This window comes from Panthera onca, chromosome C1, assembly GCF_046562875.1.
Source record: "Panthera onca isolate mPanOnc1 chromosome C1, mPanOnc1 haplotype 2, whole genome shotgun sequence".
NCBI classification, from domain to species: domain Eukaryota; kingdom Metazoa; phylum Chordata; class Mammalia; order Carnivora; family Felidae; genus Panthera; species Panthera onca.
Window position 1 is genome coordinate 196,892,798 of NC_138346.1, and position 144,179 is coordinate 197,036,976.

The 144,179-nt window shown below is 42.3% G+C and overlaps 2 protein-coding genes, 1 long non-coding RNA gene and 1 pseudogene across 6 annotated transcripts in view; 1 reads left to right on the top strand and 3 right to left on the bottom strand.

Moving 5' to 3' along the window:
* Positions 1-5,148: 5,148 nt before the first annotated feature.
* ZBTB8A (zinc finger and BTB domain containing 8A) lies at positions 5,149-75,289 on the bottom strand. Of its 3 annotated transcripts, XM_078452104.2 has the most exons (6): positions 75,163-75,289; positions 60,499-60,602; positions 23,984-24,034; positions 19,851-20,674; positions 15,733-15,902; positions 5,149-9,899 (listed from the first exon to the last, which is right to left on the bottom strand). In XM_078452104.2, exons 3-6 carry the CDS (start codon positions 24,010-24,012, stop codon positions 9,567-9,569), a joined length of 1,356 nt encoding a protein of 451 aa, XP_078308230.1. In that variant the 5' UTR covers positions 24,013-24,034; positions 60,499-60,602; positions 75,163-75,289; the 3' UTR covers positions 5,149-9,566. The 3 variants fall into 3 exon arrangements, with proteins under 3 accessions (XP_078308230.1, XP_060481032.1, XP_060481034.1); XM_060625049.3 differs by lacking the exon at positions 23,984-24,034; XM_060625051.3 differs by lacking the exons at positions 23,984-24,034; positions 60,499-60,602 and having other exon boundaries at positions 75,163-75,257.
* On the top strand, positions 75,213-84,900 carry LOC144617276 (uncharacterized). 2 transcript variants are annotated; one of them, XR_013557660.2, is made up of 5 exons: positions 75,213-75,299; positions 78,926-79,012; positions 79,807-80,018; positions 81,916-81,961; positions 84,392-84,900. It is a non-coding gene; the product is annotated as an uncharacterized LOC144617276 (long non-coding RNA). The 2 variants fall into 2 exon arrangements; XR_013557659.2 differs by lacking the exons at positions 81,916-81,961; positions 84,392-84,900 and adding an exon at positions 81,250-81,664 and having other exon boundaries at positions 79,807-80,013.
* A 10,093-nt stretch (positions 84,901-94,993) lies between these two features.
* Positions 94,994-96,108, bottom strand: LOC132673234 (DNA sliding clamp PCNA-like; annotated as a pseudogene).
* Positions 96,109-120,228: 24,120 nt separating this feature from the next.
* The window catches only part of ZBTB8B (zinc finger and BTB domain containing 8B), a 24,796-nt gene continuing 845 nt past the window's right edge, over positions 120,229-144,179 (bottom strand). Inside the window, exons 2-4 of the mRNA XM_060622116.2 lie at positions 137,470-138,491; positions 125,769-125,947; positions 120,229-122,341 (exon numbers count right to left, since the gene is read on the bottom strand). Coding sequence (XP_060478099.1) covers positions 122,024-122,341; positions 125,769-125,947; positions 137,470-138,451 — 1,479 coding nt within the window. The 5' untranslated portion in view covers positions 138,452-138,491 and the 3' untranslated portion in view covers positions 120,229-122,023. The remainder of the gene's footprint in view (positions 122,342-125,768; positions 125,948-137,469; positions 138,492-144,179) is intronic.

Consider the following 144,179-nt stretch of genomic DNA (forward strand, 5'->3'; position numbering starts at 1 on the left):
CCTCTCTGCCTTAATTTCTTTATTTGAAGTGATGATGATAGTACTTGTAGGATTGTTAAGAAGATTAAGAAATATAAATAAAGGACGGCACATGACACATAGTAAATGCTCTGTGAGGGCTAGTATTATTACTTTGACGAGAATAATAAATGCCAACAGCTCCTTACTTTCCTCCTTATTAAAACAGTCCACAGTGTTTGGTTAGGGGGTGTCACCAGCCTAGAGACAACCCTGGTAGCCGGTGCCATTCTGCGAAGGTCTGTGTTTATGAAGAAGGGCAAAAAAGCCGCTTCTTTCTGCTTCCCCCCTCTCCTGTTTTCTCTTTCGACTTCATTTTCCTTCCTGCTTCTCTACGCCAAGTTTTTCCTGTTTTTCTTTCTTCCATATGTCAGTTGAGCATCCATTTTCAAAAGCTGTGCCCATCTCTTTATGCCAAACCAGTTGCCCTTCTGAGCGCTCCCTTCCGCTCGTCCCTTCTGGGTTTCCTTGTAGCTCACAGCATTAAACATTCAAGGGTGCATCACAAGGAGAAGGAAGATGAGCCAGTTATTGGGTGACTTTGTTTCTGCCTTTATCATTGTTCCCCTAGGCCCTCCAGAGCCCCTCTCAGGACCAGTGCAACTCACCATCACCAACCAGCTAAGTTTACATAACTCTCCAGTTCTGCCCTTTGATTTTTTACCAATTGTTTTTATAACTACTTTATTGAGATATAATTCTACCATACAGTTCACCCACTGAAAATGTACAATTCAGTGGTCTTTAGTATATTTGCACAGTTGTGCAACTGTTGCCACAATCAATTTTAGAACATTTTCACCCTCCAAAAAACCCACTACTTTTTTAAGTACACTCCCCACCCTCCTGCCTCCCAGCCCTGGGCAACCACTAATCTACTTCCTGTTCTTTAGCTCTGTGTATTCTGTTGCCCAGATTCTTACCTGCCAATCCTGTCCTTTTTTGAAATAACTGGAAACTCACCTTTTAGAAGCTATTTGGACTCATCCCACCTGCTTGATCCCAACTTTCCTGGGTTCTCTGATTTCCAAAGAAATACTTAGACTGTGTTGTAAATATTTGGATACATTGCTGCATAAAGTCCCTTAAGTAAATATATGTAGTCACAATTCTGCTTTATATACTTTTTTTAAGTTTATTTATTTTGAGAGAGTGGAGAAGGGGCAGGGAGAGAGAGAATCCCAAGCAGACTCCGTGCTGTCAGCACAGAGCCTGACACAGGCCTTGATCCCATGAACAATGAGATCATGACCTGAGCTGAAATCAAGAGCCCACGCTAAACCGACTGGGCCACCCAGGTGCCCATACCTTTTTTAAACCTTCTTCTTCTTTTTTTTTTAATGCTTAAAAAAAATTTTTTTTTAACGTTAATTCATTTTTGAGAGACGGAGACAGAGTGTGAGCGGGGAGGGGCAGAGAGAAGGGGAGACACAGAATCTGAAGGAGGCTCTAGGCTCTGAGCTGTCAGCACAGAGCCCGATGCCAGGCTCCAACCCATGAACCATGAGATCATGACCTGATCCGAAGTCAGATGCTTAGCCAACAGCCACCCAGGCGCCCCTGAACCTTCTATCTTTAGTGGTCTGTTTCAGTGACACTTAATCCAGGTTTTCCTGGATTCCAAAGCTCCTGGCGCCACGCTCCTTAGGAAGAGATCCTTAATGTCATGTTTTCATATCCAAATTCCATATTTCTTATTTCTATCTATAGCACCCTTAGCCTCCCACTCCCCAGACTGCAGCTGTCTTGGATTCCTCTTAGACTTCTATTCCCTGCACTCATTCCGTGGTTATATTGATGTCCTTTCCATTCGAGGCATAGCTCAAAGCCAGCTTTCCTTTTCTTCTTAAATCAGCACGTTATTTGTCTGTTGGGATGAATGGCCATTTTTGTTATCTATATTCGTTTTTGTGTAAAAACAAACGTAATACTCTCCCCACCCAAATAATTTGTCTCAACTCCACCTAGGGATCCGTGTGTTTGGAGGAGGCTGCAAATGGTAGATGTTCAGGTATCTGTTGAACGGACAAATTGATACGATTCTGGCAGTTGGTACTTTTCTACCTCACATCATTATTGGCCGTATGTACGCCTCCCCACCTGGAATGTAGTGTTCCTCCACCCTTTTCATTTCATTCCTCTGCCTTGCACGTGACAGGGTTCCCTGAGTCATTATAAATGCCTAATCTCCCAATATATACTTAGAAGCAGGAGCCAGAGCCTCTGCTTCCAGTTCCGTCTGGAAACTTCCCGACTGTGGTCTTCCCTAAGCCTGTTTCTTCATCTACCATAATAGCACCTACCTCACAGGGCTGGATCGTTAAAACATTTGTTGTTTAATGCTTCTCTTAAAGAGTTATGACCCTCTAAAAATTAAGGGAACGAGGGACGAGGGGCGAAGAAATAGAAAGGGCAGGCACGCCGGATAAACTGGAGAACAGCAGCGAGGTCCTGGCTGAGGCTGACCAGCAGGGCGTTCTGGAGTGGCAGGGGTTTCGGCCAACAGCGGGTCCGGCTCCGCCCCACGTGCCTTTGCCTGGCTGCGATTGGCTTAGCTGCGGAAGCCTAAGACTCTCATTGGCCGCCAAGGCCTGTCTGTCCAAGCCACCTGACCGGCGTGCGCAGCGGCCTCGGTAGACTGTTCGTGTGTGAGGGTCCCGAACTGGCAAGCGGGGAAGCGCCTGGTCGCAGACCTCGCAATAATGTAACCGGAAGTCGGGATCAAATGGACTAGCTGCCCCTGGCGTGGCCACGACTTTCGGCATGCACATGTGGGCGTGCCACCGCGTGGGCTCAAATCCCTGCTGGGACATCAGTCAGCGTGGCTTCGGAGTCAGTCATTCACCTACTCAAGCCTCAATTTCCTCCTGAGACAGGGGTAACTGAAGGACTTCATAAAATCTGCGTTTCGTTCCTTTTCCTGCTCCTATTCTTGCTAGGACCCGCACCCCCACTTTACACATGTCTCATCGTGCAAATAGCATATGTCCTTGTAAGGGACAGGGAGTTCATGATTTCTTTAGAATAAATAACATCTAAGGAAGGACAAGGTGAGAATAACCAGCGGAAGCTAGGGTATGCGTATTCCAGACCACTGGCCTAGACAGTTCCAGGTCAAGACCCCCTGGCTCCAAAGAATAACTCCTGGGCCCTCCTCTTTGTTCTAGCTGTTTTCTGGATGCCTGCGAGGAGTATACACCAGATCACAATCCTCAATAAAAACCCCAGGCCCCCAGCAAAGACGAGGCTCTCTCCTTTCTGAGTCTCCCACTCGACCTGCACTCTCTCCATACCTTCAATAAACTCTTTCACCTCCTGCTGGCTCCTGTTTGATTTCTACCCTTGCGTGCATCCAGGGACCCTCTTGACTGGTTCCCTGGGACCCCCTCTGGGTCCTCACCAGGGCTGCCAGCATCACTTTTCAGTCATAAACAGGGATGGTGCCAATGCCTACCTCAGAGGACTCGGATCCAGTAGACACTCGGGAAATGGGGGCTCTTTAATCTGGTGCCCACTTTGCAGACCTTTACGTTTTCCCCCTAGAATGTAGTCTTGGGGTGTCTGGTAGGTCGCGGGCCTCTCCTGGGGTCTAGCTGCGGGACTCTGTGATAACTTTCCAGGAAAAGCATTTGTGGGAAAAAAACAGGACTGAAAAGGAAAAGGAAGGTTCGTACTACTCACTGCTGTACTCCTCCCTGAAAAGAAGATATAAAACCAAGCCGTTTATCCACCTGACTGCGAATAAATGTCGCTGATAGCAAGAAAAAACAGGCTTTCAGTTTTTAACATGGCCCCCAAATGCTGGAGCCTTCTAGTGCTAATGCTTATAGGTGCCGCTTTTCAGGGTTGTGTTCCTCATGGATTTTTTTCCCCCAGGGAAAAAAAAAAGTTTTAAGTCAATTCAAAAACGCAGCAAAAGGCACAGTATCTATTTCTATTTTGTGTTCCAGCATTTAACCTTTTGAACTAAGCAAAAAAGTGCCACTTCGTTATTGGATAACATTCTTTTTTGTAGGGGACCAAGCAAGGGAGTGTGTGTATACTATACTGGTGAAGGGATATACCCATAGTGTTTGAATCGCAAACACAACCTTAAATGTGGGAATGAGAATGGCATCTACTCAAGTCTTCTCATTAAAGAAAAAAAAAATTTTTAATGGTAATACTTGAAGAATAAGGAAGAAAATTACTTTTGTTTCCTAATTTGTCCTCAGCCTTCTTTAAATAACACATCTTAGTATTGAATCCTACCTTTCCAGTATGACATTTAACTTGAATAAAAAAATGATTTAATTCAATTCATTGATGGAATTCTAATGTGTAGCAATTAAGTTCCATAGTGCTTAGAGAGTGTTCTGGTTCCTTCTTCAAAAACAAGACATAATTTCAAGATACTGTATTTCAGTCACATATTCCTAATGTAGTTTTTATTAATCTGAAGTACTGTGTGAATTCCCAGAACGCAATACCCATAATCAAATAAAACCCAAATGTATCCCAAAGTAAAAATGGACTAGTTTAAGACTACCCAATAATTTAGAGTGTTATTATTTGTCCTAATAAAAACTTTAAGGAAACATATACGGTATCTTGACATTTCACAAAAATTAATATCTTCCTTTCAGATAAGGTTGAGAACCAGTAAGCTGGAAGGTCAAATGGTTCAAATGCCCATTGAGGCAACTATAAGGACAGAGGGAAACCTTGAATAGGGGTCCTATTTTGCACAAAAGACACTGGGAAGATTTTTAAAAAATACCTCATCGAGGTCCCATCTGCCAAAGATTGTGATTTGCTTAGGCATCTGTGTTTTTAAAAGCTTCAGAAGTGGAGCGCCTGGGTGGTGCAGTATCCGACTTCAGCTCAGGTCATGATCTCACTGCTCGTGAGTTCAAGCCCCGTGTTGGGCTCTGTGCTGACAGCCCGGAGCCTGCTTCAGATTTTGCATCCCCCACTCTCTCTCTGCCCCTCCCGGCTCATACTCTCTGTCTCAAAAATAAATAAACTTAAAAAAATAAATAAATAAAAGCTCCACAAGTGATTCTAATATGCAGCCAAGGCTGAGAACCATGGTCTAGGCAGAAATGTTCCCCTTTCTCCCCTTAAGGGTTGAATAAATATAAATGTAAATGTAAATATAAAGTTATTCTTTAATGAAGAAATTTAAGTGGTTGTAAATAATATCAACAAGGGATTAAAAGATTTTCCCAATGGGAAAATCAAGCAACTATATAATGGATTTGTATATCTAGAAATCTGAAAGAGCAAAGCAGAGTATAATAAATTCCTAGATATACTTTATAAGCTGTATTCCATTTAACAATGTTTGTAAATGATCTATCTAATCAGGTCTAAAGGTAAAGAGATGACTGGCATTACCCTGGTCACTGGTTTCCAATCTCAAGGTGGTAAGTATCCAATGGCTTTTGAAACGGATGTGAAAAAAAATAAAGAGATGGAGAAAAGTGTTTATCCTATTTCAGTATTGAAAAGCCTCGAAAAGTTAAGAGGCCCTTGGCTTCTCTTGTGTGTGGTTTATCACTTATTAACATATTTGACTTTTTGTTGGCATCAATACAAATTCCGTAGGGAAAAGACTAACATGTTAGAAGACGAAGTGTATAGATCCTCTGTGGATTTCACTTTTCTGGTCTATTCATGGCTCCATTAGCATGAATAGTTAAGAAACTCCTATATCAAAATAAAATATTAATTATACTTCACAATATATAAAGCCACTGGCTAAACAGTGCTGTTTCTGTGATAACCTGAATTTTATCATTAAAACTCTTATAACTAAAGTCACATCCTTTACATAATATTTATTCTGTATAGGATTTATCCACATACAATGACGTCAACTTTAAGACAATTGACTATTATTTGTAAAAGGCATCTTATAAAATCGAGTAATACACAACACACCTCAGTGAATTAAGCTGATATTCTAGGATTCAGAAAATCCGATCATTCTAGTTCCTATTTTTGCCATTGTTTCACTGGGTTGTCTTAGGGAGGTTGCTTTACTGTTCTGTGCCTCAATTTCTTTACCTTTCATGTGAGAGAACTGTCCTATTTCATAGATATGTAGAGAATAACATAAAAATTATTAAATACTTTGTAAATATAAAATGCTATATAAATGATAAATAGTAATACTGATCCACTCTAATATAAAATAACATAGAACTTTCCATGTATAATCTAAAGTTTGGTCCTCCAGTACCTATTATTATCAGCCTTCCCAGTTAAATAATCTTACACTATGTCACTTTTAGTGATTTTCCACAGTATTAAATTTCCATAGTATTAATTAATTTAGGATATATATGTATATATAGGATATATATGTATATATAGGAGATATATATATATATCCAATATGAGTGGAAGTTTCGATATATCTTAGCATGACTTAGCAAAATAACTTTAATGAATTCAGTCTGAGCTCTTAAGTAACTGACACACCAAACTTTCTTCATCCATTAAGCAATGACTTGGTGGCATAAAAGCAGTAACGGTGCTTGTTTTGATTTCATTAGTCAAAAATACAGTGTTGAAAAATTTGTTCTTCAAAAGACATGCTAACTATAGAAGGAATATTGTACAGATGAAGGCTGTGAGCTGCTGCTCTAGGAGACCCTCTGATTACCAGTTTATCAGCACGGTGAGTAACAGAGGTAATGAAGTAAGACCGCAATGCTCAAAGGGAATTCAAAGAGTTCCCTGGTTCCAAGGTTTTCAGTACCGCACTGCTGAGCTCTGCAGAGGTGTCTGGTGAAAGGCTCACAGAGGGCTTTAGCAAGAGCAGCTCTGATTTTAGGGTTTCGCCCACCTTAAATGGTGGGCTTCTCTCTGCAACAATTCATTTGAAGAAAGGGTTTCTTGGGTTAAAAAAAAAAATCTTTTAAACCACCGATCTAGTCCATGTTGCCTCCTCCAGCCACTAGGCACGACTGCAGTATTGCTTTATTTTGCAACACTTCTTCCCATCGCCACACACTCTTGAGGACCACACAGTTAGAAAGGCATTCACCAGCTGATAAACAGCATTACTGTAAGAGCAAACTTTGTTCTAACCAACTCCCGCTATTTTGCTAATATGAAAAAAAAGAAAAAAACCCTTGGCATAAATTAAGCTTACATTAAGAGATTACACCCCTATGTAACATTTCCCCACATTTAAAAGCCAAAGACTTTTGTTTTCTCAGAAACCATTACTGGACAGTCTCACTCTGGGAAAGAACTGGTCTTTAAAGTCTTCGATACATATGATATGATAACTGGAGTTATTATTTACAACTTACAAACATGTCACAAATGTTTTTCTTTTAGGATACTAAAATGGTAGGATAGATGAGCTGTCTAGTTTGATGAGCCTGATGGCTGTTTTGTGGGGATAGCTTGTTGCTTGTTATAAACAATGAGAAAGCATTATTTCAGATAAGGTGCTGGTGGCACCGTGTCCAGTGGACTTTGCTGACATTCATGCTGATGTTCGCATGCAGAAGAGAACAGCATAAAAGAACATTTAGATCACAGACTAAAGTGCATTAGAGCATACACATGCAAGCACTAATCATCCTCATGAATAAAGCTCCCATCACTCATTTTTCCTCTTGGCTCCAAGGACTAAAAAATCAGATAATAATTTTAAAAGATGCTACCATCTGGTGAGACTAGAGGATGACAAGTGTTCCCTCCCTCATTTGGATACAACTTCATTGTTAGGACTCCTGATTCAGGAACAGTCATGTTGGGAGCACAATGAACTCAGTGCATACCATCCAGTCTTGAAGCGAATGGAAATTTACCGTCAGGGGAATCTTGAAAAAAGTCTCAGCATTAAGTACCATAAAACAAAAACAAATGGTTAGTCATCTATTTATAAAAAATGTTTTAGAAATTAACCATTTTAGCCCTCAACTTGTATCAAAGGACAATCACTAATGAAAGAATGAGAGAAAGAATAAAATGAAAAGGATCATATTGACATATGTTATGACATTTAGAAATACAGTATAATTTGATAGAGAGCCTCTCTCTATCAAAATTAAATCAGATCAAGCTTAATTGTAATATCTTGCAGTGACCTTTAGTAAGGTCAGGTTTTTTTGGCATTTAGATTTTATCTTCAGAACTAAAATAATGCTTCTCCAATTTAACTGTACGTTTAGAATGTTTCCTAATTCATACAGGGGAGGAGTTTAAACTCACCTTTGTTTCCTTGGGGAAAAGTTTGTTTTGAAAAATTACATAAACAAGATAAGTAAAAATGCTTAAAGCATTTAAGAGAAGAATTGGTTCAAATAGTGTTATATATAAAATTTACATATAAATAACCTGACATTAAAAACATGTCAAAAGACACTGTAGGGACATTACTGAGCACTCTTGGATAACTCTAGTTCAAGTTATTATATGTTGTTAGAGATTATTAAATTCTTTCATGCTTTCTGATAGGCTTCTTTTTCTAATTACTGCAGATTGGTGAGGTTTGACTTTAATTCTTTGCCATTTCCAGAGACAATACAGGGAGAGACAGTTGGAAGAGGGCTGTGTAAAATCAAAACCTGTCTGTCACAAGTCCCAAAGCTTAAACTTTCTGACCTTAATTTCGTCATTTGCAAATCAGAGGCAATTAATATTTACCTTGCTGATTAAGTGAGAAAATGTGTGAGACAGCACTTTAAAAACAATAGAGCAGAAAAATAAATGTTAGAAATCATTCTTAAGAACTGGTAACCTCCAATTTTCTTGTGTATCGTTTTTTTGTTGTTTTTTTCTCCTGTAGAGAGGAAGAGGATTACATTGTCAGATCTTCACAAACTACCTTGACTTTTAGGCAGTATTAGTTCCTGCTTTAGAAAATGAGGTCTGTATGTAATCTCTGGTCTGCCTCTACTTGAGGTTTTTGTTTTTTTAAAACAACACGGACTACGTAAGAGTAATTTTTAACTTCATGACAAAACATTCAAATATGAATCGTTTCAAACATTTTTGATTTGTCTTCTGCCATGATCCTAAAACAATATGTAGCATATTGGGATAATGATAGGTTGCTTTAGATCTGAAATTAATAGAAAGACTTATCAGTTCAGTCAGATTGGGTGCCAGACCCTTAAATGTGCTCTTACCTGGTTCCCTGTGAAAATTCAGTATTCATAGGTTGTGTTTTTGCAACACCTTGAAATTCTCTTACATAAGGTTTGGTTGTGGTAAATTTATTTAAAATATTTTCTTTGAGAAAAGTTTGCTAAGTAGATCTTCCAGTATTAAAAGGGGGAAAAAAAAAAAGAGGATTAATTGTTCATCCATCATGCCAACTCAAGCTAGGTCTTCCTTTCTGGTGCAGCAACATATTTTAGGGCAACAAAGTTCAGAATGGATACAATGACCTGTTTGGAAAGCATGCAAGTTATATTAGGTCATTACTTTTAAGTCAGTCTGATAAATTTGTTAACCAGACTCTGACCATGGAAAGAGAGAGATACAGGAAGTCAATGTAAGTTGCATACACGCCACAGCTCTGTGGGGTCACACGTCAGCTACCTAATGTTGGGTTTTATTTCCTTTTCCTCTTCTTCTTCACTATCATCAACCTGTTGTATGACCAGATCAGCAGACCCATCCTCTACAATCTCCACGTATGATCTATTCTCATCTTCACTCAAGTGCCATCTGGAATCCTTATCTCCATCTGATGGGGACATAAGATGCTGTTCAGCTTCCAAATCAATGGGGAGGCTGTCTATGCCAACTTCAGCAAGGCACTCGTTACAGAGTCTGTAGCGCCTGGTTCCTTCCTGGACCACTTGCCCTGTTAGATCAGTCACGTGGCGTTTGCATTTTCTGCAGATTAGTTTGCATGCCTGGTGAATCTGTGTAGAGATTTAAATAGCGATAAAAAAAAGATTTTTCAAAAGCGGCATAGTTCGAGATCTTGGTACCAGTGCATAAACTTAAGATGTCCAAAACCAAGCATTAATATTAAAATTAACGTCTAATTATTAGAAAAAGATCACAGGTTTTGATAATAAACTGACGTCACAAATAAATACCAACTGTCTCTAAATGATGGCTATAACATTTTTATGATTAATATCACATGCTTAATAATTTCGCATATCCCTTAATCCAACAATATTTTGATATCTAAAGTAACAAGGGACACCTTCCAGAATAATATTAATTGCAAACACTAAATATATCACATGTACTATTCTAAGGACTTTATATACCTTAATTTTGGTGAGGGAGAAACCTCTTGTTTTGTGTGTTAATTTATTATTATCAGCTAGAGAAAGAAAAATACATTGTCCCAAATTTAAGTTTATCGAAACATTTTTTTAAAAAAGATTTTATCTTTGGGGCACCTGGGTGGCTCATTTGCTTGAGCATCTAACTCTTGATTTTGGCTCAGGTCATGATCCCAGGGTTGTGGGATTGAGCCCCACATCAGGCTCCACACTGAGCATGGAGCCTGCTTAAGATTCTTTCTCTCTCTCTCTCTCTCTCTCTCTCTCTCTCATTCTCTTTAAAATAGAATAAAAAATATACAGGGTGCCTGGTGGCTTAGTCGGTTAAGTGTCTGACTCTTGATTTTGGCCTAGGTGATGATCTCACAGTTTGGGAGAGATCAAGCCCCAAGTTGGGCTCTGCACTGACAGCATGGAGCCTGCTTGGGATTCTCTCTCCCTTCCTCTCTCTCTGCCCCTCCCCTGCTCGCTCATGCTCTGTCAAAATAAATAAATAAACTTAAAACAATAAAAAAAAAAAATAAAACTGGGGCACCTGGGTGACTGAGTCAGTTAAGTGTCCGATTTCAGCTCAGGTCACAATCTCAACGTTTGTGAATTCAAGCCCCGCATCAGACTCTCTGCTATCAGTGCAGAGCCCGCTTTGGAGCCTCTGTCTCTCTCTCTTTCTCTGCCCATCCCCCACACTCTCTCAAAAATAAAAAATGAGACATTAAAAAAATATATATATATATACATATACATACATATATGTGTGTATATGTGTGTGTGTGTGTGTGTGTGTGTGTGTGTGTGTGTGTGTGTATAAATTTTATCTTTAAGTAATCTCTACACCCAACATGGGGCCCAAATCCACAACCTTGAGACCAAGAGTTGCATCCTCCACTGACTGAGCCAGCCAGGATACATATTTTTAGATAGAAGGATCTCTTGTCACTTCTATTAATGAAAGATCCTGTAGAAAGAGGACTAGACCAGGAACTGGAAGGCTTGGGTTCTAGCCCTGCTTTTGTCATTTATTAACCATGTATCTTGAAGCAAGTAACTGAAAACAATATAAACCTGCTTCCAGGGTGATAGTCAAAATATCTAACAACTAGCAAGGTAGAAGTACCACCCAAACAGAACAGAAGCCTGACAATCACAATGGACATTGGTCCAAACGACAACATATGTCAAAACAACACAGGCTGCTATGTGTCAGCCTATTATTATCCCTGCTTCCTTCCTTAACAACTAGTGGGAATACAACTCGGGTTGTGAGAACCAAATGAGTTAATACATGTGAAGTGCTTTAGAAAAAAGTTGTAAGATGAGTAATTATATAATTATACTTATTAATAAACAGATTTCTTTCTTTCTTTCTTTCTTTCTTTCTTTCTTTCTTTCTTTTTTATTAATTTTTGAGAGAGAGAGGGTGCAAGTGAGTGGCAGAGAGAGATGGTGAGAGAATCCCACAAGAGGCAGAGAGGGAGAGAGAGAGAAGTGGGGCTCACCTGAAGCAGGACCTGAACTCACGAACCGTGAGATCATGACTTAAGACGAAGTCAGATGCTTAACTGACTAAGCCACCCACATGCTCTAAGTAACTTTCTTTAATAGCTGTCAGAGCAGAGATTATGGGTTCTACTCTAAAAATCACTATAATTAATTTCATAATGTTGAGTTAATATTTATGGCATATTCATTTAGATAAAATCAGAACACTATGGAAGTACACCACCAAACACAAATGGCCAAAAACCCCAAGAAAACTAATGCAATGTGGTAAAATATCTAAGAAAATGTATAGGACTACAACTCAGTATAGTTATTATTTTCTACTTAACTCCTGACATATTAATCAGTAAACATTGAAAGTACACAATTTGAGTGTACCTTTATTTCTCCTGAAATAGTAATGTTATGGGTATCATATGTGGTACTGTTTTTGTTAGAAAGTTCTGGCACAGATTCATGTTCATCCCCCATCCCTTCAATTCCAATATGATTATGAAGTCAAAGAAATTAAATAAAACATTATGTTAAAATTGAATATATCATCATGAATTAATTTTTTTTTAACTTTTTTTTTTTAATGTTTTTATTTATTTTTGAGACAGAGAGAGAGACAGAGCACCAGCTGGGGAGGGGCAGAGAGAGAGGGAGACACAGAACCCGAAGCAGGCTCCAGGCTCCGAGCTGTGAGCACAGAGCCCTACACGGGGCTCAAACCCATGAACTGTGAGATCATGACCCGAGCCGAAGTCGGACACTTAACCTACTGAGCCACCCAGGTGCCCCATGAATTCATTATTTTAAAAACATATATCTTCCAGCTCTGTCCACTGAAATAATCTTTTTTTTTAAGGTTTATTTATTTTTGAGAGAGAGAACAAGCAGAGGAGGGGCAGAGAGAGAGGGGGACAGAGGATCCGAAGTGGGCTCTGCGCTGACAGCAGTGAGACCAATGTAGGGCTCGAACTCACGTACTGTGAGATCATGACCTGAGCTGAAGTCAGACGCTCAGCCCACTGAGCCACCACAGTGCCCCTGTCCACTGAAATAATCTAAGGGGAATGACACCATAGTAACAATGAGCACCCCAGGTGTCCAACGTTTGGTTTCTAATTTCATTCCCCATTAAAAGGAACCACAGGTCTTTTGAGAAATGGCTGATTCCAGTTTTGTGACAGGGAAAATACAAGGTGAGCCCAGGGAAATTTGGGGGCCAGAGAATAAGGCCACCTTGAATATTTAATGGACTTATGACAAAGGGACACAAGAACCAGTTTCAAGTCGTCCAACTGGACAAAACTGAAAATTTAAGTATCAAAAAGAATAATAATTGTTGTGGTCCCAAACACAATGAACCAATGAAAATTCATGAGACTGTATGTTATTTAGAAAAAAAATAAAGCCAGAAAAAACTCATATTACCATTTGAAACTGCTATTTAATCAACTCTTTATTTTGAAAATTGATAATTAAAGGGAAAGAATTAAATATTTATCCTGTTTCTCCTGTAGTAACTGTATGTCAAAGTAACCAAGTAGTTCCAGGTGATGAGGGAAGGTTTTACTTTATAGAATTCTGGCTAATAATGTAGAAGAAATGATAAAATCAGTAAATCATACCACAAGTAAAATTAATAATTTGGGCAGAGTTTATCAACTGCTGTTAATCTCATTAAATGAATGCTTGATGAAGAAATGGATATAGCATAATGCCAAAATAGTTCCACATAGAGTCCTTTCTAATCACGTGGTGGCATCTTTAACTGCACAACGGTGGGATCATGGTATCATTACCTAGCTTAATGACCAATCTTTTTTTTTTTTAATTTTTTTTAACGTTTATTTATTTTTGAGACAGAGAGAGACAGAGCATGAATGGGGGAGGGGCAGAGAGAGAGGGAGACACAGAATCGGAAGCAGGCTCCAGGCTCTGAGCTGTCAGCCCAGAGCCCCAGGCGAGGCTCAAACTCACGGACCGGGAGATCATGACCTGAGCCGAAGTCGGACGCTCAACCGACTGAGCCACCCAGGTGCCCCGGAAAGTATTTTTCTTGAATCCATTAAGACTTTAGATAAAAATTCTAGTTTATAGAAAATGCAGGGGGGAGAGAGGAACAAACTAAATGACACCATGTGGAAGCAAGCGGAGAAATCAAGAGGTAGGTTATTTTATAAAACAATTATCTTGATATCTCAAGTAAGTCAGTGTTATGGAAATAAAAAGGGTGGCTGAGAGTACTATGCTCTCTTAAAAACATATTTAAGGGACTTAACAGTGAGATCCCTGGGTCCTGAATTGGATACTGGCTTGGAAAAACCAGCTGTAAAAGGTATTGGGAGACTACAGGGAAATGCGAAATTGAACTGGATGTCAGATAAAAGTTTACCGAGATGGAAAGGTAGATTATTCACGAAAGAGAGCAGGCTACAAAATATCACAAGTAGTATGATCTAATTTAGTTAGAAACAACCCATATATATGCATGTGATAAAGTGTTAAGAAAGGTATATTTCGGTGGTGAAAATAAAGTATTTTATTTTTCTTATTTTTACTTTGTTTAATACTTTTCCATTGCTTTAAATAATAAAAGGTTGTTTTTAATTTTAAAAAACCAGCTTCATAAGGTTAATGAAGGTAGAGATTTTGTCTGTTTTGCTCACTCACTGCTGGATACCTAGCACTGAGAAAAGGGGCTGGCACATAGGTGCTCAGTATATATTTGCTGACTAACTATAAAGCAATGCATGAAGAAATTGCCTTAAGTGACCCACTGTCCTTTATTTATTATTTTTATTTATTTATTTATTTATTTATTTATTTATTTTAACGTTTATTTAGTTTTGAGACAGAGACAGAGCATGAACGGGGGAGGGTCAGAGAGAGAGAGGGAGACACAGAATCTGAAACAGGCTCCAGGTTCTGAGCTGTCAGCACAGAGCCCGACGCGGGGCTTGAACACACGAACCGCGAGATCATGACCTGAGCCAAAGTCGGTATTTATTATTTTTTAAAGTTTATTTATTTATTTTGAGCAAGGGAGAGAGAGAGAGTGAGCACAGGGGAGAGGCAGAAAGAGAGGGAGAGAATCCCAAGCAGGGTCTGTGCTGTCAGCCCAGAGCCCAATTTGGGGCTCAATCTCACAAACTGTGAGATCATGACCTGAGCCAAAATCCAGTTGGATACTTAACCAACTGAGGCACTCAGGTGCCCAATCCACTGTCCTTTAAAGCTAAAAGGAGATCATATAAATGGAATAAAAGTATGAGTAATACAACAGACTTTGGAAAACATTCTTGCCTCAAGATGAACAGCAGAGTAATTTTCCAATGTCCTTACCTTATTAACCCACCAGAGCACTGAACAGCAAATTCCCTGAGATTTCTGACTGCTGACAATCCTGTCCCTGGCTGGAAGTGGCTCAATCTCCCACCTTGCTCCCTTCCTTGAGGAGACTACAGATAAACTAGAGAGAGACTAAAAAGGGAGTATAGTGGACAGAGGTTGAACAGTAGAAACTAGACTGAGATCCTTTCAGAAAAGGATTCGAGAACCACTAGCAGAGGCTGAGTACCTGAAGTAGTGACTCTGACCTAGACATTCAAATGTCTTTGGTTTACATTGTCTTCGGCTCTTGAAAAGACCAGTATACAAAAACATATTAGATTTTAAATGAATTATAATATATATTCCAAAAAATAAATAAAAAGCAAAAAAGTAAAATGGATACTCAAAAGAATATCTCTTACTTCAAGGTCTCAAAGGAGAATAAAAAAATGTATATATATTATATATTAAATTATGCATCACGTGTAAAGGAAAACCATTAAGTTGGAAACATTTCCAATATGGTAGAGTTGTATGAAAAGATTTCCCACAGTAAATGAGATTTAGTAAATCCTAAAGCAGGTAAATGCACACATTTCTTAAGAAGTAAGATGATGAAAAATTATATACATACTGTTCGGAAATGGCTACTTAGATGATCCAGCCTGCTAAATCTTTTCCCACAAGCTTGACACGGATAGGGCCTTTCTCCCGTATGGCAGCGAAGGTGGCGCTTGAGGTCTGCTTTCCGCTTCACCACGTGTGTGCAGTACGGGCACTTGAACCGCATCCTGGGCAGATCATCTGTCAGGAGACAGTTTGATTAAATTACTGGAAAATTCATCATAACAATTGTATAACACGAAGAATCCCAAAGGAGTTGGTGAGTCCCGTCTTCGAAAGGCAGGAGAAAAGGAGAAGGAAGAAATTGCATTTATGTCTTTTATTTATTTTTCCTTTTTTTTAATGTTAATTTTTTTATTTTGAGAGAGAGAGAGAGTGCAAGCAAGCAGGGGAGAGGCAGAGGGAGAGGGAGAGAGAGAATCTCAAGCAGGCTCCACACTCAGCACGGAGCTGGACTCGGGGCTCTATCCCACGACCCTGGGATCGTGACCTGAACGGAAATCAGGAGTCAGTGGGCCGCTTCACTGAACCATCCAGGCGCCCCAAGAAAGAAATTTTATTAAGACTAGATCATTAATGTGATCCTGAGTCCAGAACTGTAACTTCAGTATTTGATATATTTACAAAGTCAGGGTTAACTGACTCTCACCCTTATCTTTCTACTCAGTGTTGTAGAGTCACTAGATTTGAAATGTCAAAAGGTAGTGCTGGATTTTAAAACTGGAGATACAATCCGAAGTAAAAGTATTTAATATTATAGCTTTTAAGTGACTTTTTTATTTACCTATTTTTTTTTAATTTTTTTCTTTAACGTTTATTTATTTTTAAGACAGAGAGAGACAGAGCATGAACGGGGGAGGGGCAGAGAGAGAGGGAGACACAGAATCGGAAGCAGGCTCCAGGCTCCGAGCCATCAGCCCAGAGCCCGACGCGGGGCTCGAACTCAGGGAGCACGAGATCGTGACCTGAGCTGAAGTCAGACGCTTAACCGACTGCGCCACCCAGGCGCCCCATTTATTTACCTATTTTTATCCTCTTGCCTTTTCTTTTCATACAGTTGTAGTACTTTTAAAGGTGAAAAAATGACAAGGATATTTAATTTTTTGTTTTAAAACTCATGTATTCAAAAGAAAAACGTAAAAAAAGGGCGCCTGGGTGGCTCAGTCGGTTAAGCATCTCACTTCAGCTCAGGTCATGATCTCACAGTTTGTGGGCTTGAGCCCTGTGTTGGGTTCTGTCCTGATGGCTCAGAGCCTGGAGCCTGCTTTGGATTCTGTGTCTCCCCCTCTCTGTCCCTCCCCTGCTGGCACTCTGTCTCTCTCTCTCTCTCTTAAAAAAAAAAATAAATATTAAAAAAAAATTTTTTTTAATAAAACTGTATTCACGGGGTGCCTGGATGGCTTAGTCAGTACAGCATGCAACTCTTGATCTCGGGGTCATGAGTTCAAGCCCCATGTGGGGCATAGAGATTACTAAAAGCAAAACAAAACAAAACAAAAACATATATATACATATATATAAACTTAAAAAAATAAATAAAACTCATATGTATTCAAGATGTTAGTTATGATTGGAGGCAAATTTCATCAATTTAATAGCTGTTAAATTCAGCTGTTCATTACTGAAGTTAGGTTAACATAGCCTAGAATTACAGAAGTACAGAGCATAAACAGAGAAAAGATCAGTCTTTTGCTGTTTTAAAACTCAATAGAGATTTCTCATTTTTGCTCTGTTACCAGTATGCCTTGGTCAATGGTCAGAGCTCAGCAGGACGTTTAGTAAGCTCTGTAAGAGGATATAATTTCATGTCTTTTCAGGTTAGTACTACAGAAAAACATGGTTAGTAAAGATCAATCCAGTTGCCTATTATTTTTTTTAATGTTTCTTTTCGAGAGAAAGCGAGCGAGCAGGGGAGGGGCAGAGAGAAGGGGTCAGAGGATCAGAAGCGGGCTCTGCACTGGCAGCAGTGAGCCCAATGCAGGGCTTGAACTCAGGAACCTTGAGATCGTGACCTGAGCCAGTCAGACGTTCAACCAACAGAGCCACCCAGGAGCCCCTTGGTTGCCTATTATTTTAAGGTATCTTATCTACAAATGAATTGTTTGGTTTTTTTTTTAAGTTTATTTATGTATTTAGAGAAAGAATGTGCATGTGAGTGAGCATGGGGGAGAGGCAGAGACAAAGGGACAGAGAATCTCAAGCAGGCTCCGTGTTGTCAGCATTGAACCTGATGATGCAGGGCTGGAACCCACGAACCGTGAGAAAATGACCTGAGCTGAAATCAAGAGTCGGATGCTTAACCACTGAGCCACCCAAGCACCCACAACCGAATTATTTTTAAAAATTTATGTGACAACCCAGGAAATGTGAATACTGACTGGCTATTTACTGATGTTAAGAAACTGTTAATTTTGTTTAGGTACAATTATGGTATTGTAGTGGGTTTTTTTAAAAGACTATATTTTAGGGACACTTTCTGAAATATTTACAGATGAAAACTTACGATGTGTTATATTTGCTTAAAAATAATAAAGGGAGGGATGCTTAGGTGGCTTAGTCAGTTAAGTGTCTGGCTCTTGATTTCAGCTCAGGTCATGATCTCATGGTTTGTGAGATCAAGTCCTGCATTAGAGCCTGCTTGAGATTCTCTCTCTCCCTCTCTCTCTGCCTCACCCCCACTCATGCTTTGTCTCTCTCTCGCTCTCAAAATAAATAAACTTAAAAAAATAATAATAAAGGGGGGGGTGAGAAGTAGTGATACAGATGAAACAAGATTGACCATGAGTCGGAAGTTGTTCAAACTGGGTAATGGGGTACATGGAGGTGAATTATGCTATTCTCTTTACTTTTTTATATGTTTGAAATTTTCCTAAATTAAAAAAAATTTTAAATATATAATCTGAATCTTAAAATCAGTAGGAGTTTCATCTTATGATTTTCCTTTAAATTCACATGTAAGGGGCGCCTGGGTGGCTCAGTCGGTTAGGCGTCTGACTTCGGCTCAGGTCATGATCTCGCGGTCCGTGAGTTCGAGCCCCGCATCGGGCTCTGTGCTGACAGCTCAGAGCCTGGAACCTGTTTCAGATTCTGTGTCTCCCTCTCTCTGACCCTCCCCCGTTCATGCTCTGTCTCTCTCTGTCTCAAAAAAAATAAACGTTAAAAAAAAAAAATTTTAAATTCACATGTAAACTATTAAGCAAATTTGCTACTTGATTAATTAATTTGCTGCCTGATTATGACATGCATTTCTGGGGCACCTGGGTGGCTCAGTCAGTTGAGCTTCTGACTTTGGCTCGGGTCATGATCCCACAGTTCATGGGTTCGAGCCCCACATCGAGCTCTGTGCTGACAGCTCAGAGCCTGGAACCTGCTTCTGATTCTGTGTCCCTCTCTCTGTGTCCCTCCCTTACTCACAGTCTGTCTCTCTCTCTCAAAAACAAATAAACATAAAAAAAATGACATGCATTTCTAATCCCTGTTCTCTATGGCAGGGAGGGGAGAATTACTGAAACCAACAACCTACATAATAATCTTTCTGCATTTTACTACTATCATAAAAATGAGATGTCTCATATTATTGTTGCATATAAGATTACAGTGTCAATGTTATGGGTTGTGTGTTAAGTTTTTTTTTTTAATTATGTATTTATATCTCAATAAAATCAGATGTAGTTTCATTTCTGGTAGGTCTTGGGTCTGTGAACCTTTGTAAGTTCACATGGTTGCTCTGTTTAACTTTTCTCTATAAAAGTACTCCTCCCGAGTGAATACTCAGAAAAAAAATAACCTATTTAAAGTGGCCCCTTAGGGATTTAAACCATTTAGAAGACAGCTTTAAACACTTAACAGTGATCTAATCATCTGTTGACACAGGTTTGGAAATCTTGGGCTTTGCACCTCAGAAGTCTGTTAAGTTTTGACTATTCTCAAATTTAGCTAATATTATTTTTAGTTAAAAATTTAAATTTATGTCTTATACAGTAAATTTCATTAGAGAAGTAGGACTTAAAAAAAAATCTCTTGGTATAACTGCCTGCAACACTTCAAAGTAAGGGCATGTTGAGATAGGACTGATTTGTATAGGAGTCTTAGAAACTCATTGAGAGGACTGATGCTTTTTTGGGGTACCTGGAAAGCTTCTGGATGTGACATCAGATCCTGGACCATACGGATAGCCAACAGGAGTAGAGTCCATGTCAGCATCAACTTGTGCTTGTTCTTCCGACTGGGAAATGTGGCCGGAAGAATCCGATGTCCGAGCTTCTCGTTTGCTAGACTTATAATGAGCAACTTCAGAAGGCTGTGACAACCTCCAATGTTTGGACTTTTTAATGGAATCTTTCCTTTGTTCGTGCTTGGCCAAAGGTTGTTGGGTGTTCCTTTGGGAGGCTGGATGGTAACTATACTTGCTCCAAGATTTCCCACTTATTATACCCGTTCCTTGATCTGGGCTTAGGTGAGAATGTGGAGAACCGCTTTCTTCTTGCCAGCTACCACTATAAAAGGAGGAACGTTCTATACCGTTAGAATTAGCATCTTTATCGGAGAGACTGAAATAGCGATCTTTTTCTTTCTCGCTAATGTCTAGTGAAGATTTAATAAAGGTCTTACATACACTAATGACATCAGTCATCTGAAGGAAGCTAGCAGCTGACATCACTTCTATGACATTCTGACCAGTAAGAGAGAGTTTGCCGGAATAGACGAAGTCCAGGATAACCGTAAAAGTGTCGGGGGAGAAAGCCTGAAATGTAGCTGTAGTGGGTTGACTGGTCTCCTTTGAATTCTGAGAAAGAAGCATTTTGAAATAGCCACTGCTAGCAAATAATACATTTCGATGTGCTTTGAAGACCTTCCCTTCAACCAGAATGCTGCAATCACAAAAGACATCTTGCCTGCGCTGCTCGTTCAGTTGTTGCAGGAGGTGGGACTGGTGAGAGGAGATCTCCATGCTGGAGGGAAAAAGACACGTGGTTAACCGAAATGACACAGGCAACTGAAATAGCCATCAGAAACCTCTCTCTTGTTTCCACTGAAAAACACTTTCTTAGAGAATACAGTCTCCAAAACACAGGAGATTACTTAGTACTGTGCTATTAGTTACGTGATTCGGGGACAATTATTTGTTCAGTCACCAACCTTTACTGAATATCCTCTATGAATCAGGCTTTCTGCTATGTGCTGAACTGAACAGGCTTGCTTCCTGGGTTCATGCAGTGTTCAGTCTAGAGGGGGACCAGGAACTAAGCAAACACTCACGTGAAGTCACAAATGACTTGCCAAGGGCAAAGACAGAAAGACAATGTTGTGAGTAGAAGAGTAAGTCAGTCGAGATTGGGATGGAGAGGGTTGGGAACACCTCCCTGAGAAGTAATCTTTAGGCTGGGACCTCAAAGGTGAACAGGAATTAGCCAGGGGAAGAATGAGGGGAAAGATTACAGCTTCCAGCAAAATGGTGATCTATGGGCTCGGGTTTTGATAAGTAACAAGTAGGAACCCTCTAAGGACCACGACCTCAATGAAGAAAGACTAGTAAACTTTGCCCATAAATCCCTGGCAAAAAAACAAAGAAAGTTTGTCTTTGTGGGACTGAGGGAAAAAAAAAGTACCTAGGTGAGATATCAAACCTTTTGCTTTTTAATTTTTTTTAATGTTTGAGAGACAGAGAGCAGGGGAAGGGAAGAGAGAAAAGACAGCACAGAATCCAAAGCAGGCTCCAGGCTCTGAGGTGTCAGCACAGAGCCCGATGCAGGGCTCAAACTCACGAACCTCGAGATCATGACCTAAATCCAAGTCAGACATTTAACCAACTGAGCCACCCAGGCACCCCCAACCCTTTGCTTTTTGAGGTTCTGGAATCCAAATTGATTTTACCTGTTTGGTGTGGCAAACCACAAGGTGAAATTTTAATGTGAAAATTAGTCCTGGGCTGGTAGGGCCCGTTGGGCGCCTGGCAGAAGTAAATGCAAAACCGCTCAGGAGGGGTGCTCTCAGGAACCAAGCCAGGCGGGAAGTAAGCTCTGCTTATGCTGAACTCAAAGTCATTCCCTTCTTCATATAAAGTGGATAGTTTCCAATCTTGGATCGTCATGGTGCCTAATACCTCTTATCTTAAAAAGAAACAAGCAAACAAAACCTCCCTTGGTTTCACAATCCACCTCTGGCTACTACTCATTTCTCTATAATGGTTTTAAATTTTAAGTAAACTCTACACCACACATGGGGCTCGAACCCATGACCCTGCGATCAAGAGTCGTATGCCCTACTGGCTGAGCCAGCCAGGCGCCCCAGGTTACTACTCATTTCCCTGCTCCCTTCACACAAAATTCATTGAAAGCGTGTTTTGGTTTGCTCTTTTCACTTGCCATCTTCACTTCTGTTCTCTATCAGGTTTCATCCCGATCCATCAAAATCATTTTTAAAAAGCTCATTAGTAACTTGCATGTCAAATTCAATGGTCATTCCTTTGTCCTCATTTTACTGAGGCAGTGGGTCCTTCTCTTCATCCTCAAACACTTTCTTCACTTGATGCTGGGACACCAACTCCTCCATGGTTCTTCTCCTATCAGCCACTCCTGAGTCTCCTTTGCTGGGTGTTCATTTTCCTAATCTCTCAGTGCTGGGGGATTCCGGACATGCTACCCTAAAATATGGCACCTTGGTGTATTGAATATTTTGAACTAAAGAAGTTTGGGAAAACAGCAGAAGCAGAAAGGTCACTCTGACACCCCCCTCCCTTCTCCCCTGCAACTAAAATAACCCTACTGTGAGAGGTGCCCTCCCTATACCCAGAAGAAAGAGATTCCTTATCTCAGAAAACAAAGGGACGCTGAAAAGAATGTGAACAAACGGGCTTTGGTGAGTTCCCCCCACCCTTTACTAAATTTATCTCCTACTCCTTGACCTACCATATTCCTCTATGACTGTCCTGTCCGCTCTTCATCCAACCTAGCATAAAAATATACTCAGTGTCTGTTTCTTCCGGTCTTCATTTCCTTATGAAGGCTTCTGGGTCATGTAAAACTTATATTAAGTAATTTGTTTGCGTTCCTCGTGTTAATTTGTTTTTGTCCGTTTAACTTCCAGACCCAGCCAGGAAGACGGTCAAGGAAAAATTTTCCTCCCCTACAGCTGGAAGGTCCCAGGCCTCAGGGCTCAGACCTCTTCTCTACTTAACACTTCCCTGGGTGAGCCCATCTGGTCTCATAGTTTTAAATACCATCTTTGAGCTTATGACTCACAAAAAAGCCTCCAAAGCCCCCCCCCCCCCCCCCCCCGCATCCAGCTTCAAAGTTATGACCTCAAAGGCCCTGCGTGATGGGCACCTCTCGCGTCCAGGTGTCTCTCTGCCCTCATTTGCTCTGCCCTGTCCCTCACATGCCACATTCCAGCTACACAGGCCTCTGCCCATTCCTGAACATTCAAGGCATGTTCCTGCCGCGCAGCCCTTGTCTTGGCCATTCTATCTGCTTGGGAATTCTTCTCCCAGATATACACATAGCTCACATTCTCACATTTTCAGGTCTCTTTTCAAATGTCACCTTATCAGAGATCTTTCCTTTACCATCCTATATAATCACTCCCTTCTGTTCTCTGTCCCCTTGTTTACTGTTTTCTCCTACTAGAATTTAAGGTAAGAGAGCAGAGACTTGGCCTGCTTTACTTATGTATCCCCAGCTCCACACGATACGTGCTCAATCAGTGTTGCTGAATGAATGAATCAAAAATGTTAAAACATACAAGGGAATCATTCTTTATAAAGAAGAAGCAGCAGGTGGAACAAACAGGAGAATAGGAACACCAACAATTTTAGAAAATAAAAACCCAAGAGACTATTAAATAAGCACGTTTAAGACGGTCGAAGAGATAAAAGAGAATAAAAAGTAGCAAATAGTCATGAGCATAGACGCTAAAGCCGGGTAGCTGGATTTGGAATTCTGGCTCCACTTAATAGCTGTATGAACCCAGGCAATTTATTCAACCTCTGTATCCATTTCCTTACCTGTAAAATGGAACAAGAAATAGCACTTCTTTCATAGGATTATTGTGAGGATTGAATGAGCTGAGGTACACAGAGCACTCAAAATTATATGTTGGACATGTAAAACGTACTTCATAAATGTTAGCCATTCTCCTTTTACTTTTATTATTATCCACAAAAAAAGAAACCAGTGGGGGGAGGGGCGGGAAGAAGAGGTAGGTTTGAGGGGGAACCAAATGGATTTAATATATGAAAAATATAATCAATGAAATTAAAACACCTCATGTTGCAAGATAGCGGCTGCCCCATCTCCAGCCTGATGTCCACATTCCTGGCAGGGAGAGGAAAAGACAAAAGACAATTACCAGCCCAGTTTGTCTTCTTTTTTTAATCGGGGCAGGGGCTGTGTGGAATGGCTTTCCTGGATGCCTCACCCAGGGGACGTACACTTGCAACTCAATGGCCAGAGCCCTGTCACTCCCATTAACGGTATATATCAATTACTACTTCTCATTTCTGTCAGAACTTAGTATTATACTTTTTAATTTTGTCAATCTTTCAAATATGCAATGGTATGTCATTGCTCTTATTTGTGTGGATCGTACAATTAATGTTTATTGACTGTGATTCGGAGAATTTCTTGCTCATTACAGTGCTGTTAACTAACACTGTATAACAACTAACTACAAAAAACAATGTCATACGATAAGTATTTATTTAGCTCACATGCCTATGGGTTGGCTAATTTAGGCTGGACTTGTTAGGGCAGCTCTTTGATCTCGCCTGGGTCCACTCACATACCTAGGAGTTAGCTGATGCAGGCAGCTTGTCCAGGTTAGTTGTGTTATTACATGGTCTCATACCTTCCTCCTGGAACCAGTTGGCTGGCTTGGCCAATTTCATCTCGTGATAATGGCAAAGGTACAAAAGACCAAGTGGAAATATATGAGACCTCTTATGGCTTAGGCTTGCAAGTGGCACACTGTTACATCTACCATATTCTAATAGTCTAAAGCAAATGGCATGGCCAAATCTAAAGTCAAGGGAAGAAATATCTCCTGCTGCGTGAGTGGGAAGAACTGTGAAGTCCCACAACAAAGGGTGTGAATATTGGCAGGGGATGATGAACAGGGGCAATAATGCTATCTACACAATAACCTTTCTTATTTTTCAAGTTGGGTTGTCTTTTTTTAATTTATTTATAGATATCCTTTAAATAGCCAACATACTAATCCTTCATCAGTTATATGCTTTGCAAGTATCTTCTCCCAGTCTGTGGTTTGACTTTTTAACTTCACTTAAGGTGGTTTTCATTAAAAAGAAGCTTTTAGGGGCACCTGGGTGGCTCAGTCAGTTAAGCGTCTCTTAATTTCGGCTCAGGTCATGATCTCACAGCTCATGGGTTCGAGCCCCGAGTCGGGCTCCACGCTGATAGTGCAATCCTGCGTGGGATTCTCTCTCTCTCTTTCTGTCCCTCCCATGCATGCTCTCTCTAAAAAAAAAAAAAAAAAAAAAAAAAAAAAAAAAATTCCTGTTTCAAGGACATAAAGATATTTTTTAAAGTTCTGTTTTTCACTTTTAAGGCTTTAATCTACTATTTATTTTGCATGTGGTATTCTAATTTTTTTCATTCAGGTAACCACTTTTTCTGGCACTATTTATTGAATAGTCTATCCTTTCCCCATTAATTTGTAATACTATGTCTGTTATACATTTAGTTTACATAAATTCATGGATCTATTTCTGAGCTCTTTGTTCAGTTCAGTTGGTCTATTTGTCTATCTCTGCAGTAATACTTCACAGCATTAATTGCCAAAACTTTAAAATGAATTCCCCCATCTAATTCATCAAATAACATTAAAAAGAAGTGTCTCTTTCTACTTCCATATAAATATTAGGGTAAGTTCATCAAGTTTCACTAAAAAAAAAAATCCTATAGGCATTTATTTTGGAATTGAATTTATAGATTATGGGAAAACTCACATCTTTATGATATTGAGTCTTATCATCCAGGAACATAGTATAATTCTCCATTTATTTAGGCCTTTTTTTGTATTCTTCAGTAATGTTTCCTTCTTTTTTTTTTTTTTTAATGTTTATTTATTTTTGAGAGACAGAGAAAGAGAGAGCAAGCAGGGGAGGGGAGGGGAAGAAAGAGAGGGAGACACAGAATCTGAAGCAGGCTCCAGGCTCTGAGCTGTCAGCACAGAGCCCGACTCAGGGCTTGAATTCACGAACCGTGAGATTATGACCTGAGCCAAAGTCGAGCGCTTAACCGATTGAGTCACCCAGGAGCTCCCCCCTTATTTTCTTTATTAAGATCTTGCATATTTTTGTTAGATTTATTTATATTGACGAATGGAAATGCTCCTAAAATTTCAGCATTAAGACTGATGTTTAGTATAGGTGTTTGATGGTTACCCTTTTGTTTCCAACTTGCTAAAAATTTTTATCATAAGTGAGTGCTAAATTTTATTAAATGCATATGTGGGGCGCCTGGGTGGCGCAGTCGGTTAAGCGTCCGACTTCAGCCAGGTCACGATCTCGCGGTCCGTGAGTTCGAGCCCCGCGTCAGGCTCTGGGCTGATGGCTCGGAGCCTGGAGCCTGTTTCCGATTCTGTGTCTCCCTCTCTCTCTGACCCTCCCCCGTTCATGCTCTGTCTCTCTCTGTCCCAAAAATAAATAAAAAACGTTGAAAAAAAAAAAATTTAAAAAAAAAAAATGCATATGTGGTATTTACATGCTTTTTTCTTTCTTAATCTGTATAGTAGTTTCCTGGAGCTATTGTAATAAAGTACCATAAACTGGGTGACTTAACACAACCGAAGTTTATTATCTTGCAGTCTGGATGCTGGATATCTAAAACCAGGTGTCAGCAGCGTCATGTTCCCTCTGAAACCTGTGAGGGAGGAATCCTTCTTTGCTTCTTCCTAGTGTCTAGTGACCCCAGGAGTTCTTTGGTTTGTGGCACCAAAACCCTAATCTGTTTCCATCTTCACACGGCTGTCTTTTCCCTGTGTCTCTGTGTCTTCACAAGGAGCTCTCTCCTTGTATCTTCACAATGTCTTCTTATAAGGACATTAGTTATTTTCTTTTCTTTTTTTTTTTTTTAACGTTTATTTATTTTTGAGACAGAGAGAGACACAGCATGAACGGGGGAGGGGCAGAGAGAGAGGAGAACACAGAATCAGAAGCAGGCTCCAGGCTCTGAGCCATCAGCCCAGAGCCCGACGCGGGGCTCGAACTCGCGGACCGCGAGATCGTGACCTGAGCGAAGTCGGACGCTTAACCGACTGAGCCACCCAGGCGCCCCGACATTAGTTATTTTCTACAGCCATTTTAAAAATAAATTTTTTTTTTAACGTTTATTTATTTTTGAGACAGAGAGAGACAGAGCATGAACAGGGGAGGGGCAGAGAGAGAGGGAGACACAGAATCTGAAACAGGCTCCAGGCTCTGAGCTGTCAGCACAGAGCCCGACGTGGGGCTCGAACTCACAGGCCATGAGATCATGACCTGAGCCGAAGTCGGACGCTTAACCGACCAAGCCACCCAGGCGCCCCTACAGCCATTTTTTAAAAGTAAGCGCTAGGCTTGACATGGGGTTTGAACTCACAACCCCGAGATCAAGAGTCACATGCTCTACCGACTGAGCCAGCCAGGAGCCCCAGACATTAGTCCTTTTTTTTTTATTATTAAAAAAAATTTTTTTTTATGTTTATTTTTGAGAGAGAGAGACACACACAGAGCATGAGCGGGGAGAGGGGCAGAGAATCTGAAGCAGGCTCCAGGCTCTGATCTGGAGCGAAAGGACACAAAAGGACATTAGTCATTTAGGCTTAAGGGCCCATCCTACTCCAATATGACCTCATCTTAACTGATTACCTGTGCAACAACTGTATTTCCAAATAAGGTACTGCAGGTTGGCACTTAGACATATCTTTTGGGGGGAACACAATTCAAGCCACAACAATCATTAGTATATTACATTTTCTGGGTGTTGAATTATCTTTGCATTCCTGAGATACTTTAACCCAGCCCTTACTTTTGTTCTTCTACCGAATCAGAGACTTTTGAAAAGACAAATTTTCTGCTTTTTCAGCATAGTCTCCAATAATACTAAGTGAACTTAGTGGGTTGAATACTGTCCCCTCAAAACTCATGTCTACTTGAAAAAAAAAAAACAATTCATGTCTACCTGGAACCTCAGAATATAACCTTGTTTGGAAATAGGGTCTTTGCAGAAATAATTGGTTAAGACAAGGTCACTGGATTAGGGTCTCCTGTCCTTATAAGAAGAGGAGAGGACACATAAATACAAAGAAGAAGAAAAAAAACCTTGTGAAATAACAGGTGGAGACTGGAGTCATGCAATACTAGTCAAGAAACACCTCCCCCAGAGGCTGGAAGGAGTCTCCTCTAGAGCCTTCAGAGGGAACACCTTGATTTCTGACTTCCAGCCTCCAGAACTGAGAGAATACATTTTGGTTGTTTTAAGCAACCCAGTTTGAGGTACTTCGTTATAGCAGCCCTAGGTGATCAGCACACACTGCATGAAATTGCCAGGATTTAACCATTCTGACCAATAAAAATAGTAATTTCATATAGTGGATCTAAACTCTTGATTTTAAATGAACTGATGAAAGGGAAAATATTTATTTCTGCATTAACAGAAGAAGCTGCAGCCCTTTAAAAGCTGTGATTTTAGGGGGGCCCGGGTAGCTCAGTTGGTTAAGTGTCTGACTTTGGCTCAGATCGTGATCTCTCAGTCCATGGGTTCGAGCCCTGTGTCAGGCTCTGGGTTGACAGCTCAGAGCCTGGAGCCTGCTTCGGATTCTGTGTCTCCCTCGCTCTCTGTCCCTCCCCCACTTGCACTCTGTCTCTCTGTCTCTCAAAAAATGAATGTTAGAAAAAAAAATTTTAATAAAAAAAATTTAAAAATAAAAGCTGTGATTTTAATTCTTTCAGTGATGTCTTCGTTTACCAGTCTGTTATACAACTTCCTTTCCATTTACTCATTATTCTATTCTGACTTCTCCCTCTTCTCATTTTTCTGGCAATTGCTTCCCACAACTTTTCTTGAGAGGATCACCCCTTCATCTCTTTCAGTTCTTATGGTTTGGGAGATATTGACTTGACTCATCACTCCAGAGCTCAACCTGTGACCTAGACCTGACAAATCGGGGCACTGCATTCCCATGGCCAGTTACTGGCTTGAGGATGGACACACCAAGCAAAGCAAGGAAAGGAGATTCAATCAAAGTGAATCCTAGAATTTTTACTGGAGCAACTGGAAAGAAGACCACTCCCGTGAGGATGTAACCCTGGAGTTATATATTGTAGATGTTCTTTCTGCCACCATGACAGAGCCTCCATGAGAAAGGGCCAACGCTGAGGAAAGCAGAGCAGAGAAACAGAGAAAGGCCAGATCCCACTGACATCATTCTGTTTCCTAGGTTGGTAATTTTTTTTTTTTTTTTTCTGTAAAGGGCCAGGCAGGAAATATTTCAGGGTTTGTGGGTATGAGATTATTATTTATAATAAATATATATTTTTGACTTTGCCAATGGTCCCTGGCTCATTGCTTCCCAAACCCTTGTAATTTCCTAAGCAATAAGAGCAATAAAAGCATCTTTTAAAAAAATGTTGATTTATTTATTTTGAGAGAGAGAGAGAGCACGTACATGAATGGGGAGGGGCAGAGACAGAGGGAGAGAGAATCCCAAGCAGGCTCCATGCTGTCAGTGCAGAGCCAGACGCAGGGCTCGATCTCACAAACCGTGATCATGACCTGAGACAAAATCAAGAGTTGGAGGCTTAACCAACTAAACCACCCAGGCGTCCCCAAGAGCATGTTTTGTTCTCATATTTGGTCTTTTATCCTCAGTTCGCGAAATCACTTCAGAGCCATAAAGGTGCCACGGGTGTCTTGCTATTCACAAAAAAAACCCTTTCAACAACAGCTGAGTTTATGTTAATGAGGTGACTCTTGGAAGTTCCCTAAGATGGTGGGGGGGTTGTGCCAGGAGAACCAACCATTACATTAGATTAATTAGACTAGAGGTTTGGAACTTTCAGTCCCTCCCCATGACTTCTGGGAAAGAGGGGAGGGGCTGGAAATTGAATCAAGCACCAACAGCCAATGATTTAATCAATCACATCTATGTAATGAAGCATCCATAATACCCCGAAAGGACAGGGTTCTGAGAGCTTCCAGGTTGGTGAACCAGAATGCATCCACTTGTTGGCCCCAAGCTCCATGGGAAAGAAGTTCTTGCATTTGGAACCTGTCCCTATGTATCTCTTCATCTGGCTGTTCACCTGTATCCTTTAATATCTTTTGTAATAAACTGGTAATCTGGTGAGTAAACTGGTTTCCTTAGTTCTGTGAGCCACTCTAGCAAACTATTCGAACCCAAGGAGGGGGTCCTCCAGTCAGTCAGAAGCACAGGTAACAACCTGGACTAGTGATGGGCATCTGATGTGGGGGCCATCTTGCGGGACTGAGCCCTTAACCTGTGAATCTGATGCTATCTCCAGGTAGACAGTGTCAGAACGGAGTTGGATTAGTCTCGGAGAATTGCTTGACTTGGGGCGGGAAACCCACACATCATTGTGGGGCTCTCTCTCACAACTCCTCAGCTTCACCACTATATTACTCACTTCTGCCACTGTGGCACAAAAGCAGCCATAGGCAACAGGAGAAGCAATGGGTAGGGTAGTGTTCTAATAAAGCTTTATTTACAGAAATAGCCACAGGCTGCTTTTTGCCAACCCCAGTCCTAGTCCCAGCAATGCCTTAAGCTATATCTATCCTTGGACTTTCCAGTTACCTGTCCCAATAAATGTCATTTTCCTTAAGCCAGCATGAGTTGGCTTTCCTTTTACTTGTAACCAGAGAATCTCGCTTTATAAGTTATTTCTGAAGGTTCTGAATTCTTTGATCACTTTCTTCTAATTGTTAGTGCAGCTTTTCTTTTAAAAAAATGTTTTTTAACGTTTTATTTATTTTTGAGAGAGAGACAGAGACAGAGACAGAGCAGGAGCAGGGGGAGGAGCAGGCTCCAGGCTCTGAGCTGTCAGCATAGAGCCCGATGTGGGGCTCAAACCCACAAACTGCAAAATCATGACCTGAGCCGAAGTCACACGCTTTAACCAACTGAGCCACCCAGGAGCCCCAGTGCAGCTTTTCTTTAAAATCTACTCCTGATTCTGAAAGGAATCAAAATTGATTTCATAGAGGAATGATTAATTGACATCCAACACATTGTCAGTTCTTTTTCAGACATGAAAGTGTTTTATACAGTTTTAGTGAAAAGTTAATTCCGTGGAGGAAAAATGTTTTGTTTGTTTTTTTAGTTTAAATTTCAGTCAGATACTGCTTTCTTTTCTAGGCAACCTGTAGACGTTCTAAGTGAGCTTCAGTATTGTTATGTGTTGCAAACGGTAGTCACTTTGTGCAAATTTAAACAGGCTCCTGAGAGTTGATAGGGAGTGAGAAGATGTTTAACAGTGAAAGCAAAGTAGAAAACTGTCTCCTGACTGGAGACATCTGAACACTGCCTTTGACAAGTGGAAGGAGTAACAGAGGACCTCTGAGGGAGAAGGCTGAGGCCTGGCAGAATGACCAGCAGCAGACTGTGTCAAAGGGCAGTCATAAGACTACTCCCTAAAGTGAAATATCCCACGTTGGCGGCTGAATTCCCAGTGCCATGTTCTCCCGTCTTGAAAGGAGGCTCTAATTCCAAGATAGGATTAAGAATAAGTTTAAGAACCTTAATGAAAAGACTCCGATAGATCAAAGGGAAAAGGCAATTCACACGCATGTGTGCACACACACACACACACAGGACCACAACCAGGTAACACACATATGGCAGGGAGAGCAAGAGAACAATCAAGGGTGACCCCGAGGCCGATGGCGTGGTACTGGCAGAGTAGAGTTACTGTTTACTGAAATGGGGAAGACTAGGAAAGGAACCTGTGGGGGCTGGTCTCTGCAGCTCAAGTTTGGACATGGTAAGTTTAACATGTCCTGTTATCCATCCAACAAGAGAGAAAGGGTGGGCGGTTGGACATACGAGCAGAGTTGAGGAAATAGGTCCAGGCTGGGGATGGGAACTGGGAATCAGCATTTGAATGGTATATAAAGTCATGAAACTAGATGTGATTACCAAAGGAGGCAGGCCACATAGAATAGAGGTGAGCCCCTGGCCCTCTGACATTTAGGGAATAGAAGGATAAGGATCAAGCAAAGATACCAGAGAAAAACCAGAAAGCCAGGAAGACATCCTGGAAGTGAAGAAACTGCTTCAAGGAGAAGCACTGGATGGATCAGTAGTGTGTGTGTGTACACATGCACACATGTGCATGTGTGCATATGTGGTGTGTGTGTGATGTGCATGTGTGCATATGTGGTGTGTGTGTGTGTGTGTGTGTGTGTGTGTGATGTGCATGTTTGCATATGTTGTATGTGCCTGTGTGTGTCTATGTGTGTGCACGTGTGTATCTGTGTCCCTGTGTTGGGGTGAGTTTCACAGAGAATGGGATGGAGGAGAGAGTACATACAACTCTTTCCGCAGAATTTTGCTGTGAAGTGAACGGATAAGGCAGATAGTGATAGAAAGGGGAGGTGTCATCAAGACTGAAGAAGAATTTGAGTATTCTGGAAAGAAAAAATTCACTGAAGAAATAAATTTCCAGATAAGGCAGGGAGGAATGAGATTGAGAACACATTAAAATGGTTATTGTTGAAAAGGATTAGTGATGGGGTAGGAGGACAGGATACCTTCTTCTTTGCAACAGAAAGAGATAATGAAAAAGTGTACAGATCTCTAAAGGAAGATGATATCAGGGCTCATTTCCAATGCCTTTGATCTCTAAGTAAAATAGCATTATCTGTGAAAACGATGAGGATATGGGAAATTTGGTAGAATTACAGTAGTTAATATAAAAATGTATATCTGATGTTTAATCTACTGATTTATACTTTCCACTTAAATCACAAGATTAAAGTATAACAGCATGAGCCCAGCTTACAGCATAGTAATACTCAGCAAATATTTAAGGGATTTCTACTGGTGAAACTGTTCCATGGATAGACTACAGCAACTGACAGGCAGGAGAAGCTGCCATTTTTCTTTAACCTACCCATCTATGGCTGAATACATTTGTTCTTTGCCCTTGTAAGTATGCAGGACCTTCATAACTAAGGCAACGGATTTTGGTTTCTGTACTGGTTATCTACCTATTGTTTTTAAGCCCCCAAACTGCCTTTTTATATTCTGCTCTGTTGTTTTTTTTTAACTTTTTTAAAATTTATTTTTCAGAAAGAGAGAGAGACAGAGAATGAGCAGGGGAGGAACAGAGATACAGGGAGACACAGAATCCGAAGCAGGCTCCAGGCTCTGAGCTGTCAGCACAGAGCCCGACGCAGGGCTCGAACCCACGAACCGTGAGATCATGACCTGAGCCAAAGTCAGTTGCTTAACTGACTGAGCCACCCAGGTGCCCCTGGTTTTTGTTTTTTTTTTTTAATGTTTATTTATTCTTGAGAGAGAGAGACAGAGCATGAGCAGGGGAGGGGCAGAGAGAGAGGGAGACACAGAATCTGAAGCAGGCTCTGCACTTGTTCTCCCTGCCATATGTCTGTGCTGATGGCTCAGTAGGTTCTGAGCCATCAGTACAGAGCCTGATACAGGGCTCAAACTCACACATCATAAGATCATGACCTGAGCCGAAGTCAGATGCTTAACTGCCTGAGCCATCCAGGAACCCCATATTCTGCTCTGTTCTGATGGGGCTGAGAGTCTGCAAACTACATTACCCAGTATCTCTCACCAGCTGGCTTCCTGCAGGATATGTACAATGGGACTTGGAGGGCTGGAGGAAGAGGGGAACTCCCTGCTCTAGCTCTCACGGTTGCTGATGGTTGCTGTAGTAGCAGCTGGGTGGCAGGATTCTGGACTACAGCAGCTCAGGCAGATGTGGAATCTTTCTGGTGGTTCCAGCTCTCATCGAAGTGTTACCTCTTCAGCAGATCCTGGACTGTGTCTCCAAAAGTGCAGCAGCAGGTATATGCTCAAGGGCTCCAGCAAGGGTATATGCTTCAAGGGACATTAGCAGCTTGTGATCCCTGAGTATCATTTCCTTCTTTTTGTTCTCCCAGCCCCCATCCTCATTTGTGCTCTCCCACACCTTCCCACACCTGTATCTTCCACACAAAGTATCTTTGTCTGGAATATCTAGAATGGCATCTGTTTTCTGGATAGGACTCTTACTTTATAACCTGGGTAACAGAAAAGGTCCCAGGAAACAGAATCTCTAAAATAGGGTTTGGGGGTTGGTTTGCTGTTTTGAGCTTGAACAGAATAATGGCCTTATTGCCAATGAAAAATGGAAATACTGGTAATCCATGTCCTGTAATGGCATTCTGATTACTTATCATCATTTGCTTCGGGTGAAGTCCTACTGAAGCCAACACTTCGGGAGACTAAGTGGCTGCTCTATCTCACCATGACATTAGTAATGATGACTACAAGGACACATCAGGTGAGCTGCTTCTGACTGTACTGGAGCACTTACAGAAAGGAAATGACAAGCTCCAAGCTTTAAACTCAGCTTAGGGCGCCTGGGTGGGTCAGTTGGTTAAGCATCTGACTTCAGCTCAGGTCATGATCTCACGGTTTGTGGGTTTGAGCCCCACATTGGGCTCTCTGCTGTCAGCACGGAGCCCACATCAGATCCTCTGTCCCCTTCTCTCTCGCCTTCTCTCAAAAATAAATAAACATTTAATGGGGTGCCTGGGTAGCTCAGTTGGTTAAGCATCGGACTTCAGCTCAGATCATGATCAGGAGTTTGAGCCCTGTGTTTGGCTCTGTGCTGACAGCTCTGAGCCTGGAGTCTGTTTTGGATTCTGTGTCTCCCTCTCTCCCTGCCCCTCTCCCTCTCTCCCTCTCTCTCTCTCTCTCTCCAAAATAAATATAAGCATTAAAAAATTTTTTTAAATAAACACTAAAAAAAATTTAAAACTCAGCTCAGGTCAACCATTAGAAAACCAGAGAACTTTGACAGGGACCTTAAAGGAACCTCTGTGAAGCCACAGGGTAGATACAGCTAAAAATCAGACACTAAATGTAATTGTGTGGGTTGTAAAATTGCAGCCTAAGTTGATTTTACATCTGACCAACTCTCTTATATGATGGGTGCTGATTGTGAAGGAGACCCTGGGACTGGGAACATTTGAATAGATTCAGACACTCTGAAAATCTTGAACTTGTAAATTCCCTTGAGTCTCCCTTGTCAGGAAGCAGCCTCTCCTTTGTCTGAGGAGACTAGCCTTCCCTTTCTCGAAGACTCTGTAATAACATACCAGAGGGAATTACCTTACAAGAGGATGCCAATTTTCCTCCAAACACACCTCACCACCCCTTATTGCCACGGACCATAACCAGAATCAGCATTTCTCCTGGGGAATAGTGAAAAAATTATCATATGGGAGGAGATAATTTATAAAACCAAAACTATTGCAAGGTTTTTCTAATTTACCTTGGCAAACACGGGAATATGTTTAGTGATGGATTCTGAGGGTTACCATGTTGAAACAGGCTGGATTTATTCATAAGGCCGCACTGGATTTTATGTGTTAGTTCAAACACTTAGGAATGGCTCTAAAAATTTGTGTCAAGGGCAGACCACAACTTGAACTCAAGGGTGGACTATTTTCAATGAAGCTGAGATGCCAGAACTCCTGCCATAATGTGGAGGAAGAAACCCAGAGATCCAGAGAATGTAGCTGTCACCTATAGGATGGAAATGACAAAGGGAGATGTCTTCACTGAAATGGGGATGACGAGATCCCAGAGTGGCAAAGGCCAAGTGACAGTGGTTAAATGCCAGAGACAATGTGTACACAATTACCATATACACAGCAGGAGTGGGTCTTTGGTGATGGCTAGTTGACCATGTTGTCTCTAAGAATTATCCAGATGAACAGCTTCCTAAAGTGTTAAATTGACCTCTATCACCAAAAAAGCCAACAAACAAAAGTAAAAACAAATAAACAGAAATGCTAGGTCTCTTGAGCAAGAATCTGACCTGGTTTGCCTTACTGGGGCATGACAGCCTGTCATGTATACCACAGACCTAAACCAATGTACAGAACTGGATTTGTTGAACCTTTGATCAGAGAAGGATACTACACTACCACGAGTACATACTGGAACATTTCCTCCATGTCTTCCTCAAAGAGACCTGAAATAATGTCCTGGTAAATGATGTCCTACTAAATGAATGTAAGTGAAACCATGTACTAGGATGACTGAAGACTCAGAAAGAGTAATAGCTAGAGCTCCGAGGGATTGCTAGATATTGGTTCTGAATTGATGTTAATCTCTGGGTACCCAGAACAACATCGTGACCCACCAGTGTAGGCAGGGGCTTATCAAGGTCAAGCGTTTGTGATCTTTCCATTGGAACAAACTGGCATAGTAGCCAGCACCTGGGATACAGCTATTGACTTGGAGAGATGTTTTCGTCTCTACATGGATTAGCAAGAACATGAGCTGCAGTTTGCTCTTACCTGTCAGGGACAACAGTTCACACACTGACAATGTCGTCCTGACTGGACACAACGAGCAGAAAGTAGCAACTATCCTAGGTGTCTTAGTAGGACAGATGCATGCCAGAAGGTAGGAGACAAAGACCCTGAAGATTGAGGGTCCCGCCTCCTTGCTGAAATTTTTAGGGGTCATATGATCTGTGACAAGTTGGGATCAGCCCAATATAAAGTGAAAGACAAACTGTTCTACCTTATGCCACCCACCACAGAAAGAGAGGCAAGTTGCGGGAATCTTTTGGTTTGGGAGCAACATTATGCCTCAATCTAGGAGCTATTCCAACCTATATCTCCTGAGTAACTCACAAGATGGACAGTTTTAATTGTGGCCCAGAGCAAGGAAAGATTCTGCAGAAGGTCCAGGCAACAGTGAAAGTTGCTCTGTTACATAGGCCTTATGACACAGCAACTCCAGTGGTGTTAGAGGATGCTTTATGGCACCAATGGCCATCCCCAGTAGAGGAATTATGGCCCTTAGAATTTGGGAGAAAATTCAATACTTCTTGTATTAGTTAAGGTTCTCCAGAAAAAGAGAACCAATAGAATGCATACACACATACACACACACACACACACACACACACACACACACACATATATAAACATACACATACACACACATATGTATATATAAGATTTATTATAATGAATTGGCTCAAATGAGTCTAGAGGGTAACAAGTCCAAAAATCTGCAGTTGGCAAGCTGGATGGAGTAGTTCCAGTCCAAGACTGAAGGCCTGAGAACCAGGGAAGCCAATGACGCAAGTTCCAGTTCAAAGGCTGGCAGGCTTGAGACCCAGGAAGAGCCAACGTTTCAGTTTGAGTCCAAAGGCAGGAAAAAACCCAGTGTACTACCTCAAAGTAGTCAGGCAGGAAGAAATACTTTCTTACGTGGGAGAAGATCAGTCCTTTGATCTATTCAGGCCTTCCACTGACTGGATGAGGCCAACTCACATTAGGGAGGGCAAACTGCTTTCCTATCAATTTCAATGTTAAATGCATCCAAAATCATTCTCACAGAATCACCCAGAATAATGTTTGACCAAATTACTGGGTACACTGTAGACCAGTCCAGTTGACACGTAAAATTAACCATCATACCTCTCCACCAAATAACTATTCTCCTTTTGAAAAAGAGCTTTTGGAATGCCACCAGGCCCTCTTATTAGAGCTTGATGCCTGACCATGGACATCAAGTGGGTATGCCTGAGTTGCCTATCATGGGTGTTCCTGACGTACCAAATTATACATTTGGGCATGTGCAGCAGCACTTCATACCAAGGTCAAATGTTACGTACAAGATTGAACTGAGCAGGTCCTGAATCCAGAAATAAGTTCATGAGCAGGGGGCCCAAGCCACAGTTCCTACTCCTAGTACACTGCTGCTTTTCCACCACTCACACATGTGGTTGTTGGGTTCCTAAACTAGCTGACTTAGGAAGAAAAAGTTGAAGTGTGATTTGTAGATGGTTCTGTGTAATATGCTGGCACCAGCTGGACGTGGGTGGCAGGAACATCATAACTCCAATCAGGAGTGCCCCTGAAAGACACTGGTAAGGAAAGTCTCCCCAGTGAGCATCTGGTGGTCCACTTTGCATGGCCAAAGAGATAGACACAGGCACAGGTTTTACCTTGATCCATGGACAATGGCTAACAAGTTGGCCAAACAATCAAGGATTTGGAAAGAATTGGATAGAAGGATTGGTGGCCATGTGAGGAAGAGGCATGGGGAAAAGGCAGGTGGATATACCTCTTGGAGCGGGCACAGAGTATAAAGTTTTAGAGCTCAGGTGAATGTTTACTAAAGGGTACCCACTTCAGAGGAGGCTTTCAGAAATCAAGTGGACAAAACGACCTGTTCTGTGGCTGTCAGCTGGCCTCTTTCCCTGGCCGCCATGAAGCTTGCCATCTACTCTGCCACCCAGAAGCAGCTCGCCTGATAAAATAGCAGAGTAACCAAGTGAATATTCCATTATGACCCCATCTGAGGGATGACAGCCTGAGAGATAGGGGTGCTATCCAAATGGATGTGGTTGGGGCGCCTGGGTGGTCCAGTCAGTTAAGCAGCTGACCCTTGATTTCAGTTCAGGTCACCATCTCATGGTTGGTGAGATCAAGCCCTAAGTCAGGTTAGGGCTCCATGCTGACAGCTCAGGGTCTGCTTGGGATTCTCTCCCTCCCTCTCTCTCTGCCTCTCCCCCATTTGTGCGTGTGCACTTGCTTTCTCTCTCAAAATTAATAAATAAACTAAAAAAAAAAAAAAACTGCAAACGGATGTGGAATACGCTCTTAACCACTGACCAATATATAATGCTATGTTTTTCCATGGCTAGAAATCAAGGGATGGGAGTGCTTTCACTTTTATCTCTAATAACCCATTTACAGAATTTTTGCTTTCTGTCCCTGCCAAGGTCTTAGTTCCCAAGACAGGAACCCTTCCAGCAGGGAAACATCACATGATTCTAATAAATTTGATTATGACTGACCTAGAAAAGGAATTAACATCACCCATTTTGGAAGTGAGTGAGGACTTTTTTTTTTTTTTTTTTTTTTTTGGTATGAAGGATAGTTACATATTGTAAAACAGACTCATGAATTTATTTAGAATTTTAAAGATGGGAAGAGTGATGTATATAGATGCCAAGTTGCCCAGAGGGCGGACTGTGCTGGTCATTTACATGTTGTCTCTCAGCTCAACACGTGCCCTGCTCTACTCTACTCTCTGATGGAATTGGAATTCTGCAAATGACATTTCCTGGGCTTCCTTCCTTGCAGCTGGCTTCCGGTTCAATTCTTTCAATAGGAAGCACGATAGGAGGTCAGTAAAAGGAAAAGAAGTTTCCTGTTTTACACTTGATCTTAGCCAAAAGGCCGAGAAGCAATAGAAATGTCCTGTTTTGGGGCAGTGGAAAGGCAGCGATGGCTAGAGGCTGCTGGCTGGTGTAGTGGCCTAGGGTTGGGTGATTCTGGACTCCACAGCCTTTCTATCCTTTGGTCTTTCCATCGCTGATAAAAGTGGCACCTGTTTGGCAGATCCAGAACTGACTGTGACAGCATCAACTACACAGCAGCCAGCACAGGCTCGTGGGCTCCAGGTCAGGGACACAGCAGCTTCTGATGTATGATTAGAATCCTTCTTGCTCCCTCTGGGCCCTCCTTTCCATTTTGCTGTTCTAGCCCTTCTAAGACTTTTGGAACCAATTTCATATATTAAATTCACTCTCTCTGAAATACCCAGAGTGGTTTCTGTTTTCCTGAGTAGACTCTGACTGATAACATTTCTAGGACCAAAAATAGATAAATCAGCTGTCTAAGGAAAGGATCTATCCCAAGACTTTCCCTTCTGGACAAGTGACATATAATCTCTTCTCTCAGTGTCTCTCTTACCTTTTATTTCTTAGAAACAATTGTAGCCAATTAGAAACTGCATTTTTTTTTTTTTTTTTTTTTGTTCTTAACTTCTTTAAGCAAAATTTTAAACACTCTCCAAAGCAGAACAGATAATACAAGAGGAGCCTGGGTGGCTTAGTCGGTTAAGCATCCGACTTTGGCTCAGGTCATGATCTCACAGTTCGTGAGTTCGAGCCCCATGTCGGGCTCTGTGCTGACAGCTCAGAGCCTGGAGCCTGCTTCAGATTCTGTGTCTTTGTCTCTCTCTGACCCTTCCCTACTTGCACGCGCTCTGTCTCTCTCTAAAAAATAAATAAACATTAAAAAAGTAAAAAAAAAAAAAGAATAGATAATACAAGGAGTGCTCATATATATACTATCCATCTTTAACACTGATCAGTTTTTCTAACTTTCTGTCTTCCCTCTGCCTCCACTCCCCCCCTCCCACCAATAGTTAAAAATAACATCACAGGCATTAAGTCATGTCACCCATAACTTTTCAGGTGTACTTTTTTACATGATCCTCCTTCCATGTCTGTTATTATACTCGGACTTCTGCCATCTTCTGTGTGCACAGCATGCCTCTCTTCCTCAGCGACCCCCTGAATGCATGACCAGACTGGTCAGTCTGAGTCCTCCTTTGGTTGTGTCATGGAAATTAGAGAATGAAGTTCTCACTAGAGGCCTTAAGAATCATAAAAACCTAGGATTACAAAAAGTTACCTTCAAGAAGTGAGAAACCCACCTGAGAGTGATGCTAACACAGAGGAAAGCCAGACAAAACTGTTTTGGAGACAGTCCTGGTAACATTATTCTAACTCCTAGATCCAGCTATGCCTAAAACCAATACTCTATCTAGATTTTTAGTTACAAGAGTCAATAAATTTCCTTATCTACTGAAATTTGAGTTTTTATAATGTGACCAAGAATCATTTATTCCTAATTTGTGACACTTTCCAAGGCTGCAATTGTAGCCCATTCAAGAACAGTCTATTTAGGGGTGCCTGGGTGGCTCAGTCGGGTAGGCATCCAATTTCGGTTCAGGTCATGATCTCACGGTTCATGAATTCGAGCCCCGTGTCAGGCTCTGCACTGACAGTGTGGAGCCTGGAACCTGCTTCTGGTTCTGTGTCTCCCTCTCTCTCTGTCCCTCTCCCCTCACGCTCTGTCTCTGTCTCTCAAAAATAAATAAACATTAAAAAAAAAAAAAAAAAAAGAATAGTCTATTTAGCAGAGAGAGGGGAGCCTGGCTGGCTCAGTTGGTTAAGCATCAGATTCGGCTCAAGTCCTGATCTCAAGGTTTGTGGGATCGAGCCCTGCAGCGGGCCCTGCACTGAACATGGAGCCTACTTGGGATTCTCTCTGCCCCTCCCCCACTCACATGCTGTCTGTCTCTCTCGAAATAAATAAACATTAAAAAAAATTATCAGGGGTGCCTGGGTGGCTCAGTCGGTTAAGTGTTCAACTTCAGCTCAGGTCATGATTTCATGGTTCATGAGTTCAAGCCCCCACATCGGCTCTGTGCTGACAGCTCAGAGCCTGAAGCCTGCTTCAGATTCTATGTCTCCCTCTCTCTCTGCCCCTCCCCCACTCATGCTCTGTCTCTATCTTTCAAAAATGAATAAACATTAAAATTTAAAAATAAATAAATAAATAAGCATTTAAAAAATGTTTTGTTTTTCCCTTCATACCTGCTGAAGTCCTGCTATCCCTACAGACAGAGTTTCCTTCAGCTTGGTTCATTCATAGTTGTGAATCATTTCTTTGCAGGCTACAATAACTTTTATGATGCCTTCCATGATGTCAGAAGTCTTCCACCAATCTCTAATTAACAGCTGACAAGTTTTTTGAGGGTGTTTCCCTAACTCAAGCCACTGTAAAATATCCATTTCAAATCCCAAGTAATATTTGTGTTTAAACTAACCTTAGCCTTAACACTTGCAGACCTGTGATAAGTCATTATGGGTCAAAATCATTCAGCAACACATGAAATAATGACAGAAGGTGAGACCATGGCCTAGGAACACAAACAGATTAGTGAGGTCTCTCAGACTCAGGAACAGTCTGTTAAATCAGCTCTCATTAGTGCTACCTGTATTGAACAGACTGAGCAGTTATTTTAAAAACGCATTACCTACAAAAAAAAAAAAAACAAATAAAAATAAAAACGCATTAACTACAATCCAGTACTGTATCAAATTTATAAATATGAATGTATTTAGAGGTGAAGAGCACTCTAATAAATTAATGTTCAAGGAGTTATGTCTCTAATGAAGTTTCTTCCACGTTTAATGTAATCCAGATTCTAGCTAATAGTGGGCTTCAAAATCCAGAAATTACTTTATAAAAAACAATGAATCACTTGGTTAGAGATTGGGGACTTTGCAGTCTCATTATATGCCCAAAGACCCAGCTGTTTCGGAGTTCTCGTATGACCGTGTCTCCAGAGCACAGGCAAACGAGAGCTACTAGGCTGAAAGAAACGGAACATACTTGGGGCTATGGCATACAACTGCCAAAACAAGACACCTGGGAATATTGCTAGAAAAGCATCAAATCAATACCCAATTTTTCACTCTCATATCCTGTCAGTTAAAATCTAATAAGTCCTCCATTCTCATCTGAAATGTGGTCATGGGGCATGACTTTACAACTTTTCGCTATTATAAATGATGCCACAGCAAATACGCTTGCACACAGATCCTTGAGCACTTGTGAAATAATTCGGTTTCCAGAAGTGGAGTTGCTGAGTGGGTATAGAGTACCTTCCCAAAACATTTTATCAATTTATATCTTCCCCAACACCATTTGACAGTGTCTGTTTCCTCCAACACTTTCATTAACTCCAGATATTGTCCTTTTAAAGTCCTTTCCCATCTACCCTTGGGGACAAATACCAGGAAAATATTAATAACATTATTTAACATTGGCCTGGAAGTACTAGCCAATGAATTAGGCAAGATAATTAAATATACAGTATGAATACTGGAAAGGATGAAACAGTTATTGATATTGCAGGTAATAGTATGTATCTTCAATGCAAAAGTGGGGCACCTGGCAGGCTCAGTCCATTAAGAGTCCGACTCTTGATTTCAGCTCAGGTCATGATCTCAGGGTCATGGGATTGAGACCTGCGTCAGGCTCCACACTGACTGCAGAGCCTGCTTAGGATTCTCTCTCTTCCTCTTTCTCTGCCCCTACCCCACTCATTCTCTCTCTTTCTAAAATTAAAAAAAATTAATGCAAAAGTAAAATTAGAAAACTATTTTCATGGATTCTTTTTTTTATTTTAGAGAGAGAGAGAAATAACATGAGCGGAGGAGAGGGGCAGAGGGAGAGAGAGAGAATCTTAAGCAGGCTCCACATTGAATGCAGAGTCCAATGTGGGGCTTGATGCCACAGTCCTGGGATCATGACCTGAGCCAAAATCTAGAGTCAGATGCTCAACTAACTGAGTCATCTAGGTGCCTCCAGAAAACTATTTTCTAGAGTAAAATTCTTGGGCTTTTGCCATGTTGGAGTAACTGGTACTACACTTGGCATTTTGCTATAAACAATTAGAAAACTGAATCAAATACATGAGAAAAATGTTTGCAGGCAATAAAAAACGGCAAAGTGGGACTATGATCCCTGAAAGAAGGGAATCAAATAAGGTCAGCTAATCACTTTGGCTCTCTGGATTGTGATACAGGGAAGGGAAATCAAAATGGACTGAACAGAGGTGTCTGGCTGGCTCGTTGGTAGAGCATGTGACTCCTGATCTCAGGGTTGTGAGTTGGAGCCCCATGTTGGGCATGGAGCCTATTCAATCAAAAAAAAAAGTGGGGGGGGCAGGGAGGGAAGGGCAGGGCACAGACTGAACAGAGTTAGTGTTCAGGAGGGCTGTGGTACCTGGAAATTATAGGGTAAAGTGACAGAGGAGGCAACTACATAGGCAAAGAGGTCAATAAATCTATACAGGAATATTCTACCTCTGTACTGAACACTAATCCGTGCAGGTGTAGTGTGAAACTTCAGGAGTCTGAGTAAAGAACTACTGTGGGCAGAAAAATGCCCAGAGCTCACAAGGAGTTAGGAAACAACTGAGTTTTGACCAGCCCAAGTAAGAATTCCCTGCTGAACACCCAGGGCATTAAGTAGAGACCCCAGAACAGTAACAGCTTAGTAGAAGAAATAACAGTATTGTAGAACTGCCCCCAAAGCTCAAAAACAGGCCTCAAATCATCAGGCTGATCCCTTAACAACTAAACTATCAAGTAAACCAAAATTCGTAAGTCTTTAAAGACAACGAAATTCAGACACTCAGAAAACATTTACTTTGTTCATCATTCCACCAAAAATTACTAGACATATGAGAAAGAAAAAAAAAAAAGAAGAAGAAGAAAAATCATTTTAAAATCAGAAGAAATGTATGGCCAACTAATCTTTGACAAAGCAGGAAATAATGTCCAATGGAATACAGACAGTCTCTTCAGTAAATGGTGCTGGGAAAACTGTACGGCAACATGCAGAAAAACGAACCTGGACCACTCTCTTACACCATACACAAAAATAAACTCAAAATTGATGAAAGACCTAAACATAAGACAGGAAGCCATCAAAATCCTAGAGGAGAAAGCAGGCAAAAACCTCTTTGACCTCAGCTGCAGCAACGTCTTACTCAACACGTCTCTGGAGGCAAGGGAACAAAAGCAAAAATGAACTATTGGGACCTCATCAAAATAAAAAGCTTCTGCACAGCAAAGGAAACAATCAGCAAAACTAAAAGGCAACAGACAGAATGGGAGAAGATATTTGCAAATGACATATCAGATAAAGAGTTAATATCCAAAATCTATAAAGAACTTATCAAACTCAACACCCAAAAAACAAATAATCCAGTGAAGAAATGGGCAAAAGACATGAATAGACACTTCTCCAAAGAAGACATCCAGATGGCCAACCGACACATGAAAAAATGCTCAACCTCACTCATCATCAGGGAAATAAAATCAAAACCACAATGAGATACCACCTCATGCCTGTCAGAATGGCTAACATTAACATAACAACTCAGGCAACAATAGATGTTGGCGAGGATGCAGAGAAAGAGAATCTCTTTTGCACTGCTGGTGAGAATGCCAACTGGTGCAGCCACTCTGGAAAACAGTTATGGAGATTCCTCAAAAAATTAAAAATAGAACTATCCTACAACCCAGCAATTGCACTATTAGGTATTTACCCAAAGAATACAGGTATGCTGTTTCGAAGGGGCACATGCACCCCAATGTTCATAGCAGCCCTATCAACAATAGCCAAAGTATGGAAAGAGTCCAAATGCCCATCGATGGATGAATGGATAAAGAAGATGTAGCATATATATACAATGGAGCATTCCTCGGCAATCAAAAAGAATGAAATCTTGCCATTTGCAACTACGTGGATGGAACTAAAGGGTATTATGCTAAGCAAAATTAGTCAGAGAAAGACAAATATCATATGACTTCACTCATATGAAGACTTTAAGAGACAAAACAGATGAACATAAGGAAAGGGAAGCAAAAATAATATAAAAACAGGGAGGGGGACAAAACATAAGGGACTGTTAAATATAGCAAACAAACAGAGGGTTGCTGGAGGAGTTGTGGAAGGGGGGATGGGCTAAATGGGTAAAGGGCATTAAGGAATTTCCTCCTGAAATCATTGTTGTACTATATGCTAACTAACTTGGATGTAAATTAAAAGAAATAGGAATAGCAGGTTATGAATGGCAGAATAATCCATGAATGTGAAGACATAACAACAGGAATTATCAGCTGTTTAAAAAAAAAAAAGAGAGAGAAATTGACAAAAAACGAACAGATCCTTAGTGACATGCGGAACAATATCAAATGGTCTAACATGTAATTGAAGTTCGGAAAAAGGTGGAGGCAGAAAAAATACTTGAAGAAAAGATGAGAAACAGAAATATACTTTATTGTACATCAGAAGTTGGCAAACAAGTAAATATTTTTTGCCAAAAGGCAAAAAAGACAAGATAGTAAATATTTTAGGTTTAGAGGCTAATGGTTTTTGTTGCAACAACTGAACTCTGCCACTGTAGCACAAAATATGCCACAAACAACATGTACATGAATGGCTGTAGTTTTACTTATAAAAGGAGACAGGCATCCAAACTTGACCCTAAGGCTGTAGTTTGCCAACCCCTGCTATATATGAAGTAGTATAATATGAGATGAGTAATAAGTAAAATGCATACTGTGATGAGGGAAAATGCATATTCTGTAACCCCTAGAGCAACCACTAAATGTAAAACAAAGAGATTAAGCTAATAAATTAATGTGAAGATAAAACAGAATACAAAAATTACTCAATATTCTTTATTGAGGCAGGATAAGGAAAAGTCAGGAAAATACAGGAAAGAAACAAAGACAGATCACATAAACAGAAAACAGAAGGATGGTGTATTTAAATCCAACTATGTTGATAATTATATTAAATGTAAATATTCTGAACTACACTTAAAAACATTATCAGACTGGATGAAAAATGACCAAATATATGCTGTCTACAGGAAATGCACTTTAAATATAAAGATACAGATGTTAAAAGTAAATAAATGTAGGGCTGCCTGGGTGGCTCAGTCGGTTAAGCGTCTGACTTTGGCTCAGCTCATGATCTCGCAGTCCATAGGTTCGAGCCCCACATCAGGCTCTGTGCTGACAGCCCAGAGCCGGAAGCCTGCTTTGGATTCTGTGTCTCCCTCTCTCCCTCTCTCCCCCTGCCTTGCTTGCACTCTGTCTCTCTCTCTCTCAAAAATAAATAAACATTAAAAAAATTTTTTTAAGTAATCAATTGTTAAAAAAAAAGTAAATAACTGTAAAAAAGTATACCATAAACACACTAATTATAAGAGAGCTGGAATGGTTATACTAATATCAGACAAAGTAGACTCAAGAAAATACCAGAGCTAAAAAGAAATTTTATAATTTAAAAAAATTAATGCATTGAGAAAATATAACCAAAAGTATGTATGCACCTAATAACAGGAGTTCAAAATATGGAAAGCAAAAACTGGCAGAAGTGAAGAGAAGTGTTGAAATTCATATTTATTATTGTATATTTCAACACTACTCTCTCAGTAATTGATAGAAGGAATAGCTGGAAACACTGATAAGGATATAAAATACCTGACCAACACTATCAACCAACTTGACCAAACTGACATTTATAGAACACTCTACAGAACAGCAGCAAAATACACATTCTTTTTAAGTGCATTTTGAACATTTACCAAATAGACTACAGACTTGGCCATAAAACAATTTTTTAATATATTTAAAGATTGTAATCATACAGAGTATATTCTCTCCCAACATGGAATTAAATTAGACATCAATAGCAAATGAAAATCTCCCAAATTTTGGAAATTGAAGATTAAACTTTCAAATAACCTAGGGGTAAAAGAAATCATAAGCAATATTAGAAACTGTTTTGAACTGCATGAAAACACAACATATGAAAATTTCTCATTCGTAGTTAAAGCAGTGTTTAGAGGGAAATGTATAGCTTCAAATGCTTATATTAAAAAAGAAAAAAGATCTAATACCCAATGAGTTAAGTTTCTACCTAAGAAGCTAGAAAAGGGAGATCAAATTAAACCCAACATAAGGAGAAGGAAGAAAATGAAATAAAGACAAAATCAGAAATAAATGAAATAGAAATTGAGTAAATGACAGAAGAAAATCAATGAAACCAAAAGCTAGTTCTCTATATCAATATCAATAAATTGATCACTAGCAATAAAACTGATAAACTGATACCAATATTAATTAAATTTATCAACTTCTAGTTTGACCAATTAAGAAAAAAAAGAGAGGTGCCAGGGTGGCTCAGTCAGTTAAGCATCCAGCTTTGGCCCAGGTCATGATCTCACAGTTTGTGAGTTCGAGCTCCCCATCAGGCTCTCTGATATCAGCGAAGAGCCCGGTTCAGATCCTCTCTCCCCCCTGCTCTGCTACCTCCCCACTCACATGCTTTCTCTCTCCCTCCCTCCCTCTCCCTCCCTCTCTCTCTCTCTCTCTCAAAAACAATTGAAAAAAAAAAAAAAAGAAAAAAATTACCAATAGCAGCAATAAAAAAAGGAAACACCATTAAAGATCCTACAGACATTAAAAGAGCAAAAACAAAATACTATGAACAACTCTGTCAATAAATTCAACAATTTAGATAAAATGAAAAACACATTTTTTTTTTAATGTTTATCTTTGCGAGAGAGCGCACACACAAGTGAGCAGGGGAGGGGCAGGAGGGAGAATCTCAAGCAGGCTTTGCACTATCAGCACAGAGCCCAATGCGGGGCTCAAACTCACGAAGGGTGAGATCATGACCTGAGCTGAAATCAAGAGTAGGACACTCAACCAACTGAGCCACCTATGTGCTCCATGAACACATTTCTTAAGAGATATAAATATTCAAAACTGATACAGGAAAAAAAAATCTGAGTAGCCATGTATCAATTAAAGAAACTGAACATATATGGGAATGCAAGCTGGTGCAGCCACTCTGGAAAACAGCATAGAGGTTCCTCAAAAAACTAAAAATAGAACTACCCTACGACCCAGCAATTGCACTACTAGGCATTTATCCAAGGGATACAGGTGTGCTGTTTCGAAGGGACACATGCACCCCCGTGTTTATAGCAGCACTATCAACAGTAGCCAAAGTATGGAAAGAGCCCGAATGTCCATCGATGGATGAATGGATAAAGAAGATGTGGTATATATATGTATGTATACACACACACACACACACACACACACACACACACACACACACACAATGGAGTATTACTCTGCAATCAAAAAGAATGAAATCTTGCCATTTGCAACTGCATGGATGGAACTGGAGGGTATTACGAAAAGTGGAATTAGTCAGAGAAAGACAAAAATCATATGACTTCACTCATATGAGGACTTTAAGAGACAAAACAGATGAACATAAGGGAAGGGAAACAAAAATAATATAAAACAGGGAGGGGGACAAAACAGAAGAGACTCATAAATATGGAGAATAAACTGAGGGTTACTGGAGGGGTTGTGGGAGGGGGGATGGGCTGAATGGGTAAGGGGCACTAAGAAATCTACTCCTGAAATCATTGTTGCACTAATTTGGATGTATTTTTATTTTAAAAAATAAAAAAGAAAATTTAGAAAAAAAGAAAAAAGTCAACACATTAAAAAAAAAAGAAACTGAACATATAATATTAAAGAAATTAAATGTAACTGTAAAATCTGCCTACACAAAATAAACTGCAGGCCCACATGTCTTCAATGTTAAATTCTATTAGACATTTAAGTAAGACATAATACCCATCCTATACAAACACTCAGAAAGTATGGAGAGAGGAAAACTTTCCAACTCACTTTATGAGGCCAGTATTACTGGTACCTAAACCAAGACACCATAAGAAAAGAAAACTAGAAAACTACAGAATAATATCCTTTGTAAACAGAGACACAAAAAATCCTTAACATTATATTAGCAAATCAAATATATAAAAAGACTGTAGCAACTAAGGGTTACTCCAGGAAGCCAATATAGTTAAACAGTTGAAAATCAATCAGCAAAATGCACCATATTAACAGAACAGATTATAAGCAGATGTAGAAAAAGCATTTGAAAAATTCAACACACACTCATGATAAAAACTCTAGTAAAACAAGAATAGAAGGGAACTTCCCCAGCCTAGTAAAAAGCATTTACAAAAAGCTAAAGACCAAATAAATGCTTTCTCCTCTAAGATAGGGAACAGGGCAAAGATTTGTATTCTCACCACTTCTATTCAACATTGACCTGGAGGTCTTCGTCAACGTAATAAGATGAAAAAGAAATAAAAGAAGATGAAAAGGAAGAAAAAAACTGTTAGTGTTTACTCATTGTACAAATGAGTAAATCCCAAGAGCAATAATGTACACAGAAAATCCCCAGAGATCTGGGGTGTCTGAGTGGCTCAGCTGAGCATCCAACTCTTGATTTCAGCTCAGGTCATGATCTCACTGTTCATAAGTTCAAGACCCATGAGGGGTTCTGCACTGACAGCATGGGTCCTGTTTGGAATTCTCCCTCTCTCTCTGCCTCTCCCCTTCCCCTGCTTGTGCACATGTGCTCTCTCTCTCAAAATAAATAAAATAAACTTAAAAAAAAAAAAGATCTACAAGAGTCTTCTAGAACTAATAACTGAATTTAACAAGGTCACTGGATATAAGGTCAACATATAAAAATCATTTCTACTTCTATAAGTTAGTAATGAACAATTAGAAACTGAAATTTAAAAAAACAATGCATTCATAAGAACATCAAAAACATGAAACACTTAGGGATCAATTTAATAAAATATATGCACACTGGAAATTACAAAATGGGTGAGAGAAATGTCAAAGATCTAAATAAATGGAGAGATAGGCTGTGCATATGAATTAGAAGACCAAAACATTAAATATGTCAATTTATTCAAATTAACCTATGGTATCAATGTAATCTCAATCAAAATCCAAAAAGGTTCTTTTTGTGGAAATTACCAAGCTCATTCTAAAACTAATAGAACATGAAATGGACCTAGAATAGCCAAAACAATGTTAAAAAGAGTAAAAGAGAACTTGCCTTACCAGATTTTAAGATTTAATATAACTATCCTGTAGTTATATTAAAGAGAATTATATTAAATTTAATTAAGAAGACAGTGTAATATTAACATTAGGATACACACAAAGATCAATGGAATAGCATAGAGTACAGAAATATTCACACAAATATATTATCAATTAAGGTTTTTAGTCAAGTTCATTTTATCAAAAATTTTAAAAGGCACCACAATAATTCAATGAGGAAATAATACTTTCAAACAAAAGGTGCCAGAATAACTGAGTATACATTACAGGAAAAAATGAAACTTGACCCTTACTTAACACCACAGACAAAATTTTCTTTAATGTTTATTTATTTTTGAGACAGACAGAGTGCGAGCAGGGGAGGGGCAGAGAGAGAGAGAGGGAGACCCAGAATCCACAGCGGGCTCCAGGCTCTGAGCTGTCAGCACAGAGCCTGATGCAGGGCTTGAACCCAAGTCGGACACTTAACCGATGGAGCCACGGCGCTCCATAAATTTTAACTCAAAATGGATCACAAAACTAAATGTAAAGTTAAATTTCTAGAAGAAAACATAGGAGGAAAAGTTCAGGACCTTGGGGTAGGCAAAGATTTCTTAGCTCACAAAAAGCATGGGCTATAATGAAAAACTTGATGAATTCTGCTCTTTGAAAGTTACTATTAAGGAACTGAGAAGCCAAGCCAGGAATTAGGATAAAGTATTTGCAATACATATATCTGACAAAAGACATGTATCCAAAATATACAAAGACCTCAAAAAAAAAAAAAAAAAAAAAAGGGGAGGGGAGGCACCTGGGTGGCTCAGTCCGTTGAGCTTCTGACTTTGGCTCAGGTCATGATCTCACGGTCTGTGAGTTCGAGCCCCGCATCGGGCTCTGTGCTGACAGCTCAGAGCCTGGAGCCTGCTCAGATTCTGTGTCTCCCTCTCTCTCTGACCCTCCCCCATTCATTCTCTGTCTCTCTCTGTCTCAAAAATAAATAAACATTAAAAAAAAATAATAACTCAGTAAGACAAACTACATACATTTCCCAAAAGAAGATATACAAATTAGTACATGAAAAGATGTTTAACATCACTCTTCATACAGGAAATGCAAATTAAAACCACAATTAAAGATCATTACACACATACTACAATGGCTAAAACTAAAAAGATGGACAGTACCAAGTGTTGACAAGAATGTGGAGAAATTGGATCTCACCGCTGCCGGTGGGAATATGAAATGAGATAGTCACTGTTGGTTTTTGTTTTTTGTTTGTTTGTTTGTTTTAATTTTAGAGAGAGAGAGTATATGCACAAGTAGGGGAGAGGGGGAGAGGGAGAGAGAGAGAGAGAGAGAGAGAGAGAGAGAGAGAGAGAGAGAGAAACAGAATCCTAAGCAGGCTCCATACTCAGCGTGAACCCTGACTCGGGGCTCAATCCCACAGCTCTAGGGTCATAACCTGAGGCGAAATCAAGAGTTGGACACTCAACTGACTGAGCCACCCAGGCGCCTTGGGACAGTCACTTTGAAAAACTGCTTAGCAGTTCTAATAAAGTTATACCTACTTTTGAGCCAATGATTTCATCCTTAAGTATTTACCCACAAGAAATGAAAACATACATCCACAAAGAGACCTGTCCAAGAACTGTCATAGCAGCTTCATTCATACAAGTCCCCAAACTAGAAAGAAAACGTCCATCACTTGGTGAATAGCTAAATTGTGGTTCACCCGTACCATGGAATAGTACTGAGCAATAGAAAGGAACAAACCTCTGATACACACAATGGCATGAATGAATCTCAAAAGCATTAGCCTCAACAAAAGAAGCCAGACACAAAGGAGTACATATTGTGCAATTCCTGTTACATGAAAGTCTAGAACAGGCAAAACTAATCCAGAGTGACAGAATTAGGAGATTAATAGTTGCCTGGGGTTGGGAGTGAGACAGACAGGAGGGTTTAACTACAAAAAGGCATAAGGGGGGGTGGGGAAAGACATGAGGGAAATTTTGTGCGATAGAAATGTTCTTTCTCTATCTTACTTATGGGGACTGTTACACGTGAATATATGTCAAAGCTCATTGAACTGTACCCTTCAAATGGGTGCATTTTATTGTATGTAAATTACACCTTAATAAAGTCAATTGAACACAAAATCCCAGAAACCAAAGAATTTGGTAAGATAACTAGTTATAATATTAATACAGAAAAGTAAATAGCTAGTTTGCAGATACAATGGAAGATTCCTTTCACGAAAATAATTGAAACTAAATATTTTAATCAGAAGCATGCAGGAAGTTTGTCACAAAAATGGCAAAACCCTACCAAGGATTGTAAGTGAACACTTGAGTAAACAGACTACTGTATTCACTTCCTTGCTGGTCTCTGCTTTTTCCAAAGGGATCTACTCAAACCTAAGTCAGAGCATAGCATTCTTCTACTCAAAACCTCCGAAGGCTTCTATCTTACTAGGAAAGGAATCCAAAATCTTTACCCTGATCTAAAAGGGTTGCAAGATGTCTTTTCCTCCTACCTCCATCCCCACCCCCAGCACCAACCTCATTGGTTTTGATGTTTCCCAATGTGCCAGTTCACTTCTGGTGGCCCTTATCTCAGGAACACTCCTCACCTGGATCTTCACATAACTTGTTCCCCAACTTTATGCAAGTCTTTGCTTCAATGTCATGTTATCAGAGGTTATCTTAACAAGCCCATCTGCCGTATGGGGAGGAGTTCTACTGTATCACTATAGCTCACCATAGCTCAATGGCTGGTATCAGAGAAACTATGTCCTAGGAGGCATGGTTTAGAAACCAGGGGAAAGGATGCAAAGGGAACATGATGGCTGTCTTCCGATACTGAAGGCCAGTTATGTGGAAGAAGTAGAATTATTCTTTTAGTCACTCCAATAGACAAGTCCTCTGGACCAGTCGCTAGAATGCGCTCCCCTAAAGGGTGGAGACTCTGTTTTGTTCACCGAGCATCCCTAGTACAGAGCATAATGTCTGGCACACAGGTGTTCAATCAGTGTTTATTGAGTGAACATTCAGTGTGGTTCTGAAAGCCAAAGTGGACCAAGGATGGGACTAAAGGGAGCCAGAGTTTAGCTCAATGTGAAGAACAGCTTTTGAAAAATGAGAACTTAATGGGATTTGTTGAGCTCAGGTATCCTGATCTAGTGCCTTCATACCTATATGCCAGCAAACTGAGGTTTGGTTAAGTACTAAGCCCACGGTTATCATATTGCTTGTCTGAATCCATTAGTGGGTTTTGAAATCAATTTAGGATTTTAAAGAACACAGAATAGAATTTAAAATATTAGGGCTTACTTCAAGTAGTAAGAATTCTTTCATGAGTTTTTTTGTTTCAGATAGAGAGAGAGAGTAATACGCAGAATCACAAATACGTGTGTACTGGGTCATGATGTAAAATACATTTCCTCCTGCGGGTTTGGCAAAACAAATAGAGAAGTAGTGGATTAAGCTGTTCAACAACAGAATTTGCCCCCTTGCAAAGTAATGAGTTCTATATTTCTGCTGTAGTAGAGGCTGAGTGTCCCTGATTTAGGATGAATGCACTTGGGGAGAGGTGAGACTGCATAATTTCAGGAATTTATATTTTTTCTTTGTATTTGTCCACATTTTCTGAAGTGATTATCTATCTTTTAAAAAAAAAATTTTTTTTAACGTTTTTATTTTTGAGACAGAGAGAGACAAAGCATGAACGGGGGAGGGTCAGAGAGAGGGAGACACAGAATCCGAAACAGGCTCCAGGCTCTGAGCTGTCAGCACAGAGCCCGACGCGGGGCTTGAACTCACGGACCGCGAGATCATGACCTGAGCCGAAGTCGGCCGCTTAACCGACTGAGCCACCCAGGCGCCCCATTAAAAGCAATTGCAAGTAGTTTTAAATAAAATATATATACAACATATTTGAAAACAGAAATTAGACATGTAAAGGAAATGAGATGATTTTCTATACACTTAAATTTAACAACATTTGTTCTGGAATCCAGGGCAGAAACAAACAACAGGGAAAACAAATGATTTATCTAGTGTTCACATCACCTCCCCAGTAAAAATGAGCATTTTTCTGCCACTGACTTCTAGGAGGAATTTGTCACATGAATCCTTATATAAGGACACTAAATGTCATCATAGAGAATATTTGGAATAATACAATAAACTTCCTAATTGGTCTCCTTGCCTTTTATCTTTCTCCCTTCAATCCACCCTGAAGTATGTTATCTTTCTGGATTCTGCTGCTTAAAATTCTTTAATAGCTCCTTCCTGCCTGCTGGATAAAATCCCTATTTCTATGAATGGATTTAATACTCTTTGGGACCCAGCTTCTGTCAATCTCGGCATGCTTATCTCCTACCACCTACCTCGCCTCCCATCCTTGAGCTACATGCCAATTCCCAGACACACAGTACCCTTCAGGCCGCCAAGCTTTTGTACATATTGTTCCTGTGCTACAACAAAACCATGCTTCTCAATCTGAGAAGCTCTCATTCCTCCTTCAGAGTCAGCTCAAACAGAGCCTCCCTTGGGGGCTTTCCTGGACTTCCCTGGGCTGATGTTAATTTCAACTTCCTCCACACTCCCTCCAATGTACCTTATACATGTACTTCGTGGCAAGTGCTGGATTGTATTGGTCTATCTTTTTTTTTAAATTTTTTTTTTTAACGTTTATTTATTTTTGAGACAGAGAGAGACAGAGCATGAACAGGGGAGGGGCAGAGAGAGAGGGAGACACAGAATCGGAAACAGGCTCCAGGCTCTGAGCTGTCAGCACAGAGCCCGACGCAGGGCTCGAACTCACGGGCCATGAGATCATGACCTGAGCCGAAGTCGGATGCTTAATCGACCAAGCCACCCAGGCGCCCCTATTGGTCTATCTTAAGGTGCTTCCCTGCTACACTGTAACATCCATATGAGCAGAGATCATGTCTGTGTGTATGCCTGGACTTAGTTTAATGTTTGTTATATTGGAGGCATTTGATAAATATTCTCACCAGTGTCCTTACTGAACTAACAAAGATTCTTCACGCGACTTTCCCTATACGTTGCCTCCGAAGTCAAGGACATCTTATAATGAATTTAATGAAAACATTTCAATGCAAACTAAGCTAGTATGTTTTAGTACCTTGTTCTTTGGAATTTTATCTTGACATGGGCTTAAGCTGATCAGCTATCACCCTTTTTTGTGTCTCCACTGTATACTCTATATAACTTTGTTGTGACATCCATAACATGGATGGATACACAGATGCTGCAGAGACCAGCAAGGAAGTTAATACAGTTAATACACTAATTTGTGTATCTGTCTTTCCCTGTAAACTCTTTGAAGCCAGGTAGATTCATACTCATTTTCTTTTCTTTTTAATTTTTTTAAATGTTTATTTATTTTTGAGAGACAGAGCGTGAGTGGGTGAGGGGCAGAGAGAGAGAGTGGGAGACCCAGAATCCAAAGCAGGCTCCAGGCTCTGAGCTGTCAGCACAGAGCCCGACACGAGGCTCAAACCCCCGAGCTGTAAGACCATGACCTGAGCGGAAGTCAGACACTCAACTGACTGAGCCACCCAGGTGCCCCCTCATTTTCTTTTTTTTTTTTAAATCTCTATTTTATGGTACAGCATCTGGTCCATAATCTGTACTCAGTAAAAGCTTGTGGTGATAAAATATATCTATCTGTTTCAGTCTAAAACCTAGCATCTGAATAGAACGTTCCAGTAAAGCCAGCAAAAGAACAAGGATACCCACTAATACCACTATTATTTAACACTGTTCTGAAGGTGTTAGCCAAGGCATTTAACTTGAGAAAGAAACTAGAGAAAGGACCACTGGCAAGTAGGATGTAAAATTATCATTATTTGCAGATATTATTACTGTATACCTGGGAAATACAACAGTCTCAACTGTAAAATGATCAAAAACAAGTAGAAGGGAAAGAGATTATAAAATTAATATTAGAAATCACTAACTTTCATATATACAAAAAGACACCCACATTAGGTAAGAGATATAATGGAATAAAAGACTCCCATTTACAATAGCATCAAAAATACGAAATACTAGGAATAAATTTAACAAGAAGTGCACAAGACTCATAATATGAAGAAAACACAGGGACACAAAAGAAGACTATCGAAAGCCAAGCCTTTTGAATTGGAAGATTCGACATGTTAAGATGTCAGTTCTTCCTAAGACATTTTATAATAACATGAGCATCATAAAAACACCAGCAGGTTAGTTTAAGATCAATGCAAGTTGATGCTAAAGTTTTATGGAAAAATAAACACACAGGAATAGCTAGTTAAAATTCTGAAAAAAGAAGAACAAAGAGGGGGTGCCTGGGTGGCTCAGTTGGTTTAAGCATCCAACTTTAGCTCAGGTCATGCTCTCACAGTTTGTGGGTTCAAGCCCCGCATCAGGCTCTGTGCTGACAGCTCAGAACCTGGAGCCTGCTTCAGATTCTGTGTCTCCCTCTCTCTCTGCCCTTGCCCCACTCACGCTCTGTCTCTCTCTCAAAAATAAATAAACATTACAAAAAAAGAATAAAGAGAAGGAGTTAGCACCAACATCTATTCAATTATATTATACTTCCTCGGTAAAGAAAACTGTGGTGAGGGAGATAAAGCAAAAGACCAGTGGAGTATATTTGGAACTCAAGAGTAACTGGCTGGCTCAGTCGGTAGAGTGCGACTCTGGATCTCGGGGCTGTGAGTTCGAGCCCCACATTGGGTGTGGAGATTAGTAAAAGAATAAAATCTTTATTGTGTTTTTTTTTTTTTTAACGTTTTTTATTTATTTTTGGGACAGAGAGAGACAGAGCATGAACGGGGGAGGGGCAGAGAGAGAGGGAGACACAGAATCGGAAACAGGCTCCAGGCTCCGAGCCATCAGCCCAGAGCCTGACGCGGGGCTCGAACTCACGGACGGCGAGATCGTGACCTGGCTGAAGTCGGACGCTTAACCGACTGCGCCACCCAGGCGCCCCAAGAATAAAATCTTTAAAAATTAAAAAAATCCAGACATACACCCTACTTCAGGTGGGAATTTAATAGACGATAAGCCTGTCATTAAAAACTGAGCAATTTAATAAATGGCACTGGGGCAATTTTAGATTTCCAGAAAAAAAAATTAAAGTGGATTTACAATTCCCATCTCATACAAGGATAAATTCCATATGGATCAAACATTTAAGTGTGAAAACAAAGCCATAAAAGTTCTAAGAGAAAATATGGAAGACTACACAGTGGGAAGGGCCTCTGACTCAAAATACAAAAGCCATAAAGACTGGTAAAAAAAATTTTTTATTAAGTTTCATTTATTTATTTTGAGAGACAGAGATAGCATGAGTGGGGGAGAGGTAGAGAGAGAAGAAGAGAGAGAATCTCAAGCAGGCTCTCTACTGTCAGCGCAGAGCCCAACGCAGGGCTCAAACCCATGAAACCACGAAATCATGACCTGAGCCGAAACTGAGAGTTGGACGCTTAATTGACTGAGCCACCCAGGTGCTCCCCCACCAGCAAAATTTTTTTTAAATAAAAGATTGATACATTTGATTACATAAAGATGAAACATGAATAGAAAAAAAAATCATAATAAAAAAATACCACAAGCAAAGGCATAAGGCATATGACAACATGGTAAAAGAGTCTATCAGAGAAAAGGGTCATCTCAATACACACCAAGCTTCTAAGAAATTGGCAAGTAAAAGAACAATAACCATGAGACAAAATGAGACAAAGGACAGTCCCCAGGAAAAGAAATATGAATGTCCCTTATCATATGAAAAGTATATTTAACCTTGGTTATAAAATATAAATGCACATTAAAACCACACCGATGTATCATTTTTTCCCCTCTCAAGGCAGCAATCCAATCCAAAAATGTGATAATATTTATAAAAATGTGGGAAAACAGGTACCCTCAATCATTACTGGTGGGAATGTAAATTAGTATGACCCCTTGGAGGTCAGTTTGGCAATAGCTCTCAAAATTACGAATGCGTATCTTTTCTGACCGAGCAATTTCACTTCTGGGGATTTATGCTACGGGGCCACTGGTACATAATCAGAAAGACACATGTATATGGTTATTCACTGAAGAACCAACTGTGACAGTGAAGGGTTAGAAAAATATCCACGAATAAGGGATAGCTATATGGAAAGATGGCTATGACACATAGTTAAGTTTTGTAAAAAGCATAGTTAAGTTATGTATGTATACACACACACACACACACACACACACACACACACACACGGGAAAAAAATAAGCAGAGATTCTGAACAGATTAACAAGAAACGTAGAACAGTGGTTGCCAGTTGGAGTGCAAATGGGATCTGGGAGACAGGAAACAAGAATGGGAGGGAGATTTTATATGGTAAGCTTTTAAATATTTTGAGGTTTGAGTATTAAAAATATATTCAAAAATAAAAAATTTTAAAGTTTGTCAAACATATGGGTGAAATATTAAGCATGAGTCTTACATTTAGCCAGATCTAGGTTGTAATTCAAGATTAAGATATTTTGGAAGTTCTCAGAGTAAGGATATTCTGTGTCTGTACTTAAGTCAAGATGCATGTGCTAAATGAACAAGCATGGAAAGTCAAGAGGCTGTATTTCTGGGGGAGAGAGAGAAAAAGAACCCAGCCATTTCCAAGTGAAAGAACAGCTACTTTATTGGCAACTGTGGATCTGGTTAATGGCTTGAACACCGTGATGATGGCAGGAATGGGAAGGAAGGAAAAGATGAAAAATGCTTCAATGGGAAATAAATCCACGGGTCTTGATGGCTGATTGAAAAATCCTACTACAAATGTTCACTGCAGCCACCCAGATATTTTGTAACTTATTCAATTTGCCAGATTGTACCAGAGGGTACCACAATTTGTCATTGGCTGTGGAAGGCTAGAAAGCTATCAAGAGAACGTGGGGATTCTTTTAAATTTTTTTTTTTTAACGTTTATTTATTTTTGAGACAGAGAGAGACAGAGCATGAATGGGGGAGGGTCAGAGAGAGGGAGACACAGAATCTGAAACAGGATCCAGGCTCTGAGCTGTCAGCACAGAGCCCGACGCGGGGCTCGAACTCACGGACCACGAGATCATGACCTGAGCCGAAGTCAGCCGCTTAACCGACTGAGCCACCCAGGTGCCCCGAGAACGTGGGGATTCTTAAAGCCTGGGGGTTTGGTAGTATCACTAACAGAAATTAGGAAGTCAGGACGAAGAACTTATTTACGGGAAAAGGAATGGCTTTGGTTTTAAGTTCATCATGTTTGAGGTGAATGGGAAATCGGGAAGCGACAGCCATGGGGCCACTGGAAATGCCGATCTGAAGCTCAGGGGGTAAGTCAGACTTGAAGACAGAGAAGTGGAAGATCTCGGCAAACAGGGATGGAGGGGCTCACAGGAAACATGGGCTGAGATGAGAGCCTGGAGGGCTGCCCTCGTCTGTGGAGTAAGATGGGGAAGAGAAGCCAGTGTCACAGAGAATTACAGGGAGAATCAGGACAGCATTGCAACCGTGAGCCAAGGTGTGGAGTTTCAAGAAGCAGTGAAGGGGTCAACCCAACGGGAAGTAAAAAGGGCCACAGACAATAATAGCAGAAGCACAATATATTGTCTTCTTTAATTCTCACACACAACAACCCATCAGGTAGGTGGTATTATTCTCCCCACAGAAAAGGGTATTAACCCAGACAGTGACTCCAAAGCTGCGGGATGTAGTTTCTGAGCTATACTCCTGCCCAAGTGTCGGGGGAAGAGCTGAGAGATCTGACACTAGCTCTACTACTCAATTGGCTCTGTGTCCGTGGACTCTACCTTCGCCTTTCTAGGCTTCATTTCCTTCTCTGCAAATTGAGGGGATGGGCCTACATAATCTCCAGCTCTAATATAATATGAATCTTTGATTAAGGCAGAATGGAAGGTATACATACACAAGAGAGGCAATGGATTAAAAATTTAGCAATAAGTGAACAGGGAGACCCGGCCAAGAAAATCAGAATGCTGAATGTTTTATACAGTGACTTTTCAAGCAATAAATCCATCCTCTGATATATAAAATCTATAGTTACGAAATTCTACTTTCTGTCTATATATTTAAGTTAGATACAATATCAAGAATTAAAATTGTTCATACCTGCAAATTTATGAACGCTGCTCTTGAAACCCTGCTAAGTCAATTGAGTGGAGTAAAAAAAGGAAGGTTCCAAGTCAAAAACACTCTGTATATGAAGGTTTGTCCTGTAGAGAGAGCAAATAGCTATTTACAATGTACTTTTACATTATAAGAGACAGAAACATCTGCTAAGGTCCTTAAAAGATACTTATTGAAATAAATTACATGGCAGCCCTTATCAGGTATCACTTTTGAGCACGTAAAAATAGATAATCGGCACAGATGATCAATTAATGGAAATAAATAAATTTGTATTTCTAACGGAAACCTTAATATTCAAATCTGCAAGAAGAGAGCTCTGATATTAAAATGTATTATGGCAAATTGAAAGCAGACACACTTTTTAACTGTGACAATAAAATAAACTTCTTTAGACAACAGCTGTTCGAAGGCAGGCCAGCAGATGAGATGCTAAAACAGCAACACATGTCTTGTTACCCTTTGCCTCCAAGTGGCCTAATATGATTTGCAAGAAAACCACACAGAAGAGCTTTAAAGATTCAACTTGAAAAACGCAACATTTCTGGAAAACTGTATGGTTGCGGGAAGTGGGGGAAAAAAATATGTTCAGAAAGCCCTGCTACAGTCACCAGATCTTTTGTAACTTACTCAATTTGCCCGATTATACCAGAGTGTAACACAATTTTTTTTTCCTGCCCCGCGGGGTTCCCTGAGTGTACCATAATTTGTAATATCAGTTGTAACAATGTTATAAAATGTTCAGTTTTTATTCTATTCCAAACCTTTTTCATTACCAAAAAAAAAAAAAATTTTTTTTAATTGGTTTGATTATGTTTTTCATTGACCATGAAGTTTTGTTAATCAAAGAGAGTGTCAGGCTTGGTGTCCACAGGCAGTGGAAAATGAATTTGATGCTTTCTAAACCAATCAGTTAAGAATTCTTGCCAAAAAATTTTTGCCTAAAGTAATGGAATCACTTTTTAAGGTAATATGTCTTTTTTTTTTTTCCTGATTATAAAGGTATTATATAATTACAGAAAATTTAGAAAATACAGGCCAGTAGAAAGAAGGAAACAAACTGAAATAATTTTTTTTTTTAATATTTTTATTTATTTTTGAGATAGAGACAGAGCATGAGCAGGGAAGGGGGGCAGAGAGAGGGAGACACAGAATCCGAAGCAGGCTCCAGGCTCTGAGCTGTCAGCACACAGCCCGATGCGGGGCTCGAACTCACAAGCTGCGAGATCATGACCTGAGCCAAAGTCGGACGCTCAACCGACTGAGCCACCCAGGCGCCCCTGAAATAATTTTTAAATGAGTATCCTGAAAACACCACCAGAGAAAGAAGAACCGTTCAAATATATTTAAATTAGTAAAGCGATTGCACGTCAACTACCCACTCATGAGGAGGTCTGAATTCTGGCAACTTAAACCATTCAAAACATTGCTGCCTCGAGGCTTACAAAAATCTTTGAGGAGAAAACTGTAGTTGGAGGAACAAAATTATTAATTTTTGAAAACAACTCCTTCCTACACTAAAAGCTCATCTATCACCCAGTCCAGTGAGCTAGGAGGACACTCAGTAAAGGGACTTCCTGTGATAGCTTTACTATTTCAACAAAGGTACTTAACAGCACACTAACTAGTACTGGGTCTGTATGGTGGAAAGCAAAAGTTGATTCTGTAGCTTTTAAAGAGCGCTGATTTCTTTTTTTTCTCTTAAAAAAATTTTTTTTAGATTCTTTATGTATTTTTGAGAGAGAGAGAGAGAGAAACAGCACAAGCGGGGGAAAGGCAGAAAGAGAGGGAGACACAGAATCGGAGGCAGGCTCCAGGCCCTGAGCTGTCAGCACAGAGCCCGATGTGGGGCTTGAACTCACAAACCGTGGGATCACGACCTGAGCCGAAGTTGGACGCTTAACCGACTCAGCCACCCAGGTGCCCCAAAGAGCACTGATTTCTGAATATAGTCTGTGCCCGAAACAGTTTTTACATATGGATAAAATATCGTTTTTAGGGCTAACCACCACGTTCTACCCTAACAGATATATATATATGTATATGCCCAACATGGGGCTTGAACTCACAACCCTGATATCAAGAGTCACATGTTCTACCGATTGAGCCACCCAAATGCCCCTACCCTAGCAGATATTAGTTTGTGTATTAACCTTCAGCATCCTTTATTACTTCCTTTTGGTAAATGAAAAAGTACATTTCCCAGACTCCTTTACAGTTGTTTGCCCATGTGAAATAGGGTCCATCCATCAGATGTTCTTCTATGAGATTTGGAAGGCAGAAACGAGGTGGGGACCATCTTTCTGCTGCTTAGGCATTAATGCTGGCAAGCACATTTATGGAAACACTGGATTTTCCTGCAGCAGCCTTCCAGTCTCCAGAGCGTCACTCATGGCTGTTTAGACATAAGTTGGGTGGAGACAACCGTCACCAGTTGGTGGGTGCTGAGGGGCAGTTTGGGGATAGTAATTTCTTGACCCTTGAACTGCAGCTAGCAATGTCATCTGGAACTTAGCAGTGCTGTGGCGGCCTCCTGATGCCCTCCCCTAAGGGACCTGGTTGGCAGTCTGGTTCTGGGAATGATTTCTGCAGGCCCAGCCTGGAGCCCATTCCTCCCGGCCTTTCCAGGGATTTTGTAAGCACTCAATTCCCTTTAGTAAACGAATTAAAACACTGGTGTGGTGTCTTTTTCCTGCAAAAGGGCCCAGATGGCATATTAGGACATCGCTTGCCTCAAAATTTAAGCAGAAGGGTAAGTAGTCCTGTCTGTGAGCAGCAGTACGGCGTAGTGTGCTCAGGGGTACAGGCTCTGGAATCAGACTATCCAGGTGCAAATTCTGGCTCTGCCACACACAACTAGATAACACAGGAAGTTAACTTCCTAGAGCCTCAGTTTCTCATTCTATAAAATGGAATAATAATAATAATACCTTCTACAGTTACAGGACAGAGTAAATGAGAAGATCATCTAAGTAAAGTGCTTACAACAGTGCCTGGCTAATAACAAGCCCTTGGCAGATGTTAGCTATGATTATAGTAATAATAATAAAATCACTATTATTAATTATGCAGACCACTTTAAAACACTTTTTTAACTGAGTTGAAAAAGTAAACAGTTTATAATTTTCCTACCATACATTTTCTTGTGGCCCGTAAAATGCTAACTTATACAAAGGTGGACACAGAAAAAAATGTGACTGAGTCCATCATATTTGTACCCAAAGAAAGTGATCTTCCCAAAACCCCAGGGTACATGAAGATAGCAAAACTCCATTCTCACTGGGCAACTAGTTAATTTTTTTTTTTAACGTTTATTTATTTTTGAGACAGAGAGAGACAGAGCATGAACGGGGGAGGGGCAGAGAGAGAGGGAGACACAGAATCGGAAGCAGGCTCCAGGCTCTGAGCCATCAGCCCAGAGCCCGACGCGGGGCTCGAACTCACGGACTGTGAGATCGTGACCTGAGCTGAAGTCGGATGCTTAACCGACTGAGCCACCCAGGCGCCCCTCTGGGCAACTAGTTAAAGCTACTCTAACTAGCTGTTGTAGACCTGCCCTAAGGAAGAGCTATTCTTTAAAAACAATTGTTGCCATTTTCCCTTTCAAACGTTACCTCATTAATTATGCTCTAGGAACCTGGGTGTTTGCTATTCAGATTTTCTTCGGCTTCAGCTAACAGATCATTGACAAACTAAGATATTTAAAGTTACACCCCGGTGATTTCATATACATATACACTGTGAAAGGATTCCCTCCATCTAGTTAATTAACAAATCTGTCACCTCACATATCTGTCATTGATTTTGGGGGGTGTTGGGGTTTGTTTTTGTTTTTGTTTTTGCTTTTTGGTGAGAACATTTAAGTTCTACTGTCACAGCAAATTTCGTTATCAAGTATAGTCACCACATTACACTACAGATCTTCAAACCTTATTCACCTTAGAGCTGAAAGTTCCTGCCCTCTTACCAACCTCTCCCTATCTTCTCTACCCTCCAGCCCCTCACAACCACTTTTCTAGTCCATTTGTACAAGTTTCACTTTTTTTTTTTTTTTTGAGATTCCACATTTAAGGGATAACATGTAGGGGCGCCTGGATGGCTCAGTCGGTTGGGCATCTGACTTCAGCTCAGGTCATGATCTCATGGTCCATGAGTTCGAGCCCCGCGTCGGCTCTCTGCCGAGAGCTCAGAGCCTAGAGCCCGCTTCCGATTCTGTGTCTCCCTCTCTCTGACCATCCCCCACTCACACTCTGTCTCTCTCTCTCAAAAATAAATAAACATTAAAAAAAAAAAAACTTTAAGTGATAACATGTAGCATTAGTCTTTCTCTATCTGGCTTATTTTACTTACCATTAATGCCCTCTGGGTCCATCCATGCTGTTGCAAATGACAGGATTTCTTTCTTTTTCATGGCTGAATGTTATTCCATTTTACGTATCTGTATCTGTATCTATATCTATATCTACATGTATATCTCACATCTTCATACCCATACATTTGTTAACACTGAGCTTGTTTTGTTATTTTGATTTTTAAACTATTACAGAGATTTCATGAGAATAGGATCTATACTCTCCATAAGATTTACAATCTGAAAGTTAAAATTTTAGTGTTTAGGGGCACCTGGGTGGCTCAGTCAGTTAAGCGTCTGACTTTGGCTTAGGTCATGATCTCATAGTTCGTGGGTTCGAGCCCCGCGTCGGGCTCCGTGCTGACAGCTCAGAGCCTGGAGCCTGTTTCGGATTCTGTGTCTCCCTCTCTCTACCCCTCGCCCACTCAAACTGTCTCTCTCTCTCTCGAAAATAAACATTAAAAAAATTTTTTTTCTAGTTTTAGTGTTTAGGCTTAGGATACTATTTTAATGTACGTATTAAGAAAGTCTTAAAAATAAAAAAAAAAGGCCTTAGATAAAATTATGGCCTTGTTTGGTTTGCTAGTATCTTCTTTTTTTCTTTTTTTCAGAGAGAGAGTGTGTGTGTGCGAGTGGGGGAGAGGGGCAGAGAGAGAGAAATAATCTTTTTTTAAACATATTTCTTTCATTGATGGGGGGTGGGAGGGAGGGCAGGGTGGGTGATGGGTATTGAGGAGGGCACCTTTTGGGATGAGCACTGGGTGTTGTATGGAAACCAATTTGACAGTAAATTTCATATATTAAAAAATAAATAAAAAAATAAAAAATAAAATAAAATAAAACCAAAAAAACCCCATATTTCTTTCAATGTTTATTTATTTTTGAGAGAGAGAGAGAGAGAGAGAGTGCAAGCAGGGCAGGGGCAGAGAGAGAGGGAGACACAGAAGCCGAAGCAGGCTCCAGGCTCTGAGCTGTCAGCACAGAGCCCCACGTGGGGCTCGAACTCGCGGACTGTGAGATCATGACCTGAGCTGAAGTTGGATGCTTAGCCGACTGAGTCCCCCAGGCACCCCAAAAGATAGATAATCTTAAGCAGGGTCCCACGCTTAGTGTGAAGCCCCGAGCAGGGCTTGATGCAGTGCTCGATTCCACAACACTGCCAGGATCATGACCTGAGCCAAAATCAAGAGTCCCATGCTCAACTGACTGAACCACTCAGGCATCCCCCTCCCCACCTTTTTTTTTTTTTTTTTTTTTGGTTTGCTGGTATCTTCTGTTGATGGAAACTACATTGTAGATGTAGATCTTGAAATAAAGCTTCTCCCAAATATCCTGGAACCATAAAAACCTTATGTTGCACCTTATCCAACAGAACCAGTGAGACAGAGGGAACTGAAGCAGACACAAAGGTATTTGCTGTACCCTCGATGGTTCAGATGCTGCTGAGATCCAAGGAAGGATTCAACAGCAGTGGAGACTTTCTGACGGGTTAGGGAAAAAAAAAAAAAAAGGGAAAGAGAGCAACTTCAACCTTTGATTGAATACTTTCACCCTGTTCTGAACTCCACATAGCTCTATATGCTTTCTTCTCTAATTTTCTTAAAGCAAAACTCTTTTATTCTATTTTTATGAGAAGGAAAGATCCTCAAACCGAAAGGATAAATGTATTTATTCAATACATATTTATTGAGCACCAACTCTTTGGCAGTCTCTCTCTGACTCTGGGAGTACAAAGATGATGACACATCAAAGGTCAGTGCTCTGGAACACCACACTATCTATGGAGACAGAGAGTCAGAGAAAGAGAGAGACAGCGAGGAAGAAAGAAACTTTTTTTCATGTGTTATTTATTTTTGAGAGAGACAGAGACAGAATGCGAGTGGGTTGGGGCAAAGAGAGAGGGAGGCACAGAACCTGAAGCAGGCTCCAGGCTCCCAGCTGTCCGCACAGAGCCCGACGCGGGGCTCGAACTCACAGACTGCGAGATCATGACCTGAGCCGAAGTTGGACGCTTAACCGACTGAGCCACCCAGGTGCCCCTTAAATTTTTTTTTTAATGTTTGTATTTATTTTTGAGACAGAGCAAGACAGAGCATTGAGCAGGGGAGGGGCAGAGAGAGAGGGAGACCGAGAATCCAAAGCAGGCTCCAGGCTCCGAGCTGTCTGCACAGAGCCCGACGCGGGGCTCTAACTCACAAGCTGTGAGATCATGACCTGAGCCAAAGTCGGACGCTCAACCGACTGAGCCACCCAGGCACCCCAAGAAAGAAACTTTTAAATAAAGTCACAACACAATGGAAAAAATACCATAAAACCTTGGATTGCGAGTAACTTGTTCTGCTGGTGTTCTGCAAGACGAACAAACATTTCTAATAAATGTTAACTTGATAAGCGAGCGATGTCTTGCAATACAAGCAGTACCTGACGCTGAACATCCCATGATCACAACCGAATCAATGGTTCTCATCTCTCTCTTGCGCACTCTCTCTCTCTCACTGTGGGATTGTGGGTGATCATCTCCCATGCTCAGATGATTGGTCTCAGGCCGCAGTGTTTGACAGCAATCAGGGATTTTTCAGAACGTTGGGAGGTGTCCACAACAGGCACTAGTGTATTTTTTGTCACTTCAAAGCACCTGTGGACAACAGTCCTCTGCTTTTCCATACAAAAGTAAGCTTAGGAATGCTTTGCTTCATTCTAGGTCAGGCTGCCTGCCGATATAGACCCTCTCCTCTGCTGCCTTATTGCCAGTTACATTAAATACAGTAGATGACAAGAGTTTATTAATAGTGTACTGTAGTCAGCATCTGTGTGAGCGTATACAATGGCCCCCATGCAGAAGAAGGGTGAAAAGAAAGGCGGTGAGAAGAAGGAGATGATTATGGTGGAAGTGAAGAAGGAAATCACTGAGGAAATCACACTCACGAGGCATGTGAGTGGCCAAAATTGCAAGATTTGATGTCTATGGCTGCATCTCCTCTGCAGAAGAGGAGGAGAAAAAGGAGGAAGAATCCCTCACTTCAAATGAAATTAGGGAGATGTGTAAAATGTGGGAAACAGTGCAAAATTTTGTAGGAAAGCACTACCTGAATAAGGCAGTAGCAGTGGCAGTGATGAATCCGTTTAAAGACAACGCAATGTCACATTTCTGTGAAATCCTCAAACGGAGGCAAAAGCAAGTGTCACTGGATAGGTTCCTTGTTAAAGGTGCGTGAAAAGAAAAAGATTCCATTGAGCCAATAGATAGCAGTGATTCCGTCAGTGATAGTGAAAGTCGTCCTCCACAATAACCCTCCTCTCTCTTGTCTCTCTCACACCAGCCCTGAAGGTTTTCAGAGGTAAGTGCAGGTTAATTTGTTTATTTGTCTTTATATTTTGTACTTTCTTTATTATTTGGAGGAGGAGTAAAAGTTCATTCATGAAAAAGAGGACACAAAGGACATTCCAGATACAGCACCAAGGGCAAAGGCACAGGCAGGTATTCAACAGCATGCCTTCTTCGGGGATGATAAAAATGTTGCTGTGGCTACAGACTTAAGGCCTGTGGAGGGATAGTGGAAGATAAAAAGAGAAAAGCATGTAAGCACCAGATCCTGAAGCGCCTCCACTTTTGCAGGTTCGGGGCACTTTTGAAGGATTTTAAGAAGAGTGACATGATTGTAGGTCTACCAGTGACTGTGTGACTTACACATCAGTTTCTTCTTTGTAAAATGAGGATATTGACTGTTAAGAGGCTCTAAGGAAGTCTGTTAAGAGGATTAAATAAGATAATAGCTAAGATAAATAAGATTCATAGAATAAGAAATAAATTAAGACAAATAGTAACAAACACATAAAGATATGTTTAACATCATTGGCCATTAGGGAAATGCAAATCAAAATCACAGTGAGATACCACTTCACATCCACTAGGATCGCTACAATACACACACACACACACACACACACACACACACACCCCACACAAGTGTTGGCCAGGATGTGGAGAAATCAGAACCTTCAGACACTAATGTGGGAATGTGAAATGATGCAGCCATTTTGGAAAGCAGTCTGGCAGTTCCTCAAATGATGAAACATAGGGTTACCATGGGACCCTGCAATCCCATGCCTAGGTATGTATCCGAGAGAAATAAAAACATATGTCCCCACAGAAATCTGTATACAAATGTTTATAACAGCATTATTCAGAATAGCTACAAGGTGGAAACCCAAATGTCCACCAAGGGGAAAATGGAATATGCATACAATGGAATGTTATTCAGCCTTAACAAGGTTTGGAGTATGGGTACATGCTTCCAATAGGGATGAACCTCGAAAACATGGGGTGCCTGGGTGGCTCAGTTGGTTAAGCCTCCGACTTCAGCTCAGGTCATGATCTCACGCTCTGTGGGTTAGTCCTGCATAAGGCTCTGTGCTGACAGCTCGGAGCCTGGAGCCTGCTTTGAATTGTGTCTCCCTCTCTCTCTGCCCCACCCCCGCTCACACTCTGGCTCTCTATCAAAAATAAATAAACATGAATGAATGAATGAATGAATGAATGAATAAGGGGTGCCTGGGGGGCTCTGTCAGTTGAGCATCCCACTTCAGCTAAGGTCATGATCTCATAGTTCTCGTGGAACCAGGCCTTGGGCTCTGTGCTGACGACTCAGAGCCTGGAGCCTGTCTCAGATTGTCTCTCTCTCTCTCTCTCTCTCTCTCTCTCTCTCTCTCAAAAATAAATAAACATAAAAAAAAAAAGAAAACATTATGCTAAATTAAAGAAGCCAATCACAAAAGACCACCTACTATAGGATTCAATTCCTATGCAAGTCCAGAATGGGAAGATCTAGAAGACAGAGAGTAGATAAGTGGTTGCCTGGGGCTAGGAGGAAGGGTTGTGGGGAGGGGGATGGGCTGAGTGGCCTTAGAGCTAAAGGGTAGAGGGTTTCCTTCTGAGGTGAAGAAAATGTTCTAAAATGGACTATGGTGGCAGTTGTACATATCTATGAAGAGATGAAAAATCATTGAATTTTACCCTTTAAATAGGTGAATTTTATGGTATACAAATTGAATTTCAATAAAGCTATTTTTAAAAATTACTTAATCCAATGACTCCACTCCTAGATATACACCCAAGATAAATACAAACATTTGTCCTCAAAAAAGCTTGTACACAGATGTTCACAGAGGCATTATTCATAATAGCTCAGACATAGAAACAACTCAAATGTCCATCAGCTGGTGAATGGATAAGCAGAACGTGACACATCCATACAATAGAACATTATTAGGCCAAGAAAAGGAACAGAAGCACTGATACTTGCTACAACATCGGTGAACCTTAAAACCCTCTAGCCAAGTGAAAGGAGCTAGTCACAAAAGACCATATATTTTATGATTATATTTAAATGAAATGTCCAGGGGAGCTTGGGTGGCTCTGTCCGCTATCCTTCGGCTGGGGTCATGATCTTGCAGTCTGAGATTGAGCCCCATGTCAGGCTCTGTGCTGACAGCTCAGAGCCTGGAACCTGCTTCGGATTCTGTATCTCCCTCTCTCTGCCCCTCCCTCTCTCCCTCTCTCTCTCCCTCTCTCAAAAATAAATAAACGTTAAAAAAATTTAATAAATGAAACGTCCAGAATGGGCAGATAGGGACAGGCCAGGTTAGTGGTTGTCACAGGACTAGGGAGATACAGCAATGGAGAGTGATGGTTAATGGGTATGAGGTTTCTTTTTTTTTTTTTTTTATTTTTTTTTTATTTTTTTTTTCAACGTTTTTTATTTATTTTTGGGACAGAGAGAGACAGAGCATGAACGGGGGAGGGGCAGAGAGAGAGGGAGACACAGAATCAGAAACAGGCTCCAAGCCATCAGCCCAGAGCCGGATGCGGGGCTCGAACTCACGGACCGCGAGATCGTGACCTGGCTGAAGTCGGACGCTTAACCGACTGCGCCACCCAGGCGCCCCAAGGTTTCTTTATATTATGGTGAAAATGTTCTGGAATTTGAGGGTGGCAACGGTTGTGCAACTCTATGAATACACTACAAACCGCTGAATTACATACACTTTAAAGGGTGAATTTTATGACCTGTAAGTTATACTTCAATAAAAATAGCTTGCAAGAGAGAGAGAGACAGAGAGAGAGAGAGACAGAGAGAGAGACTCAAGCAGGCTCTTAGAGAGAGAGAGACAGAGAGAGACAGAGAGAGAAAGAGTGAGCGCAAGCAGGGGAGAGGGGCAGAGGAAGAGAGGAAATAAGGGAGGGAGGGAGGGAGGGTGAGAGAGAGAGAGAGAGAGACTCAAGCAGGCTCTTGAGAGAGAGAGAGACAGACAGAGTGAGCACAAGCAGGGGAGAGGGGCAGAGGAAGAGAGGGAATGAGGGAATGAGGGAGGGAGGGAGGGAGGGAGGGAGAGAGGGAGAGGGAGAGGGAGAGGGAGAGGGAGAGAGAGAGAGAGAGAGAGAAAGAGAGAGAGAGAGAGAGAGAGAGAGAGAGACTCAAGCAGGCTCCATGCTCAGCACAGTGCCCAACTTGGGACTCAACCCGGGGCTCAATCCCACTACCCTGGGATCATGACCTGAGCCAAAAGCAAGAGTCCGACGCTCAACTGACTGAGACACCCAGGCACCCCCAAATGGCTAATATTTGAATGTTTACTTGGTACTGTTCTAAACACTGTACACATCTTATTGTGGTCCTCACAACAGCCTCAAGCTGCGATCCACGGTGCACACTGTATAAAGAAACCGAGGCATGTGGAAAATTTTTAAAAACTTCCAACTGGGGCGCTTGGGTGGCTCAGTCGGTTGAGCATCCGACTTCAGCTCAGGTCATGATCTCACGGTTTGTGGGTTCAAGCCCCGCGTCGGGCTCTGGGCTGATGGCTCAGAGCCTGGAGCCTGCTTCCAATTCTGTGTCTCCCTCTCTCTCTGCCCCTCCCCTGTTCATGCTCTGTCTCTCTCTGTCTCAAAAATAAATAAACGTTAAAAAAATTTAAAAAAAAAAAAAAAACTTCCAAGATTGCACAGAATCAAGTGAACAGAGACTGGAATTCTGGCTGACTGACCCCAAACCAAGAACCCTGAGTTTTGCAGTCTTCTGCCCAGAGAGTATGCACAAGACCCAACCTGCAGCTGGGGCTCAATAAATATCAGGTATTATTGTTACAATGATTCCATTTGTATTACCAGAAGAAAACTTGAGAGGGCATGGAAGAGAAAAGGTGGGAGAGGCAGGCCCAGGGAGACCAATTCAAAACCTTAACACTATGGTCAAAGCAAGACATGGTAAAGGGACTAAACTAAGGCAGTAGAGACATAGGCAAGAGCAAAAACAGCAACTTTTACAGGAAAATAGGAATTGTCCTATAAATTGGGTTCAGTTACAACTTGGTAACATTTACATCCACAGGACATTAACATAACCTACATTCATAACTGTACTCACATCATTAAGAAAGCTTTAAGTTACTTTCAAAATATGTGATTCAGTCATGGAAATGGGTAATATGTTTCAAATTTTCTTCTCTTGGTAGATTGACCCTATAAATTGAAACAGCAAATTACATTAATTCATGTGGGACATCCAAAATTCAACGAAATATTTTAGATATCTAAAAAAGAGATAGAGTTAAATATCATAAAATCCTAAGAATATTAAAGAAATCTAGATTCCCAGTTGAAAGATCTTTAAACAGGTGAATGGAAAAGTCAATTACATGTTTTAGGAACCAAAGTCCAAATGTCCTTGGAATAGAAGGAAAAAACACATATTTTATGATTGAAGATTTAGGTAACAAGTACAGTCAATTAAGACTGTGGGCTAGAAGACCATCTCTTTTAAGACATATAATCATTAATGTAGAATTTAGTGTGTCCGTCAGGGTCACCAAAATAAATCTCATTAGCCTCCCTAGCAAAAATCCCTGAGTCAAAGAATTTGGGCTAACTAGCATGGTAATTGTATTCTTTGGTGAATGAACATCTTTTAACCCTGGTAAGATTTAGAATGAAGTATTAAAATGTTTAAGAAAATCAAAACCATAGCTGGGAAAGTCTCATTGAGAAGTTGGCATTTAAGTCCAAAGGAGGTGAGATAGTCATGTGGTATCTAAGGGAAGAGTGTTCCAGGCAGATGAAGGGCGAAGGCTCTAAGAAGGAGCAGGCAAGGAGGACTGGAGGAACATTAAGGAGGGATGGAGAGAGCAATGAGAAATGGAGTCAGAAAGGAAGGGGAGATTGTGCGGCTGGAAAGACATCACGGGACCAACTTTTACAAGGCCTTGGCTTTTACTATGAATAAGATGGGGAACCACTGAAAATGGGGAGGCACTGACCAATTCTGAACAAAGAAGTGACAAAAACTTCCCTCGAGAGGATCAAAAACTTACACCAAATCCTTTAAATATTATATAAACATATAATTATATCACTGAAAGGGCTAAACCTATTAAACAGAAACCCAGTTTTATTATAGGAAATAAGACTGAAATTATATAGGATGAATCAAGTATCAAGGGGTCAGAAATTAACATGACCTGGAAAGAGCCCAGGTTTTCAGGATGCCTTCTGCTGACATCTTAGAGTCTAATCTACCCATGCCTATTTGCCCAAGGGCTGGGGGTTAGATTCTCCCTTCCCGTTTACCACTGGTGTGGCCAGGGAGATTCCCAGAAATAGATACCTGATCACCGGTTATCAGTGAAGAGCTCTTGCTTCAGGGGTGCCACAAACCCATCCATATTTGCAGCTTAGGGAAGATAACCCTAGAGAGGAACTTTGAGCCTTGGTTCTTCTGCTGAGGATTTTGGAGTTTTTTCTCTGATAAAGATCAATTAAGGTTTTTAGAGCAGGAAAGCAAAGTGACTGACTTGCTTTCCAGAAGACTCTGGAGGTGCCTTTAGGAGGGAATGAAGAACAAGAACAGGAGGCAAGGGCGTTGGGAGGCTGCCATCGTTCACCTTCTGGTTTAACGGTTACATTCTGCACATAACGCATTTCCTCATCTGGAAAGTATAATAACCATCGACCTAACTGGGTTGCTGTTTTATGTGAAATTAAGTGAAATAATTCATATAGGTGAAGGCACTCCATTTACTAAATAAAGTTCCACAAATAGAAACGTTTATTGAGAACAGAATACTGACGTGTGTAGTTAGAAGCCCACTAGGTGGGAATCTACTGCTTCCAAAGACGTCTTAAATGAAAACTAACACAAAATGTTACATATCGATTACATCTTTTTTTTTTTTTTTTTTTTTTTTTTTTTTAAGAGAGAACGAAAACCTAACACTTCTTGGAAAGATGTGGAGTCTGCCTAGGAGCACAATCAATGCTAAACAAGCGCATTTGAAGGGGAAGGGGCCAAACCACTAACTTACAAAAGAGGCAGTCTACACATGGGTAGAAGGTGCGTTTGTGCGGTTCCGTCATAAGCCAATAATTATGGCTCAATATGTGTTAGGTGTAGCAAGTCTGCCTCGGTTCTGAGCCCGGATCTGTTGCATCACGACATAAAACCAAAGGATGGAAGCTGGAGGAGAAACTCGGACTACTGCCTAGGGAGCCACCTTCCCGAGGAAGCGCCCGGGACGCGGGGGAGCAGCTCCGGGACCCCGGCCCGCCCGCCCCCCGCCGCCCCATTGGGCGGGCCGCCCGTCACTCGCCCCGCAGCCCGAGTCCGACCGGCCGCCGACCCTCCGGGAGTCCGCGGCGCCCGACGGCTCCACACACGCCGGGCACCGTCCCCGCGCCGCCTTCCCGCCGCCGCCGCCGCCGCCGCCAGGAGGCTCCGCGCGCCTTCCCGCCTTTCCCCGCGCCGCGGTCGGGCCGGGCCCGGGCGGGCGGGCGGCGGGCGCGGGCGGCGACGGCGCGGCCATTGTCCCGCAGCCCCTCCCGGGCGCGCAGGAGGGGCTGGCCGGGCGGGGCGGCCGGGCGGCCGCGGAGAAGGGCGGCCTCGGGGTCCCGAGCCGGTGCGCCTCGGCGCCGCCCGCCTCTTCTCGCGGGCCGCCGCCCCGAGGCCGGGGGCCCCCGCCGCCAGCCGCCCGCGCCGCCTTTGTGACCGTCCCCAGCCCCTCGGAACCGGCGCGCCGCCACCACCGCCGCCGCCGCCGCCGCCGCTGCTGCGCCCGGGGCTGCAAATGGCGCCCGCCCGCCTCTGCGCCTCCCGCCGCTCTCCCGGCCCGGGGACGTCTGGGGGCGCCGCGCCCGGGCCGCATCCCGCCGCCGCCCGCCCTCCGCCCGCAGCGAGGCTCGCGGCCCGTCCCGGCAGCCCCGACGCCCCGCCCGCCCTCCGCCCGCGCCGCGCGCAGCCACTTACCGCGGGCCGCGGCGCACCGGCCGGTCGCGCGCGCGGGCTCGGGGAGGATTCCTGGTCTTCGGCGGGGGAAATACCCACTTTCGAAGCCGCTCCTTTGCGCCCTAAAACAAGTAGCCCCAACGTGAGAGAAACAAAAGGTATTTGCTGACGTGGGCGTTGGACAGAAACGCCCGAGGGCTGGGGACACAATTAAAGGGGCAACGCACAGATTTCAGGCACCAACCAGCAGCTTCGCCCACTCCCCCTGCCCTAGCCTACACCCCGCTGCACCCTCCAGAGGCTCTGGGGTGCCCAGGTTCCCTGGCAGTTGACTACAGAACCATTATTCAGGCAGGAGCTTAAATTTTAAAATTGTACTTTACGTTGAGAAAGGCGCCTCCGGAGGGCAGAAGGGCTGGATTTCTAGGATCTGGAGAATTTGGTTTAGGAAAGAGGGAGGGATTTAGGCGTGCCCACAATTACTGTATAAGTACATGTGACATTATTGTACTTAAGTTTAGCAACGTCAAATATAAGCGATTTCCACGGAATTTTGCCTTTTATTGAGGCACTTGTCTTGGTCGGGGATAACCTTTTCTAAACCTCTACAGGTCGCAAGCATTTTATTTGAAGAGGAAAACCCAGAGAGTCTGAGATATGAGAAAATAATTCTCGCTTAAGTTCAGAGAAAATATAAAAGTAGTAAAAATAGCAGGTTTTGTGTTTTCGAATACAAAGATTCATTGGACATCAAGACTTTCCGGGGACGTATTTATGACCCTAAGTACAAACAGGTTAAATATTTGCTAAAAATCTTAAATCACTGAATTTTCACTGCAACTGCAGAAACATGATTTCTGCAGAAACATGAATTCTGTAGATTAGTTTCTAGTTCCTTATGCTGGGTCAGGTACTGAAAAGCACCATGATGTAATAAAACTGGGGGGCGGGGGGGAATGTCAAAACCTTTAGTTTTTCGATGGCTTCCTCTCCTACGTGATAGTCATATCAGGCAAAGTTTATTGCCTTGGTTCCAACAACAATTAGCTATGCATTTTGAGGATCATATGTTCTATGAGAGGGATACAGAATATCCACAACCAACTCTTAACGTCACTAACCTATTACTCTAGAGGTGTTTTGCTATTTAGCTGCATATCCTCACACTCTGAACAGGTAAACGGAAACATGTTCAAAAAGCACTATAAGTTATTAGGAGGGTTGGATGTACTCAAAGTACTCTGCAAGCATCCCCAATGAAAACTCGCCAAGAAAGACCTGGGCATTTTTATAGCAAAAGGTTTTATTTCAGCCTTCGTTCATTAAAACATGCAAAGGCATTCTACAAACTTGTTCCTCAAGAGAGCACGTCAGGTGGGTGATAAACTCTTTGTTCCAAGGAAGAAGTAATGGGAATTTTTTTCCCCTCACCTTCTTTCCCCCTCCTAGCTTCTGAAACTTGTTTATATATTTGGAGAATTCCTTACGTTATAATTAATTGGTGAGAGGTAGATTCTGCCTTCTGCAATAGAATCTGGAAGTGCCAGTGTCTTGCTCTCCCAGAATCCCTGCAGCTAGGACAATGCCCATGGACTACACTTTGATAATCAGATGCATGCACCAGGGACTTTGAAGAGGGAGCTATGACACCAAGAAGCAGGAACCTCAAAGAAGCTTTTCGTGCAGTGGTAACAGCTACAGCAAGGTAGTATCTCCAGGTGCTGTCGTGGCAGGACTGTTAGTGGCAGCATCCACATTATCCAAGGTTAGTGCTATCAGTGGTGCCAGCTGCCACGTCTCCGCTTGCTGAGAGCAGTTGTTGGTATCCTCACCAGGCCAGCCCTGTGGTATGATTTGGCTATTGTTTCTGCCTGCTTAGTGTAGACTCCAGCCCCTGTGCTCTGCTCTGCCTGGAACTCTGGGAACTTTTAATCCATTCATTTCTGCTTAAATCAGCCAAGGCCAGTCTGTGTGCAGCTAAGAACCCTGACTGGTACAAAATGTTAAGAAGGCATCTGGACATATGGCATAGAGCTTACTAGATACAATAGTTAGGGATAAAGTGTTGTCACTGATGTCACATGGATGGGAATTAGAACCATGGATCTGGATAGAGAGAGAATACACAGTGAGAAGAGAGGAAGAAGACTTAGAACCAACCTGCAGCCGCTTCATCACCCAATGGCTGGTTAGAGGAAGATGAAATTGCAAATGACACCAAGAAGCAACTAGAAAGGAAGGAAAAGGCCTGGGATAGGGTGGTGTCATAGAAACTAGGAGAAGAGCAACTCAAAAATGAAGAACTAAACAATAGTGTTAAATACTTCTCTTAACAGTCTAAGAGAGGGGCGCCTGGGTGGCTCAGTCGCATAGGCGTCCAACTCTTGATCTCGGCTCAGGTCGCGATCTCACGGTTTGTGAGTTTGGGCCCCAAGTCAGACTCTGCGCTGACAGTGTGGAGCCTGCTTGGAAGTCTGTCTCCTTCTTTCTCTGCCCCTACCCCCCTTGTGCTCTCTCTCAAAATAAATAAATGAGCTTTAAAAAAAAAAAAAAACCCTGTCCAAGAAAGTGTCTATTAGATTTAATAACTTGGAGATCATTGACTTCAGAGACTTAAACTTGAAAGAAAGGAGTAAAATCCAGATAAGAGGAATAAGTAGGGGATTAAAAAAAAATAGAGATGATGAGAACAGACAACTCTAGAGAGAGCTGGGTAGAAAGGGTATGTTCCAGTGCTGTGTAACAAGCCAACCCAAAACTCAATGGAATAAAAGCTATATCATCATGCTTACGGACGGATTCCACGGATCAAGAATTGGACAAGTGACAGCAAGGATAACTGGTCTGTGTTTCACGATGTCTGGAGTCTCAGCTGGGAAGACACAAATGGCTAGGCGTGACTCGAACTGCTGGGAACTGGAATCATCTGGAGGGTTCTTCACGCACAGGCCTGGCACCAAGATTGGGATCACTTGAAAACTGGCTCTGCTAGGACTGCTACCTGAAGCACCTACACATGGCCTCTCCATGCAGCTTGGGCTTTTCGCAGCATGGCATCTGGGTTCTGAGAGGAAGTGTTCTTTCAAGAGAGCCTACCAACATGGAGTATCCAAGAGAACTAGGAAGGAGCTGTGTGATCTTTTATACCTATCAACAGAAGTTACATTGCCTCACTTGCCATATTCCATTGGGAAAAGTAGTCACAACCTACCAAGATTCAAGCGGAAAGGGACATAGCTGCTATCTCTTAACAGGAAGAATCTCAGAGAATTTGGGGACATGTTTTGAAACTACTGCAGGCAGGGGCTCCTGGGTGGCTCAATCGGTTAAGTGTCCAACTCTTTTTTTTTTTTTTTTTTAAGTTTTTTAAATGTTTATTTTATTTGAGAGAGAGAGAAAGCATGAGCAGGGGAGAGGCAGAGAAAGTGAGACACAGAATCTGAAGCAGGCTCCAGGCTCTGAGCTGTCAGCACAGAGCCCGACGTGGGGCTTGAACTCACGAACTGTGAGCTCATCGCCTGAGCCACCCAGGCACCCATAAGTGTCCAACTCTTGATCTTGGCTCAGGTCATGAGTTCACAGTTCATGAGATTGAGCCCTGTGTTGGGCTGTGCGCTGACAGCCCGGAGCGTGCTTCAGATTCTGTGTCTCCCTCTCTCTCTGGTCCTTCCCAGCTTGTACTCGGTCTCTCTCAAAATAAATAAATAAACATTATATATTAAAAAAAAACTATTATAGAGGCACCTGGGTGGCTCAGTCAGTTGAGCATCTGCCTTCTGCCCAGATCATGCATGATCTTATGGTTCGTGAGTTTGAGCCCTGCATCGGGTAAACGTGAGCCCTCATCGGATGAACGCGAGCCCTGCTTCAGGTGAGCAAGAGCCCCATTTCGGGTGAGCCCCACTTCTCCCTCTCTCTCTCTCAAATAAGTTAAGTAAGTAAGTAAGTAAATAAATAAATAAATAAACAAAACTATTAGCAAAGAGAGAGGGTATTAGCTAGAAGGCAATATGGTAAAAGACTTAAATGTGTTTAAATGCTAATGGAAAGCGTGAAAACAAAAGAGATTAAATATACAAGAAGAATAATAGTGGCTGAATTTGTGTAACTGAGGGAGAAAGAGATCAAAATCTCAAACAGAGGAACAGCGCCTAGATAGGAAAAGTGAAAACTCCACTATCTCCATTGGAGCTAGAGGGCAAGGACAAGAACATGGATAGTCATGGTGGTTTTAAAATTTTTTTTTATGTTTATTTTTGAGACAGAGAGAACAGAGCATGAGCAAGGGAGGGCAGAGAGAGAGGGAACACAGATCAGAAGTAGGTTCCAGGCTCTGAGCTGTCAGCACAGAGCCCAACACAGGGCTTGAACTCACAGACCGTGAGATCATGACCTGAGCCAAAGTAAGACGCTTAACTAACTGAGCCACCCAGGCGCCCCTAGTCATGGTGATTTTTGAATGCTTACATATTCTTTGGCACTGTTCCCTTCAAGACGTTAATCCTAATTCCCCTCTGCATGAGTGTGAGCTGGACTTAGTGACTCACTTCTATAGAATAGAATAAAGTAGAAATGATAGTGTGTGATTTCAGAGTCTTGGTGATAAAAGCAAAACAGCTTCCTGCTTGTTCTTTCTCTGTCTTGGATCTGTTGTTCTGGGAGAAGCCAGTATCCTCAGGTGTCCATGGAGATGAACTGAGGCTTTCTGCCAACAGCCATGAGAGTATGCCACCTTGGAATGGATCCTCCAGCCCCAGACAAGCCTTCAGCAGACTGCAGTCCCAGCTAACAACTTGAGTGAAACCTTGCAAGAGACCCTGAGCCGGAGCAACCAGCTAACCTGCTTCCAGATTCCTGACCCTCAGAAATCTGGTGAAGTAATTAATATTTGTCCTTTTAAGCCATTAAGTTGTGGGGGCAATTTGTTATGCAGCAATAGATAACTTATACACATTGTCATACCTAAAAATGCTACCATAACAAAAACCTAAAAAAATGTGACTTTGGAACTGGGCATTGGGGGAAAATGGAAGGACTTTGAAAGATGAGTGTTAATGAAACTTGACTCTTTCAAAAAATATTAGAGTCCTGATGGCCTTTGAGGAAGCTGCCAGTGAGGGCTTAAAGGAAAGCCATACAAATCTGATTGGACACTGAAAGAAAAGGGGTCCTTGTGATGTGTTGGCAGAAATTTAGCAGCACTATTGCCTGCAGTAGGGTGAAAAGTGGAAAATGTACCTAATAAATCAGGTAATCTAGCTAAGGAGATTCCCAAGCAGAATGTTGAAGGGGCTGCCTGGTCTCTTCTTGCTACTTGTAGTAAAATATGAAAGGAAAGAGGTAAGGTAAAGGAAGGACTATTTGACAAAAGGAAGCCAGAACTTTCTGGTTTCCAGAACTTTCTGGAAAATTCCTAGCCTCTCCAGGTGGCAAATGGTGCTAAAAGTAAGAAATGGCTTCTGAGCAAATATTAAATCCAGGAAAACACAGTCCAAAGGTGAAGTGAAGGGAGTAGCATTAAAATCCTTTGCCAAGATCTAAGAAAAATTGAAGGTATTACCTCAGAGTATTGTTCATTTAGGTAAAAAGCCCTTTAAAGATTTAAGGGTGTTGGGGCGCCTGGGTGGCTCAGTCGGTTAAGCGGCTGACTTCGGCTCAGGTCATGATCTCGTGGTCCGTGAGTTCGAGCCCCGCGTCGGGCTCTGTGCTGACAGCTCAGAGCCTGGATCCTGTTTCGGATTCTGTGTCTCCCTCTCTCTGACCCTCCCCCGTTCATGCTCTGTCTCTCTCTGTCTCAAAAATAAATAAACGTTAAAAAAAATTAAAAAAAAAAAAAGATTTAAGGGTGCGACTCAGGGACCCTCATTTAAAGAGTTGGATTCCTTTTTAAGTTTATTTATTTATGTATTGAGAGAGAGAGAGAGAGAGAGAGAGAGAGCAAGCAGGGTAGGGGCAGAGAGAGAGAGAGGGAGAGAGAGAAACCCAAGCAGGCTGTGTTCTCAGTGCAGGAGCCCAACTCAGGGCTCAGTCCCACGAACCATGAGCTCATGACCTGAGCCCCTCAAACAGTACAATTCTAAGAAACTTAAGCTTATTGTTCCTCAACAGAAGCTCAAGGCAGAGAAGGGTTTATCTTGAAGAGCTTTGTGAGGATACCTTTTCTCTAATGGAGTGAACCTCAAGAAGATTCGCGAGAGCCCCATGTTTTTCAGAAGTGTTTGGAAGAACGCTGCCCACTTGGACTGAAAGGATCAGAGGCAATACAAAATGAAAAGACACCTTCTGACCCCCAAAATTCTGCTGGTAGAATGCAATCTGTGAAAACTACATAGTTGCGGGGCGCCTGGGTGGCTCAGTCTGTTGGGCGGCCGACTTAGGCTCAGGTCATGATCTCGCGGTCGGTGAGTTCGAGCCCCGCGTCGGGCTCTGTGCTGATAGCTCGGAGCCTGGAGCCTGTTTCAGATTCTGTGTCTCCCTCTCTCTGACCCTCCCCCGTTCATGCTCTGTCTCTCTCTGTCTCAAAAATAAATAAACGTTAAAAAAAAATTTTAAAGAAAACTACATAGTTGCAAATTGGAATTGTTTTCCATGCAAAAGGAAGGATGACTCAGAGGGCAGAATCAAGAGCCCAGAGAGTAGAACCAAGAGCCATGGATGATTAACCCCAGGCCTTGAGTTCTAATCAAGGAATTTCCAACATTTGTCCAGATAGATTTCAGAATTACTATGGACCAGTGATTGATTTGCGCCTGCATTTTCATCCCTTTTGAACAGGAATGTCCATAGTGCTTATCCCAGATGTACCACGACTGCCAGTTGGGTAAGCATGAAACAGATAACTTTTCTCTTTGGTTCCTGGGTCTTCAGATCAAGAGGGACCATCCTCAAGGAGCTGTATTTAAGGAACTATACCCTTGGGAGTTACTGTAAGATGTGGATTCACATGAGAGACTGGATGACATGAAAATTTTAACTAATCCCTAAATATGAACAAGGGATTAATGGGCAGAAAGGAAGGGTATATATTTTCTGAATTGGGGTGATGGTTTATTGGTCATTGATTCATTGAATTAGATTTGGCTGAGAGTGACAATCTAAAATAACAATGGCTTCAACAAGACATGAGTTTATTTTTCTCTCACATGAAAAACCTGAAGGTGGATGATTCAAGGCTAGTATAGGAGCTCCATTCTCTGAAGCCTTCAGGGAACCAAGCCTGTTACCAAGTTTCTGTTCCACCATACCTAGCATGTGGCCCTAATGCTCCTATTCTAAAATGGACCGCCAACTCTCAAAGAAGATAGAGAAAGGAGAAGAATGGGTAAAAGGCATATATTTGCTGTCACTTAAGGAAGATTGCTGGGATCTGCCACATCACACTTTCATTTACATCCCATTGGTCAGCAGTTAGTCACGTGGTCACATCTAGCTGCAAGAGAATCTGGGAAATACGGTCTTTACATGGGGTAGTAATATGTATAGTTAAACATTCTCTTACTAAGGAAGAATAAGAGAAAAGATGTTGAGGGACCACTAACAGTCTCCTAGAGTCAGTATTGTTACTTGTAGAGAATAGAATCCACGCAGGGTACTTTAAACTGAAAGAGCTTTTTATTAGACAACATTGTGTGATTTATGAATATCCCGGTGGGCCAGAGAATCATGCTTAGATGCTGAAAGTTCAGGACAACATCAACATGAGAAACTCCCAACCACACCACGTGACTATTGTCATAGGATCCCAAATGCTGCCACCACCTAATACTATGACATTAGGAATAGACATTGAAATCTCTGCCAAGCTGCCCCAGAAGAACCAGCCCCTTCAATCTAGGCTTGCAAGAATAACTAATACACCCAGAGCCATGGCTTTTGCCTCACATTTCTCCTTTCCTCCATTTCAGTCTCACGAGGATGCATCTATTTGAAAAATAACTTCAGGGGAGTCTGGGAAATGTAGTTTTTAGCTTTCCAGCCTATGCAGTATAGGAAGGAATACAAGAAGGGGATTGGAGAGTGTGTTAAATGAGCCAATACACAGTATATGCCACAGTCCATCATTTTGTATACTAGTTATCCGTACAAACTTACCATACTTAAATTAAAAAAAAAAGTAACAAAATATTCCCGCCTAATATAATTCAACTGTCATAGAAAAAAAAATTCTCATTATCTCAGTGAAAGGGAATACCCAATGACTCATGAAGAACTACATCATTCTCAGAAATATTCATGTCTTATCCATTAAATCATAATATGATATTCTGTAACCAAGAAAGAAAATGTGTATAGTTACTACAGTCCTTGTTTCTAAAACTAGTCACAGGGAATAGTTGGTATTTATAATTTCCTTCCTCTCCTTCCTGTGTTATGTCCCATAATATGTTTTGTCTTTTATGATTTGTTTTTTACTTTAAGTCCTATTTTGTTACATATTAGGATTATTGCCTTCTAGATTCTTTTGATTTGTATATGCCTGGCATAGCTTTTTCTTTTTTAATATATTTTGGAGAGAGAGAGAGAGAGAGAGAGAGAGAGAGAGAGAGCAGGGGAGGGGCAGAGAGAGAGGGAGACACAGAATCCAAAGCAGACTCCAGGCTCTGAGCTGTCAACACAGAGCCCAATGCAGGGTTTGAACTCACAAACCATAAGATCATGACCTGAGCCAAAATTGGATGCTTAACCTACTGAGCCACCCAGGCACCCCTGGCATAGCTTTTTCTATCCTATTTTCAACCTTTCCATTTCTTTTAAGTATATGCTTTGATAAATTATATTGTTGGATTTTTAAAAGCTAGTCTGAGAATTTCAGCCTTTTAGTTTTGAATTTAATGCAATTATTGTATTTGCAGTTAAGATTTACTTCTGTCATATTTTACATTTGCTTTATGTTTTATTCCTTTTATTCTATTTTTACTGTTCTCTTTAGTCTATTGGTTAGATTGAGTTTTCTTCTGATTTAAAAGTTATATATTTATATTTTGTTCATGTTGTGGTTGTCTTTAATTTATTACCTATATTCATGTTTTTTACTCCTGTGAATAATTAAATGTATCAATATTTATTTCTTCACCTTAATAAGAAAGTACTTAAGCATATGCTCAGCTCTCTCTTTTTTTTCAGAGAATTGATATTATTTGTTATAGATGTGTTTTCTCTTTTCACCTTTTTTGATACAACCCCTTTTCTTTAAAAACAAAGATAAACTTTACAAAAGTATTTGAATACTCTCTCTCTCTCTCTTTTTAAGTAAACTCTAGGCCCAACATGGGGCTTGAACTCAGGACCCCAAGATCGAGAGCCACATGCTGTACCGACTGAGCCAGCCAGGCACCCCAAAGCCCTTGAACACTCATATTGCTCCAATCTCTTGGAGCATCTCTGGGATTTGTATCTCATCTCAAGTTCTTTCTCCAATACTGTTTTCAATGTTTGTGTGGCAAAGCTTCCAAAGCATTGTGTACCGGGAAATATTTTTATCATGCTCTAACATTTGAATGACAATTTTACTGAATATAAAATTCTAGAATCAAAGTTCTCTTCCTTTGATACTATAAAACATATCGCTCTATTCTTATCTTGCATCCAGTGTTGCTGTTAGGTAGTATGATACCAACTCACTCTTTATCTTCCCATAGAATTCTTTTTTTTTTTAACTTTTTTAAAAGTTTATTCATTTCTAAGAGACAGTGAGTGGGGGAGGGGCAGAGAGAGGGAGACACAGAATTCAAAGCAGGCTCCAGACTCTGAGCTGTCAGCACAGAGCCTGATGCATCATGATGATTAACCAACTGAGCCACCCAGGCACCCCTCTTCCCATAGAATTCTTCTTTTACAATTCCCTTACAATTTTCTCTTGTCTTTGATATTCTTGCATTTTACATTTGATAGTCTTATATTTTGTTATAATGTGTCTAAGTGTAGATTTTTGTCTTAATGCTCCTGTTTGGCACTCTATGGGTCCTTTTAGTCTAAGACCTTTCATCCTTCTTTAATTCTGGGAAGGTTACCTTCACTATTCAAAAAATAATTTATTCCTCTCCATGTTTTTTCGCCTGCCTTCTGGAACCCCTAATTTTTCAGATGTTGGCATTTTTATTCCTGTTCTCCATGTCTCTTGACTTCTTTTTATATTCCTTATCTTTTTGTCCTTTCTTGCTATCTTATGGAAAGTTCCTCAATATGATCTTGAAATTTACTAATTTTTCTTCAGTCACATCTATCCCTCTATTCTATCTTTTGTGTTCTTTCTATTTTCAATTTTCATATTTCTTCTTGGTTCTTTTTTATGATTTCTCATTACCTCATATGTTAATATAATCTGTTCTCTAAGTATTTTTATCATCCTTATTTTAAATTTTTTATTTTATTCCAATAGTTCTTAGATTATATATATATATGTACGTGTGTGTGTGTGTGTGTGTGTGTGTGTGTGTGAAAGAGAGAGAGAGAGACAGAGACAGAGAGATTCAGTTTATTGTTTCTCTCATACTGGTTGTATATTGGCTCATGAATTCATGTCCCCTGAAAGTATTGGCTATTGTGTCTGCTAATGAAGTGCTTCTCAAACTGTGTTGAAGAACCAGATTGTTTTTGTTTGTAGGCATCTTTATTGTATAAAACTTCTTACATTTTTTCACTTACTTTCACTTTCTGTACTTATTACAGACTGGGGACATCAGTCTGTGAACCACACATTGACCAGTATTGTCCTAATGCACAGTGGAAATGGGTATTGGTTCAGAGTGATATATTGTATTAGCCTTTCCAACTATTCCCTTCTTTCATTCTGAGAGGATTATATGTCACCACCCATTGCTGTGTGATGTTCACTGCCTCTCTGGAGACAGAGTGCAGTTCCCGAACCCATTGTCTAGTTTGGTTTTGTGACTTGCCTGGGCCAACTGAGTATGAACAGTGACAGCATGCCAGTTCTGAGCAGGAGCTTCAGGGCACATCATATGTTTCCACCAGTGCTCTTGTTCTTCTTCTCTGCCACATAAATATGTGATCCAGGGGCGCCTGGGTGTCTCAGTCATTTGGGCGTCCGACTCTTGGTTTCAGCTCAAGTCATGATCTCACAGTTTGTGGGTTCAAGCCCCGCATCAGGCTCTGCACTAGCAGCACAAATCCTACTTGGAATTCTCTCTCTCCCTCTTTCTTTCTGCTCCTCCCCTGCTTACATGCTCTCTCTCTCTTTCTCTAAATAAAGAAATAAACATTTTAAAAAATAGTGTGAGCCAAATAGGGGCTGCTTTTACAGCCCAACCTGGGTCCCAGAGTGAGGTGCTTTGAGCCATGGAAGCTGACCTATAATCACCAACTTGTAAAGACAGCAAAAAATATATGTTGGTGGTTGTAAACCAAGGGTTCGCAAACTACAGCCCATGGGCCAAATCCAATCTACTGTCTGTTTCTGTAAGGTCCATAAGCAAAGAATTTTTTTCTTTTTTGAAAAGTTGAAAAGTAATATATGGTCCATAAGTCATATATTAACGAGACTTACACCAAAGGAACCAAGAACACACAATGGAGAAAGGGCCATCTCTTCAATAAATGGTGTTGGGAAAACTAGACGGCAAAAGATTGAAACTGGACCATTATCTTCTATCATACACAAAAATTAACTCAAAATGAATTAAAGACTTCAGTGTAAGACCTAAAACCATAACACTCCTAGATGAAACTGTAGGCTGTAAGCTCCTTGACGTGGGACTTGGCAATGACTTTTTGGATTTGACCCCAAAGCCAAGGTGTCAAAAGCAAAAATAAACAACTGGGACAACATCAAACTAAAAAACTTCTGCACAGCAAAGAAAATGCTCAAGAAAATAAAGGCAACCTACTGAATGGGAGAAAATATTTGCAAATCATATATCTGATAAGGAATTAATATCCAAAATATATAATGAATTCATACAACTCAATAGCAAAACCAAAAACCAAAAACCAAAAATCAAAACCGGTCTGACAAAACCAAACCAATGGGCAGAGGATCTGAATAGAAATTTTTCCTAAAAAGGCACATGGGTGGCCAACGAGTACATGAAAAGGTGCTGAACATCCGTCACGACCAGAGACATGCAAATCAAAACCACAATGAGACATCACCTCACTCCTGTTAGAATGGCTGTTACCAGAAAGATAAGAAAACAGGTGTTGCTGAGGATGTGGAGACCAGGGAAAGTTTGTGCACGGCTGGTAGGAACGTAAACTGGTGCAGGCACTGTGGAAAACAGTATGGATGTTCCTCAAAAAAACTAAAAATAGAACTACCATATGATCCAGCAATTCCACTTTAGGATATTTATCCAAGGAAAACGAAAACACTAACTTGAGGAGACATATGCACCTCACGTTCATTATAGCATTATTTACAATAGCCAAGACATGGAAGCAACCTAAGTGTGTCCATGCACGGATGAATGGATAAAGAAAATGTGATGTGATACACACACACACACACACACACACACACACACACACACACACAGGAATATTATTCAGCCATAAAAAAAGAAGGAAGTTTTGCCATTTGCAACAATCTGGATGGGCGTTGAGGACATAATGCTAAGTGAAATAAGTCAGAGAAAGACAAATACTATATGACCTCACCTATATGTGGAATCTAACAAAACAAAACAAATTCATAGATACAGAAAACAGATCGGTGGTTGCCAGAGGTGGGAGGTGGGGTGGGGGGCAAAATGGGTGAAAGGGGTCAAAGGTTACGAACTTCAAGTTATGAAATAAGTCATGGGACTGTAGTGAACATGTGGTGACTGTTGTTAATCATATTGTGTATTTGAAAGTTGCTAAAAGCATAAACCTTAAAAGTTCTCAGCATGAGGAAAAAAAAATGTGTAACAGTGTGGTGATGGGTATTAACCAGACTTACTGAGGTGATCATTTTGAAATATACACAAATATCAAATCCTTATGTTATACACCTGAAACTAATATAATGTTACATGTGAAGTATATCTCAATAAAACATGATCAAAAGAAGGATAAGATTTGGGGCATAAAAACCATATGAAGTTCAAATTTTAGTATTCATAAAGTTTCATCAGAACGTAGGCACACTTGCTTGTTTGCATATTGTCTACTGCTGCTTCCTTGCTCTAAGGGCATAACTGAGTCGCTGCAACAGACACCATATGTCCCACAAAGCCCAAAATATTTACTATCTGGCCCTTCACAGAAGAAGTTTGCCAGCCTCTGTTGGAAGCCACAGCGATTTTGAGGTTGGTTGTTACTGGAGCAAAAATGACTAATGTAGTCGAAATGAGTTTAAGGAGAGGGAAGGGAGTAGCTTCAGAGAAGGGAGTGCCAGGCACCACCAAACTGCTCTGGATCCTTCCCATTTGCTGTCACTGTGGACCGGCAGCCCTTCTGAGCTTTTACCTTTCAACTCCTTAGCAGAAGCAGCATTGGGATAAGGTATCCTCTTAGCTTGTAATTCCTTAGCCTTGAGTATTTGGAGGAGAGGCTGGCAGAGAGAGTGCTCACGTGCTGTAGTCGGTTCACCCCCATCTTTAATCCCCCAGCAGGAGTTGGCAGCGCCCCCATATTAGTCTTTCAGTACTGGCAGCCTGGGTTTTTGCTCTCCGCACTGCAGCCTGAACCTGTTGGAAATATTTTTATTTCTTTGGGCCCTACTCAAAGTTGTCAATCCTTTGGATTACTTGGTAGGTGGATCAGAGCAGTTGGAGAAGGTAGAGGGGAACACATGCATTCTGCTATGTTTTCCTAAATGGAAGAGAAAGAGTTGGGGTAAGAGCCAGGAATTTTGTGTACCCCACAGCCTATTTTATCTATGCTGTAGACAGTAAGGAGCAAGCATTACCAATGTTCCATTTTTGGATGCAGCAACTATAAATTACAGATGCTTTGTTACACCCTTGAACTAGGGGAGGGGCGTTGCAGCAAAAACCTGGCTCAGGTATGGAATTGTTATGAATATGAATATTATCTGCGGTGGGTGTCTTGATGCAAACTAGGTTGAAAATCTGTGGCCTGGAACTCTAAATGCAAACTACTTCAAGTGGCTCACGATATCTTTCATGCTCCTCACCATTCTCTCCTGCCTCCTGTTCCCCAGCTTCAGGAAGCTACCAGTATGTAATGTGCTTCCTCTTGCCTCTGGACATGCTTTCTCCCCTCCATCTGGATTATGCTACTCTGTACCTTCCTTCATTTGCCTGGGAAACTATTTTCCTTCAAGATTCAGTTCAGACATCATCCATCCTGTGAAGCCTTATGATATATCCCATGAGGTAGGTGTTCCTTCCTCTCTGCTTCTGCATGGCCCTAACAAGCATGTCCATCATTGTTCTTATGTGATGTTTTCATAGCTTTTCCTTTGTCCATTTCTTTCAACTACTGAAAGAAGGTACTATGATCATCTTCATGTGTGTGGCCTGATATCAGCTGGTATCAATCAAGGTCTCGTCAGGAGACAGAAAGCACACCATGAATTTAAGCATGGAAACTTTAGTATAGAGAATTCTATTTTTTTGAGAGAGAGTGAGAGAGTGGAGGAGAGAGGCAGAGGGAGAGAGAATCACAAGCAGGCTCCATGCCTGGTGTGGAGCCTGACACAGGGCTTGATCTCACAACTGTGAGATCATGACCTGAGCCGAAATCAAGAGTCAGACGCTTAACTGACTGAGCCATCCAGGCACCCCACTGTAAAGAATTATTAATTGGGGAAAGGTATATGTATGTGTGTATATATATATTTACACACAAAAATTTTTTTTATTTACTTATATAAAGAGATTTATTATAAGGAATTGGCTTACATGATTATGAAGGTTGTCAAGTCCAAATCTGCACTGCAGGTCAGAAGGTTCAAGACCCTGGGGCTCCTGGGTGGCTCGGTCAGTTAAGCGACCTACTCTTGATTTTGACTCAGGTCATAATCTTGCAGTTCGTGGGTTCGAGCCCCATGTTGGGCTCTGTCTGTGCTGATGGTGCAGAGCCTGCTTTGGATTCTCTCTCCCCCCACCCCCGCCCTCTCTCTCTCAAAAATTAATAAGCCTAAACAAAAGAAGAAGGAGGAGGAGCAGGAGGAGGTTTGAGACCTAGAAGAGCCAATGTTCCATTTCCAGTTCAAAGGCAGTCTGCTGGTAAAGTCCCTGTTACTCAGAAAGGCCAGTCTTTTTGTTCTTCAACTGATTGGATAAGCCCCACCTACATTATGGAGGGTAATCTGCTTTACCCAAAGTTCACCAATTTAAATGTTACTCTCATCAAAAAATACCCTCTAAGTTGATTCAACACATAAAATTAACTATCACAGGTGATTATCTACTAAAAGGGTAAAAGAGAACTTGAAAGAAAACAGGAATAACTAGTGGCAAAACAACAGACAAACAAAAAACAAGAGCGGCTAACAAGGAACAAAATTACAAAACCCTCCCATCTCTCCTGCCAAGAAGGAGATTTAGATGACTGATGATTTCTCTGCAGCTCACTGGATGAAAAAGTTCACTGAGGTGCCACAGGCCTGAACTGGAGGGTCAGAGACCACCCACCTATAGGCCAGTATAACTTGCTGTAATGTAAGCACCACTCCCCTGGTTTAGGATCAAGAACAAAGATAAACCAGAGCCAGAGCCCCTGCCTCTGCTATTGCAGTGTCTCTCCAGTGCCCTCTATTAACAAGGACTAACATTGTTCCAGCTGACAAAGAAGACATGCTTACAAGGGTCCTTCTCTTTTCACCAAAAAAGGGCAAAGAAGGGTAGACTTAGACAATAATGTGATAAATTGCTACACTTAAGGAACAAATGCGTGTTTTCTTTTTTAATTTTTTTTAACGTTTATTCATTTTTGAGAGGGAGAGAGACAGAGCATGAGCGGGGGAGGGGCCGAGGGAGAGGGAGACACAGTATTCGAAGCAGGCTCCAGGCTCTGAGCTGACGGCACAGAGCCCCACATGAGGCTTGAACCCACAACCATGAGATCATGACCTGAGCTGAAGTCAGACGCTTAACTGACTGAGTCACCCAGGAGCCCCCAAATGAATGTTTTAATCACCAAGAACTGTAACTAAGTAGGAGGATCATGTGTTATCTGAGATAATCAAATGAGAAAAATTTATCAAAATTTAATAAGGAGGGGTGTGGGGCTTGTTACTGGAAGATAAAGGGGAAATAGGCTGTAAGACTCCTGGTGACCAGGGAGAGCAGAGACTAACAGAGAGCTAAGAGGACAAGATGGGCCGATTCCTGTGATGTTTTACTAACTCTTTAACAAATGTGATTATGTTACCCTTATCCCAGAAGTAGAAACCTGTACTTCGTATGCTTATTATTCCAGTGACCATAAATCCATACCCATGCCACAATTCAGAACACATCATCACAATGAACTATTTTCCCAGTTTTGAATTTATTTCCCTAAGACTATTTACAAAGGAAATAAAAATTAAATCTCACTTTGTTTCATTTAATGTATTACTCCACCTAAAATAATATCTTATTTAAACATATTGGTTCAGGTAATATTAAGCTAGCATTTCCCTTTTTTATGTTTATTTATTTATTTTGAGAGAGGGAGCATGAGTGAATGAGCAGGGAGGGGCAGAGAGAGACTGAGATGGGGAGGGGGGCTCGATCTCAGGAACCGTGAGATCATGACCTGAGCCGAAATCAAGAGTCGGTGGCTTAATTGGCTGAGCCACTCAGACGCCCCTAGGCTAACATTTCCATAATTCATTCTGTTTATCTCCCTACTATATTTGGCTACAAAATATTACACAAAGACTATCACATTTTGATTTTGTTGTTTTTTTTTTAATTACACAAGCAATTTGTGAATGCAGTCTTGTAAAAGATTTAAGCAATGCAGAAGTATACGTGGCTAAAAGTGAAAGTCTTCGCTTACCAAGATCGGTTGTGCTGGATCCCAATTATGCATTTCCCCAGATGTGCTCAGTGGTCTTTTCTCTCACCGTTATTGAAGGCCCCTGAAATGATTGCCTGGTAGTAAGTACATTCCTCTAGTCTGCAGGGAGGAGGCCTGTCACGCTCCTAAGGCAGAGGAGAAATTGCCTTGGTGCTCTACTGGTTTATCCTGGAGGGCTTACCATGGGGACTACTCCTGGCCCCCCATGTTGCTCACGGGCATGACCCATTCTTGCCTTGGGCCTCAGAATCACCTTTGGGGCTTATCTGTTGCTGCTAAGACACAATATTCCGTACAACCTACTCAACACCCATGCTTGCCGACTAGCTGGCCAGGCTGGTTCCAGAAATGGGGGGAGAGTTGATGCCTTTGGGGGTGAATGCTTTGTCTAGTGAAATACAGCAATGAGCAGATAAATTCTTCTCCCTTCCTCCCCACCATGGACAGTTGAAAGATGCAGTAGGTTTATACAGCATCTCTGATGACCTCTCTTGAGACCAAATAATCACTGGTGCTTGCTATAAAGCTGGGCCAGCTCAGTGATTGATACATCTACATCTTTATTGTCTCCCTTCCCTGCCTTACTCTCTTTTGCCCCTCACTCCTGCTTCCCTAGAACTGCACTATCCCTGAAAGTGTTAGCACATAAGCTTTTGCCCTAGGCTTTGCTTTCTAGGGAACCAAGTTAAGATTCCAACCCTCTCATGCTACTCTCTTCCCCAAAGGTCACCATTGTTAATAGTTTAATACGTATCCTCTATTAATTTACTCACAGAAGTGAAGTTTTTGTTTTGCTTAGTTGTTTTACGTGCATATCATACTATACATCTCCTCTGAGGCTTGTTTTTTAACAATATGTTTTGGATATCTCTAATATTAGTATACACGTGTTCAATCTCATTTTTTCCAAATGTTATAAACATTTTCAATCATGCAACAAAGTTGGAAGAACTTTACAGTGAATGCCTGTGTACTCATGACCTAGACCCTACCATTAACGTTTTCTTAGACTTGCTTTATTTCATATCTGTCCATCCCTCACTTCCTTCACCCATTCATTTTCCTTTTTGATGGATGCAAAGTAAATTGCAGACATCAGTACACTTTCCCCTAAAAAAGCAGCATACATATAATTAATTAGCATTTAAAGTTTGCATACACATTTTCATTCAAGGTAAAATATATGTACAATGAGATGTACAAATCTTAAAGTCTACTTTTGCTGAGATTTTAAGATTTCATACATTTGTGTAATCAAACCCTCTGTGAAGACATAGAACATTATCATCACCCCAGCAAGTTCCCTCTTGCTCCCTTCCAGGTCAATTCCTGACCCTAATCTTCTATAGGCAGATAAGAAGAAATAAAATTTCTTCCAATTTTATTCCATAAAAGTTCAGTTTTACCTGTTGTAAAATTTCATATAAGTGGAATTATAAAACATGTGTTCTTTTGTGTAAGGGTTGTTTCATTTGGCATAACGTTTTTGAGATTCACCCATATTGTTACATGTAGTAGTGATTCCTTTGTATCATTGAATGATATTCCACTGCATGAATATAGAAGAGTTTATATATTTGTTCTCCTATTGATGGGCCCTTGATCTGTCTCCAGGTTGTGGCTATTATGAATATGCACATTTTTGTATATCTTTTTATGTACATAACTTTTTTTTTATCTCAGTTTTTTGTTGTTGTTGTTGTTGTTTTATGTTTATTCTTGAGACAAAGAGAATGAGCAGGGGAGGAGCAGAGAGAGAGGGAGACACAGAATCCAAAGCAGGCTCCAGGCTCTGAGCTGTCAGCCCAGAGCCCGACACAGGGCTTGAACCCACGACCCGTGAGATCCTGACCTGAGCCGAAGTCGGATGCTTAACTGATGGAGCCACCCAGGTGCCCCTGCACATAACTTTTTTGATGTTTGAAATTCAAATAACTTATTTAAATTGAAAACAATTCTTTTTAAAAAAATATTTATTCTGAGAGGGGCCCCTGGGTGGCTCAGTTGGTTAAGCAACCAACTTCGGCTCGGGTCATGATCTCCCAGTTTGTGAGTTTGAGCCCCGCATCGGGCTCTGTGCTGACAGCTCAGAACCTGGAGCCTACTTCAGATTCTGTATTTCCCCCTCTCTCTACCCCTCCCCTGCTCATGCTCTGTGTCTCTCTGTCTCTCAATAATAAATAAACGTTAAAAAAATTTTTTTACAAATATTTATTCTGAGAGAGAGGAAAGGGAGAGCAGACACACATGCGAGTGGGGGAGAGGCAGATAGAGAGAATCCTAAGTAGGCTCTGTGCTGTCTGCACAGAGCCCCACACAGGGCTGGATCTCACGAACCCTGAGATCATGACCTGAGCTGAAATCAAGAGTTGGATACTTAACCGACTGAGCCACCCAGGTGACCCTAAATTGGAAAAAAAATTTTTAAAACTGCATTTAGAGTCAAAACCCTTTTGCTATGAAAATCATGAGTATTTCTAGGTAAGACAGAAATATCTCTAGGTTAACAAGATCAGATTTGACTTTGGACTGTTCTTTTTTTTTTTTTAATTTTTTTTTAACGTTTATTTTTGAGACAGAGAGAGACAAAGCATGAACGGGGGAGGGTCAGAGAGAGGGAGACACAGAATCTGAAACAGGCTCCAGGCTCTGAGCTGTCAGCACAGAGCCTGACGCGGGGCTTGAACTCACGGACCGCGAGATCATGACCTGAGCCAAAGTCGGCCGCTTAACCGACTGAGCCACCCAGGCGCCCCTTTGGACTGTTCTTTAAACAGATCATAAGGAATGGAAGAAAAATAGGGTATTTACAGAAAATATCTACGTATGCGCTCAGCAGTACAAATATGGTGACAGAAGAGACTTAAGTACATGTTGGCATCTAAGAAGTAATTTGCAAAGTGCTTAATTTCATTTTCTTAGATTTTAAGAATGCCTAAGATCCTCCTCCATCCTTGATCTTGGGAGCCAAATAGTACTTTAAATGTCCCATATCAGCAATGTTACATTCTACACCAAGGGATACATCTGCAGACATACTGGGTGTCACTGTAGGAGAGAGTGGAATGGCTTTGTAAAGAAGTTCAAGTACCAGTGCATAAAGAAGTTAGCCAAACCAGCTCATTCGTCTCTATAGTAACAGCTTCCTCCTCTTTATCGACATTACTTGTTTGTGAAAACTTAGTATTTCTACTTCCTAGTACTCCATCTTTTGCACAGGAAATCACGACAGCATCTCCAATATGACTGAGATCTCCCTATATACGTGCACATTCACCAGAAGGCATATTTACTACACAGCTATACTCCTGTTCTAGAATTCCAAGTTGTTCAACACCTATAAAGCCATTACCTTCATTTCAGAATCTGAAACCTTTTCTTTTCTTTTTCAATTTTTTTAATGTCTGTTTATTTTTGAGAGAGAAAGAGAGAGACAGAGTGTGAGCCAGGGAGGGGCAGAGAGAGAGGGAGACACAGAATCCGAAGCAGGCTCCAGGCTCTCAGTGTCAGCACAGAGCCTGACGCGGGGCTGGAACTCACCAACCATGAGATCACGACCTGAGCCGAAGTCAGACGCCCAAGCAACTGAACCACCCAGGCACCCCTGAAACCTTTTCTTGATTTGGAGTTTCAAATACTAGTGCCAGGGTGTCCGCATGATCTTCAGCTCTTAGTGAAATGATGTCTTCGCTGCCGGCACATTTTAGTATTTTGGACATGCTGGTGAGGTTCACGTCCATGGTCAAGTTGCGGTGGCAGCGACACATGTGGAAGCCCACAGGCAGGGTGAGCTGCATCAGGGAGACATGGGAGGAATCTGTGCTTGGCAGGTTTACACCGCTCCTGCTTCTGTCCCAGGGGGCCTCCTTGATGAGATCCTTAAGCACCCCCAGCACCTTCTGCAGGATGGAGCCCTGAACCGGGCGCTCCTGGAACATGGTGGCAGAGTCTCAAGGACACAGCTACAGGCGGAGGTAAGGGAGGAAGTCATAGCAGGCTTTGTCGTCACGGGATAGGAGTGAGCTGGCAGACACAGGAGCGAAAGCCTGAGACCCAGGAAGATCACTGCACATAAATTCCTATTTCTCTTTGAGTAGATACCTAAGAGCAGAATTGCTGGTTCATGGGGTAGGTGTATGTTTAGTTTCATAAGCAAATATCACACTATTTTCCAAAGTGGCTGTACCATTTTACACTTCCACAAACAACGTACAGAGTGCCCATTACTACCCATTCTTGTCAACACTTAGTATTGTCAGTTTTATTCCTGTTAGGCATTGTGGTGGGTGTGTAGTGGCATGTCATTGTGGTGATCCCATTGTTTTTTACTTTTTTAGTGTTTACTTTTGAGAGAAACAGAGAGTGAGCAGGGGAGGGGCAGAGAGAGAGAGAGAGAGACACGGATTCCGAAACAGGCTCCAGGCTCAGAGCTGTCAGCACAGAGCCCGATGTGGGCCCAAACTCATGAGCTGTGAGATCAGGACCTGAATGGAAGCCAGAGGCTTAACCAACTGAGCCACACAGACATTCCCCTCCCCGCCTTTTTTTGGTCTCATTGTTTTTAAGTGCTGCATAGTATTTCATGGTATATGTACACCATAACTTTATTGCCCATTCCCCTAACAAAGGTCATTAAAGTTGTTTCCAATTTTTCCTGATACAAACAATGATGCACCGACAGGTATCCGCTCGCTCGTATGTCCAATTTGTAATGTGTCCACTTGACTGGGGTGAATTATACTTCCCAGAATGTGCTTTCTTCTGTTTCCTTTAGAGCAGGCCATAGGGGAGATATGGGGGGATATTTGGAGGGCGGAAGGAAAGCAGCTGCCATTTTCTAGTTCATATACATAGTTGCTGATCTGCTGACTTACCTCCTTGGAGGTGAAGCAGCAGCTGGACTTGAACTTCTCAACCTTCCCCTGGGTCCTCCATCAGCTTCTGCAACCCCTGAGCCAAGCGCTTTGTGTTTTGCTCTGTAACAAAGGGCCCCAGCTTCTGCAGGACACCTACATCAGCAAGACTGGAAGCAGTGAAAAGCTGGCATGGGTTCCAGCCCATCTCCATGGGGTGCTAGCTCTTCCTTGAGGTTCAGCCTGCTTCTGATCTCCCCGTTTACATCCATCTCCCTTCCCCATGGCTTTCCCACATTCCTCTAAAAGAGATTTCCTAGAATAAGAGGTGCTAGGTCAAAGGGTGTGCATATTTAAATTGCTAACATAGTGACAAATTGCCCTCCAAAAAATTACCAATTTGCACTCTCATAAATAGTGCATGAGGGTGCTCATTTTCCTGCAACTTCATCAGAACTGGATATTATGAATCATTTTAATTGTGGCCAATCTGGTTGGTTAGAAAAATAATAACCATCTATGGTTTTGATTTGTATCCCTGTTTACCAGTGAGGCTGAACATCTTTGCATATGCCATTGGGTGTTTTATTTATTTCTTCTTCTATAAGTTCCCCCACAGCCTTTTATTTTTTATTGAGATATTTGGGCTTCTTTTAAGGAGTTCTTTATGTGTTTTTGATATTCATCTTTTCTCTTTTCTTTGCCAAATATGTGACTCCATTCATTCTTATCTTTTAACTTTGTTTATAATATCTTTCACTCTACAAAAGATTTAATTTGATGTGGTGAAACCTATCCATCCTTTTCTTTTATGGTCTCTGGGTTTTATCCTCTTCCTTAGAAAAGACTTCCTCACATCAAGATTATAAAATATCATCCTTTATTTTTCTTTAATACTTTCATAACTATCTCATTATGTTTGGAATTCTAATTCATCTACATTTTATTTTAATGTGTAGGGTCTAATTTTTTCCCAATAAGTTATCCAGTTGTCCCAATGATGTTTATATAGTAAATCATCTTTACCTTCTGGGTTTAAAAAAAAAAAACACTTTTATCATACATTAAACTTACATACAGTCAAGAGTCTTTTTCTGGTTATGGTATTCTGTTCCGTTCATCTATTATCCACTGATGTGCTAATACCATACTGCTTTTAATGACTGTAGCTTTGTATTATACTTTACAGCGTTAATTTTCTTTGATTTTTTTTTGAGAGAGAGAGAGAGGGTGCAAGTGATCGAGGGGCAGAGAGAGAGAGGGAAAGAGAAAGAATCCCATGAGGGACAAAAAGGGAGAAAGAGAGAATCCTAAGAGGGCCAGAGAGAGAGACAGAGGGAGATGGGGAGAGAGAGAGAGAAGTGGAGCTCACTGGAAGTGGGGCTCATGTTTTTGTTTATGTTTTTGTTTTTGTTTTTTTGTTTTATCTGAAGCAGGGCTCGTGCTCACCCAAAGCAAGGCTTGAGCTCACCCAAAGCGGGGCTTGAATTCATGAACTGTGAGATCATAATCTGAGCTGAAGTCAGATGCTTAACCAACTGAGCCACCCAGGCTCCCTACAGCATTACTTTTAAATGGAATAACCTTTTTATTAAGGCTCAATAAGGTACATTTCTTTCTCTGCCCATTTTGGTGCTCGTTGTTACACTGAAATTAAAATGTATAATTTCAGCGGCGCCTGGTTGGCTCAGCGGTGCCTTGGTTAAGCGTCATGATCTCACGGTCTGTGAGATTGAGCCCCGCATCCGGCTCCACGCTGGCAGCATGGATTCTCTCGCTCTCTCTCTCAATACAAAAATAAATAAACGTTTTTAAAAAATTATAATTTCAGCAAAGTAACCTTGTACAAAAGCACCAGGAAAATGTTTACTATTGTCATTACTTCTTTGCATCAATCGTCTTTGGTTTATTGCCAGAATTGTGTGTTTTCCTACCAGTCTACAGTGAATGGGCTTAGGACGAAAGTCCCTTATGGGTTGGGTTTTCTAGGAAGCAGATGGTGAGACAAAATTGGGAACATAACAGAATTGGTGGGGAGTAACGCCTATGAAGGAAAGGAAGCAGAAGCTTTGGGAACCTCCAGAGCGGTCATTGCCCGGTGGAGGAGTCCCGTGTTTTGGCCAGGCTTCTGGAAAGCTGAAGCAGTTGAAGGCACTAACAATCAGAGGCTGTCAGCCAGTTCTTTCATGAAGGGGGACTTCTGTAGCACATCTCTCCCTGTCTGACATCACCTTGCTCAGCTCCATGGTGGTGAACTTGGGAGGCCTTGTAGTCATTCAACAAACATTGAGTAAGCACCGCCTATGTACCAGGCACTAAGCTAGATACTTAGTGCTACAGAGATGACTGAGCTAGATACTAAGTGCTACAGAGATGACTGGAATATTCTCAGTGAGCTCTTTTTCTCAAATGAATCTCATTCCCTACAGAGACAGCTCACCATCCAGCAAAAGAAAAGCTAGCGCTACATGTGGAGTATTTTTTAAATTCATGAACTTTTATTCATCCATAATATAAGATGAAATATGCTAAGTGCAAAACATTCAAAAGCTCTAGAACCTAGCACCAGATCTGGCAAATAGCAGGCATTGAACAAGTATTGTTGACTGAAGGCCTGTGAGAATTCAGAGGAGGAGGAACTCATTTTTTTTTTTTCTGGGGAGCAGGTGTTTGTCACCTATCAACCAGTCAACAATACAATGTTTAAAAATAAGTTACAATTGGGGCACCTGGGTGGCTCATTCAGTTGGGCATTCACCCCCAGTCTCAAGCTCAGATCATGATCTTAGGATCATGAGTTCAAGCCCTGTTTTGGGCTCTGTGCTGGGCGTAAAGCCTACTTAAACAAATAGGTAAAAATAAAAATAAGCTAAAATCGATTTGCTGCCGCAAAGATTCAATAAAACTCAGGAAGTAGACAAAGATTGCATTTTTAATTAAGTCCTCCCATTCTCCTGCCTCCTCCAAGCCCACCCACCCTTAATTTTCTTTCCTTCCTCCTAATCATCATTGAAGCTCCTTCCCTAACTCAGGGTATCAGTCTCACTATTTCACTCTAACACTTCACAATGATTTAAGAATGATTTTTAGAGGTGCCTGGATGGCTCGGTCCGTTATGTGTCTGACTCTTGATTTTGGCTCAGGTCATGATCTCATGGTTTGTGAGTTCGAGCGCCATGTCTGGCTGTGTGTTGACAGTGCAGAGCCTGCCTGGGATTCTCTCTCTCCCTCTCTGTCTCGTGCCCCTCACCTGCTCATGCACGCACACTCTCTCTCAAAATAAATAAATTTTTTTAAAAAGAATGACTTTTAAATTTCTGCAAATTTATCTGCACTTGAAAACAGGAGGTGTTCAAACACAAATCATTCTGTGACTGGTAGAGAGGGATGGAATCAGCACCCTTGCCAACCACTGGCACTGTCACCAACACCACCTCCTCCCTCCTGCGGAAATGTCCTTTCTTCCTTAGAAGTGAGAAATGGAGTATGTGCAGTTAGCCTTACATTCTCCTCTTATTGCCCTTCCCCACTGGGGGCTCGAGACAGCTGGCTTCTGTGTACATTGTTGGACGAGTGGCTCAGCCCTCAGAGGATTGGTAGATGAGGTTGCTCACCCAAGGACAAGGCCCCCTGGATTCCACTATGGGACAATTGTTTCTTTAAAGTGGTACAGGCAGGGGTTTCCAAGGGAGGTGGCTGCTGGTGAGTTTTCACCAGGGAATGAGTCTGGTGGGAATGTATCCACATTTTAATATTAGCATAGAGACAAAGCAATCTCACCTCCGTGGTCGCTCTCCCAGTGATCTCCACTGAAGTGCCCCTCCCCCCACATAAGACTCAGCTGGCTGAGGCTGAGTAGGCATGGGGACTCATGGCAAGGCCCACCCTGTGCTGACTTCCACAGTGACCTCTTAAAGGAAAAAGGAGAGAGACTGACTGCCTCAGAGGTTGTGCAGGAAAGGCTGGCTTCCCCACAGCACCGTGCTTTGGCACTTAGCAAACTGTAGTCGAGTCCTTTTTTAATTTGTCTGTCCTTCCCACCAGACCGCAAGATACTTGGGGGCAGGGCTGTATGTCTTTCACCCAGTATCTCCAGCACGGAGAGGGACTCAGTAAACATTGGAAGAAAGAAGAGCGTTGAGGGCCCACCATGCAGAAAAATAAGGCATGGTTCCTGCCCTCATGGAGCAGGGATTTGGGGGACAGACAGTCCACTGGGACTGGGCTGTAAAGGAGAAGTAAGTCTTCACCAGGGTGGAGAAGTGTATATATGGGTGTGTGGAGTGAGGAAGAGATAAGCGAGCAGAAGAAAACGTAAGCAAATGCAACATGAAAAGGAATGGCATTTTCAGGGAGTATTCCAGAAGATGCAAGTGAGAGGGCAAGGTCACTTTGAAGATGATGCCAGTTTGGCTGCATCAGCAAGACTATGACTCCCTTGAGTTAATATTTATAACTTTATGTTTACCTTTTCACTCTGATTGTTTTAAGATTTTTTAAAAGTCTGACCATTTTAAGCAGCATATGCTACTTGGTGGAAATATTCTATTTATTTGATGATAGCTGCTTGAGGGTGGAAACACTACCCTTACTTTTTTTTTTCAGATCATGCTGTAGGGGCACCTGGTTGGCTCAGTCAGTGGAGCATGCGACTCTTGACCTTGGCGTTGTGAGTTCGAGCCCCATGTTGGGTGCAGAGATTACTTAAAAATAAAGTCTTTATAAAAAAAAAAAAAAAGATCATGATCTTCACCGGTGCTGTCTGATATGGTGGTCTCGAGCCACATGTGGCTGCTGAGCGCTTGAAATGTGGCTGGTCCAAACTAACGTGGCTTGTATGTGCAACACATACCAAATCCCTGAGCCTTAGTACAAAAAATGTAAAATATCTTATTAAGATTTTCTTATATTGATTACATATTGAGATTATATTTTTAGCCCATTGAGTTAAATAAAATGGTAAACTAATAATATTAATTTTAATATTGATAATATCTAATCATTTTTTAATTAGTCTGCTAGAAATTTAAAATTTTTATTTTTTAATTAACATAGAATAAAATTCACTTTTTCTGGTGTACCGTTCCATGAGTTGTTTTTTTTTTTAATTTTTTTCTTAACGTTTATTTTATTTTTGAGACAGAGAGAGGCAGAGCATGAACAGGGGAGGGTCAGAGAGAGGGAGACACAGAATCTGAAACAGGCTCCAGGCTCCGAGCTGTCAGTACAGAGCCCGACGAGGGGCTCGAGCTCACGGACCCCGAGATCATGACCTGAGCCAAAGTCGGCCGCTTAACCAACTGAGCCACCCAGGCGCCCCCCGTTCCGTGAGTTTTGACAAAGGTGTAGAGTCATGGAACTAGCACCACAATCAAGATACAGAACAATTCTCACACACCCCCAAGAAAACTCCCTTACGCTGAACCTTAGTAGTTAACCTTCCTCCTTCCCTGCCCCTGCCCCCTGGCAACCACTGATCTGTTTTCCATCTCTCTAGCTTTTTTTTTTCCAGAATGGCACACAAATGGAATCCTATACTATGTAGTGTGTGTGTGTGTGTGTGTGTGTGTGTGTGTGAAAATATGAATATAGCATTAAATTTGCCATAAAACCATTGGGTGGTAACTTTTTGAGTCTGGTTTCTCTCAACATAATGAATCTCAACATAATTTGAGATTCATCCATGTTGTTGCATGTATGCGCTTCCTTTTTTACTGCTGAGCAGTATTCCATTGTATGAATATACCACCCATTTATCTATCCATAAGACAAAGAACATTGGGATTGTTTCCAGTTTGGGGTACTTATGCAAAAACCTGCTCTAAACATTCACATATGGATTTTTGTTTAAATGTTAAGTGCTTATTTTTCTTGGGTGAATACTTAGGAGTATTTACTCGGGGTAAATACGTGGGAGGATTTCTGGGTCATATGCTAGGTGTCCTTTCTGCATTACAAAATACTGCCAAACTGTTTCCCAAAGTAGCTGCACCATGTTGCATTCCCACCAGCAACAGATGAGAGTTCCAGCGCTCTGTGTCCTTGCCAGTGCATGGTATTAGCAGGTTTTGTTTGGGTTTGGGTTTTTGGCTTTGATTTTAGCCTTTCTAATAAGTGTGTGGTATGGTTTTACTTTGTATTGTGGTTTTTAATTTGCATTTCCCTAATGACTAATACTGTTGAGCATCTTTTCCTGTGCTTATTTGCCATCCATATGTCTTTTTAGGTGAAGTTCACATCTTTTGCTCGTCTTAAAAAATCGAATTGTTTTTTTCGGATGAGTTTCCAAGACAGCTCTAGCCCTGCCTCCAGTCTATAGCGCCACCTCCATGTTGAGATGTTATAGGTGTTGCCACCTTCTTTTTTGTGTGTTTTAAATCATGCAAGGGACTACCTGCAGTCAACATCACAGAATTCCTGTGATCCAGTTTTTCACCAGAATACACATTTTTTATTTAAAAAAAATTTTTTTAATGTTTATTTTTAAGATGGCAGGGGGGAGGGTCAGAGAGAGAGGGAGACACAGAATCTGAAGTAGGCTCCAAGCTTTGAGCTGTCAGCACAGAGCCTGACGTGGGGTTTGAACCCACCAAATGTGAGATCATGACCCGAGCCAAAGTCCGACGCTTAACCAACTGAGCCACCCAGGCGCCTCTGGAATACGTATTTTTTTAGTTAATTGGATGCTGACAAGCCTTGCTGAAAGCCTGGTTGATACAGTTGCTCAGAGGGTCAAAAGAATGTGCTAATCACTTGTTCCTCTGGATTTTATAAGCTCTGTCTCTGAATCAAACTACACACTTAGACAATGAGTTTATGACTTAGTGTCATGTACTTGGATTTTATTAATGGTCCATATTTGAAACAGCCCTTGTGAATTCTATAAAGCTGATGATAAAGAAGTTACCCCTTATTTTTTAAAATTTACTTATTTTGAGATAGTGAGCATGTGCGAGAGCAGGCAGGGGAGGGGCAGAGAGAGGGAGAGAGAGAGAGAGAATCTCAAGTCACCAACCGTGAGATCATGACCCGAGCTGAAGTCAGACGCTTAACCGACTGAGCCACCCAGGCGCCCCTAAATTTTATTTTTTAATGTTTTTTTTATATTTATTTTTGAGACAGAGCATGAGTGGGGGAGGGGCAGAGAGAGCGTGAGACACAGAATCTGAAGCAGGCTGCAGGCTCCAAGCTGTCAGCACAGAGCCCGATGCAGGGCTTGAACTCATGGACTGTGAGATCATGACCTGAACCGAAGTTGGACGCTCAACCCACTGAGCCACCCAGGTGCCCCATTAAAATTCAGTTATACTAACTACCTTTACCCTTAATTATCCCTCTGCTCTCCGTGGCTTTTGTTATTTACATTGACTTAACGATCATATGTAAGGGCCTTTACTGAGAAGGTGGTGTTCCAGTTACCACTGCTGCACAACACCCATCTCAAATGTAGTGGTATAAAACAATCACTTTATCATGCCGACTGATTCTGTGCATCAGGAATTCTGAAAGAGCACAGTAGGGGCTGCTCTTCTGCGCTCCACCCTATCCTGAGCTTCGGCTGGGAGCTAGAAGGGGTGGGGCTGCAGGAATCCTTCTAAAGTGGCTTCCTCATTCGCTTGGCTGAGCCTGAGCTGGAAAGGCTGAAGGCTATGCTCAACTGGAACTGTCATTGCAGAGCACCTGATCACAGCCTCTCCATGTGGCCGGGCTTCTCACTGCATGGTGGCTGGGTTCCACGGGGGAGCAAACCCAGAAGGCATGTCTCAGGAATCAGCATTCCTAGACCGCTAAGTGGAAGGCGCGTGGCCTCTCCTAGCCTCAGAAATCACACATCACTCTTGCCATACCCTACAGGGTGTAGCGGTCACAAACCCACCCAGATTCAAGGACAGAGTCCAAAGACCCATCTCTCGGTGGGAGAAGGATTAAAATAATTCCTTGCCACTTTCAAAAACTACAGACATAAATAATAAAAACAACAAACTCGTGGCTGTTTTTTGGTCAAAGAGCTCCACATAAGCGGTTTCTCAGCATTTATCCCTGCTCAGACCCCATGGCTGGGGGTTGGCAGGGTGTGGAGGACAATGGTAGGAGAGGTCTCTTCAGCTCCCTAGGATCTTTCCACATTTGTTATGGAGCCATTTTAAAAATTCACCAAAGTTTCTGCAAAGCTAAGGGGAAAAGCTGGCTAAAATTAGATATATTACTAATTTGGTAGCAACAAGATTATTTTGGCCCTCAATAAGTTTTTAAAAGGGCATTTAAAAAGGTATTATCTTAGCCATGAAAGACATCTTTCTTTTAAATGACTAGTGAGAAGACACCTTTTCCACTGGTTGGAATTATAAATTCTGCAGATACCTGAAAACAGACACGTCTAAAAACCATCCCTCTTCCTCTTCTTCTTCTTCCTCCTATTCCCTTCCCTTCCTGGATTCTTTAGAGGAAATTCCTTTATTAAGCACCTAAAATATGCTAAGTATTGTCACTCCCATAACATTTCAAAGCACAGATTTAGCAGCCAATTTAATAATGTGACTAAGATGCAATATTTCAGGGGTTGGCAAACTTTTTCTGGAAAGGACCAAATAATATTTTATGCTTGGGTGGGCAATACAGTCTCTTTTACAACTATTTAACTATGCTGTTGCAGCAAAAAGTAGCTATAGGCAATATATAAATGAATATGCATGACTGTGTTCCAATGAAACTTAATTTATGGACACTTAAATTTGAATTTCATACCAGGGCGCCTGGGGGGTTCAGTGGGTTGGGGATCCAACTTCAGCTCAGGTCATGATCTTGTAGTTTGTGAGTTCGCGCCCCATGTCAGACTCTATGCTGACAGCTCAGAGCCTGGAGCCTGCTTCTGATCCTGTGTCTCCCTCTCTCTCTGCCCCTTCCCCGCTCATGCTCTGTCTCTGTCTCTGTCTCTCTCTCAAAAATAAATAAACATTATTAATTTAAAAACCAATTTTAGGGATGCCTGGGTGGCTCATTAGGTTGAGCATCCCACTTCAGTTCAGGTTATGATCTCACAGTTTGTTGAGTTTGAGGTCTGTGTCGAGCTCTGTGCTGACATTGCAGAGCCTGGAGCCTGCTTCAGACTCCGTCTCCCTCTCTCTCTGCCCCTCCCCTGCTTGCACTCTGTCTCTCTGTCAAAAATAAATAAACATTTTTTTAAATTAAAATAAATACATAATAAAAACCAGTTTTAGGGGTGCCTGGCTGGCTCAGTCAGTAGAGCATATGATTTCTTTATCTCAGAGTTGTTCAAGCCCCACCTTGGGGATAGAGTTTACTTAAAAAATATATTATAAATAAATAAATAAATAAATAAATAAATAAATAAAATGTAAAAACCAATTTTAGCTTGTAGACAAAAACAAACAGTGGACCAGGTTTGGCCTGTGGCTGACTTGCCTACCCACACAAAACTGAGTGAAAAACAGGATGCAAAATTGTATTTGTAGTATGATTTCCATAACTCAAAAAAGGAGACTGACACATAAAGAAAAGACTGAGAGTAAATCTACAAAACATGGTTGTATTTTTATGCCAAATTATGGTTGATTTTCCTCTCTTTATTTTTCGGTACTTTCAAATTTTATTGAAGGGAACATTTTACTTTAATAATGAAAATAACAATTTTTGAAAGAAAAAATGTGGTAGTACCAGAAATAATGAAGAAGGAGAAAATTACAGGCACACCTTGATTTATTGCATTTCACTTTATTGCACTTTCCAGGTATAGCATTTGTTACAAATTGAAGGTTTGTAGCAACCCTGCTTTGAGCAAGTCTATCCCCCCATATTTCCAACAGCATTTGCTTACTTTGTGCCCTGTGTCACATTTTGGTAATTCTTGCAATATTTCAAACTTTCATTATTATTATATTTGTTACGGTGACCTGTGATCAGTGATTAGACCTGCTGAAAGAGATGATGGTTAACATTTCTTAGCAATAAAGTATTGTACACTTTTCAGACTTAATGCTATTGCACACTTACTAGACTACAGCATAGTATAGACATAATTTTTTTAACTTTTTTAATGTTTATTTATTTTGGAGACAGAGCATGAGCAGGGAAGGGGCAGAGAAAGAGGGAGACACAGGAACTGAAAACAGGCTCCAGGCTCAGAGCTGTCAGCACAGAACCCGATGCGGGGCTCGAACCCATGAACCGTGAGATCATGATCTGAGCCAAAGTCCAAACCCATGAACCGTGAGATCATGACCTGAGCCGAAGTTGGATGCTCAACCAACTGAGCCACTCAGGCGCCCCAGACATAATTTTTATATGCACTGGGAAACCAATAAATAAATAAATAAATAAATTCATTTAACTTGATTTATTGTGATACTTTATTGCAGTGGTTTAGAAATGAACCTGCAATATCTCTGTGGTATACCTGTAGAATGAATCCTGTGGTATTGGACTGGACCTAGAATTACTTATGTATATATCAATCTGTATCTGTGTATCTACACCTAGGTGTCAATCTAGCTATCACACTCTCTATGTAAATGTCCACTGAGAGATCATGAAAGCAGCAACATTTCAAAAGCAATGAGCATACCCAACATGATGATATCCATTTCTAAGTAAGAGCTCTCCACTAAAAGAACCAAAGCTACTTGGAGAAGTATCTGATTCCAGGACTGGGGCAAGGATAAAACACAAGGCGAGCCTGGAACATCTTGTGGGAGAAAGGAAGCGTTCAAGTAGACATGTCAAGTAGACACAGAAGCTGGGACATGTCAAGTAGACACAGAAGCTGGGACATGTCAAGTAGACACAGAAGCTGGCTGAATGGGCTTCCACTGGCCAAATCTGGAACTGAAGCATTAAAATAAATGACAGCAACAGATTCGAGCCCAATGGCTAAAACAGGAAACCGCGAGTCCATGTGGTATAAAAAAATAAATGAATATTAAAAGGTTTGATGAAAAATGGGTGATTGCTACAGTTTCAAATACCTCTGTATATAACACTTCATAATTTCAAAAGGGAAAAGTGTCACCGTACAGTGGGGAAGCATGTGGGACATCATCTTAATCAAGCATCCAAGTGAACAGCATCAGTAATGAGACAACTTGACGAAGCTGAAATTGAGTGCCACTTGATACGACGCGCTGAGAAGGACGCAGCATCACTTCTGTGATGGTCCTGCCAGAAATGCATAGCCTGGATGCAGGCAAGACTGGACACACAAAAGCAAACAGAGGGACAATCTCCACCTTAGCTGGGACCCCGTCACTCGCCGCGCAGCCGGAGCCCGGCCGGCCGCCGACCCTCTGGGAGTCCGCGGCGCCCGATGGCTCCACACACGCCGGGCACCGTCCCCGCGCCGCCGCCAGGAGGCTCCGCGCGCCTTCCCACCTTTCCCCGCGCCGCGGTTGGGCCGGGCCCGGGCGGCGCGGCGGGCGCGGGCGGCGACGGCGCGGCCATTGTCTCGCAGCCCCTCTCGGGCGCACAGGAGGGGCGGCCGGGCGGCCGCGGAGAAGGGCGGCCTCCGGGTCCCGAGCCGGTGCGCCCCGGCGCTGCCCGCCTCTTCCCGCGGGCCGCCGCCCCGAGGCCGGGGCCCCCGCCGCCAGCCGCCCGCACCGCCTCTGTGACCGTCCCTAGCCCCTCGGAACCGGCGCGCCGCCGCCGCCGCCGCCGCCGCGCCCGGGGCTGCAAATGGCGCCCGCCCGCCTCTGCGCCTCCCGCCGCTCTCCCGGCCCGGGGACGTCTGGGGGCGCCGCGCCCGGGCCGCATCCCGCCGCCCGCCCTCCGCCAGCAGCCAGGCGCGCGGCCCGTCCTGGCAGCCCCGACGCCCCGCCCGCCCTCCGCGCGAACACCTCCGGGAACCCCAGAAACGCTAAGTAAATAGACGTTTTAAAAAAGATTGTGGTGAAGTATCCATAAAACCTATCATTTTAAGGACAACTCCTTGGTATTAAATGCATTCACAGTGTTGTGCAACTATCACCACTATTTAGTTCCAGAACTTTTCCCTCCACCTCAAAGGGAAACCTGCATTGTCTCCCCCCCAGCCCCTGGCAACCCCCACTGTTATTTATTTATTTATTTATTTATTTATTTATCTCTGTGGATTTGTCTATTCCAGCCATTTTATGTAAGTGGAATTATACAATATGATGCCCTTTGTGGCTGGTTTCTCTCACCTAGCATAATGTTTTCAAGATTCATCCATGTTGTAGAGTGTATGAGAACCTCATTCCTTTTGATGGGTGAAGAATATCCCACCGCTTGCATATGCCACATTTTGTTTATCCATTCATCAGTTGATGGACATTTGGGTGTTTCCACCTTCTGGCTATCGTGAATAGAGCTGCTGTGATCGTTTGCATGTACGTACAAGTTGTTGTATGAACACCTGTTTCCAAATTCAGTTCTTCTGAGTATGTATAACTGAATTGACTTTTGCTGTCCTACTAATGGAAAAACTGTCCAGCCACCTGCAGGTTTCTCCCCATTGATTCTGGGAACTCTTGGAGGTATACAATGCCTGCTCTAGTAAAATTTCCTGTCTGCCTTGATTTTGTTCATATAGGAGACATGGGGGCCAGGAGCACCTGGATGGCTCAGTTGGTTAAGCATCCAACTCTTGCTCAGGTCATGATCTCACAGTCGGTGAGTTCAAGTCTGGCATCTGAGCTGAACCTGGAGCTTTCTTTGGATTCTGTGTCTCCCTCTCTCTCTGCCCCTCCCCTGCTCACACTCTGGCTCACTCTCAGGAAATGAATAAAACACTAAAAAAAAAATTTTTTTTTTTTAAAAAGGAGACACATGGGACAATATTTCTGCTCTCTCCAACGCCCCTTCCCAGAGAATCTGTCCCCTGTACTATCACCCAGCCCCAGCTTCCAAATAACACACTCCCCATCCCACCCTAACCTCTTGATTAGAACCCCCTGCTGCCTGACCCACGGTGCCATGTGACCCCATAGAACCCAGCTTTGCTGGGCAGAAATGGAGGTGTTTTCCTTTGGAGAATTTTACCTGAAGGACAGAGCAGTGGTCAGGTCAGGGCTGGGACAGCCATTTAGAGCTCAATGAATGGAAAGAAGAAAGCTAATCCTCTAAGAGTGGCTGGGGAACTTCACGCTTGGCAGAGAGAAGCAGCCAAGGAATATAGACAAGGACCATGGGAGACCAGGAGCAGTCTCAGTCCTAACTTGCTAATTCCAGGTGATCTGCTGATTTCTTCCCCTAGGATGTTCATAAAATCCCTCATTTGAATCTTGAAACAAATCCTTTTAAAACTGCTTTCAAATTTTAGTTTACACCAGAACGCCCCTGGGATGATGCTGATGCTGATGGTTCTGGGACCACACATTGAGAACCATTACCTTCAGCTTGCTCGAATGCCTGTTCCTTGAAGCCAAAAGCACTCTGATGTCTGCTGCTGAATCTGTAGGGGCTTGGAAAAGCTGAAATCCTGGCTGCCTGCAGTGCTCACCAATAGGGCCCATCCAGCTGGATTTAACCTCTCTTGCCTTAGCTGTGCTAAGGATACACAAGGATAGAGGATGTGCAGAGTTGCGAAATACAGGGCAGTCAGTGCCCCCACCCTCCTGCTCTGCCTCATGCTTTTGGCAGGTGTTCCAAGCAGTGCAGTCTGAGCTCCCAGCATCTCACCAAGATTTAAGATCATGCTCCTTTAGTTTCTGCCTATAGCTCTCACGCTGCAGGCTCAGGCATACTTCCCTGGAGCTGAGCCAAGTGACCATCTTTTCTCCTGGTCAGATATTTCCAGAGACTTCCCCCCAGAAAACTTCATATGGATCATCTGTGTCCCTTCCCTGACCCTCATACATATTAGATATGTTTAAATCTTAGTGACGTTCACAGATTGGTCCATACATACCAGATAGGTTTAATCCTAGTGATGCCCACTATCCTATATAAGGTATAATAGATCTATCTCTTGTGCCAACCAACATTTTAGATCACTGGTAGGCACACTCTGTAAAGTACCAGATAGTAACTATTTGGGGCTTTGCACATGAAAGATATCTGTCACAACCACTCAACTTTGCCACCATAGCACAAAAACTGGCTTATACAATGCAGAAAGGAATGGGTGTGCCTGTGTTCCAATAAAACTTTATTTTGTTTGCAAAAAACAGGCGGCAAGCAGGATTCGGCCCAACTTCTATTTTAGATAGTACTTTTTTTTCTATTATTAAATGAAGTTAATGAGTCTTCAAACAGATGGAAAGTGTATTTACTGTTAGCAGTTATATATTGTTATGGGGACTCTTAAAAACTATAGGTTTTCTCAAGAGCTGGCAGTAAGCCCAGCCAATCTTAAATAAACCCAGCCTAAACATTTTTCAAAAAATGTAAAATTATACCAATATATAGCTAAAACTGAACCAACTTCCTATCTTTAAAGGATAAATATTTGACACTGTTGTTTAAGCAGAAATAATTTTCAAAACAAAAGTATGCACATCTTAAAGGTTTACATTAAAAATGGAATGTCGAGACAACAGAAACAAGAAGTTAGATCTATATCATATAGATTATATCCACCAATGTATTACTTTATTCTCTCTTATTTTTAGTTCTTTATATATAAAAAGTAAAAACAGCAAATCAACACATAACCCAGACAACAATGAATCATATAAACAGACTTTGTACATAGCCATCTTAACATAAAGACCAACTTGGTTCCAAAAAGCAGGTTTCCCACTCCTTAAAAAAGATCTCAGTTGCTGTTGTTTTAATGGTCAGAGTCATTTCCAACTTCATCTTCTCTCTCAATTTTTTTTTTTTTTTGATAGCAGTTTTGACAAGTGCCTTTGTAAGACTTGACAGCCAAAGATCAAGTCAGTTTTTATTTTCCTTCTAAGAGTTGTTGCAAAGTGTGTGACTGTAGAGCTCAGGGCTTAGAATGGTTGTGTCTTCTCTGATTTTTGTGTTGTCTGCCATTAGTTTTCCCTCTTATTGCGTTCTGCATTACTCACTCATCAAACAGTGGGCAGTCTTCTGCCACAGAATCTAGGTGTCCTGGCTTGGGATTCTCTGCCCAGAAACTGTCTCTTTTGAGGAAGTAATTGGTCCTATCACCAAGGGACAGAAAGGTGTGAAAAGATGTTTGATGGGAGCTGCTTCTGTTTAGAGTTCTATTTAACAGCTTTCTTTGTTTTCTTAACTAATATCTTATTCATAGAATTCCTCATTAGAATTTCACGTAAAATAATTGCACTGAGAAAAAGTTAACTAACTTTAAATTACGACGGTTTATTAACTCATTCATGTGAGGGGATCAATCCTCAATTCATTTCATTCATTCTACAACTGCCTTAACCATTTCAAACTTAGTCATTCCAACATTCCCAGTTATCTAACTTAGGTCAATTTTTTTTTAATTTTTTTTTTAATGTTTATTTATTTTTGAGACAGAGAGAGACAGAGCATGAATGGGGGAGGGGCAGAGAGAGAGGGAGACACAGAATCGGAAGCAGGCTCCAGGCTCTGAGCCATCAGCCCAGAGCCCGACGCGGGGCTCGAACTCACGGACCGCGAGATCGTGACCTGAGCTGAAGTCGGACGCTCAACTGACTGAGCCACCCAGGCGCCCCTAACTTAGGTCAATTTTAAATTCTCCAAGTATAGAAAATAGTTAAATTACATTGGTTTCTGAAGACAAAATGAGCAATGAAGAAAACAAACAAACAAACCTTTTTCCTGAACCAGGATAAGGCTGTTTCTATTATAAACTTGTCACTAGGGTGTCTCAATCTGACTTCACATAAATCCAAAGAAAAATTTAGTTTCAGTCTATTTCCTACTTAGTCTCAGGTTGATTTAACCAAGTCACAGATGATTTGCACTAATTTTAACCCCAAACTTGATAAATATTTCATTAATAACCAAGATCACCGGTTCTACATATTTTTAGATCATAAAGTGGCTAATCTATTTTACAAATAACTATTATATATTGTCATGGACCTTTAAATAAAATTTGCTTTTGCAGAAAGTTTATTAAAATCCACTAAATCAGGGCACCTGGGTGGCTCAGTCAGTTGAACAACAGACTCTTGATCTCGGCTCAGGTCATGATCTCACAGTTCATGGGTTCAAGCCCCGAGATGGGGCTCTGCAGTAATGTTGTGGAGCCTGCTTGGGATTCTGTTTCTCCTATTCTCTGCCCCTCCCCCACTTAGTGTGTGTGTGTCTCTCTCTTTCTCAAAATAAATAAATAAACATAATGTTTATTTATTTTTGAGAGAGAGAGGGAGAGTGTGAGCAAGGGAAGGGCAGAGAGAAAGGGAAACAGGATACAAAACGGGCTCTGCGCTGAGAGCAGAGAGCCCGATGTGGGGCTTGAACTCATGGACCATGAGATCATGACCTGAGCCAAAGTCAGGTGCTTAACCCCAACTGAGCCACCCAGGTGTCCCTAAATAAATAAACTTAAAAAAAATTTGGGGGGGGGTGGTGCACCCGAGTGGCTCAGTTGGTTAAGCATCTGACTTCAGCTCAGGTCATGATCTCATGGTTTGTGAGTTCAAGCCCCACGTTGGGCTCTGTGTTCACAGCTCAGAGCCTGGAGCCTGCTTCAGATTCTGTGTCTCCCTCTCTCTCTCTGCCCCCACCCTCAAAAATAAATAAACATGAAAAAAATTAAAAAAAAATTTTAATACGCTAAATCAAGAAATACCCAAGTTCATTTTGTGTATACCATAATATTATATTATATGTGCTGCTGATTTAAAATATGTGGTTTGTGTTTCAGATAAGATTGTTCTTGTGGGGGCTCCTGGGTGGCTCAGTCAGCTAAGCATCTGGCTCTTGATTTCAGCTCAGGATCGTGATCTCATGGTTTTATGAGTTTGAACCCATGCTGACAGTGCAGAACCTATTTGGGATTCTGTGTCTCCTTCTCTCTCTCTCCCTCCCTCACTTGTGCTGTCTCTCTCTCAAAATAAATAAATAAACTTTAAAAATATCTTTAATAAAAAACCTCTATTTAAAAAATCAAATACATGATACATATTAAATAAGTGAGCAATAAAGATTTTGATTTGCCCTGTGTGTGTGTGTGTGTGTGTGTGTGTGTGTGTGTTGATGGTGGTTTGTGTTGTTCAGATATGTGTAGGTATTACAGGCACAGAAATTAAAGTAACTTCCCCATTCTCAGCATGTGATTTGCCCTCTTCCTGTCTAAGCATTACAAGAATGTAAGCCATGATCACACAGAGTCAGAGCATTTTCCTCTTCTGTGATTTTAGTCTGATGGGCACCCAAGGAAACTAATGCTATCTATGGATGGTCTTTGCTGCCTGCCCCAACATGTTTATTATCAGCATTGGCCTGGCAGGAACTGGTCTCTGACCCTAACTAGCTGTGTGGGAACTAGGGACTAGTCATTTCATCTCTCTGTAAAATAGAGTTAGATTAGACTATCCCTAAAGTCCCTTCTATTTTTCTTTTTTTTTTTTTTTTTTTTTAATTTTTTTATTTATTTTTGGGACAGAGAGAGACAGAGCATGAACGGGGGAGGGACAGAGAAAGAGGGAGACACAGAATCGGAAACAGGCTCCAGGCTCTGAGCCATCAGCCCAGAGCCCGACGCGGGGCTCGAACTCACGGACCGTGAGATCGTGACCTGGCTGAAGTCGGACGCTCAACCGACTGCGCCACCCAGGCGCCCCCCTTCTATTTTTCTAATTCTTTGATTGAATGGTTCTGTTCCATATCTATCTGGTTTCCGGGGTATTAACTAGTTAACATGGCCAGCCAAGACCCAATCCAGACACAATGGGGCTCCTCCACGTCTGTCACAGTGACAATACCTTGTTCTATCTTATCACACGGGATGAGGATAATGGGAAGTTATTTAGTGGTGACGGTGGTGGTGGTGGTGGGAATGGTGGGAGTGGTGTTTGAATACGAAAACCATAGCATCTGATGCATATTTTCTAAAGAGTAGGATATTCTGAAATGCTTACAATATTTGTGCATCCCTTAATAAAACAAGTAATCTAAACATTGTTGATGTCTAAAGCCACCATGTTTGGAAAAGGCAGGAAGTGTCAGAAACTATTTAAAGTGTTGGGGTGCCTGGGGGACTCAATCGGTTCAGCATCTGACTTTGGCTCGGGTCATGATCCCATGGTTCGTGAGTTCGAGCCCCATGTCAGGCTCTGTGCTGACAGCTCAGAGCCTGGAGCCTGCTTCGGATTCTGTGTCTCCCTGTCTCTCTGCCCCTCCCCCACTCATGCTCTGTCTCTCGGTCTCAAAAACAGGTAAACATTAAAAAAATTTTTGTAGTGCTTATAAATTATATCCCAGAGACAGAAGTTTACCGGATGAGAAGGACCACAATAACAGTTGCTTAGATGGGGCAGGTGTTCTACCCAAGCTCTCTCAGAGCCCCCATTGCATCCTTGCCCCACTGTCACACCTAGACCTATGTTATAGCTGCTTAATTGCTAGTCCCCCTGACCACACACTGCAAATTCCTTGAGGGCAGGGAGTTTGTTCACTGGTGTACCCCTAGTGCCTGACATACAGCAAGGACTCCATGAATAACTATTGCATAAATAGCCAGCTATCTCCACTTACTGATCTTCCAGAAGCAACAGAAGCAAGCAAGAGTAGTACCGCGTGGCAGCAATAAGAGACATTGTTACCAAGAGCCTAGTGTTTGTGGTTGCCTGGAGGACATAGATTCCCATCAACGTGTGACTCATGGAATCCCCACAAACGTCCATTCAATAATGTCCTTTTGGAATGTCCTACTATACCTGCCTACTATTAGTAATACCAAAGGATGTATGGCCTTTCCGTGGGACCATTTTGACAATTTATCCAACTCTTACTCATTCCTCCGAAAATTTGCCAACTGCGTATTCACCACAAGCTGCTAAACACAAAGAACGAATACCCTTCAAGAGAAGAAAATGAGTTGGTGTCGGCTATATTTTAATAGGACATTCCTCTGGCTGCACGTTATAGGAACTAGGTGGGGTATCTGCTGTGCAATTGCTCAGCATACTGCTTGGTAATGGATTAACAGGACCTTTTCCCCTTCCATATGAGAATCTGACCTTTCGTTAACTTTCTAGCTCTGTTCCCCTGGCAGCCTAATAAAGAATAGTGCATCACCTATGTTGCTGGAATCATTACATATGGTAGAGCTGACCCCTACCTGGTAAACTGCATCCAGACTGGGAGAACTATAAATGCCTGAGAGGAAGCCACAGCTCTGGGCTTCCCTGAGCACAGTGACTCTTGGAACAGACATATCTCTTGAGGGGACCCTGGAAAATATGTCTACGGAGTGGTTATAACCGACACTTGCTTCCACGAGACAAGAGGCTTTTAGCCAGGATAGGTTCCATACGTGCCTGATGTGGGTCCGTCTCCTTGCACTGAAGCTACGACACACAGAGAGTTGTAGGGACTCCCGTAGAAGAGCATCATCTAGTTCTGCCCTGCTGCTGAGCTGTGCTCCTCATCCCACATCCTTCTAAGTGACTCCGATGATACCAAGTGTAGCAGTTTCAGAGTATGAATGTTTCTAAATGCTCAGTTGAGCCTAAGTAGACCCCCGGAGGGCATTGTATACTACTTGCTTCGTGTTTTGTTTTGTTTCGTTTCGTTTTGTTTCGAGGTGGATGCTCCACAGGGACTACGAGAGATGTGACACTGTGTGGCATGGTTTTCTGCTTCCAAAAGACTCGTGATCGTACCCTTCACTGTCTGCAGGATGGACAATCCGTCTCCATTACGTCACCAAGACATATATCTCAACTTGATGCCTTCCCTTAAAATCCCCAAGCTTGTTCCTACTGAACCTTCTCTACCCAAGCACACGGTCGCCACCCTAACCCCCCAATTTTTAACATGCTACTGACAAAGGTCCAAAAATCAAATGACGGATACAAAATTGTTCCCTCAAACCAGAGTTGTGAATGAAGAATTGGGGGTAGTAAAATAATCTACCTGGAGGTCAGAGCAGGTGCTAGAAGTCCTCCAGTTATGAAGGTTCCATATCCTCTGATCACAATAGTGTGAGTTACTGTCACCTTTTAAAACTAGGGCATGTTAGGAACCAACCAAATTCCTCCTGCCAAAAAAAAAAAAAAAAAAAAAAAACCTTTTCATTTCTCCCTCTAGAAGCATTATCTGAAGAAAAGAATTCAATTTTTCCATACTACAATGAAACGTTTGAGGAGCACAGTCATATGTAGCAGAAATACTGAACAAAAATGCATGAAAACATTGTCCATCATAAGCAACTGAATCAAGTGCCCCTTTTTGGACTTGGAAGACAGCACAGCCACATGAAAGCACAAAGCAAGCTACAAGAGACGAACAACGACAGGACGTACAGTGGTGCTGCTCAAAACAGAGCGCCATAGGAACTTCTCACACACCCCAACCCTTTGCCCCTCCCACCCCATGACACTAGACTTCACAGAGGTCATTCTATTATCAATGCACAAGAAACACATAAAAAAACTTATAAGTCCAATGAACTCAGTTGACCAAAGGCCACTCCAGTCTTCCCACTGCCCTCAGAATCAGCACATGCAGCCATACACGTGGCTTTTTCCCCCAAGCAGTTTATCACAACATCAATTAATGACAACAACAAAAACCCATCGTGTATTCTGAACCCCCAAAATACTCAATTTCACAATATTTTGCAAACCACCAGGTCAGTAGTTTTCTCAAGGAATATTCCAACTGTACTGACCACCAAAATATTTACATCAAAATGGCATCTATCTACCAAATGACCAGAAGTCCCATTGCTCTATGTCATTTCTTAGTCTATTACAGATACAGGCCTCATTTACATTCCTTTCCAACCCTTGCTATGAAGGTCTGTCCCTTTCCCCCAAAAGAAACAACTTCCCATGGATGCCATTTTTAAGTTCCATTACCAATAAGAATTCTGTTACTGTCCACGCAATGTATCTAATGTAAGACAAATAATCTCTTTGCGAACTTGGATTGAATGTGCCAGAAAGACACTTGTTGGGATGAGAACTGGGTGTTGTATGGAAACCAATTTGACAATAAATTATATTAAAAAAAAAAAAAGGAGGAGGAGGGGGAGGAGGGGGAGGAGGGGAAGAAGAGGGTGCCAGAAAGATGCCAGATATAAAATAAATCATTAATGGTCTGTGTTGGACCCAACTATTAATTTACTTATAGAGATGTCACCAGCCCCATTCATTACACCCCAAAGACACTGTGCAATTATAAATATTGACCCCTAACTGTGAACATAAATTTAAAACAGAGGATAGTTTATGATTCGATAGTCTAAATAAAGGGATTATCTCCATTAAAAGTGATAGAATTCAGTGGTCCAGTTAGTACTAAAGTCAGCATACAAACTCGAAACAGCCAATTGGAAATGCAACAATCTGAGACATTACAGAAAGAATAATTTAAATATTAAGCTTCATGTTCCATTTTCCTCCCAGTAATTTTGCTACTGTAAAATGTAATAAGGGGCACCTGGGTGGCTCAGTAGGTTAAGCGTTCCACTCTGGATTTCGGCTCAGGTCATGATCTCACAGTTTGTCTGTGCTGACAGTACAGAGCCTGCTTGGGATTCTCTCTACCTCTCTCTGCCCCTTCCCCGCTCATGTGCATGCGTGCACTCGTCTCAAAATAAATAAATAAACTTTTAAAAAAATAATAAAATAGGGGCACCTGGGTGGCTCAGTTGGTTAAGCGTCTGACTTCAGCTCAGGTCGTGATTTCTCAGTCTGTGAGTTCAAGCCCCACATCAGGCTCTGTGATGACAGTTCAGAGCCTGGAGCCTGCTTCAGATTCTATGTCTCCCTCTCTCTCTGCCCTTCCTCTGCTCATGCTCAGTCTCTCTCTCTCGCAAAAAATAAATAAACATTAAAAAAATAATAATAAAATAAAATGTGCTAAAATGACGAGAACCTAGTAATGGTTCTGGGAGTATGAATCAGATCAGAGTTTCTTCCTTTCTTTCTTCCTTTTCTTCCTTCCTTCCTTCCTACCTTCCTTCATTTCTGTTTTAACGTTTACTTTTGAGAGACAGAGCTCTGTCAGCACAGAGCCTGACACGGGACTTGAACGCATGAACCATGAGATCATGACCTGAGCCAAAGTTGGACGCTTAACCAACTGAGCCTCCCAGGTGCTCCTAGAATTTCTAAGTTTCTACATCACAAACCTAATCAGAGCTTAGGCAAGTTATGAACAATTTAGCCTCAGCTCCTGATTTTACTAATTCCACTCTTTTCCAAGACTCGTGGGAGCATGAGGGCCTACTACATATTATGAAGGTAAAAGGTAACCTAAAACATAACACAAAATTAAGTTCACTCATTAAAGGTCATTTTAAAAATCCAACTTTATCTGATGGTAAGGTTCCTCAGCCTTGGTACTCCTGACATTTTGGAGTAGAAAATCCTTTGTTATAAGGGGCCATCCTATGCGTTGTAGGATGTTGAACACCAACCTCATCCGGCTGCCGGCAGTACCCTGCCCTGAGTTGTAACAGTTTAGGATGCCTCCAGACATTGCCAAATGTCCTCTGGGGGACAAAATCACCCACAGTTGAAAGTCACTGTCCTAAAGTGAAATTGCTAGTGTAAATGTGTTTACTTTGGACCCAGCCATATGATTAAGTCATGGAGTCACTGAAGAGGTTGCTCTACCAAAGAAAGTGGGCACAGAAGTTGAACTGGGAGGTAGAAAAGTCACATTAAAACACCAGAGATAATTTAGGTGTGCCTGGCTGGCTCAGTTGGTGAGACATGCAACTCTCGATCTCAGAGTTGTGAGTTTGAGCCCCATGTTGGGTGTGGAGATTACTTATAAATAAAATCTTTAAAAAAAAAAACCATCAGAAATAACTTAAACAGAGCAAAAATATCAAACCTAACTCCTTGCAAAGTACACCTTCTACACAATCGATTAGGTTTCCCATTTGCGAAGATCCCTCCTTTTAAACAACAGCTAATATTTCCATTTCAGGGAAGAAAAGTGTTTCTGGTCCTTGATAATTTCTAGTCTTCAACTCTTGATCTAGAACAATAATTTTCAAACTATCTGTGGTAAAAGACCAGTTTTGAGGTTTCCAACCTACTACAGGCCAACACATGGTCCTGCTGTATAGATTGGTATCGAAGAATTCACAGACCAGCTGTCTGGGGGCCACAGTTCGAGTAATACCATTCTGGAGTTCTAACCTCTATTGAGAAGATGATTTAAGCACATTTTGAACTCTTCAATGACTAACATTCACAAGCCAATTTATAATGTTTTTTTATTATTATTATTATTATTATTATTATTATTATTTTTGCTCAAGAGGCAGAAAGGTGATTTCACTACCTTTGGAAACACAACTAGACTAAAATTAAAGGAAGAAAAAGGGATTTCTTTTAAAAATCTATTTTGGAGGGCGTCTGGCTGGCTCTCAGGGTCATGAGTTCAAGCCCCACGTGGGGTGTGGAGTCTAATTAAAATAAATACATAAATAATTTTAAAAAATCTATCTTTATGTCTTTATCTTTTTGTCTTATGTCTTTAATATAAGACAAAATTATGAAAGTGCCTTGAATATCCCTTAATCCCTAATATTTCCTGCTCTTCAGCCTTTTATTTATTTTTTTTCTTCAGCCTTTTAAAGAAGTATACCCTCTTCTGTTAGAATAACTGTGTTGGCTGCAAAGATTTTAAAAACCTGTTCTTCTACCAATCTTCTCTTTCCCTCCAGAGGATCTTTTAAAAGGTAAAAGATGTGTCTGACTCTTGATCTCAGCGCAGGTAATGATCCCATGGTTTGTGAGATCGAGCCCTGCATCAGGCTCTGGGCTAATATCCCGGAGCCTGCTTGGGATCCTTTCTCCCCTCTTTCTCTGCCCCTTCCCTCTACTCACTCTCTCTCTCTCTCTCAAAATAAATAAATAAACTTTAAAAGGCAAATGATTTAGAAATATAACTTGTTTATACAGGCTCACACTTTCCCTCCAATTAAAGTTCTATTCATATTCATAATCGAAGTAGAAGGCCGTCAGCAGGGGCTACATTTCCACATTACACAGCAGCGGCTCTTGAAAATGGCAGGAAAACACAGGGAAGGGGTTTGAGTTTCATCCAAATGACTTGTTTTATGATCACAAAACAGGTTATCTGTGTGTGCAGACCGGTCAGATCCCAAACTAAACAGGGAAACCACCCAGACTTGGGCTCACAGTCTCCTTTCTCAGGACTAACTTAAAGTTGAACTTAGCTGGGCAAGTCAGAGTGCCCAGGAGTCTCTCAGCTCATTTCCATGCTTGCGTGCACATAAATACTCCCAGCCATTAAAACTGAAGTCTTAGAAGTATCTTTACACTCATGGAGCCAAACAGCCCTGCCTGCCTTATATCAGTGAAGCTTTGTCTTTAAGACTTCACCAGAGGGGCTCCTGGGTGGCTCAGTTGTTTAAGCGTCCAACTTCGGTTCATGGGTTCAAGCCCCATGTGGGGCTCTGTGCTGACAGCTCGGAGCCTGGAGCCTGCTTCGGATTCTGTGTCTACCTCTCTCTCTGCCCCTCCCCAACTTGTGCTCTGTCCTTCTGTCTCTCAAAAATAAATAAATGTTAAAAAAAAAATACTTCACCAGAAAATTAAAATATGGAATCCATCAGGAGAAGCTTGGCAAAGGTAAGACTGATGTCAAAATATTTTTGCCTACATTTCCAGAGAAAAAGGCTGACAAAAAAAAAAAAAAAAGGAATCTGGAGGAATGAGACAATTAAATGTCTCAAGCATGGAGACTTTCTTGTCTTTCTCCTAACCAGAGTTTGGGTGCACAACAGGAAAAATGGGAAGCCTTGGGGCAAGCATTAATTCACTCAGAATTAACTCAACAAGGCCCTCAGAAAGCAAGGGCATTCCAGTAAGAAGTCATCAGTCCTTTGAGTCACAAAATCCAACCTTCACCGTGTAATGTAACAAAAATGTAACGATAGTATGAAAACATGTTCCTCTCGGGGTTCCACAAAATTGGACAAATGGTGGCTTTCGAACATAGAATGAGCAACAACAAATTCTAAAACCTCTCCCCCTACCCACCCCCAGAATTTTCCGCTACGTAAGTGTCTCTTGATCTGACAAGTTGGGCCGAATCTGCTGTCTGCCATCAGAATCATCTCCAGCGGGGTCATTTTCCTCACCAGACTCCACATAGATTGGCCAGTCATTGTCTGTGTCACTCTTTTCTTGGCTTTCGGACGAGGCCTCCACCAGGCTAAGATTGATGGGCATCAAATCGTCTTCATCATCGTGTGTGTCTGTAACACAGGTGCAGCTGTCACACAGCCCGAAGCGCCGCAGTCCCTGGGACAGGTGACTCGTGAAGGTTCTTCTGCAGCCCTTGCAGATGATTGGACGGTTGGATCTATGGACCTAAAATTACAAGCAGACACAGTAAACGTTCTCCTGCTTGCTCTCTCTGCCACAGCCTCAGCCTCACGACGACGGTGTTTCCACCCCCAAGGCCATTGGATATGCAAGGAACGTGCCCACCCCCCATTGCCAAGGCCTCCGCTACTACTAATACCTTTGAAGGAACTCTTCACTGATGCTCTGGGTCAGGTTAGGTCCCCATCTATATATTCCCACCTATACTCCTTCCTTTGTTGATTTTCTAACAAATTATTGGTAAATTCACTAGACTATAAGCTCCAAGAAGGCAGGGACCATTCTCATTCATGTTCTCTGTCACATTTGTTACTATATCCCTATGTCCAGCATATAAAGAACATTCAGGAAACTGATGGGGATTTTAAGCATGGCTTTTTCTGTACCTGGGACTATCTAGTTATTAGGGAGGCAGACTTGTTAGATGGTATCTTCTCCATATGTGGCAGATGTCTCATTCTTAACTCTTCATTGATAAATACATTCCTTACCTAGGAGAAGCACTTTGCATACTAGAAAAAGGAACCTGATCTCCTACCCCATGCAGCAACTCCTCAGGGCAGCAGCCCCAGGGCCCCCCTCCATATAAGGGACTATCTAATGTGTGCGCTATTCAGGAGCTCCAGCCTAAAGGAGCTCTGTGAACCAAAGCCTCTCCTGTAGAGACTCTGGATGCAGGATGGACACAAGAGGTAGAGACAGAGAGAAATGGTGGAGGACAAGGGCCAACAGCACTATACTCAGCTTGCTGGAGCTGCCACTACATCCTGGCCAATGTCCCTGTCTTCCATGGGGTCTTCTGGGCTTCCTATACTAACCCCACAGCACTTGAGCCAACCAGAATATGTACATGACCTTTGCAACCTGATGGTGCCTTTGAATACCACGTCTTTAGGCTGCAGTAGACTGGACTTTGTATAATGTGGAAAGATAGAGGGAATGAGGATTCCAATCGATGAAACATCTTAGGGGCACCAGGGACCTGTTGCTGCCAAGACAGACTGGAGATATAAATTGAGGAGGAAAAAAGACAAACAAAAACTTAAGACCATGGAATGAAGCTACTTTCAGACAAGTGTGCTGGGGCCAGCCCTGAGAGCAGAGGCAGTCAGTAACTTTGTACTTATCTTAAGTCTGGATTCTTTCAAACCCATAATTCACATTCTATAAAATTCACCTTTTTTTTTTTTTTCTGAGAGAAAGAGAGAGGAGCAGGGGAGAGGGCAGAGGGAGAGTGAAAAAGAATCTTAATCAGGCTCCATGCACAGCATGGATCCCAACGTGGGACTCGATCCTATGACCCTAGGATCATGACCTGAGTCAAAGTTAAGAGTCGGACACTCAACCAACTGAGCCACCCAGGTGCCCCAAAATTCACCTTTTTAAAGCAAACAATTCAATGGGTTTTAGTACGCTCACAAGGTTGTGCAACTATCACCACCATCTAATTCCAGAACATTTTTTTTAATGTTTATTTATTTTTGAGAGAGAGAGCATGAGCTGGGGAAGGGCAGGTGGGATGGGCAGAGGGATGGGGTGGGCAGAGGATCCAAACCGGGCTCTGTGCTAACAGCAGAGAGCCCAATGCGGGGCTCGAACTCACAAACCATGACCTGAACTGAAGTCGATGCCTAACCAACAGAGCCACCCAGGCACCGCTAATTCCAGAACATTTTCCTCACCCCAGAAAGAAACCGTGTGCCCATTAACTGTCACCCTGCTACCATCCGACACCCCTCTAGCCCCTACTAACCACTAATCTACTCTATATGCATGAGTCTGCACATTTTGTATATTTCATATAAATGAAATCATATAATACGTGGCCTTTTGTGACTGGCCTCTTTCAAGCAGCATAATGCTTTTAAGGTTCATCCATGTTGTAGCTGTATCAGAACTTCATTCCATTTTATGGCTGAATTAAGGGTCCATTGTATGGATAGGCCACAATTTCTTTATTCATTCATCAGTTGATGGACACTTGGGTTGTTTTCACTTTTTGGCTACTGTGAATAATGCTGTTGTGAACACTTGTGGGCATGTACTTTTTTGTGTGAATGCATGCTTTCAGTTCTCTTGGGTATATACCTTGATGTAGAATTGCTGGGACCTATGGCAATTTTATGCTTAACTTTTTAAAGAACCACCAAATTGTTTTGCACATTGGTTACACCATTTTACATTCCTATCCGCAGTGTATGAACATTCCAATTCCTCCACATCCTTGCCAACACTTTTTTTTTTTTTTTTGATGATAACAATTCTAGTATATTTGAAGTGGTATCTTACTGTGGCTCTGATTTGCATTTCCCTAATGACTAATGATGTTGAGCATCTTTTCATGTTCTTATTGGCCATTTGGATCTCTTCTTTGGAGAAATGTCTATTCACATCCATTGTTTAATCTGGTTATTTGTTTTTTATCGTTAAATTGAAAGTGTTCTTTATATATTCTGGTTACTAGATTTTTAGCAGATAAGCGGTTCACAAGTATTTTCTCCCTTTCTGTGGGTTGTCACATTCTTGAGAGTGTCCTTTGAAGTCCAAACCCATTTTTATGTTTGATTTCCCAAAGACTGATTGCCTTGCTCAAAGATGATCTTAAATACATGCCTTCCTAAATGGCCTGAATGCCTTTTAGCTGGTGGGAATTAACCACTCACCTGGGAGATGGGCTCCCGGGGAGTAGCCAGTGGGAGGGGAGGTCACCTTGGTCTGGAGCCCTGTTTGCTGTCCACAGGTGGCCTTATGAAGGGCGGCATGTACTTTCCCTATGTCCAGGTACTGGCATTAGGTGGGAAACTGAGGATACAGCTTTCTCACCTTTAGTATCACACTGGTGAGAACAGACCCACAATTCCCTGTCCAAGCCCCGCTGTTCTCTGCCTTATGACAACCATCCCTAACTAGGATCTAAACTTTCTTGAGTCTAAGAAAACTGGTCTGTAATCATATAAGTTTTAACTTTCTCTAAGTGCTACCAACCCAGCTTTAATTTAGTAGAAACATATGTTTAAAATTCTCTGAAAATAGTCCAGTGGACAAAGACACAGAAGACAAACTGTTTTGTTCGTTTTTTAAGGTTTTGTTTGTTTGTTGTTTTTTGTTTTTGTTTTTAAGAGAGAAACAGAGACAGTGCCAGCAGGGGAGGGGCAGAGAGAGAGAGAGAGAGAGAGAGAGAGAATCCCAAGCAGGCTCTACACTATCAGCTCAGAGCCTGATGCAGGGCTCAAACTCACGAACTGTGAGATCATGACCCGAGCCGAAATCAAGACTTGGACACTTAACTGAGTCACCTCGGCGCCCCAAAAGACAGGCTGGTTTACCCTTACATCAGACAGATGTCGGGAACCCCCTCCCCTGTGTCCCCCGCCGCCCTCACCACAGGAGACCTGCCAGTCCAGACACTTACGCTTAGGGCGTGACTCCGCAGGTGCTCCTGTCGAGTGAACCGCTTGCCGCACGTCTCGCAGGGGTAGGGCCGCTCGCCTGTGTGTGAGCGGATGTGCCGCTTAAGGATGCCCTTCTGTTTGGCAGTGTAAGGGCAGAAAGGACACTTGTGGAGCTTGATGGGGACCACCAGCACATCACCTGGGGAACCAAATGGGTTGATTTAGCTGCACTGTAAGCAACAATGACACTGGCCACCCTCCGACAGGTGATCAGGAGCTGGGGAATTCCTCCAGCCCAGATTGAGAGGGAGGACATCAACTCTACCACTAGCCAACGGCAAGACACTGCAAATTCCAAGTCTTTGTCCGGCTCCCCATCAGCCGGAGGGTAAAGGGTTGCAAGGAATGCCATACAGTTCTTACTGGCTTTCAACCTCTGTGGCTCAGTTAGAGATACAGCTTACATCACCACCTCAGTGGTGTCTTCCAGTGGATAAGTGGAAAAGCTTCCCAAAATAACAGTCAATCTGACGGTATCTATTTTGTTTGATTTCATTTTAAGACAACGCTGATTGAGACTTTGTCATGAACTGTATTGCATCCCCCCCAATTCATACATTGAAGCCCTAAACTACAGTGTGATTATATTTGGAGATAGGGAGGCAATTAAGGTTAAATGAGGTCATAAGGGTGGAGCCCTACCCTGATAGGACTGGTGTCCTTATAATTAGAGGAGGAGACACCAGAGATCTCACTCTCTCTGTTCATGCACAGAGGGAAGGCCACGTGAGGACCAGCAAGAAGGCAGCTGTCCGCCAGCCAGGAAGAAAAAACCCTGCCAGCACCTTGATCTTGGGCTCTGAGCCTCCAGAACTGTGAGAAAACAAATTTCTGTTGTTTAAGCCACTCAGCCTGTCGTATTCTGCTGTGGCAGCCTGAACTGACTAACACAGACCTTCTCAATTGGTCTCATGACCCCCAAAAGTTTGGAAACCTCTGTTATTGATGGATCACACCCCTGGATCAGGATCCAGGTTCTCTCCCTCTGTCTCTCTCTGTCTCTCTCTCCCCTAGGATCCATGCTTTCTTTGACAGGAGCTCCTAAGAACAGCTTCCAGGCACGTGCAGAAATGGTGTGCTATGGCACAGACCGTAAACTAGAATTCGTATTAACTCTATATACCTGAGATCATCAACTATCCAGGGATTCACTTAAATCGTTTTCCAACTTTTTTTTCCCCATCTTACATGTACAACCATTATGATTGGCAACACAATTAATCCCCAGGTATAAAAACTGTTCAAGTTTCCCGAGTTACCCTTACTACAGTATTCCAAGATGTGTCCCCTCTATCCACGTCCTTCAGGACTTTTTGTAGACCTTGGCCATATCACGTCACATAGGAAGGCACTAGTGACTCAAGCTTTCCAGGCACTGAAGCCTGGGTTCAGGCCCCAGCTGTACCACTTACCAGACGTGTGACCTTGGACATCTCACGTAACTTCTCTGCGCCTTACTTTACTCATATGTAAAATACGGATGATAATAGTTCCCACCTTAAAGGATTATGGTAAGAATGAAATGAAGTAACACCTAAAGCACGGCACCTGGGACAGGGTAGGGGCTCATAAATATCAGCCATTTTTGTCACCATCATCAATAAACACAAACACCAAGTCCTTGGTGTCCTTACTGATGAAGCAGGCCAGGCTTCTGTGGTTTCTTTCAACACTGGAGTAACTCCTTTTCTCTGGGACCTTCTCGGGATACCTAGCTGGGCTTGGTCTCTTCCAAGGTGCTGCCAAAAGTATGGCAAGCTGAACCGCAGGTGAGAACCCGACATCATTCTACATAAGGGTGGAGATTTTCTCTGGTTTCTAGTTCCCGTCCGATAATGCCTAACACTCTTCATAATCTATAGTGAGTCCAAAGGGGTTTCCTAGAATAAAAGCAGCAGCTCGTGGCTCATCACTATATACATATGTTAGATTATTTTAGTTCTCATTGGTCACACTGGGGCTGAGATGCCAGTTTCCTGCTCCCTCCTCAGGGGTTGTGGAACCTTCTGGCCATCTATCCTCACCGGCCTGGTGTTATACTTTACCTTTCTTCTCAATTATCTACAAAAACATTAAGTAAAATGGGTCCAGTGTTAGTCGTTGGAAAAACCAATTGTTAACTATTTCTGCACCAGAAAAGTAAGAATTAGCACACTCCCCTTCCCCTCTCATGATCTGATTTTACCAACACAAACGTTCATCTGAATGCCCAACACTGCGTTAACAAGGTCCATCATTACCAAGACACCGGTTTCCTCCCTCAAGAAGTTAAGTTTAGCAGGACAGAAAGACATGTGAACAAATTCATACAATGTAATGTAGCACATGCAAATTTCAAAGTGACGAAGAAGTATAGACAGGAAAGTAATGAATTCTCTCTAGGAGTTCAGAAAAGGATTTCACAGAAGAGTGATCTTTGAGCAAGATTTAAAAGAATTTTTTTTCATATTTATTTATTTATTTATTTATTTATTTATTTATTTATTTAAAATGTTTTTTTTCAATGTTTTTTATTTATTTTTGGGACAGAGAGAGACAGAGCATGAACGGGGGAGGGGCAGAGAGAGAGGGAGACACAGAATCGGAAACAGGCTCCAGGCTCCGAGCCATCAGCCCAGAGCCTGACGTGGGCTCGAACTCACGGACCGTGAGATCGTGACCTGGCTGAAGTCGGACGCTTAACCAACTGCGCCACCCAGGCGCCCCCATATTTATTTATTTTTGAGAGAGAGACAGATAGAGCACAAGTAAGGGAAGGGCAGAGAGAGACGGAGACACAGAATCCGAAGCAGGCTTCAGGCTTCGCGCTGTCAGCACGGAGCCTGACGCGGGGCTCGAACTCACCAACCTTGAGATTGTGACCTGAGCCGAAGTTGGATGCTTAACCAACTAAGCCACCGAGGCATCCCTCTTGGACTTTATTCTTTAAGCAGCTAGAATCTTAAGGAGGGGGAGTACATGGTCAGATCTGAGTTTTAAAAGCTCCCTCAGAGGGCAATGCAGGGGAAGGATTTAAGAGAGGCAAGATGAAAGGCAGGAAGAGAGGGGGAGAGGATGAGAGATGTCATGAATTAAAGCAGAGAAGTAAAGTTAACAGCATGCAGTGACCACATGGGGGAGGGGAGAGAAGGGAAAGAGAAGATTCAAAATGACACAGATTGTGGGTCCGTTGATTTGGTAGATGACAGTGGAATAAACTGAGGCAGGGAACACAGGAGAAAAAGCAGGTACTGGGACAATGAGGGGTTCAGTTTGGATTTTACTGTGTTTGGGGCAGCCCCATAGCATCCATGGGGGAGTATCTGGGTTAGACAGATACATCTGGAACTTAGGGAAAGAAGGGAAGAATACAGTTTTGCAAATCTTCAGCAAGTTGGACCTGCTGCTTTCATTGAGACCTGGCTCTCCCCTGAACACCCTGCTTCCCTTACCCCATAACCCTGACACCTCTGGGTCGGAGGTGAGTAGGATCCTCCTTGTGCTTCACTGTCATCTCCAGACCACTGTCCCTCCCTCCATATTCGAAAACCTTAAGATCTTTTGAAGCTCACACCATCGAATGATAGTGATGAGAGAGCATGAGGTGGGCTAAGGACAAAATGCAAGCTAGCACACCCTCCTCCCCAGGTGGGACGTGTGTGATATTCCTTAGGCACTCCTGGCTGCCTAAGGACAAAGGAAATGGCCAACTGACAGAGATCACAGTCTTATAGGACATGGGTTTACAAATATCTTAGTAAATTGCAAGAAAAAGGCAATCTTATCCACAGCCTAATCTCCAGAAACCTATAGACTCCATTTCCTGGAGCCCCAACATCACCCCTCAATAGTGATGTGGGAAACAAAGGCAAGAAGGAAATGGCAGGTAAAATTACATTCCTTATAACCTGCAGCCCATTGACAAATACTTGAGGCAAATACAGAGTATAACATTTCTCCAGGAAACCCTTACTGTCCTAATGTTAATGCCTTACTTAAAGGGAAAACAACCTTGGCTTGACGATAGCAAGGCCTCAGGTATCTTAGGAGTCTGCTTTAGCATGTCAAAGTCCCTCTGGAGGCCTCCTCCCAAACTCCATACTATAAAACCAGCCATTCTTCACAACCCCAGTGCAGCTCTTTCTGCCCACGGGTTCTGTCCCCATGCTTTAATAAAATCACCTTTTGCACCAAAGACGTCTTCAAGACTTCCTTCTTGGCCATCAGCTCCAGACCACCCTAGCATCACCCCAAAACCTCACCATTAGCATACCAACCTCTCCTTATCATAGTCATCTAGGAGCCCCAACGTCACCTCGTCATTCCATGGAGATTTGAGCACATTGCCTTCACAACATAACTCCTAGCGTAATTCTTGGTGTGAATACTGAAAATGACCCAACACCCTGGCCTCTCTGTTCCATGACCTCCTTTCCTCCTTGTCTTCTACCCCATGTCAGCTACCCGGTCCTAGACCAAGAGTTCTCAACTTGATCTGCATATCAGAATCACCTGGGAAAGGGGTGCTCGGGTGGCTCAGTCAGTTAAGCATTCAACTCTTGATTTCGGCTCAGGTCACAATCTCAACAGTTTATGCGTTTGAGACCCATGTCGGGCTCCACGCTGACAGTGTGGAGCCTGCTTGGGATTCTCTGTCTCTCCCTCTCTCTCTGCCCTTCCCTCACTCATGCTCTCTCTCAAATTAAATAAATAAACTTAAAAAAAAAGAATCACCTGGGAAACTTAAAAAATGCTGATGCCCAATCTCTGTCCCAAGCATATCTTTTCAGTTTTTTTAATGTTTATTTATTTTTGGGAGAGACAGAGCACGAGTTGGGGAGGGGCAGGAAGAGAGAGAGACACAGAATCCAAGCTCCAGGCTCCAGGCTCTGAGCTGTCAGCACAGAGCCAGATGTGGGCTCAAACTCACCAACCCTGAGATCATGACCTGGCCAAAGTCTGATGCTTAACTGACTGAGCTACCCAAGTGCCTCCCAAGCATATTTTTAAAGCACCCTGCTAGTGTATAGTTGGGAGCGGAATCATGGCCCCATACCAAGATATTGCCAATAACTGCATTTGCTCCACAGTCCACATTTCAAGCACCCCACCTCCCAGTCACCATCTCATATCTTTCCAGCTCACCCCCTAAGTGTCCTTTCTTGGCTGGGGCCAAGCCAGGGACTATGCTGCCATTTTACTGTCCTTCACCTCCTTGGATCCTCATGCCTCTCCTTCCCCAGTTTAGTACCCACAATCCATCACTGAAATCACTCCTTCACATCCACCCTCAACTGCCTGAGTCCTGTCTCTCCCTCTATCTGTATTCCCCTGGTTAAACCTAAATTCTGGGTAAATACAAATCTATGCCTATTCCATACCTGAAACAAGGCAAGCTAACATCACTGGTGAAAAATAACACAACTGTGTGTTCTAGTCTCGCTTCAAATCCATCTAACCATCACTCTTTGAGCACTAATATCAGAGCCCTTGGTTCTTCAGGGACGATTCCACACCCTCCCTCTGCTCAGCTGTCCACCCCCGCTGCCCCTTCCTTCCTTTCAGCCACCATCCTTGCTGCTTTAACTGAGGAGAAGCAATCAGAAGAGAACCTCTACATGCTCCCAGCTACCCCCAAACTCTCCTATGAACACATGTGGTCTGCTTTCACTCCTGTTCCTACGAATGAACTGTCCTTCCTCACATGCAGAGCCCCACTGTCCCTGCCATTTGTACAGGGACCGTGTCTGCCCTCGATCTATCAACTGCCCCTCTCTTCCACCATCAATTATCCTCCCCTCTCCTGGACTATTCCCATCAGCAAACGAACATGCTTTTAGATCCTCCACCTTAATAAAAACCTAGACCTCATATGGCCCTTTGGCTACTGATGCATTTCTCTGTCCCCTTCACAACAAAACTGCTTGAAAGAAGCATCGATACTCATTGTCTTCCCGCCTATATTCCCCAGCTCTGTTTCAGGCCGTTTGGTCTCTTGCTCCACTACTTCATCGACACTGCTCTTGTCAAACCCACCAAAGACCTCCCCAGTGATCAGTTTTCAATCCGCCTACGCACAGTACTATACATAGTCAATTTCTCCTTTTTCCTGAAACGCTTTCTCCTCCTGGCATCCATCACTCTCGATTTTCCTCCCACCTCACTGCCTGCCCCCTCTCGGTCTCCTTTACTGGTTTCTCCCTATTTTTCTGACCTTGACATGCTGGAGTTCCCCAGGGCTCAGTCCTTAAATCTCTCATCTTCTCCTTCTACACCTATAAGTTCACGGGATATATAGGTTTCAAATCCCATGGACCCATTAATGACTCCCAAATTTATATCTCAGCTCTGACTGCACCCCCCAACCCGGAACTCCAGACATACAGATGCAACTGCTTACTGAGCATCCCCACTTGGATATCTGAGAGGCGTCACAAACATAACATGTCTAAATCAACTGCTCAAGCTAAAAACCTTAGGGTCATCCTTGACTTCTGTCTTTCTCATACCACTCACATAAGCCATCAGCACATCCGGTTCGTTCTACCTTGAGAGACAGTCCAGTCTTATCCAAGAAGACCACTACCCAAAGGGATCCTTTTTTAAAAAAATTTTTTAAATGTTTATTCATTTTTGAAAGACAGAGAGACAGAGCACAAGCAGGGGTACGGCGGAGAGAGAGGGGGACACAGAATCTGAAGCAGGCTCCAGGCTCTGACCTGTCAGCACAGAGCCTGACACAGGGCTTGAACTCACAAACTGCGAGATCGTGACCTGAGCCGAAGTTGGACGCTCAACCGACTGAGCCACCCGAGCGCCCCGGATCCTTTTAATATATGTCATTTCAAGTCACTCTTGGCTGAGAACTTCTAGTGGTATCCCTTCTTGGAGTAAGACCCAAAGGTCTTCTCATGGCCCTCAGGGCCCTAGCTGATCTGTGTTCACCCAAATTCTCTGACCTCATCCTCCAGCACCTTCTGCCTCGCCCACTCCACTCCGGCCTCCACAGCACCCTGCTGTTCACCCGACAAGTGTGACCTGCACTTTGCACCTTGCTCTTCCCTCTGCCCAGAATGTTCTTCTCCCTGATTTACCTGCACAATTTGCTCTCTTCCTCCCTCGTGGCTTCTGCTCAAAAGCAACTTGTTAGAAAGGCCTTCCTTGTCAACACTAAACAAAATAGCATCCCCTTCACTCTCTGTCAACTTTTCCCCTGCTTTTGTTCTCTTCGTATTATACACTTATTTATATGTTTGTTGTCTGTCTCCCTGCATTGGAACATCAGCTCCATGAGGACAAGGACTACCTTTTGTTCATGCTGATGAACAGTGTCTGGCGTATAGTCAGTGCTCAATAAATGTCTGTTAAATGATTGAATGAATGGACACACAGATCAGTGGGACAGAATAGAGAGCCCAGAAATAAACCTACGCTTACGTGGTCAATTAATCTAGGAAAAAGGAGGCAAGAATATACGAATGGGGAAAAGACAGTCTCTTCAATAAACAATGCTGGGGAAACTGGACAGCTACATGCACAAGAATGAAACCAGACCACTTTCTTATACCATACACAAATGTAAACTCAAAATGGATTGAAGACCTAAATGTAAAACCTGAAACCATAAAAATTCTAGAAGCAAGCACAAGCAGTAATTTCTCTGACATCGGCCACAGCAACATTTTTCTACATATGTCTCCCAAGGCAAGAGGAAAAAAAGCAAAAATACACTATTGGCACTACATAAAAATAACAAGCTTTTGCACAGCAAAGGAAACCATCAGCAAAACAAAAAGGCAACCTACTGAATGGAAGAAGATATTTGCAACTGATAAATCCGAGAAGGGGTTAATATCCAAAATATATGAAGAACTTACACAATTCAACACCATAAAAACAGTATGATTTAAAAAACAGGCAGAGGACCTGAATAGACATTTTTCTACAGAAGACATACAGATGGCCAACAGACACATGAAAGATGCTTAACGTCACTAATCATCAGGGAAATGCAAATCAAAATCACAACGAGATATCACCTTTATTTATACTTGTCAGAATGGCTAGAATCAAAAAGAAATAACAAGCACTGAAAAGGATGTGGAGAAAAAGGAACTCGTGTGCACTGTTGGTGGGAATATAAATTGGTACAGCCACTGTGGAAAACAGTATGGAGGTCTCTCAAATTCCACTACTGGGTATTTACCCAAAGGAAACAAAAACACTAATTTGAGGGCACCTGGGTGGCTCAGTCAGTTAAGCATTTGACTCTTGATTTCGGCTCAGGTCATGATCTCCCGGTTGGTGAGTTTGAGCCCTGCATCAGGCTCTATGCTGACAGCACGGAGACTGCTTGGGATTCACGCGCTCTCTCTCTCACTCTCTCTCTCCCTGTTCCTCCCTTGCTCGTGTTTTCTTTCTCTCTCAAAATAAATAAGCTTAAGAAGACCATTAATTTGAAAAGATGTATGCACTCCTATGTTTATTGCAGCATTATTTACAATAGCCAAGATATGGAAACAACCTGTGTCCATCAATAGATGAATGGATAAAGAAGATGTGACATAAACGTGGTGCATATGCACACTTGCGTGTGCACGCGTGCGCGCGCGCGCACACACACACACACACACACACACACACACACTGGGATATTCCTCAGCCACAGAAAAGAATAAGATCATGTCATTTGCCACTACATACATGGACCTAGAGAGTATAATGCTAAGTGAAATAAGTCAGACTGAGAAACACAAACACCATATTATTTCACTCATCCATGGAACCTAAAAAACCAAATAAATGAATAAGCAAACAAAAAGCAGAATCAGACCTATAAATACAGAGAACAAACTGATGAGTTAGTTAATTAATTAGTTAGCAGCAATGATAAGATGTTGAAGAAGCAAGCCAATGATGGAGAACTGGACACACTGGCATTAAATGACCCTGTGATGAGACTGGAAAGCAATGGGCAGAGGCTAAGAGCAATGGGTACCCATAGTGTCAGAAACCAGAGGAAGAAAGAATTTCAAGAAGGAAAGAAAGGGCAGAGTCAACTACTGAGAGAGGCCAAGTAAGGTAACACTTGAAAATCGCTCACCGGATTGACTCTAGCAAATCTATGACTGACCTCATGGCAGCAGTGTCAGTGGTGTGGAGGGGGCAGAAGCCAGACCACAGTGAGCGGAGAAAAGAGTAGGAAGTAAAACAGTGGAGGTGACCAATGTAGATGAACTTTCAAAGAAGCAATGGCAGGTGCTGGAACTGGGGTTTGGAGGTCTGGGGGGAGAAGACTTTACAGGAGGACCTTATGATCTGGCAGTGTCTGCTAACGTCAGATATAAGCAATGTGGCTACAGAATTATCGCAACACCCTCCTGACTGTCTCCCTGCCCTTGTCTCCTATCTCCACACCATCGGGTGCTGAGGCCAAATTAATGTCCCACAAGCACAGATCCTGTCCACTTCCAAGCTCAGTAACTATCAAAAATTCCCCTATGCCTACAGACAAAACCTTACCTCTTAGCATTTAAGGTTTTCCATAATCCGACTCCAATCAATTTCTCCCTATGTCTCTTCTTACCCTCAGATGCCACCTTCATAATGCCTCCCTGATCTCCCACGAGGAATCCGGTTCTCCTGCTTCTGGACTACTGTGAAAATCACACCTCCATCTGTCTTCCAGCCCTGGTGACTTTACATCATGTGATGCCAATTACACGCATCCCATCTCCTCTAAGACACCATCAGTTCTTTGAGGGCTGGATCCATGTCTGACTTATCTTCGAATCTTCACCAGGAAGGTACTCAAAATATGTGAGCAAATAAATGAATGACCAAACAAATCAGTCCTACTCTGCGCCTTGGCATTTGGAATAAATTTACCCAGGAGCCATGTGAATGGAATAGAAACCTGGCAGACAACAGGCATGGCCAGGGCCAGGAGGGGCTGCCTTCCAACTACCTTGTAGTTGGAAACCTGACTTTACAGACTGAGGGACTGGACTTGAATGAAGATGGCGTAGAGCTGAAGACTATTTCTTGATACTTGTGCTTATGGGCAGAGGGCTTGAAAGATAAAACCATGGCACTGAAATCCATGTGCTGCCTTCAGAGTTTGTTTCAATGAAATGAAGCCAGCCCAGGTTGCTAGGTTTAGCCCTGCCACTTACCAGCTCTGCATTCTCAGGAAATTCACCAAACCCTGTGGGTCTCGGTTTCTCCACACTCATCTGCCAAACTCATGAGGGTCTAATGGATGTGAAAGGGTGGTCACCGTCTGTGAAGTGCTATTATGCACGGAAATGAGATTTCAACCCGTTCCCACAGTGTGTTCACTGAAAACAGCCACTACCTTCTAAATGCTGGTTAAGCCAGTGTCCCTGAGGATCAGAAAGAGCATTTTCAAGTTTCCGAGCCTAGTTTTAATCAGGCATACAGAGCGTTCTTGCTTTAAAAAATGAAATTAAACATCTCAAGACAGCCACTTAGTAACAAATAAAAGCAGCTGATCTCCCTTATCTAAAATACTTTCACTGCTCAGTATTGAAGGCTGAATTTAAATTGGGATTCATTAATTTCTTGGCTTGAGGTTCTGGAAGCTATAGGGTACTTTCATCAGTAAGGTAGCGGCCAAATCTATTTCTCTCTCCAAGACGCTTTACAACACAATTACCCCACCTGTTCAGGAGAGTTAGTCATGTTAACTCATCTCTCAGAATGTTCAGGGGAACAACCAAGTTCTCTTAAAACACAAAAGCCTACAGAAGTAAAATATTTGATATAAAAGCTAGTTTAAGGTTGATGATTTAATTAAAACACACACATCTTTAGATGTATCAACATTAAATTTGTTTTAATTTTTTTTAATATTTATTTGTTTTTGAGAGAGACAGAGACAGAGTGCAAGCAGGGGAGGGGCAGAGAGAGGGAGACACAGAATCCGAAACAGCTCCAGGCTCTGAGCTGTCAGCACAGAGCCCAAGTCAGGGCTCAAACCCACAAACTGTGAGGTCATGACCTGAGCCAAAGTCGGACGCTTAACCGACTGAGCCACCCAGGCTCCCCTTAAATAGTTTTTTAAAAGCCTACCAAAGGATATAAGAAATTTACTCACATAAAGCCAAATGCCGACTCATTTTAGATATTCTCAAGTAGATGCACCATCGACCAAAACTGCCTGTCTACTATGTGCCAGGCACCAAGGTTAACACAGAGAAGAATAAATTTCTTAGAATATGTTCTCGTACATGAGAAAAAATTCTGAAAACCTTCTCATTTGGTCCTCAATGCTGTGAGAAAGGCAAGGCAGGGATGATTATCTCCAGAACAAAATGGGTTCAAAGAGATTTACTGATTTAACTGAAGCCCCACTGCTGGTTAGTAAAAGACAGTAGATTTTTTTCCCACGTCTTCAAACTGCCCTCAACACCCTTATACTCCAGTTGTAGAGGTAAAATAGTAACACACAGGAAGAGACAATGCCCTGCACACAGCAGGTGCTCGACTAACACCCACTGGTGGTGGTGGTGATAATGTGGTGGTGATGACGGTGGTGGAGACGGTGGTGATGACAGCAGTGACAATGGCAATGCTGACGATTATGGTGATGGGAGCCAGTAAGGCACAGGTGTGCGTGCTAAGTGACCGGCAGAGATGCTGAAGGCGAATGGAGCTCACCTGAGTCCTCTCCATACCAGTCGGTCTGGACATCCATCACGGCACTCATGGCTCCTCCCGCACCCTCTGGTCTTCCCTCCAAACTTCGAGAAAAGTGATGGTCCACGTCACCTTTGCTCTGGACGGCGCCGTTGCGCAGGAGTGCCTCCAGGAACTGCTTCACGTGGTAGTTACCGTAAGCCAAGTCGATGGCCTGGCCACCGGGCAAACCCTCGTCCACGTGGGCCAGGCTGAGTGGGGTGGCGTACGGCTGCAGCTGTTCGCCCAACTCCACCTCCACCTCGTCGGCATCAAACTCCACCTTGGGCTCTATCTGTTTGGGCAGAATAGAGAGGTCACTGTCAGCTGGGCCACTGCCCTGGCCGTCCTTCGCCGCCAGTTCCAGTGGGTGGCAGCCTCTGCAGTCACTGCGAGGGGGCTCTCTTGGACAGTCCACCCTCTCCTCTCCCTCGGCCGGAGAGGGGACCACGCTCTTGGTGTCACAGGAGGTCCCTTCCCTGCCTGAACTGGGGCTTCCGCCGTCCACCTGATGAGCCGCCACCGCCGCCGCCGCCGCCGCCGCCGCCGCCACCGCTGCAGCCACGGCAGCCTCCTTCTCCATCTTCCGGCAGATGTCAAGGGACGACCTGATGTAGGCCTTGCAGAAGTTCACCACGTCGTTCATCTGCAGGTAGCTGGCCGCCGACATGACTTCAATCACGTTGTCCCCGCACAAATCCAGCTTCCCAGAGTACAGGAAGTCTAAGATGGTGGAGAAGGCATCGGAGGTGACTATGTCCAGGGAGGCGGTGCTGTGCCGCCCGCTGTCCTGGATGTAGTGAATGAGCAGGGCTCGGAAGTAGCCGCTGTTGGCAAACAAAATGTTCCTGTGGGCCTTGAAGATCCGCCCTTCCACAATGATGCTGCAGTCACAGAAAAAGTCCCTCTTTCGCTGTTCATTCAACTCCCCCAAGAGCTTGGCATGATAGGACTGCATCTCCATGTCTCCACCAGCTGCTGCTGCTCTGGAGTAGCCTGGATCTCTGCCAAGATTGTTTTTTTGAAGTTAATTTACCAATTAATTTTTCCTTTCGTTTTCAAGTTTATTTTTGAGAGAGAGAGGGTGAGAAAGCATGAATGGGGAGGGGCAGAAAGAGAGGGAGAGAGAGAATCCCAACTGTGCTGACAGCACAGAGGGGGGCTCGATCTCATGAATCATGAGATCAGGACCTGAGCCAATATTAAGAGTCAGACACTGGGGCGCCTGGGTGGCTCAGTTGGTTGAGCGCCCGACTTCGGCCCAGGTCATGAACTTGTGGTTTGTGGGTTTGAGCCCCACATCGGGCTCTATACTGACGGTTTAGAGCCTGGAGCCTGTTTCAAGTTCTGTGTCCCCCATCTCTCCCTGCCCCTCCCCCCCAAAATAAAATAAACATTTAAAAAAAAAATTTAAAGACTCAAAATATAGATAACACCCAAATCTAAGACTTACAGTTCAGTCCTGATACGGAACTCAGAGACCATACTTACAAGTCTGGGCACACACCTATTACTACTTTATGGAAGCTTTTGGTGGGCTAGCCAGCATACATTCATCATTCTTATGGTTTTGGTAGTTTTTCTGGCTTTGATAGAACCACCCTTCCCCCATTCTTCGCCAATGTGTTTTTAATTTTTTTTAATTTTTAATCTTTATTTATTTTTGAGAGAGAGAGAGAGAGAGAGAGAGAGAGAGAGCGTGCGATTGGAAGAGGGGCCCAGAGAGAGGGAGACACAGAATCCAAAGCAGGCTCTAGGCTCTGAGCCATCAGCACAGAGCCTGATGTGGGGCTCGAACTCATGAGCGGTGGGATCATGATCTGAGCCAACGTCAGATGCTTAACTGACTGAGGCACCCAGGTACTCCATTGGCCAATGTGTTTTGCATCAAGCTGGCCCCATCCCCAGGCTCTAGATATAATAGAGGCCACCACAATCAACATGTCCCACCTTCTGACCACAGTGATTAGCTGAGAGATGGCCATGTGGCTTGGGTCAGAGCAATGAAAAGCAATGAAATGTTTACTGGGGCACCCAAAGAAGAGCACTCTCTACTCGGTGGGCATGTGGATGTCAAAGATGCTGCCTCACAGGGGTGCCTGGGTGGCTCAGTCGGTTGAGCGTCCCCGACTTCAGCTCAGGTCATGATCTCGCGGTTTGTGAGTTCGAGCCCCGCGTCGGGCTCTGTGCTGACAGCTCGGAGCCTGAAGCCTGCTTCCTGAGTCTGTGTCTCCCTCTCTCTCTGCCCCTCCCCTGCTCATGCTCTGTCTCTCTCTGTCTCAAAAATAAATAAGAACATTAAAAAAAAATTTTTTTTTAAGATGCTGCCTCACCACCAAGGGAACCGCCCAACAAAGATGACAGCTCAGTTCAGACAGGAGCAACAGGTGCCCCGGGGACACCATCTGGGCCCCAACTCATGCTGTGCCAGAGGCCAGTTAAGTCCCTTTTTGCCTTAGCTGGTCTGAGTTGGGTTTTCTATCTCTTGCAACTGAGAGACTCTTAACGGATTGACTCCACTATCCTTGGTCCACTCCTCCAAACTTTAGGTCCTGGCCCTCATTGGTCAGGGGACTAAAAGCCTTGGAAGGTACAAGCCACATCTTACTTCATTTGCTATCCCCCATAGCACCTGGCAGAGTGCTTTGGACAAAGTAGGTTCGGTAAGTAGAAAGGAATACTCCTTTCTTAACTGCTAAAGAGCAGGTATAAATCAAGTTTACAATCCTTCTGCTACTGAGAAAGACAGATGCTGACCTTCCCCGAGCTCCCTCTCTTCCATCTTTTCCCATCACACAAACCACAGAGCCAACCTGTAACAGCACTCCAGCCTGGTCTTAAGGGTCAACCTACTTCAAGTTAACACACTCCTTGCTTGCTGACTTAAGGCCCTTGATCTGTAACAGAACTAATTTACTTTCTTTTAAGACTTGCGGACCACTGGCCTTGGGGAATGAAGGACCAGAACTTTCCTAGGCCACAAGGCCAGCGAGTCTGTTTGAAGCCACCTCAGCTTTCTGATTAGCCCAGAAACATTGAGCAAAATGTTTTTCTTTTTTAAGGTCACGCAAATGACTTTGCTGACCTCCCTTTACACATCTGCAAACCTTGCCCTCCTTTGCAGAAAGAACAGAGTGCTCTTGCACAACCCCCGGGTAACCAGGAACCAGACGTTCTTGTACAACCTCTGAGCACTGAGATAATTCTGTAGCTGGCATCATCAAGTCCTCACACAATCAAGAAATGTCAAAGACCATGGTACTCCCTTAACTGATTAAATCGCTTTAAAAATCCCTGGGTCAGGCAGAAACCTCGGTGTTGGCTTTTGGACAAGAGTCCGCCTTCTCCCCAGGACCTGGGCTTCTGAACAAAACTCACATTCTTTTTCAATCAAAACTCATCTCTTGAGTATTGGCCTCTAGAGCGACAAGCAGCAGAACTTCGGTTTCCGTAACAATCCATTGACTACCCCTTTTCCGTATTGACCCACTGAGCACAGGGAAGTTTCTAGAACCAAGTCCATCATCCCTCTACTGGAATCACAAAAGGCCTGGTTAGAGCTGCCAACCACAAGTCAAAACTCCTTAGTGCTCTTCCTTTCTACAAATGCAATGCCACAATACCCTAACCAGCCAAAAACCAGGCACTTTCTCCCCACAAAAAGGGCTCTTCCATCGGCAAAATTGATTCCCCATAGTCTGTGTACTAACTACACGGACTATACTCATTAAAGACCCACAAGAACCTTATTAACTGGCAGTTCACACTTACTTTATACATATTTATAACAAGTGATGCATTTCACTTGTTTCAGTTTAGAAACTAGACCACCAATTAGGGAGAGAAGTAGAGAGGATCCTCTATAAGATAGTAAACTGACAAAAGTGAGAGTTGACAGCTAGGAAAAGGTAAAAAATGTTTCTTAAAAAAATAGACCCAGGAATTTTTTCAAAACATCAGCCTGAGGCCATTTAGCTAAGCAACATTAAATGCTCCTACATATTCAAAATGGCCTTAGGACAGCACTAAATTATAGCCCAGGGCTATAAGTGATGGGCTTAAGTCCTCAAGAAGATTCTTATCTGTTTATATTCATTTTAAAGTCAAGGAAGTTATATCATAATTTCTGGAATTTTTTCATCCAAAGTAGTTAAAATTAACATTTGCTTCAGAAAGGAAGAAAACCGTTAGATATCTGCAAAATTCTACGATTCCCAAATAAATCAACCCTGAAAGTTGTCACAGGACTAAGGCTTCCCTGTCATTCCCACCTCTTCTGACTTTTCCAACCAAGCCTTCCCAGCAGTTCCTGCTGCTGCCTTTGGCAATCAAAATACGAAGGGAGGGGCACCTGGGTGGCTCAGGTCTTGATTTCACAAGGTTCATGAGTTTGAGCCCTGAATCGGGCTCTACGCTGACAGTGCAGAGTCTGCTTTGGATCCTCTGTCTCCCTCTCCCTGTCCCTTCCTGACTCACACGCATTGGTGCACACTCTCTTTCTCTCTCTCTCAAAATAAATTAAAAAAAAAAAAACTTAAAAAAAATATAAACGGGGTGCCTGGGTGGCTCAGCTGGTTAAGGGTCCAACTCTTGATCTCAGCTCAGGTCATCAGGTCATGATCTCATGGGTTCATGAGATCGAGCCCCGCCTCAGGCTCTGCCACAGCTCAGGGACTGCTTGGAATTCTCTCTCCCTCTCTCTCTGCTCCTTCCCTGCTCATGCTCTCTCTCTCTCTCTCTCTCTCTGTCTCTCAAAATAAATAAATCAACTTTAAAGAAAAAGAAAAATATGAAGGGAAAATCAAGATATAGGAAAATACAACATTTCAATACCATAGTTTACTCCATTCCTCAGAACTGAAAGAAAACCTATCAGACTGGTAAAATCACATTTTTCAACTGTCATGTGCTAATATCCACTGGTGATGCAGATGTAACTTGGAACACCATTCTAGAGAGGAATTTTGCAATATTTATTAAAACTTAAAATGCACACTTCTTTTGTCCCAGAAATATCAATATAAAAATTTACCCTTTTGGATGGGTTGCCCAAAAATATCAAATTACAAGTTCACAGATGTCCATTCACCAGGCTTTTATACGAGCACAAAAGAATAAAGAATGTCCAACAGGGGACAAGTTAAATAAATGAGGGGCAATCACACAGGGGAATACCATGCAGCCACGTTTTTAATGAGCCAGAGTTGTGTGTGTTCGTTATGGATAGGTCATCGAGGTATATTGAGAGAAAAAGACAAGAAGCAAAACAAAATGTACCATATGATTCCATCTGTATAAGCATGATTTTTTTCAATGTAGGGTTACACAAAAAAGAGTTAATAGCAGACACCCTTGAGAAGAGAGATTAAGGGTAAGAAGTACGTGAAGGGATCTCCGCTTTTCATTTTCAACCTGTTAGAATGTTTCACTAAGTGCATGTACTGCTTTCATTTTTTCTTTTTCAACAAAGGGGGTAAAGGAGGAAGGGCAGAGGAATAAGGAGTTGGCCAATCAGGGAGATAAACCGGTGTAGGCCCAACACTTCTTAGCTGAAGAACAGTTTTATCTACAGGGCACTTCCATCTTTTACTGGAAGATGCTCCTTTCCAGCGACAGTACCCCAAACCCATTTCCTTTGGCTTTCTCTCTGCAAATAATCCAGATTCTGTTGGGTCATGTCAATACTCCTTAACTTGGCAAAAGTCTGTCCACAACCCTTTCCCCAACCCTGTATTTGGCATATACTGTGGAAATCCTTATTCGTATCACTTGCCTTTGGTGCCCTGCAACCGTGGGACAGGCTGAGGATCACTACTTCTCCTTGGAAAGAAGCTCTCTGGATCTACTGCTCTCAGAAGTACATTTAGCCTCACCGGTTAGGGGAACCCCCAGCCCTCTGACTGTTGCAATTCAATTCAACAGTTACTGGTTACATACAAGGAAGGTGCCAGGAATAGAAAAATGAGCCAAGTACACCGTGCATGTCCTCCGGGAGAGAGCAGATGCCAACACTACTCTCTACAGCACACTCCCACGTTCCCTTAGGGAATGCTACCCAGATCACATGACTGCCTTCATGCTGGCACCAAAACCAGCCTTGAATTCCACCCGCCGACTCTGCCAAGACTCCTTCAGTCTCACCAACCTGAGAATAATGAAAACCTGCTCATCCATCGCTAGCATTTACTGAACACCACTCTTCGTGAAGCACTGTAGACAGTACTTTACCAGCATTAATTAACTTTTACCTCACACTAACCCAATGCAGTAGATATCATTGTTATACCCTCTTTTTTAGGGGAGGAAATTGAAGTTCAGATTTATAGCTAACATGTGCAAGTCAGGACTGAAACCAAAATTGGTTTGATTCCAGGGTTGACGTTCTTAACCGCTGTGCCAACCTGACTCCCCATAGGGTTGAGGAAGTCACTCCTCTCCCAACGCATGGAGTGAGGGGGAACGACACGGGAGAAGAGTTTCCATTTTCACAGAAAAAATTTCAGGGTCAACTGCACCTTGGGTTCACCTGCTAAATTGTTCCCAAGACAAGGGGATCTCCACCCCTTCCCCACCTTCCAAAGACAGACGACCCTGCGGAGATCACCGGAACCAGTTCCTGGACCGGTCTTTGGCTCCTGAGGGTGGGAGACAGGGGCCTTACCCGTCTCGTTGCCTCCTGCAGACAAAGTGAC

Bases quoted from the DNA above. Each gene is read 5' to 3' on its own strand.
- ZBTB8A (XM_078452104.2), bottom strand. From the start codon at position 24,012: ATGGGGCAGCCGCTATCTTGCAACATGAG. The intron at 20,675-23,983 runs GTGTTTTAATTT...TTTTCCCTCCAG, and splicing joins CCGCTATCTTGCAACATGAG to CATGGAGATCTCCTCTCACC. The intron at 9,900-15,732 runs GTATGTATATAA...ATCTCTACACAG, and splicing joins TAAGTAGCCATTTCCGAACA to ATTCACCAGGCATGCAAACT.